This window comes from Argopecten irradians, chromosome 12 (assembly GCF_041381155.1).
Source record: "Argopecten irradians isolate NY chromosome 12, Ai_NY, whole genome shotgun sequence".
NCBI lineage: Eukaryota > Metazoa > Mollusca > Bivalvia > Pectinida > Pectinidae > Argopecten > Argopecten irradians.
Window position 1 is genome coordinate 39,801,186 of NC_091145.1, and position 144,179 is coordinate 39,945,364.

A 144,179-nucleotide genomic window follows, 5' to 3' on the forward strand; every position below is an offset into this window, starting at 1 on the left:
GGGATGGGTCCCCTCTTACATTGTATAATGTATTGCGACGAACGTTACTCCCGGTAAATCCATTCCCATTTATGACTGGGACCGCAAAAACTTCAGAGATAGCATCTACTATTCACTTCATTGCATTTATTTGATTTTAAACATTCAATTTCATATATTTTTCACCGATTGAATAAATATCCAAGTAGAATTCACTATCTTTGAAATCGTGTATTATGAATCGATTTTCCGCATGTTTCTGACATCTATATATTGTTGTCAAATTTCAAAAAAAAAAAGATAGTTTAACGCTTGTGTTAACATGATTTACTCATTTTGGGAGTCTCTGTTTAACGTTGTTGAGGTTAGACCATTGGGAGTCTCTGTTTAACGTTGTTGAGGTTAGACCATTGGGAGTCTCTGTTTAACGTTGTTGAGGTTAGACCATTGGAGTCTCTGTTTAACGTTGTTGAGGTTAGACCTTGGGAGTCTCTGTTTAACGTTGTTGAGGTTACACCGTTGGGAGTCTCTGTTTAACGTTGTTGAGGTTAGACCATTGGGAGTCTCTGTTTAACGTTGTTGAGGTTAGACCATTGGGAGTCTCTGTTTAACGTTGTTGAGGTTAGACCATTGGGAGTCTCTGTTTAACGTTGTTGAGGTTAGACCATTGGGAGTCTCTGTTTAACGTTGTTGAGGTTAGACCATTGGGAGTCTCTGTTTAACGTTGTTGAGGTAAGACCGTTGGGAGTCTCTGTTTAACGTTGTTGAGGTAAGACCATTGGGAGTCTCTGTTTAACGTTGTTGAGGTTAGACCATTGGGAGTCTCTGTTTAACGTTGTTGAGGTTAGACCATTGGGAGTCTCTGTTTAACGTTGTTGAGGTTAGACCATTGGGAGTCTCTGTTTAACGTTGTTGAGGTTAGACCATTGGGAGTCTCTGTTTAACGTTGTTGAGGTTAGACCATTGGGAGTCTCTGTTTAACGTTGTTGAGGTTAGACCATTGGGAGTCTCTGTTTAACGTTGTTGTTAGGTTAGACCATTGGGAGTCTCTGTTTAACGTTGTTGAGGTTAGACCATTGGGAGTCTCTGTTTAACGTTGTTGAGGTAAGACCATTGGGAGTCTCTGTTTAACGTTGTTGAGGTTAAACCATTGGGAGTCTCTGTTTAACGTTGTTGAGGTTAGACCATTGGGAGTCTCTGTTTAACGTTGTTGAGGTTAGACCATTGGGAGTCTCTGTTTAACGTTGTTGAGGTTAGACCATTGGGAGTCTCTGTTTAACGTTGTTGAGGTTAGACCATTGGGAGTCTCTGTTTAACGTTGTTGAGGTTAGACCATTGGGAGTCTCTGTTTAACGTTGTTGAGGTTAGACCATTGGGAGTCTCTGTTTAACGTTGTTGAGGTTAGACCATTGGGAGTCTCTGTTTAACGTTGTTGAGGTTAGACCATTGGGAGTCTCTGTTTAACGTTGTTGAGGTTAGACCATTTGGAGTCTCTGTTTAACGTTGTTGAGGTTAGACCATTGGGAGTCTCTGTTTAACGTTGTTGAGGTTAGACCATTGGGAGTCTCTGTTTAACGTTGTTGAGGTTAGACCATTGGGAGTCTCTGTTTAACGTTGTTGAGGTTAGACCATTGGGAGTCTCTGTTTAACGTTGTTGAGGTTAGACCATTGGGAGTCTCTGTTTAACGTTGTTGAGGTTAGACCATTGGGAGTCTCTGTTTAACGTTGTTGAGGTTAGACCATTGGGAGTCTCTGTTTAACGTTGTTGAGGTTAGACCATTGGGAGTCTCTGTTTAACGTTGTTGAGGTTAGACCATTGGGAGTCTCTGTTTAACGTTGTTGAGGTTAGACCATTGGGAGGTCTCTGTTTAACGTTGTTGAGGTTAGACCATTGGGAGTCTCTGTTTTAACGTTGTTGAAGTTAGACCGTTGGGAGTCTCTGTTTAACGTTGTTGAGGTTAGACCATTGGGAGTCTCTGTTTAACGTTGTTGAGGTTAGACCGTTGGGAGTCTCTGTTTAACGTTGTTGAGGTTAGACCATTGGGAGTCTCTGTTTAACGTTGTTGACTGGTCTCTGTTTAGTTGTGAGTTAGACCTTGGGAGTCTCTGTTTAACGTTGTTGAGGTTAGACCTTGGGAGTCTCTGTTTAACGTTGTTGAGGTTAGACCATTGGGAGTCTCTGTTTAACGTTGTTGAGGTTAAGACCATTGGGAGTCTCTGTTTAACGTTGTTGAGGTTAGACCATTGGGAGTCTCTGTTTAACGTTGTTGAGGTTAGACCATTGGAGTCTCTGTTTAACGTTGTGAGTTAGACCATTGGAGTCTCTGTTTAACGTTGTTAACGTTGTTGAGGTTAGACCATTGGAGTCTCTGTTTAACGTTGTTGAGGTTAGACCGTTGGGAGTCTCTGTTTAACGTTGTTGAGGTTAGACCATTGGGAGTCTCTGTTTAACGTTGTTGAGGTTAGACCATTGGGAGTCTCTGTTTAACGTTGTTGAGGTTAGACCTCATTGGGAGTCTCTGTTTAACGTTGTTGAGGTTAGACCGTTGGGAGTCTCTGTTTAACGTTGTTGAGGTTAGACCATTGGGAGTCTCTGTTTAACGTTGTTGAGGTTAGACCGTTGGGAGTCTCTGTTTAACGTTGTTGAGGTTAGACCATTGGGAGTCTCTGTTTAACGTTGTTGAGGTTAGACCATTGGGAGTCTCTGTTTAACGTTGTTGAGGTTAGACCATTGGGAGTCTCTGTTTAACGTTGTTGAGGTTAGACTAAGAAAACCGTTTATCAACGACGATTTAAACAATACGATGGTACAACCGTTTTGACGTTAGGTATTTTGAAGGTAATCAAATAACGTGTCCATGTCAACATTAGTGACGTCAAATTGGTCACGTTTTGAATGTCAAAAACTTTGTTGGTAAAAGCCCAAAAGTGTATCTGTCGCGAAAATAACAATACCATGAAAGTTGTATGTACGTAATTCGCGAAATTAAACGCTCGCGAATATATCTACGTTTATATCACAATGGAATTGACTTCCGCTGGATTACTTTACATAATATTTATAACAAGTAAATGTCAATATAAACATTTTTTCGGAATGGACAATCAATACAGGTGTCTCAAAAGTTAAGAGAAACGGTTGTACATAGAAGGTGTAGAATTACTAAGGATAGGTAAAATAGGTGTCCGTATGTGTAGTAAGATCAAAAATGATTCGCATATTCCGTCTTTGCATATTAAAGAGTTATATCCCTTTCGGATAGGTATCCATTGTGACGTCATTATTTTGGTAACGCAAATCACGTCGTTTTCTCTTAACAGTATGACGTTACCCGCAAGGGCAGATAACTCTGTAATACCCAAATACGAATATACATGAAGGTATTTATACAGTTATGAAATTATCTAAATCGGAGTTTTAAACTCTCTGGACCGTGAATCAGCAGGCTGTGTAAAGATCAGAAACAAAAGGATAATATTTTTTGTAATTTTATTTATAACAATTTTACAATTTCTCAACAGGCAACATTGTTTTGTAAATGCCTAAAAATATCACTGATCACTCGCAGCATTCTGCATCCCAACATAGCAGTTCACGTTTCCCTTTACTCTGTAGTTAGCCATCTTTAACTCAGATACAAACTTACTTACACTAACCTTGCGTTCCATTGGTGGGTTCGTTCCACTTGTACCTGTACGAATCAGTTTTATCTGTAAAGGAACGCGCTGTACCAACCGAATCGACCGGTTCAACTTAAGTGGTTCCAAGATACCGGACTTGACTTGTTTCATTTGTCATCGAAATTCCTTTTTTTTATAAAAACTAGACTCTAATATATTTATTTTCGTTGATATTGTATTTATTATGTATCCGAATGCATTTTAAAACTTTTTATATGTTTCTTTTATATCCATAATTTTATTAAGATAGAAAATTAATAAATGCCACCATATATTGAAAAAGCCCAATCACGTTCCATTAGACGGTGTCGTATCAATTCAGTACGGCAGATCTGCTAAAGGAACGCACTGCATCTTTCAAACCTTGTGTAACGTATGGATAACAATCATAGCTTACTCTCATTTACATCAAAAGCATAAACAACAACAAATAACATACAGCAATATAATATGTACGTTTGACAATAAATAGTCTCCATCATAAAAGGCTTTGAAGTGAAATGAGTGCATCTATGTCACACATTGTACAATGAGGATATCGGTATGTTGGTGACAGGTTACATAATAACACAGTTATACAGCTATCATGGGTTTTGTGTAAATAACGATATCGGGGAAATCTTGTAAATATAACGTAAAGAATACTCAATTGATATCAGCAGAATACTTGAATTGATAATACTTTAAATACAACCCTATTTTTCGGGTGACTTTGTCATCATGGATTTAATAAGTAGAGAAAAGATGATTCCGACATTGTCTGGCTTTAACTCCTGATACATGAGTGTATATATATAAGTGTATTGATTACCGTATGATATATATAGGATATCAAATGAGTGTTCATTTCATATGAGAATTTATGAAACAAGTCTAAGAAGTTTTTGTTTTTGCGAGCCATGACGAACATAAATTAAAACTTCTAGACGAGTTTCATAAAATCTCATATGAAATGAACGCTCATTTAAGATACTTTTTATCACATAACTACAAAAACCTAAATTTTAAAAAAATCCTACATTAAAATGTATTGCGAAAATTCAGCAAAGGCCGCCTTTTTGTGACGGGACAAAATAATCCTGAGAATTTTTCAGACGTCATTTTATTGTTTCTGTCATAAGGTCACAATGAATTTTCAGCCAATGAAAATCGACTAGGTCATATTACACTAGTGACATAAGCAAAAATACTACACGAGCGAAATCACTGGATATCAGCTGAATTATGTGATAAAAGACTATGTTCTTTGCTTCCACTCTTTCAAAAAATAATTATTGATTTCTTCTCTATTTTTTGACCCGAATTACCATGTTGCCCTAGACCCATCTTAATGTTAAGCGTTCCTTTCGTTCCATAACAGGATATGTTTGAATCTCTTTCACAAATTCGGCTTACATTTCGAAATCATTTAAGATTATAAGTTTCCCAGAAACATTTTGAGGAAATTGATTGTGACACATGACCAGCTAGGAATGCTTTCCTAAGTTAGTTTTTCTCTCTCTCTTTTTTGTAAGACAAAAACATCCGGTTTACCTTGGATAAAACCAAACAATTAACGTAAAATCGGTTAATGACGTCTCAAGGAATGCAGCTGTTTATGTACAAGTCAAGTTAACAGTTCTTCTATTTGGATTTCAGTAATAATTCAATTATATTAAAACATAACAATTCTAATGGAGGGAACAGCAAGAAGGCGCTAATGGATACAAAGGCGAAGATATCGTCCTGAAGGCTAAGGTAAGCTCATTATTTCGAAATATATGCGATTTACAGGCAACACACTAATGCAAAACTCAATATAAAATATATATACATGTATGCTAATTTCAAATTAAAAAGACATTTTTCTTTATAGGTTTGACATATTTCATTGAAAATAAGTAAATATAAGTAAATAAATAAATATATATTATGATAAATTTCCATTCAAGATTGAATATTCCGGTAAAACAACAGAAACCTCATTACTGTTACGATGTTGAATAATCGTACAGAAACAAACATATATACTTCATACAAAACAATGAATTTAAGTTAAAGATGCTCCACCGCCGACAGAGCATAAATGGTATTCATCATTTGAACAATAATTAGTGCTTAATCGTGTATATATATGTCTTATTAACACCAAAAAAAATATAAAAAACAATTTATTTCGCCTTTGGTGCATGCGCAATCAGTACTTTATTCCATATAGGATATAGTGACACGGATTTTTTTCGGGATGCAATTAATTATTTTTCATATTTTTAACTTGAAGTAAAATTAGAAGCTCAAACTTTTCAATGGTGGTAATGGTGTAAAGTAAGTAACTTTTGTAACTGAAGAAAAAAAATAAATCGTCTGCTCCTGTTTTTGATAGTGAAAAAAATACCATTTGTCAGCGGTGGAGCATCTTTAAAAAGTACAATAACGAGCTGAAAGTAAACAAAACAGATGTCCGAATCAAACATAAACAATCTAATGCTATTTTAAACTAGTTCAAGAGATTCTGAAAAATACAGCTTTTACGTTATAAGTTAACGTTATATAAGTAACGTCATATTTGATTGGTTGTGATTGTCCATTCTAAGAATAATTCATGATCTGAGCCTAAATATGAATAAATTATAATTAAAAAACATAAACTACTGTATCAAATTATCTTAAATCCTTGTAACAGTGTACACTGCATCGATTAGAAAAATAAATATAGAAACTATTTTTTATTCTATACACAAATTTTGAAATACAGAAATGTCATTATAAATAATCTTCACTAGTTTATAGTGCCAGTGTGTAAGATTGATATGGAATGGAATAATGATATATGGCGATCTACCAACACTGCATAAATAGATCATTTTAATATAGAAAGCACTTTTGTGAAGAAACACATCTTCTATAAATACATTAGTGTCTTTGTTCTTTGTCTATTCATGATTTTAATTATAATAGGAAACATATGAATAGTCAAAGTCTAAACTATATATCTGTACAAGTGTAGTCTGTGATTGAAAATGGACACCGAGGATAATTCGTGTACTATTCAAATGTGATTAAACAGGAGATCAACAACGACAACAACAGAAGCAACATCGCTTTTTGATTTTCTTGTCGTCCTCTGCTACTTGATTTCTAGTAAAAGCCAGAAAGACTTGTTCTAACGCTGTTGACTGTACAGAATAATCCTCGATACCATACTCATCCTTCACCCTCTCCATGGTGCCGAATACCTTCGCTAGAGGTATACCTGACTCGGGAATCTGGAATGTCAGGTAACCCTGGTACAAATCGTCAAAAACTTTGGTATTTGGGAAGTGTTGTAGCACGTGATTGATGACGTCATTTGATGACATTGTTTCACCACTTGAGGACAAACCAAGTCTGATAGTGAGTGTGTAACCCTGTCCGAACTTGTTTTTTAGATGTTGTGGACTGCCGAGACATACAAACTTCCCATTGACCATGATTACAATCTTGGTGCAAAGCGCATCGCATTCCTCCATACTGTAACATATCAATAATGCTGAATCATTGTAGTTTACATATTGTATTTAAATAAATGACAAACGGACTGTGCACAAGCTTTTACAACTTTAGACCTTTCCACAATGTAGTACAAAACATGCAAGTATATACAGTACGCATTGTTTACATACTTAGGAGAAATAAACCGAACCATTTATATTCTACCTACCTGTGAGACGTAAGTATAAGAGTTCGCCCCCTTGATCTGACGTCCGAAAGTAAATTCCAAAGTTTCCGCCGGGCACCTGGATCCATGCCGGTAGTCGGCTCGTCAAGTAGTATAAACGGGGGATCTCCAATTAGGGCGATGGCTGTACTCAACTTCCTCTTGTTGCCCCCGCTAAAATAAATGATACCGATAGCCTTTAACGCCCGTTTATCTCTTTTATCAGACGATACAAGTTTCCGAAGTAATGATACACTGTACAATGTATGTATTGGTATAATACAAGAACAAATGGATTACCTCCCTTTCACCCCGTGGGTTTTTGAACTCATATTATCCTTGTTATAACATTTTATCAATTCATTTAACCTTTTCACGTATTTAAAGATCTGACGTGACACCTTTCACTAATTTTGATTTACCATTTCCAACTATTTTATTGATGAAATATGTTAAATGTTAATAGGATAGGACACCAGACATACTCCTCTCCCCTCATTTTACTCATTTTTTATCAGTATTTACTTAAACAATTGCAAGTTACCTTAACGACTCTCACATATCCTGTTTGTGTAAATTGTGATCTTAAAATCAACGTATCAATTTCATTGTATGCGTTGCGTTGTGGATAGATGCTAGCAGCGGATTCGTTACTGGAGATTTGTGATTGAAATACCGAATGATTTCAATCCCCAATAACGAATCCTATGTTACATTAGTACACAACTCCATTCACATTACAGGCGTTTTTACCTGTACAATCCACAGTTTTTGTCAGCATATTTGGTTAGTAGTGTTGAAGCCATCAGGTCCTCCACTACATCCTTTATACGGTTCTCTGGCACACCGCGAAGTCTGGCGTACATAGTGAGAGTCTCACGGCCAGTCATCTGGCTGATCAGGGCATCAAACTGGGGACAATAGCCCAGGTTCTGCTGCACCTAAAGTGAATAATATTCATAAATGTATTATCGCTATATAAACTATAGTAAATTTGACCCCCTCCCGAGGGGAAAATCTGAAACCGAAGGACCTTGAAATTCACATTTTTTTTGTAGAGGGCCTTGAGACCTTCCAATATATGAAGAGTATTTGATTCTACTACAGTACACCTGCAAGTTGAGAAGATGATTTTTGAAACCTTAGCTATTTTGACTGTTTTTGGCCCGCTGCTGGCCCCACTGGCACAGCTAGGACCTATACATGGATATGATGTTAAACCGCTATCTCAGGCTAATAATTCTAACCAATTTTGACTCATTTCCTATGAAAATTGAGCAAATGATGCTCATCAATGTGTTTTTCTTAAATAAACTATAGTATTTATAACATCTGCGAGTGGAGAAGAAGATTTTTGAAATTTTAATCAATTTTACCCTTTTTTGCCACTCTCACAGATCTCCTGGGGGTGGGCAGTATAATTCATTATTTTGATTGACCTTATGCCTTAGAAAGTTTGTGCAAAATTTCATTGAATTTTCTTTAGCAGTTTTGGAGAAAAAGTCGAAAATGTAAATTGTTTACGACGACGGATAAATGGCTATTAGAATAGGTCACTTGAGATAAATTCTCAGGTGACCTAATAATTAAGTCAAAATTACTTTGACACCTTACATATCAGCGTTGAATTCAATATAAATAGGTTCTTAAAGAGAGTTGATAAAAATAGATATAGTACATTTATATAAAACAAAGCATGTCACTTAAGATAGGGACTTGAAAGGAAGATATGGGAATTAAGATATTCTTTATTACCATAGAAACATAATCTGTACCTGTTTGAGATGACGTTTCACATCAAAGCTGTTGAGGTAGGCATTCCCATTGTCAACAAACACTTCACCCGTAATCATCTTAAATGTGCTTGTTTTGCCAGCGCCATTCTGTCCCAACAGCCCGAAGCATTCCTGACTCGAAATGCCCACACTTATACCCCGTACTGCCTTCACTCGGCCGTACGACTTCGACAGACCTTTAAGGATGAGCGCGTCTGTCTCCATGAGTTTTGTGAGGGGAGAGTTTGATATTTTTTCCCTTTCTTCTTTTACATCGCTGTCCTCTTCCTCCCCCGTCATATTTTCTTCGTCGAACTGTGATGACCCGCAGATACAATAAACAAGTTGTCCCAGCACGCCATATTCTATTGCCAGAACGACGACGAAGAAGAAAATAGCTTGGATTGCCATGAAGACAACATACTTGAGAATTCCAGGCGAGTCCCACATCAAGTAGTTCTCACTGAACTCCAGGCAGTTCGACGTACAGGCTATAAAGACAAGATATGCGAATTAATAACAGGGGAATCTTCTCTTCATGGTACACACTTTGTTTCATCTTCCAAGTCCCACTCCGCACTTTCATCCCACCTACTTGTCCTACACATAGCATTTTCTTTTCCATACGCACATAATGACCAAGTTTTCCTGACAGTTCATATCAACTTTAATCTTTTCTGTTGAGATTTCCCCCAATCCCATCTACTTTATATATCCTTCTTACTTCACAAGGTTTTACCACTCATCTCCCTTTCAAGGACGCTCTGCACATTTCTCACACTTACTCCACCAATTTCGTCCTCTCTTACCTTAGTTTGAGAATTAATACAATATAGAGTGATTTTCTACCTTCATCCCTTTTTGCTGCTCTACAAAGACGTATTTTCTTTTACCAATCTCCCCTTATGACTTTTCCTGTCCTAGGTAATTACCCATCTGAATATTTAAGTATTTCGACTTAAGCTTTACCTGAACAGCACGGCCCATCAGGCTTAAACAAACACGTTGTTTGATACTGGAACTGTTCGCAAGTCTGAGTAACATCATAGTTGACGTAGATATTGTTCAGTGCCCGGCCTAGACAGTAGTGAGGTACAAGTATGGTAAATATCCAGTTCAGGGCATTTGCAACGTTCTCTGTACCGAGTGTTGGAATCTCGAGGATAAATACCGCCAAGAGGGCAAACATACCTGTGACACAAATCACGAATATTACGCCAATTAACAGGTGAAGATACACTGAAGCAAGTATACGCCAACATCAAGTTATCAATAGATTAATACGATAAAAGAAAAAGAACAATTTAGTCTTAAGCGTTATTAGCTTCCAAAATCTGACATTCTTTCTGTACTACGAGTACATGTCTTGTATTTCGTTTGATGTCAAACACATGATCCTTATACGATCCACATGGACATTCTTGGAACATGGGGACTATGGTGACAAACCAGGAATGATATTGAATTACGACGACAACTAACAATAGATAATATTGGGATAATGGTGACAAACCAGGGATAATATTGCATTTTGGTGGTGACTAACAAAGGGATGATAAATACAATTTCCATGGCAATTTGTCAAGGATAATATTCATTAAGGTGACAGTAACTTCGCACAAGGATATGGAAAATTTTAAGGAGTGATATACGGATCGTGATAAACACTTACCAGAGATAATGTTGAGGATGGTGATGGCTGCCATACCCGTCGACGGTGTAGAGAATGGAAAGTGCAGTAGATAGACAAAAGGCAGGCAACATATTCCGTATATAACAAATACCAGGATCACCAGACTGATTCGACCGTTCTCCACGTACGCCGGAGACTGGAAAGCTGCAAACACTATTACAATGCAAACTACCACAAATAGGTAGTTCAACAAGTCCCAGCAGAAATTGGACAACCAATAAGCGAACGGACTAACACCGCTAACAGTCTGGAGGTGTTTAGCGCCAGTGGAACGCTCTTTGATCGGGAACAGAATAAAACTTGTGGAGAGGAAAGCCATTCCGAACAGGATGAGTAACGCAACAGTGAAACCACCGGCCGAAGCGGTGACACTAGCTCTGTCGCTCTGGTCAGATATAGTGGGAGGAAGGGGGTGGTTAAAGGTGTCAATAAAATATTCCTGAGAGTCTGTTACCGTCTGATACAGAGCGTTCATAATATAAGAAAGAGACACCGCTGAAGAGTGGTAAGCCTGTCCATTAAAATACGCTGTCAGTGTCGAAGTCTCATTCTTAAACTCTGCAGACACAATGTAACGCCTATTGAATGTGGCGATACCAATGCTAGCTGCCTTTGACAGAAATGCATCCTCTAGCGTGTTAAAGTCTACGACACCCTGTGTAGCATACGTTGCGAACATATTGACATACTGATATCTTATTTTATCCAATTCTGTATCCGGATTTGTTCCAAAGTTATACATGACTTTATAATCTGAACCGAACGGGCCGATATCCAGTTTGAGAGCTGGTTCCGCGGACGTGCTGTTCTGGCCTGGACTGGACTGTATTGCGAGGAAGGCCAGGACTGTGAACACGATAGGGAGGGCCAGCTGGGTTATGGTCACAACCTTATTCCTCCAGGAGTTAATCACCTTCTTCACAAACATTCCGTAAAACTGTTGGAAACTTCTCCTTATACCAGTGTTCTTTTGAAACGTCTCGTAAATATCTGTGAATGAGTGAAAATTAAATATAAGAAAAATGTCAGGATTTGTTCCGAAAATGCTATAATTGTATTAAATTGCAAACGTGGATTTGGTAACATTTTTTCTTTGGATGAGAGGGGAACTTATTTGTAGACACAATTAGATGTTTAATGACAATTTATTTGTAGAAAAACAATAGATTTTGAATGAGAGAAGAGCTTACTTGTGGAGAGATCTGCACCGTTTCTAGACTGCATCATCATAGTAGCTTTGCCTGTTACCAACACAGGGTTAAAATGACCATTTTTTCCATCACTGTCATCAACATCGTCTTCTGATTTAGAACTCTCACCCACTCTGTAATTCCAGCAAACTTATATATATTTTCTTTACAATAAAGCAAATCGTATCTAAACGTTTGTGGAAATTTACAATGAAATACTTATCAAGACAGTCAGACATGTAACCGTTAGATTGGCGATGTTCTCAACACTTATCTGCCCCTAGTTTGAAACTTGCATGTCGCTAAGATTTATTATTGATGAGACAAGCCCATTTCCGTCTGGTTTATATTCCAACAAAATACCAATGGCCTGAATTCAGTTTTAAAAACTGTCATTTGGTGAGCTAACTACCTTACTAAAAATTAGTTGAACAGTGAACCCATTGAAATGTTACTATTTTTTCATGAACGATTCCGAAATCAGGATTTCTGGCCACATTAGATTTTGTAAATATAACAAAATCAAGTAAATTTCAGAACACGTGATGTTGTTTTTCTTTATTCGTCTTGAAATGTTATGCCCTGTAAAAAAAAAAACAGCACCCGATCCGGTTTTTACGTTAAAGTCTACGGGATATGACGTACCACAAAATTAGAACTATGCAGACTACATTGTTTGATTAATAGTAATATTTTTACATTTTCACTGCAGTCCCACTATGTAACATCACCAAGCACAGTTTGCATTCATATAGTTTATGAACCACAGCCGCTTATTATGACGTCATTATCATTGTGACGTCACAATTGTCGTAACAGCGATCACGGAAAATGCCGACTGCAAGACGTATTATGTTTACATATTTACTCACTTGAGAAATACCTCCTCCATAGTTGTAGCTGTTGTACCAAAACTACTTATGCCGATTGAAGCAGCGTTCTTTTCGATATCTTCAAACAGCTTTTCAAATTTGGGTGATTCCTCAAACGGCAGTAGATAGGAGAGCTCGGCGCTGATGTCACTTTCCACCAAAGCACGTGGGATATGACTGGTTACGAGGCTCGTCAGACGGTTTACGTCACAGGTCTTAGACTTCACGACCACCAGGTGATAGCCAGCACCTGTAGTGTACAGATACAATCTACTCTAATTATGTATTTGCATATCACAGAGTTATCTGTCCTTGCAAGTGGGTATTGATTGTGACGTCATGTGTTTGCGAGCATAACGTCATCCTTTTCAGAGAAAATGACGTGATTTTCGCTCACAAATAAATGTCATCACAATGGATACCTACTCGCACTCTGTTATATGCAAATAAAATTGATTTTCTAAATATTACTTATATATATTCATCACGCTTTAGACACTATTGTGAGAGACAATCCTGCCAGGTCACTGAATATTGTTTTTTTTCGCATTTTTCGTTTCGCGTCACTAGGATATATAATAGATATTTCCTTCAACTAAGCGGATGAGAGAGTGGGCTGTGAATGTGAATCAAGTTGTGGTCATCTCAAAATGAAATTTGTTTTCACTGCCTTAAAATTATGTTCCTTATTGCTTGTCTTCATGCATCCGGCGTGCATTTCACCTATAAGAGATTATTCCTAACCATCAAAATATATTTGCTCATGCATCATGCATGAGCGAGATCCCCGCTGCAATCTCATTGACTGACTGAAATGAAAAGCTGTTGTGCTCTTTTCGGTACACCTCGTCATTTAACATTGGCTAAACCAACACACCAGATACCTGAAGAGATGTGCAGGGTGATTTTGAAAGGATATTTATCGCTCTTTCCAGTAGTAACCGTTTTTATGAAGACGTGCTAGAAATGTGATATTTTAGCCGCTAAATCTAGGTGGAGTAGACGTTTTGAGCCGGGGAGTTTTTCTCCCTTTACGTATGTAGTGCTATGCAGAGTATGATTTTTACCAAATTTTGATGATCTAGACCTCTAAAATGCCTAAAAATGGTCTTAGGGCATTTCGATGAGTCCATAATCATATAAACTGTAACTAATTCTCAGATCCCTGTGTTTATGATCATGTTAACAGTGCATGTTGCGTTTTATTCATAGATATGGTATACCCGGTACTTGTCAAAATGTATTTGATGACATAGTAAATCGCCACATTGCATCTAAGGCAGTGATCCGTTCAATGCACACGATCTAGTTAATAAGAAGAAAGATTTTAAAAAAAAATATTGAAAACGTGTAAGTGACAACATCATCAAAACCCAAAGTATGTGCACTGTCTAGGCCTAGTTGGTAGTTAAAACGGCAGACATTTAGTCGGTCATTGTGTACGATTTATGAGTCGAAATCCGGATAAGACGAACTTTTAAAATGGTCACCTTTCAAAACTTCGACTCATCAATGTTTCACTGCACATAAATATATCTATCTAAATAACTGTGTTGCATTTACGTTAAAAACGCGAAGATGGGTAACTCAGAAAATAAAAGAGACCACAGATCTTTTTGTCCGTTTTTTTCCCCAAAACTTTAAATCCTTATTATCACTGCGACCGGACAACATCTCATCACGCTCTGATGTCTTCTCAAATTGACCAATCAAATTACATCTTCAATTTTCATAATGTCGATTAACCAATTTGCAGGAGCTTTCAAAGTTCTTTTTATTAGTCAGTTTGCCCAAAGAGCACACAACATACCTACATGTACAGGTATATACATATGCACTCTGTGACGAAATGTCGTTTTCAGACTGATCTAGGTGGAGAAAAAGAATTTGACTTGAAGCATCAGGTAGTTATTTTATTTCCTTTCTTGTCTGGCCTCTTTTTAACTCATAGGCACGACGAAACAATGGAAAATTAATTTAATAAGTAACTGAAAGATTGTGTTTTGATTTATGAGTGTGTGTGTTTATTATTTTGTATTGGCAAACAAACTCAATCTGATTAAAACACAGATCATAAATGGTCACATTATATATTTAGGCTATCATGTATTTACAACTAATGATTTGAAAAAGAAGCCTCGAGAGCCTCTATTGTTCACTTGATTGTTATACCAAGTAATTTTGAGATGACCCCGGCTAGAGGTCACATTCACAGCTCATTCTCACATCCGCTTAGTTGACGGAAATGTCTAATGTGAAGACGATGATTGACATGACAATATTGAACACTATAAAATGAACACTATCAACAAGAGCTCTCTTTCAAACTATATTATTTTAGTTTTTGTTGGAAAATTAATTACTGTGCATTAATTCATTAACCTTAAAAGAAATAGTCAGGTTTTTTTTTAATAATTGTTATTGTATAAATTTTAGTTATATCTAGTATTCCATCAAAAGTTGCAACCGAAATAACAACGCCATATATAACGTCTTACCGTAAGCTTTCTTCAGAAACAGTGACGTGCCACAGCATTTGATTACACCTTCAGCCATGATGGCGATTCGGTCACCAAGAATGTCCGCCTCATCCATGAAGTGAGTGGACAGTAAAATGGTTCTTCCCTCTTTAAACTTCTGTAGGATTTCCCAGGTCTCCCTGCGTGCGGCAGGGTCCATTCCCGAAGTGGGTTCGTCCAGTATCAGAACCTGCGAGACAAAAAGGTTTTACGTATAGCTAGCTGGTTCATGATGGACCTCAGTCATGTAGAAAGCAAGGATATTACAAATACCGGCTTCATTATCAAATCAGACGTTCGATTCGAAATCGAAGAAAAAAAGATTTTTTCAACAAACAAAAGTGACAGGTTCATTTTAAGACTTCTCGGATAAATTGGCAGCATTTGTAACAAAACATTGACTATACATATCAATGAACATCTATTGCATCCAGTCCCCAAAATAACCTTTTGTGTCAATGTTTTATCAAAATTCTAATTGGTCTGAACTAAGCTTTGCATTACCATAACTCTTATTTTCTATATTATCCTTTAGAAGCAGAATTGTGGTTATCATATTGTAAGCGCATATAGCCCTCCCTTTAACGATGCAAACTTAAGATTCGTCTTGATTAACACTTTAATTATTTGAACGTTTTGCTAATATGCTGGACTCAAGACCTTTCCAAGTGTCCATAGATAGGGTACATACCATCCTATCTATGGAAAAGTTAGTCATGTTAAACTGTAACTCATCACCTTATGGTTTTAGTGTTAAGGCAAATTGAAACAAGAGGCCCAGAGGGCCTGTATCGCTCACCTGGCTTTTTGTTAGTAATTATCACAAGACTCTGACAATTAGAAAAATAAGCAAAATTGACTCCCAAAGTCTAATTTTGTATCACAATCATACAATGATGCTATTGATACCATACAAATATGCTATCCAATACATAGGTTCAGAGACAAAGTAATCTATATGAAAATAGTAGCCTAACTGACCTTTTTGACCTCGCATCTATTGCCGTTTAAGGCCCCGGGGGTCAGCCCTATCATTTGTACAATTTCAAATCCCAACCCTATAAGGATGCTAACATTGCATTATAAGTGCTCTTCCATTCTTAGTTGCAGAGAAGAAGTCGTTTATATGGAAATAGCTAAATTGACCCCTTTTGACCCCATCCTTCAGGCCCCCGGGGTCAGCCCCATCATTTGCAAAATTTTGAATCCAAACCCTATAAGGATGTAACCATTGCATTATGAGCGCAATCCCATGTTAAGTTGCAGAGAAAAAGTCATTTATATGGAAATTGACCACTTTTGACCCCGCCCCTCAGGCCCCCGGGGGTCAGCCCTATCATTTGCTCAATTTGGAATCCCCAGCCTACAAGGATGCTACCATTGCATTATGGGTGCTATACCATGCTTAGTTGCAGAGAAGAAGTCATTTATATGGAATTGACCCTTTTGACCCCGCCCCTCAGGCCCCTGGGGGTCAGCCCTATGATTTGCACAATTTTGAATCCCCACACTATAAGGATGCTACCATTGCATTATGGGTGCTATACCATGCTTAGTTTCAGAGAAGAAGTCGTTTATATGGAAATAGCCAAATTGACCCCTTTTGACCCCGCTCCTCAGGCCCCCGGGGGGTCAGCCCCATCATGTGTACAATTTGGAATCCCCACCCTATAAGGATGCTACCATTGCATAATGGGTGCTATACCATGCTTAGTTGTAGAGAAGAAGTCATTTATATGGAAATAGCCAAATTGACCCCTTTTGACCCCGCCCCTCAGGCCCCCGGGGGGTCAGCCCTATCATTTGCACAATTTTGAATCCCCACCCTATAAGGATGCTACCATTGCATTATGGGTGCTATACCATGCTTAGTTTCAGAGAAGAAGTCGTTTATATGGAAATAGCCAAATTGACCCTTTTGACCCCGCCCCTCAGGCCCCCGGGGGGTCAGCCCCATTATTTGTACAATTTTGAATCCCCACCCTATAAGGATACTACAATTGCATTATGGTGCTATCTCATGCTTAGTTTCAGAGAAGAAGTCGTTTATATGGAAATAGCCAAATTGCCCCTTTTGACCCCGCCCCTCAGGCCCCCGGGGGGTCAGCCCCATCATTTGTACAATTTTGAATCCCCACCCTATAACGGTACTACAATTGCATTATGGGTGCTATCCATGCTCATGCTTAGTTTCAGAGAAGAAGTCGTTTATATGGAAATAGCCAAACTGACCCCATTTGACCCGCCCCTCAGGCCCCCGGGGGGTCAGCCCCATCATTTGTACAATTTTGAATCCCCACCCTATAAGGATGCTACCATTGCATTATGGGTGCTATCCCATACTTGGTTTCAGAGAAGAAGTCGTTTATATGGAAATAGCCAAATTGACCCCTTTTGGCCCCGCCCTCTCAGGCCCCCGGGTCAGACGCTCATTTGTACAATGACCATCCATAATCCCTCCGAAACCCTACCGAGTCCGTTAGGACCACAAGGCATTAACCCTTGCAAGATAAAAACTGACTTATTATTTGTGCTATAACCATGCTTCCTTTACTGGAACAAGGAGTTAGAGAGTCCAGAAGTCGTTTAATGGCAAATAAGCCTAAATTCCCGCGGAAACTTAAATTCACCCCGCCCTAAGTTTAGTTGGTACTGGTCAGCACTATCATAAGTACAATTTACCTTACTCTCTTGTCCTTTGAACGATATACCGACGCCATTATCAATGGAGTGCAGTAGAGTAGTACTCATGAATGCCCCGAGACATTTGTTTGGCGCGTAAATAACTTTCATGGACTATATCCATATTGCGTTTCAAACTTTCAGTTTCAGAGAAGAAGTCGTTTATATGGAAATAGCCAAACTGACCCCATTTGACCCCGCCCCTCAGGCCCCCGGGGGGTCAGCCCCATCATTTGTACAATTTTGAATCCCCACCCTATAAGGATGCTACCATTGCATTATGGGTGCTATCCCATACTTGGTTTCAGAGAAGAAGTCGTTTATATGGAAATAGCCAAATTGACCCCTTTTGGCCCCGCCCCTCAGGCCCCTGGGGGGTCAGCCCCATCATTTGTACAATTTTCAGTTAGTAGCCCATAAGGATGCTACCAGTCAAATTTTGTTGGAATCCGACCAGCGGTTATGGAGAAGAAGTCGATTGTTGACGTAGTGATAACTTTCTATGATGAGTAGTTTTTTAGTTTTTTCTTTTGAGACTTGTCTGCAGCACTAACGATAATTTATAACTGAATCAGCTATTATCATTGACCATACAATTTTACCTTTGAGTCAGCTATCAGAGCTATCCCTAAAGAAAGCTTCCTTTTCTGTCCACCAGACAAGTTTGACGAGAGAACATTGGCCCTTTTTTCCAAACCTAGTAATTTGAGCATTTCCGATATCTCCTTTTTCAGAATGTTTCCTGGGCAACCTTTTAACTGAAATATAATATTTCTTTTCAGACAACTTCATACATATTATTATATTCCAAACAAGCAAAAATAATGTTAATAAAATCAAAGATCTAAAGCTAATTTCAAATTAGCAATGTAAAGGTTGGAGTATTGTATTTCCTTTTTTAATATCATCAATATTCAAGATAGGTTGACTGATTGATAGTTGACTTTATGATAGGACATCTTTGTATAACAGAGCTCGGATTTCACCAGCATATGGAAATACAAATCAGTAATTAGTTTACCAGACGATACAACACAATACACAGCTATTGACGGTATACCTGAACCATTATTGATAGCTTTTGAAAAGGCTAAATGTCAGAAATGTCTCGGCTACCAATGGTATATCTGAACAATTATTAATAGCTCTTGAAAAGGCTAATTGTCAGAAATGTCTCGGCTACAAATGGTATACCTGAACAATTATTAATAGCTTTTGAATAGGCTAAATGTCAGAAATGTATAAAACAAATTTACCTTCGCGAAGAACCATAAATGTTCCTCTGTTGTAAGATTATCAAACAATATGTTGTGCTGTGGACAAAGTCCGAGGCTTTTCCGGACACCCTCGATATTCTTCCTAATGTCACATTCGTTGATAATTGCGGTTCCTTTCGTTGGCGGTATAAAGCCTGAAACCAGAACACATCTCTAAAACTTCTTTTACGTACTGTAGCATGTCAGCTCAGTTAAAAGTAAAATCTGACAGGAACAATCAAATACAGTAAAGAAATCCACATAGATTAAATGATCTCTCATTTCCTTGTGCAAAAACCACATACTTGTTGAGCATTTGCTGTTTGCATGGAGATGGAGAGTAGCACACTTAATGAAAGTTATGCGTATTTGAAAAGTTATTGAAACAGGAGACTTTAAATGACTGATTGGATAAATATCATAATCGAGTAGTTTAAACCCAAATATTTGGTTGTTTGTTTGATTAATTAACGTCCAATTAACAGCCAGGGTCATATAAGGACGGCCTTCCTTGTATGCGGTGTATTGCATGTATATGTATGTAGTGCAAGGTGCGTGTTTTGGGAGACTGCGGTATATTCGTTTTGTGTCTTCTTCTATATTGGAACTATTGCCCATTTTACAGTGCTATATCACTGAAGCATATCGCCGAAGCAACACACCCCACCCGTTCACATTATACTGACAACGGGCGAACCAGTCGTTCCACTCTCGATACGAAGAGGGTTCAGCAGGGACACGAAATACCACTTTTATTGACTTTGGTGTGTCTCGGCCAGGGGACAAAACCCAGAGCCTACCTCACAGGCCGAGCGGTCAACAAAAGGCCAAACGTGAGGTGGTGTCAAGGAAGATGTTAGGAAAATGAAAGTAAAGTAGGAAGAAAGAAAAGATAAAATCTTAAATTTAGTCGCCTTTTACGATCATGCAATAGGGGCAGCAGGTACAAATCTAAAGCCATACATGCAGGGCCATAAACCCAAATAAGCAGAATTTACAAAACAGAAAACAGAATAGCACACATTCTAACGGAAACCTTCTTTGTTGAATTTTGAAATTTAAACACATCTGGATTGAGTTTATTATTTCTGGCATAGCATTAGCAGAGGACATACCTGTATGATCGTGCCAGATGTTGTTGGGGAAAGACATTTTGAACATCTGGAGACAAATCACCAACAGAACTTCACATAGACATAGAAAGTCAGTGAAGAAGTAAACAGCTTGAAACCCTGAATTTACTCGGTACCATTGTGAAATTGAATTGATGTAAATATGTCGCAGTGAAAATTAGTTGGTCTACAGTGTTTTACAATATTTGTCTGGCATTAAGCACCTTACACCTGCATATTACATGTTGTTATTTATAGAAACCTACATGCAAAGTTTCTCCAATGAACAAATCTAAGGAGTTAGAGCAAGTTGTCTCCCCTGGTAACACAGGCCTGGATAATCTCGGCAATACCTGCTTCATGAACAGCGTTTTACAGTCATTGGCTAATACCAGGGAATTCCGTGACTTCTTTTACAGTAAGTAACTGTCCTAGCCCAAATAACAGGAAATTCCGCGACTTCTTTTACAGTAAGTAACTGTCCGAGCCCCAATACCAGGGAATTCGGTGACTTATTTTACAGTAAGTAACTGTCCTAGCCCCAATACCAGGGAATTCTGTGACTTCTTTAAAATTTACAATAAGTAACTGTCCTAGCCCCAATACCAGGGAATTCTGTGGTTCTTCAGATTTGTAAAGCTCTCAAGCATTGTGCTCGATATCATGATCATGCTAGTACTTCATAAGGCACTGGACATTGGATGTAGTACGTACCTGTGAGCATGGACATAGTGGTGGTCTTTCCGGCCCCGTTGTGCCCCAATAAGGCAGTGATCTGGCCCTTATACATGTTCAGAGAGGTATCCACCACGGCTGCCTTCCGCTTCCTGCCGCTACCAAACACCTGTAAAAAGGTCCGATCCTTGTATAAACTGTTTCAGTCATTTACATACAGCACAGATCCTGTTCCTTGTAAAGGAAATGGAATTGAAATACTTGGAGTTTCCGTACCCAAATATTATATGATTTTACTTGATGACTGGATATTCATGCGTTTTTTAAGTAATTTACTTTGGTGACGTCATTAGTATCCAAGATACTAATAAAAAGCAACATCATATTGGGGAAAAGTTTGGTTGGAGAAGGATTATATAATATCATATCTCCTTATTTCACATGTTGTACGCCGTTGTGTTTCTATTATCAATGATATAGTATTACATACCGAGCTTTCATGTACACTGTATATACAGTGTCTAACACTTACCTTTCTAAGGTGACTTATTTGGATTCCGACACTGAGGTCACCGGGGTCACCCTCGAACTTTTCCGGATTGGCGTGAGTTTCAGTGAGGTCAAGCATTTCCTCTGGTCCATCCGTACCACACCAATACGATTTCTACAGCAGAAGTCAATATAGTATACTACTGTAATTATTTTTATCTTTATAGTATACTACTGTAATTAAACTTATTTTCGCTGCAACGTAATTCCACATTTCCATGGTAACCTTTTCACATGATTTATTCTCATACAGTTCTTTGGTGCCCGTGTATGAATCATTTTTGCGATATAAAGTCACTCGAAATCTAATCTATTGTTTATTACTTCCTAAGCGCAGCTCTCTCTGTGTTTATTTGTATGTGATTTTTCTTAACAATACCATGTTATAGAAGTTGGTCGACTTGTATTGTAAGATTACATTTTTAAGCAGTACATCTACGTATCTGACACTAAATAATGACGTTCGTAACACCTCTTGACCTACCGTGCACATGAAGTACCATGGTTTCGGAACTCCGAACTCGCCGGGTCTAACGTTGTCCAAGTACCAGGCGATGAGGAAGCAGACGACACTGTCCAGTAGCAGCATTCCCATCGCCATACCTAATGAGAAGTTATCGTCTGTGGTCGCCGGACTGTTGAAATTAGACCACTGGGCTCCAGCCCCTGTATTAACATAATCTTCTCATTATCATTGCCTTCCTGTAACTCCTTACTCAAATCTAGTTTGATTGGAATCCTTTTTTATTACCATTATATTACCATCCATCATTATTTCTACATTTATGAGGATTCAAAGGAAAGTATGCTTCATGTTTCAGTTTATAATTGATATTGCCTAAAATCGTAAAATTTGAAATGCACGTAAGCTTCATGCTGCATAGTTTACAATTTCTTTTAATCAAGATTTCAAGATATTTTTATTCACTCAGTCACAGTAAATGGATGGGAAGATGTCAAATGTATGATATGTGCACGACGTCATCAAATATGTGGGAATCCATCACTTATTCATCACCAGTACTCTATAATATACATGATAGCTCACCTGTGCCCTCGTAGATGGTGATAGTGGTGATACCCCAGGTAAGTGCCATGGGGTGGAGTAAACACGTGGCCAGCTTCACTGACCGACTCAGTGTATCGTACTCAGACGCTAGGAAGTACTGCGGCACAAAGAACAGGTAATAAAGGATGCCGGCGGCGAAGGCGGCCGACGTAGCTATGGAAACAAAACAAAACTACATATGATTGGGCAATGAATTCGAATGGCGTTGTGGTAGCAATACCAGTTTAAATGCCGATATTTTTCATATGAATATATAAATGACGACAGAACGGCAGATTAATGAGGACTATAATCACAATAACATTGCTGGTAGATGTTTATAATAACACAGGAGACAAGCATGACAGAGCCGTGGATGTGTTCCTTAAAGTTTTCACTGAGAGAAAAATCCAAAATGACATTTATCAACTTATTTTCGTTCTACATTTTATGTAAAAAAACGACAATAGAGTTTCATGAATCTAATCTAATAAACATTTCCGTGAAGATTAGAATGTCTGCAAATTCTTGACCTGTCTTTATATCGACTTGGAGGGGATACAAGCTGTGAAATCACTATTTTTATCAAGGTTTTCATTTATAATACTTGCAAAATATCCTCAATGCATATCAAAATTATATTTGTTTATCATTTACCTTTGCTGAAGATTGCCGTCATCAGGAAGCAGAAACCAATGATAGCCAGTGTATAGAGAAGGAAAAAGACAAAAATCAGGGTTGGCGCGGATTTCGGCAATACACTTCCGGTCTCTCCTGTATCGATTGACATCATCAGAGTGAAGAAGAAGCATGCGATAAGCATGTAGATAAAGACTTTGGTGAACCAGGACATCCAGTACAGGACAGGATGTAATCCCATCAACTTCATTGTCTCCTGTAATCAAGGTCATTTGTTTTGCTCAATCTATTGTCATCTCCAATAACAATTCACTTACAAAGTAATCGATGGTAAAAACATCCGCACACAAAATCTAAACCAAATCATACAAAGATTACTAGAAGCTGAAACAGATAATAGTCAAATTTAAGCTTGGCTTGGTACTATCTCCGGTAATACAAACATTTAAATATATTCCAATAAAATTCTACAGACATTGACCATAGTTGAAACATTATTCAATTGATGAATACGTACATGTACCTCGTTTTGACCAAACATGTAACATCACAGAAAACTATATACTTCCATACTTGGGTTTTAGATAACATTGCAAAGAACTTTCCAAATATATATCATACCCCGCCACCTCTTCAATGTTTTAGAATAGAATAGAACAAACTAACATGCTGGTACACACATTTTGATGAACCTTTGTCATTATATAATTTCATTTGGTCACCATGGCAATCTAATGTATTTTGCTTCTTGTGGAGGTAGGAAAATATTGTTAAACAAACACTCATTGCATATCAAGATTAAAGTGAATAGTGGGGAAAGAAAACCGGTCTAAATGTGTTCATTTGCCTTCCAAAAGTTCTTACATATCAAAACGACGGTAAAGTTCTGCTTATAATGTCCAGTTTTGACCATTGAAATGACGGAAAAGCCCCGTGTAGATTTAGCACAGTTCTTAAAACAACTCTTTGAAAGCGAGGTTGCGTGGGAATGTCAACACGGATATAGCCAGCCGGGAGGACATTTTAGGAATCCAATAAAGGAAATTAATTTATTTGCACACAGAACGGTTTTGGCGGGATTTTTTATTTTTTTATTTTTCTATTTCATCAGAAATTAAAATGGATATTTTTATAACATTTTACCGAGTTTAGCCTTCCTTTACCGACTATTCGCTTTAAATAAGGCTAAATTGCTGTCCACGTTTTTTAACACTAAATACATACCACCTAGAACTTTCTCACATCCGGATTGTCGCTCCAGGTGGCACCCTCATAACACTTAGGTGATATCTATTTGTGCTTACAAACCTTGTTATCCACCTTATTACAAGGTTGCACCTTCTTAATACCTTGTTGTCCACATTGTAACCGACATTGTCCAACCTGTTACCCACATTGTTATCCACCTTATTACAAGGTGGCACCTTCTTAATACCATGTTGTCCACATTGTAACCGACATTGTCCAACCTGTTACCCACATTGTTATCCACCTTATTACAGGGTGGCACTTCTTAATACCATATTGTCCACATTGTAACCGACATTGTCCAACCTGTTACCCACATTGTTATCCACCTTATTACAAGGTGGCACCTTCTTAATACCTTGTTGTCCACATTGTAACCGATATTGTCCAACCTGTTACCCACATTGTTATCCACCTTATTACAGGGTGGCACTTCTTAATACCATATTGTCCACATTGTAACCGACATTGTCCACACTGTTACCCACATTATCATTTCCCTTGTTACCCATCTTGTTACCTTGTTGCCAACCTTGTTACATTATTACCCACACCGTTACCCACCTTGTTACACACACTGTTACCCACCTTGTTACATTATTACCCACACTTCTACCCACCTTGTTATACACACTGTTTCCCACACTGTTACCCCGACTGTTACCCACCTTGTTACACACACTGTTACCCACCTTGTTACAGACACTGTTACCCACCCTGTTATGTTATTACCTACACTGTAACCCACCTTGTCATATTATTACCCACACGGTTACCCACCTTGTTACATTTACCCACACTGTTACCCACCTCGTTACACACACCGTTACCCACCTTGTTACACACACTGTTACCCACCTTGTTACATTATTACCCACACTTCTACCCACCTTGTTACATTATTGCCCACACTGTTATCCACCTTGTTACATTATTTCCACACAGTTACCCACCTTGTTACCCACACTGTTACCCATCTTGTTACATTATTACCCACACTGTTACCCACCTTGTTACATTATTGCCCACACTGTTATCCACCTTTTTACATTATTAGCCAAACTGTTACCCAACATGTTATATTATTACACACACTGTTACCCACCTTGTTACCCACCTTGTTACCTTGTAACCCACCTTCTTATATAATTACCCACACTGTTATCCACCTTGTTACATTATTCCCCACACTGTGACCCACCTTGTTAGATTATTACACACACAGTTACCCACCTTGTTAAATTATTTCCCACACTGTTACCCACCTTGTTACCCACACTGTTATCCACCTTACTACATTATTACCTACACTGTAACCCACCTTGTTATATTATTACCCACACGGTTACCAACCTTGTTACATTATTAGCCACACTGTTACCCACCTCGTTACCCACACCGTTACCCAACTTGTTACACACACTGTTACCCACCTTGTTACATTATTACCCACACTTTTATCCACCTTGTTACATTATTGCTCACACTTTTATCCACCTTGTTACATTATTTCCACACAGTTACCCACCTTGTTACCCACACTGTTACCCATCTTGTTACATTATTACACACACAATGTTACCCACCTTGTTACCCACCTTGTTACCTTGTAACCCACCTTCTTACATTATTACCCACACTGTTATCCACCTTACTACATTATTATCTACACTGTTACCCACCTTGTTACAGTATTACCCACACTGTTACCAACCTTGTTAGATTATTACACACACTGTGACCCACCTTGTTATATAATTACCCACACTGTTATCCACCTTGTTACATTATTCCCCACACTGTGACCCACCTTGTTAGATTATTACACACACTGTTACCCACCTTGTTAAATTATTTCCCACACTGTTACCCACCTTGTTACCCACACTGTTATCCACACTGTTACCCCGACTGTTACCCACCTTGTTACACACACTGTTATCCACCTTACTACATTATTACCTACACTGTTACCCACCTTGTTACATTATTACCCACACTGTTACCCACCTTGTTACACACACTGTTACCCATCTTGTTACATTATTATCTACACTGATACTCACCTTGTTACATTATTACCCACACTGTTACCCATCTTGTTACATTATTACCCACACTGTTACCCACCTTGTTACACACACTGTTACCCATCTTGTTACATTATTACCCACACTGTTACCCACCTTGTTACACACACTGTTACCCACCTTGTTACATTATTACCCACACTGTTACCCATCTTGTTACATTATTACCCACACTGTTACCCACCTCGTTACACGCACTGTTACCCTCCTTGTTACATTATTACCCACACTGTTACCCACCTTGTTACACACACTGTTACCCATCTTGTTACATTATTACACACACTGTTACCCATCATGTTACATTATTACCCACACTGTTACCCACCTTGTTATCCACCTTGTTACCCACCTTGTTACTTTATCACCCACACTGTTATCCACCTTGTTACATTATTGCCCACACTGTTACCCACCTTGTTATATTATAACCCACACTGGTACCCAACTTGTTACACACGCTGTTACACACCTTGTTACACACACTGTTATCTACCTTGTTACCCCGACTGTTACCCACCTTGTTACACACACTGTTACCTACCTTGTTACAGTATCACCCACACTGTTACCCACCTTGTTATACACACCGTTTCCCACACTGTTACCCCGACTGTTACCCACCTTGTTACTTACACTGTTACCCACCTTGTTATATTATTACCCACACTGTTACCCACCTTGTTACACACACTGTTACCCACATTGTTACACACACTGTTACCTACCTTGTTACAGTATCACCCACACTGTTACCCACCTCGTTACACACACTGTTACCCACCTTGTTACACACACTGTTACCCACATTGTTACACACACTGTTACCCACCTTGTTACACACACTGTTACCCACCTTGTTACACACACTGTTACCCACCTTGTTACATTATTACCCACACTGTTACCCACATTGTTACACACACTGTTACCCACCTTGTTACACACACTGTTACCCACATTGTTACACACACTGTTACCCACCTTGTTACACACGCTGTTACCCACATTGTTATATTATTACCCCGACTGTTACCCACCTTGTTACACACACTGTTACCCACCTTGTTATATTATTACCCACACTGTTACCCACCTTGTTACACACACTGTTACCCACCTTGTTATATTATTACCCACACTGTTACCCACCTTGTTACACACACTGTTACCCACCTTGTTACACACACTGTTACCCACATTGTTACACACACTGTTACCCACATTGTTACACACACTGTTACCCACATTGTTACACACACTGTTACCCACATTGTTACACACACTGTTACCCACCTTGTTACACACGCTGTTACCCACCTTGAGTTTTTTCTCCTTCTCATACACGATGTTTTTAGTAGTCTGGAAGACTGTCACAATGAAGGCGAACAGGACGATGGCGGGTAGGGAGGACCGTAGAACTGTAAGTAGAGTGTCCTCCACGTACGGGGGGTAGGGCATCTTCCGGAGGTTCACGTTGTATTTAGTACCTATACCATTCCCGGGACTGCTGTGGTCAATCACTGCCTTGTTGATCGTGTATTGTAGGAAAAGAAAACCCGTCTCCAGATAGTCTATAAAACAAACAGGAGCAAATTAGCCTTTGATTGGCTATATTCGGTGTGAAGATCATGCCAAATATATACGAAATGTTACACTCATTTTTTTCCATAGACCGAAAGAATGGTACGTCAATTATTATGACGTCATACATACAGCATTGTTTCGCAGGTAATTTCAAAAGCGGCACAGTCATTGGCCAAACTAAAATATTGGATAGATATCAATGCGCCTCAACTCCATTTGTTTCATTGTAAAAATAAGTAAAACCACGATAATATATGCCTAATTAGTACCTGATTGAGTTATCTGAATTAAATTATAAGAAACATCTTTTGGGGTTATTAAGTCATAGACAAAAAAGGACGGTCATTCTTTTTCACAGACATGAAGAATGTCCTTCCGTTATAAAGAATGTCCTTCCGTTATGAAGAATGTCCTTCCGTTATAAAGAATGTCCTTCCGTTATAAAGAATGTCCTTCCGTTATGAAGAATGTCCTTCCGTTATAAAGAATGTCCTTCCGTTATAAAGAATGTCCTTCCGTTATGAAGAATGTCCTTCCGTTATGAAGAATGTCCTTCCGTTATGAAGAAGTCCTTCCGTTATAAAGAATGTCCTTCCGTTATGAAGAATGTCCTTCCGTTATAAAGAATGTCCTTCCGTTATGAAGAATGTCCTTCCGTTATGAAGAATGTCCTTCCGTTATAAAGAATGTCCTTCCGTTATAAAGAATGTCCTTCCGTTATAAAGAATGTCCTTCCGTTATAAAGAATGTCCTTCCGTTATAAAGAATGTCCTTCCGTTATGAAGAATGTCCTTCCGTTATGAAGAATGTCCTTCCGTTATGAAGAATGTCCTTCCGTTATGAAGAATGTCCTTCCGTTATGAAGAATGTCCTTCCGTTATGAAGAATGTCCTTCCGTTATAAAGAATGTCCTTCCGTTATGAAGAATGTCCTTCCGTTATGAAGAATGTCCTTCCGTTATGAAGAATGTCCTTCCGTTATGAAGAATGTCCTTCCGTTATGAAGAATGTCCTTCCGTTATAAAGAATGTCCTTCCGTTATGAAGAATGTCCTTCCGTTATGAAGAATGTCCTTCCGTTATGAAGAATGTCCTTCCGTTATGAAGAATGTCCTTCCGTTTTTTGTCTATGACTTAATAACCCGAAAAGATATTGAGAATAACGCTTAATTATCTTGAGCATTTTGATTAGTTATTTCTTGTGGACATTCGGTATGTGTAGTGCCAATTAATTAGATAAATTTAAATTAGTTCTCTTTAGAATAAATGAAGCAATATTTGTTGTTAATGGTTGTGATGGTTCTGTCCTTACGTGAGAATAACAAAGCCATAATTTTGAAATACAATAACATTTAAAGCTAACAATATAAACGATATCGTTCGACTGGCTTGCGTCATTGTTTTGATGGCTTTAATTCGTCGACAATCCTTTAAAAATTATCAGAAGACATGTTAACTCTTCTGGTGTAGCTTTATATTAAAATGTAGAATCGTACGTGAAATTCCTAACAAAATAACAATATTGGTACAGCCAACACTTTAGGTGTTCTGTGTGTTTGTGTACCAGGAGTGTTCTTGTCTTATTGGTCTTCCTATCAAATTGTACATTTCGTAAAAGAATTCTTTTTTTATTTCTAACCAAGGCGAACGTAATATTAAATTGAATTGATAAAAAGCCTACACGGTTCCCCGGTATAGTTTGAATTTTGGTCCCTTGGTCCAAACTGTTGATAGAACTGGAATGTCCTGTCTGTTCTCCATTTGTCGGCCAACTCGTTGGCCACACGCAATTTGTAAGTGATGCCCTTCGGGAGGGAAGCGTCATCAGAGAAATTCCCTTCGAACTCGATGACAGCCCATACGTTACGTGGATTGTTTTCATATTCATTGATAGCGTCGGCGGCCGTAGGGAACCCTGTAAAATAGAACGATAAAGCTGAAAAAATCTATAGAAACTGGAATGTAGTAAATCCCCAAAGACATTGCTGAAAATGCACAGCGTGATATATTGCAGTTATTATACATTGACCGACACAATCATATGCAAAGCTGTAGAAAAGATTGAGTCCGGACGGACATATTATACATATTGTGCAAGTCAGGAGCTAGTTACAGACAAACTGGAACTTTTTGTCGCTCAACAAAGTAAACTTATGTCTTTATAAGGAACTTATAAAATTGTATTCAATGTCAAATTCGTTAGTATCTGTTGTTGGGTTTCTATGCAATTGCATTACAATGATAAAAATATTATATATAAATATATTACAAAATAAAAAATAATGTTATAGATGTTATCTGTCAGAAAACAAATCTGTGTCTTGACTGGTTCGCCCGTTGTCAGTATAATGTGACCGGGTGGGGTGTGTTGCTTTGTGTCCTCGGCGGCATGCTTCAGTGATATAGCACTATAAAAAGGGCAATAGTTCTACTATACAAGAAGACACAACATGAATATACCGCAGTCTCCCAAAACATGCACCTCGCACAACATGCACGCAATACATCGCATACATGAGAGGCCGTCCTTACATGACCATAGCTGTTTATAGGACGTTAATTAATCAAACAAACAAACTAATGTTGCTTCCAGGGCGGTTTTGTAGTGGACCGACGATAGTCGTGGCGCAGATAGTCCAGTAAACTCACAATCCGGACGGAAATATCAGGAAATAGATTGGACTTAGAAATCACAACCCGGAAAGTTTGTGACTGGGACGCGAATTACGGATTATCGAGGGTCCATTCTATATAATGTCGGATAAACAAATATTAACATAAATTCACAAGGGAAGGCCACGCGCTCTGTGTCATACGCGCATTTGTTGAATAAATGACGCATCAAAAAACATACTTTGCGCCCTTTCCGTGCATAGACATTTGGTTTTTGAGACGGACCCCGGTTTCTAAACACGCTGATGAAAGGTCGTTTTTGATTGGTTCCCCGCCCGCTGATTTGTCCAATGTATACAGAGGTTACATGACGCGTATTACAAACCATTAATGCATTGAAATATCGAGTTTTGTTGATCGTTTTAATAAGTAAATGCAACTATATATCGTGTTCTGCCTTCCAGTGTAAGCGATTTTCAACTAAATAAGCGACTTGTCACGTGACACTCAGCAATGGTATAAGCGGTCCGATGTAAACAAAGATGTCATCACACAAAATTCTGATACTGTTCGGGGAGTTCCCTGCGTTAGAACCTAGATGTAATCTGATACTGTACTTGCTGGTCGAAGTCATCTATGAGAGATAATTTCCATTCTTTTCACTCTACAGCCTGAAAGCGACAGAGACAATTTCTTTAGCGTATTACGTATTAACGATTTAAACTACATGTATTTTGTGATGTGGTCGATCACATTCACGTAACTTTATCTGAAGAACACCTGAACACTGCGTGTGACAAGTCAACCACGTGCATTACGGTAGTAATCTTCAACATTCCTTCCGTATTTGGAGACAGAAACAGCAAAACTAGTAAGCGTTCATTCCGTTTTGCTTCTACAGTAAATCGCTTCTTTGGGTCGGTATATGAACTACACACTACTTATGTTTCTGATTTTGTATTTGACAAACAATGACACATGAAGTGAACAGACATGTCTGTGTATTTCTGCTAACATACATATAATCAATGTTTTGTTTTATAACAAGAACAAAAAAGTTTAATATGACTTTAAATTTTGAAGCCGTTTCTGGTTAAATTATCAGTTAACAAATTTATCTGCTAGCATTATTTTCTTATTTGCTGACTCAACAGTACACTTACTAATGAGTGACTAATAAAACATTGATGGTACATGCTGATGTTAATTTTTGTTTTCGCCTCAATGTCCCTAGAAGATGTTGTTTTGGCGCATTGTCTGATCAAATGTCCCATTAAAATTTTATATCAAGGGGACATAGTAGCATAGTAACGAATCGCCTTCCCTATCACTGATGATACGAAAATCATTGTCTAATGATGAGATAATTCGTGTTGGCATACAAATTGATACAATAAATGATAGTTCATTACATTAGCTCAGTCGAATGTCATGTCTGATAAATTATAAAACACACAATTAGTTCACCATCCTTCCACGTGTAACTCTAAACCCTATCATTTTACCATGGCGTACGCAGTTGTTAATGTCTATGTTATCAAATTGCATGCAGATTTGTATCCGAATAGCATAAACGTCGAATGACAAAAAGGAAATCAATAAAATTAGCTGAAACAAGGAGTTTATAAACACGCTGTTAGAATAAAATTACATACGAGTAGTAATTTACATATCATAAAATTCAGAACAAAACTAGAAATGATGATGGCATGTAAATATGTAGCATTTACCTTTAACGACTAAGCCTAGTCCTAACAATACAAATAACCTAAAATCTCGATAATAAGCCGCGGCTTATATTTATTTTAGTAGGAAATCCAAGGCTTATTTTCAGGGCCGGTCTATGTTCAAGCTCGCTTATTTTGGAAGTTATTTTTCATGTAACGTATGGTAGGCTTACATTCAAATTAAAATAAAAGAAACAAAGTCATTAGGTACACTGTACATGAACCAATTTGACAACTACAACAAATATACATATATTTATACATATACACGTATTTATGTATAGGATACAGTAACAACACTACCACAGAACATTAAAGAGAATAATATGTTGACAACCATGGCGTCAGAACAAGTCTTAGATAATTTCCTTGGAAGAATATTTAATTCAGGGCTTACATTCGAAACCCGCTTATTTTCGATTCAGGCTTAAACCGAAGAAATTAAAGCTACCCATCGCCCACGAGTGTCGGATGACATCCATCCATTAAACTCGTCTTTTATTTTAATATCCTAGGCAACGTTTTAGTGATACTGATTTAGTTGTATTCATTATCATACCAAACCTTGATGTTATTTTAACGATTTTAATTCTTTTCTTGAGAGAGAAATAGGATTGGATTAGAGTAAGCAATCATATCCTGTATGTTATAATTAATCGTGAATATAAATATCAAACATAATACCTACAGCCTACAGTGTAAGGATTAAATATGTCGGTGTCAGTTATGGGGAATGAAACTATTGTGTAGTTGATCTCTCATAGTTATCATTGATTCATTAAATTATGGTCGGATGAATAAATTGAGCAATAAAATTAACATATTATATAAAATATAAGTCATCTTCAAACGCAAACGAATACAATTCTCTAAAAGGTCTTGGAAAAAACTACGTAAAAACTTAAAGTTGAAAGTCGTGATATGGTTGCCATAAGTTGAAAGTTTAAAGACTGCCGTGCTACCTTCACCATCCTACGTTACTATGTTACCGTAACGTGAACACTTTTAACAGATACACCCAGTACATTGTAATTCCACTCAGGACAACTTATATTTACCAAGAGATCGATTTATTTATTATGTGTTTTTTGTTGCATTTGTGCAATTCTCTCCAATTTGTAAATTGTACATGCATACATGGAAGGATAAGAATTTAAGAAGGAGAAGAACTTATCCTATACTAAATTATCGTTATATATCTTTATTTCATTTAGCAAATAGGCTAAAAAGCCTTTGTGCAAAACAAATACAGACATGACAATGGCAAACAGACTTTTCTGGGAAAAGGATGTACACTATATATATATAAATCAAAAAGAAATCAGCGAAAGGATGCACACATCAAATATATCAATTATCAAATAATATTGAATTTCTAACTTCATTAGCTCTGTGAACAAAGATAGCTAAATTTTTAACAATGCTACTATTTTCTGAAGTCAAGAGATCTATAAATTTAGCCATATTAGGCCTAAACCAAAATTTCTTTTTTTAATAGTTTTGATCTAATATCTACATAAATAGGACATTCCAAGATAAAATGATATTCATCTTCAATTTTTGCACAATTAAAACAATATCTCAAATCGACAGGAATTGGATTAGGCTTATGCCACCGACCTGTTTCTATGTACAATCTATGTGATGATGTTCTAATCTTCGTTAGAGCTTTTCTATATTTTTCAATATTTACAGTATCGAAAAATATATATTATATATATATATCCAAATTCATTTGTAAACAATAAATAACATCTTGCCCTTGGCGAATCTACGAGCTCACTATGCCAGTTTTGTATAAAAATATCTTTAACTCTAGTTTGGAATAATTCTAAAAATACCTTTTCGTTCCCAACTTGTTGTTCTAACCAAACATAACCAAAACCATACTTACATAATAATTGTTTAACCAATTTTCCCCAGTTAATTATTCTATATGATTCAGCTTGTTGATAAAGTTCATCATAGACTGACTTAACCAATACATTTTTCTTATGATGGACAATCTGTAGCCAATACTTTATTATCTTAAATTATCTCTTGAGTTTTAGTGGCAAACATCCAAGTTTTCACTCCAGGTAATCTTTTACAAAACCTTAAATGAACCTTTTCTATTGCCAACCAGAGTGAAAGCCCCACACTTCACACCCATAACTCATTACGGGACATACTAATTTTTCAAATAAATTATATGCATGTTTAGGTGAAAAGTTAATAAATGTTTGCGATTGTTTTTCCAGCTGAAAAAGTGATTTATTTCCTTGTCCCGCTAGAGTTAATTGGGCATCGGAAAATGACCCACTGGATGAGAGTACTAAGCCCAAAAAAGAAAACTTTTTAACTATCTGCACCTCCTCCTCACCAAATAGAATTTTAAATCTTCTTCATGACCTTGGTTTTCTCAATATTTACTTTTAATTTCCACCTATCACAATAACCGTGCAGAATATCCAGACCCTTTTGTAATCCAGTACTAGTGCAGGCCATCTAAGTGATGTCATCTGCATAAAGTAATATAAATAATTTCAAAAAAAATTATTGACACACCTTCAAACCTTTTAAAATCAGCTCTTCTTCAAGATCATTTACATACATTGCAAAAAGAAATGGGGACAAACTTTCCCCTTGTTTTACCCCGGTTACACATTCGTACTCATCAGAAAATTCATTATTAGCTTTCACCCTAGCTTTAACTGATTGATACATTGATTTGACAATATCAAGCATCTTGCCTCGAATTACCAATTTCAATAACTTTAACCACAAGTTTTCCCTCACAACATAATCAAAGGCCTTCGAAAAATCAAATTGGTCTTTTAAGCTAGACATTGTCAAGCTTCCTGGAAGAAAAAAAGACAGATATTAATTTCTGATTTTGTATCTTGTCATGTGAAATCATTAAAAAGACGTTTAGTAATGGGTTTCAGCGTATTAGTATTGCTTCATTTTATTAGTAGTATTAGTATTGCTCATTGTATTAGTATTGCTTCATTGTATTAGTATTGCTTCATTGTATTAGTATTGCTTCATTGTATTAGTATTATTGCTTCATTGTATTAGTATTGCTTCATCGTATTAGTATTGCTTCATGTATTAGTATTGCTTCATCGTATTAGTGTTGCTTCATGTATTAGTATTGCTTCATCGTATTATGTTTGCTTCATGTTGTTCATTAGTATTGCTTCATCGTATTAGTATTGCTTCATTGTATTAGTATTGCTTCATCGTATTAGTATTGCTTCATCGTATTAGTGTTGCTTCATTGTATTAGTATTGCTTCATCGTATTAGTATTGCTTCATCGTATTAGTATTGCTTCATCGTATTAGTATTGCTTCATCGTATTAGTATTGCTTCATCGTATTAGTGTTGCTTCATCGTATTAATGTTGCTTCATCGTATTAGTATTGCTTCATCGTATTATTATTCCTTCATCGTATTAGTATTGCTTCATCGTATTAGTATTGTCTTCATCGTATTAGTATTGCTTCATTGTATTAGTATTGCTTCATCGTATTAGTATTGCTTCATCGTATTAGTATTGCTTCATCGTATTAGTATTGCTTCATTGTATTAGTATTGCTTCATCGTATTAGTATTGCTTCATCGTATTAGTATTGCTTCATTGTATTAGTATTGCTTCATTGTATTAGTATTGCTTCATCGTATTAGTATTGCTTCATCGTATTAGTATTGCTTCATCGTATTATATGTTGCTTCATTGTATTAGTATTGCTTCATCGTATTAGTATTGCTTCATCGTATTAGTATTGCTTCATCGTATTAGTATTGCTTCATCGTATTAGTATTGCTTCATGTATTAGTATTGCTTCATCGTATTAGTATTGCTTCATGTATTAGTATTGCTTCATTGTATTAGTATTGCTTCATTGTATTAGTGTTGCTTCATCGTATTAGTATTGCTTCATTGTATTAGTGTTGCTTTCATTGCTTCATCGTATTAGTATTGCTTCATTGTATTAGTATTGCTTCATCGTATTAGTGTTGCTTCATTGTATTAGTGTTGCTTCATCGTATTAGTGTTGCTTCATTGTATTAGTATTGCTTCATTGTATTAGTATTGCTTCATTGTATTAGTTTGCTTCATCTTATTATAGTATTGCTTCATCGTATTAGTGTTGCTTCATGTATTAGTGTTGCTTCATCGTATTAGTATTGCTTCATTGTATTAGTATTGCTTCATGTATTAGTATTGCTTCATTGTATTAGTATTGCTTCATCGTATTAGTGTTGCTTCATCGTATTAGTGTTGCTTCATCGTATTAGTTTGCTTCATGTATTAGTATTGCTTCATCGTATTAGTATTGCTTCATCGTATTAGTGTTGCTTCATCGTATTAGTATTGCTTCATCGTATTAGTATTGCTTCATCGTATTAGTATTGCTTCATGTATTAGTATTGCTTCATTGTATTAGTATTGCTTCATCGTATTAGTATTGCTTCATCGTATTAGTATTGCTTCATCGTATTAGTATTGCTTCATCGTATTAGTATTGCTTCATTGTATTAGTATTGCTTCATCGTATTAGTGTTGCTTCATCGTATTAGTATTGCTTCATCGTATTAGTATTGCTTCATCGTATTAGTGTTGCTTCATCGTTATTTAGTATTGCTTCATGTATTAGTATTGCTTTATTAGTATTGCTTCATCGTATTAGTATTGCTTCATGTATTAGTATTGCTTCATTGTATTAGTATTGCTTCATCGTATTAGTATTGCTTCATCGTATTAGTATTGCTTCATGTATTAGTATTGCTTCATTGTATTAGTATTGCTTCATTGTATTAGTATTGCTTCATCGTATTAGTATTGCTTCATCGTATTAGTATTGCTTCATTGTATTAGTATTGCTTCATTGTATTAGTTGCTTCATTGTATTAGTATTGCTTCATCGTATTAGTATTGCTTCATCGTATTAGTATTGCTTCATTGTAATATAAGTATTGCTTCATTGTATTAGTATTCCTTCATTGTATTGGTATTGATTCATTGTATTGGTATTGCTTCATTGTATTAGTATTGCTTCATCGTATTAGTATTGCTTCATCGTATTAGTATTGCTTCATCGTATTAGTATTGCTTCATTGTATTAGTATTGCTTCATGTATTAGTATTGCTTCATTGTATTAGTATTGCTTCATTGTATTAGTATTGCTTCATTGTATTAGTATTGCTTCATGTATTAGTATTGCTTCATGTATTAGTATTGCTTCATCGTATTAGTATTGCTTCATTGTATTAGTGTTGCTTCATCGTATTAGTATTGCTTCATCGTATTAGTATTGCTTCATTGTATTAGTATTGCTTCATTGTATTAGTATTGCTTCATGTATTAGTTTCTTCATCGTATTAGTATTGCTTCATTGTATTAGTATTGCTTCATCGTATTAGTATTGCTTCATCGTATTAGTATTGCTTCATTGTATTAGTATTGCTTCATCGTATTAGTATTGCTTCATTGTATTAGTATTGCTTCATCGTATTAGTATTGCTTCATCGTATTAGTGTTGCTTCATTGTAATATAAGTATTGCTTCATTGTATTAGTATTAGTATTGCTTCATTGTATTAGTATTGCTTCATCGTATTAGTATTGCTTCATCGTATTAGTATTGCTTCATCGTATTAGTGTTGCTTCATCGTATTAGTATTGCTTCATCGTATTAGTATTGCTTCATCGTATTAGTATTGCTTCATTGTATTAGTATTGCTTCATTGTATTAGTATTGCTTCATTGTATTAGTATTGCTTCATCGTATTAGTGTTGCTTCATCGTATTAGTGTTGCTTCATTGTATTAGTATTGCTTCATTGTATTAGTATTGCTTCATTGTATTAGTATTGCTTCATCGTATTAGTATTGCTTCATCGTATTAGTATTGCTTCATTGTATTAGTATTCCTTCATCGTATTAGTATTGCTTCATTGTATTAGTATTGCTTCATCGTATTAGTATTGCTTCATCGTATTAGTATTGCTTCATCGTATTAGTATTGCTTCATGTATTAGTATTGCTTCATCGTATTAGTATTGCTTCATTGTATTAGTATTGCTATTAGTTTCTTCATTGTATTAGTATTGCTTCATCGTATTAGTATTGCTTCATTGTATTAGTATTGCTTCATCGTATTAGTATTGCTTCATCGTATTAGTATTGCTTCATTGTATTAGTATTGCTTCATTCGTATTAGTATTGCTTCATTGTATTAGTATTGTATTGCTTCATTGTATTAGTGTTGCTTCATCGTATTAGTGTTGCTTCATTGTATTAGTATTGCTTCATAGTATTGCTTCATCGTATTAGTGTTGCTTCATCGTATTAGTATTGCTTCATTGTATTAGTATTAGTATTGCTTCATTGTATTAGTATTGCTTCATCGTATTAGTATTGCTTCATCGTATTAGTATTGCTTCATCGTATTAGTATTGCTTCATCGTATTAGTATTGCTTCATCGTATTAGTATTGCTTCATTGTATTAGTATTGCTTCATCGTATTAGTATTGCTTCATTGTATTAGTATTGCTTCATTGTATTAGTATTGCTTCATTGTTATTAGTATTGCTTCATCGTATTAGTATTGCTTCATTGTATTAGTATTGCTTCATCGTATTAGTATTGCTTCATCGTATTAGTATTGCTTCATTGTATTAGTATTGCTTCATCGTATTAGTATTGCTTCATGTATTAGTTTGCTTCATGTATTAGTGTTGCTTCATCGTATTAGTATTGCTTCATCGTATTAGTATTGCTTCATTGTATTAGTATTGCTTCATTGTATTAGTATTGCTTCATCGTATTAGTATTGCTTCATCGTATTAGTATTGCTTCATCGTATTAGTATTGCTTCATCGTATTAGTATTGCTTCATCGTATTAGTATTGCTTCATCGTATTAATGTTGCTTCATTGTATTATTAGTATTTCTTCATCGTATTAGTATTGCTTCATCGTATTAGTATTGCTTCATTGTATTAGTATTGCTTCATCGTATTAGTATTGCTTCATCGTATTAGTATTGCTTCATCGTATTAGTATTGCTTCATCATTGTATTAGTATTGCTTCATTGTATTAGTATTGCTTCATCGTATTAGTGTTGCTTCATTGTATTAGTATTGCTTCATTGTATTAGTATTGCTTCATCGTATTAGTATTGCTTCATTGTATTAGTATTGCTTCATTGTATTAGTATTGCTTCATCGTATTAGTATTGCTTCATCGTATTAGTATTGCTTCTGTATGCTTCATTGTATTAGTATTGCTTCATTGTATTAGTATTGCTTCATCGTATTAGTATTGCTTCATTGTATTAGTATTGCTTCATTGTATTAGTATTGCTTCATTGTATTAGTATTGCTTCATCGTATTAGTATTGCTTCATCGTATTAGTATTGCTTCATCGTATTAGTATTGCTTCATTGTATTAGTGTATTGCTTCATCGTATTAGTATTGCTTCATCGTATTAGTATTGCTTCATCGTATTAGTATTGCTTCATCGTATTAGTATTGCTTCATCGTATTAGTATTGCTTCATCGTATTAGTATTGCTTCATCGTATTAGTATTGCTTCATTGTATTAGTATTGCTTCATCGTATTAGTATTGCTTCATCGTATTAGTATTGCTTCATTGTATTAGTATTGCTTCATTGTATTAGTATTGCTTCATCGTATTAGTATTGCTTCATTGTATTAGTATTGCTTCATTGTATTAGTGTTGCTTCATTGTATTAGTATTGCTTCATCGTATTAGTATTGCTTCATCGTATTAGTATTGCTTCATCGTATTAGTGTTGCTTCATCGTATTAGTATTGCTTCATTGTATTAGTATTGCTTCATTGTATTAGTATTGCTTCATCGTATTAGTATTGCTTCATTGTATTAGTATTGCTTCATTGTATTAGTATTGCTTCATTGTATTAGTATTGCTTCATCGTATTAGTATTGCTTCATCGTATTAGTATTGCTTCATCGTATTAGTATTGCTTCATCGTATTAGTATTGCTTCATTGTATTAGTATTGCTTCATTGTATTAGTATTGCTTCATCGTATTAGTATTGCTTCTGTATATATTGCTTCATTGTATTAGTATTGCTTCATGTATATTAGTATTGCTTCATCGTATTAGTGTTGCTTCATTGTATTAGTATTGCTTCATTGTATTAGTATTGCTTCATCGTATTAGTATTGCTTCATTGTATTAGTATTGCTTCATTGTATTAGTATTGCTTCATCGTATTAGTATTGCTTCATTGTATTAGTATTGCTTCATTCGTATTAGTTTGCTTCATTGTATTAGTATTGCTTCATTGTATTAGTATTGCTTCATCGTATTAGTGTTGCTTCATTGTATTAGTATTGCTTCATCGTATTAGTATTGCTTCATTGTATTAGTGTATTGCTTCATGTAGTATGCTTCATTGTATTAGTATTGCTTCATCGTATTAGTATTGCTTCATTGTATTAGTATTGCTTCATCGTATTAGTGTTGCTTCATCGTATTAGTATTGCTTCATTGTATTAGTATTGCTTCATTGTATTAGTATTGCTTCATCGTATTAGTATTGCTTCATCGTATTAGTATTGCTTCATCGTATTAGTATTGCTTCAGTATTAGTATTGCTTCATTGTATTAGTATTGCTTCATCGTATTAGTATTGCTTCATCGTATTAGTGTTGCTTCATTGTATTAGTATTGCTTCATTGTATTAGTATTGCTTCATCGTATTAGTATTGCTTCATCGTATTAGTGTTGCTTCATCGTATTAGTATTGCTTCATCGTATTAGTATTGCTTCATTGTATTAGTATTGCTTCATCGTATTAGTATTGCTTCATTGTATTAGTGTTGCTTCATCGTATTAGTATTGCTTCATCGTATTAGTATTGCTTCATCGTATTAGTATTGCTTCATCGTATTAGTATTGCTTCATTGTATTAGTATTGCTTCATTGTATTAGTATTGCTTCATCGTATTAGTTTATTCATCGTATTAGTATTGCTTCATCGTATTAGTATTGCTTCATTGTATTAGTATTGCTTCATCGTATTAGTATTGCTTCATGTATTAGATAGTATTGCTTCATCGTATTAGTATTGCTTCATTGTATTAGTATTGCTTCATTGTATTAGTATTGCTTCATTGTATTAGTATTGCTTCATCGTATTAGTATTGCTTCATCGTATTAGTATTGCTTCATCGTATTAGTATTGCTTCATTGTATTAGTATTGCTTCATTGTATTAGTATTGCTTCATTGTATTAGTATTGCTTCATTGTATTAGTATTGCTTCATCGTATTAGTATTGCTTCATCGTATTAGTATTGCTTCATCGTATTAGTGTTGCTTCATCGTATTAGTATTGCTTCATTGTATTAGTATTGCTTCATCGTATTAGTATTGCTTCATCGTATTAGTATTGCTTCATCGTATTAGTATTGCTTCATCGTATTAGTATTGCTTCATTGTATTAGTATTGCTTCATCGTATTAGTATTGCTTCATTGTATTAGTATTGCTTCATCGTATTAGTATTGCTTCATTGTATTAGTGCTTTGCTTCATCGTATTAGTATTGCTTCATCGTATTAGTATTGCTTCATTGTATTAGATAGTATTAGTATTGCTTCATCGTATTAGTGTTGCTTCATCGTATTAGTATTGCTTCATCGTATTAGTATTGCTTCATCGTATTAGTATTGCTTCATCGTATTAGTATTGCTTCATTGTATTAGTATTCCTTTCATGTTTGTATTAGTATTGCTTCATCGTATTAGTATTGCTTCATTGTATTAGTATTGCTTCATTGTATTAGTATTGCTTCATCGTATTAGTATTGCTTCATGTATTAGTATTGCTTCATTGTATTAGTATTGCTTCATCGTATTAGTATTGCTTCATCGTATTAGTATTGCTTCATCGTATTAGTATTGCTTCATTGTATTAGTATTGCTTCATCGTATTATCATGTATTGTATTGCTTCATCGTATTAGTATTGCTTCATCGTATTAGTATTGCTTCATCGTATTAGTATTGCTTCATTCGTATTAGTATTGCTTCATTGTATTAGTATTGCTTCATCGTATTAGTATTGCTTCATTGTATTAGTATTGCTTCATTGTATTTAGTTAGTATTGCTTCATCGTATTAGTATTGCTTCATCGTATTAGTGTTGCTTCATCGTATTAGTATTGCTTCATTGTATTAGTATTGCTTCATTGTATTAGTATTGCTTCATCGTATTAGTATTGCTTCATTGTATTAGTATTGCTTCATTGTATTAGTATTGCTTCATTGTATTAGTATTGCTTCATCGTATTAGTATTGCTTCATTGTATTAGTATTGCTTCATTGTATTAGTATTGCTTCATTGTATTAGTATTGCTTCATCGTATTAGTATTGCTTCATCGTATTAGTATTGCTTCATCGTATTAGTGTTGCTTCATTCGTATTAGTATTAGTATTGCTTCATTGTATTAGTATTGCTTCATCGTATTAGTATTGCTTCATCGTATTATTGCTTCATCGTATTAGTATTGCTTCATGTATTAGTATTGCTTCATGTATTAGTATTGCTTCATCGTATTAGTATTGCTTCATCGTATTAGTATTGCTTCATCGTATTAGTATTGCTTCATCGTATTAGTGTTGCTTCATCGTATTAGTATTGCTTCATCGTATTAGTATTGCTTCATTGTATTAGTATTGCTTCATCGTATTAGTATTGCTTCATCGTATTAGTGTTGCTTCATCGTATTAGTATTGCTTCATCGTATTAGTATTGCTTCATCGTATTAGTATTGCTTCATCGTATTAGTATTGCTTCATCGTATTAGTGTTGCTTCATCGTATTAGTATTGCTTCATCGTATTAGTATTGCTTCATCGTATTAGTATTGCTTCATCGTATTAGTGTTGCTTCATTGTATTAGTATTGCTTCATTGTATTAGTATTGCTTCATTGTATTAGTATTGCTTCATCGTATTAGTATTGCTTCATCGTATTAGTGTTGCTTCATCGTATTAGTATTGCTTCATTGTATTAGTATTGCTTCATTGTATTAGTATTGCTTCATCGTATTAGTATTGCTTCATCGTATTAGTATTGCTTCATTGTATTAGTATTGCTTCATTGTATTAGTATTGCTTCATCGTATTAGTATTGCTTCATCGTATTAGTATTGCTTCATCGTATTAGTATTGCTTCATCGTATTAGTATTGCTTCATTGTATTAGTGTTGCTTCATTGTATTAGTATTGCTTCATCGTATTAGTATTGCTTCATTGTATTAGTATTGCTTCATTGTATTAGTATTGCTTCATCGTATTAGTATTGCTTCATCGTATTAGTATTGCTTCATTGTATTAGTGTTGCTTCATCGTATTAGTATTGCTTCATCGTATTAGTATTGCTTCATCGTATTAGTATTGCTTCATTGTATTAGTATTGCTTCATTGTATTAGTATTGCTTCATTGTATTAGTATTGCTTCATCGTATTAGTGTGCTTCATTGTATTAGTATTGCTTCATCGTATTAGTGTTGCTTCATCGTATTAGTATTGCTTCATTGTATTAGTATTGCTTCATCGTATTAGTATTGCTTCATCGTATTAGTATTGCTTCATCGTATTAGTATTGCTTCATCGTATTAGTATTGCTTCATTGTATTAGTGTTGCTTCATTGTATTAGTATTGCTTCATCGTATTAGTATTGCTTCATTGTAATATAAGTATTGCTTCATCGTATTAGTATTGCTTCATTGTATTAGTATTGCTTCATCGTATTAGTGTTGCTTCATTGTATTAGTATTGCTTCATCGTATTAGTGTTGCTTCATCGTATTAGTATTGCTTCATCGTATTAGTATTGCTTCATCGTATTAGTATTGCTTCATTGTATTAGTATTGCTTCATCGTATTAGTATTGCTTCATCGTATTAGTGTTGCTTCATCGTATTAGTATTGCTTCATCGTATTAGTGTTGCTTCATTGTATTAGTGTTGCTTCATTGTAATATAAGTGTTGCTTCATCGTATTAGTATTGCTTCATCGTATTAGTATTGCTTCATCGTATTAGTATTGCTTCATTGTATTAGTATTGCTTCATTGTATTAGTATTGCTTCATCGTATTAGTATTGCTTCATCGTATTAGTATTGCTTCATCGTATTAGTATTGCTTCATCGTATTAGTATTGCTTCATTGTATTAGTATTGCTTCATCGTATTAGTGTTGCTTCATCGTATTAGTGTTGCTTCATCGTATTAGTATTGCTTCATCGTATTAGTATTGCTTCATTGTATTAGTGTTGCTTCATTGTATTAGTATTGCTTCATCGTATTAGTGTTGCTTCATTGTATTAGTGTTGCTTCATCGTATTAGTGTTGCTTCATCGTATTAGTATTGCTTCATCGTATTAGTATTGCTTCATTGTATTAGTATTGCTTCATCGTATTAGTATTGCTTCATCGTATTAGTGTTGCTTCATTGTATTAGTATTGCTTCATTGTATTAGTGTTGCTTCATCGTATTAGTATTGCTTCATCGTATTAGTATTGCTTCATTGTATTAGTATTGCTTCATTGTATTAGTATTGCTTCATCGTATTAGTATTGCTTCATTGTATTAGTATTGCTTCATCGTATTAGTATTGCTTCATTGTATTAGTATTGCTTCATTGTATTAGTATTGCTTCATGTATTAGTATTGCTTCATTGTATTGTATATGTATTTAGTATTGCTTCATTCGTATTAGTATTGCTTCATTGTATTAGTATTGCTTCATTGTATTAGTATTGCTTCATTGTATTAGTATTGCTTCATTGTATTAGTATTGCTTCATTGTATTAGTATTGCTTCATTGTATTAGTATTGCTTCATCGTATTAGTATTGCTTCATCGTATTAGTATTGCTTCATCGTATTAGTATTGCTTCATCGTATTAGTATTGCTTCATCGTATTAGTATTGCTTCATTGTATTAGTATTGCTTCATCGTATTAGTATTGCTTCATTGTATTAGTATTGCTTCATCGTATTAGTATTGCTTCATCGTATTAGTATTGCTTCATCGTATTAGTATTGCTTCATCGTATTAGTATTGCTTCATCGTATTAGTATTGCTTCATCGTATTAGTATTGCTTCATTGTAATATAAGTATTGCTTCATCGTATTAGTATTGCTTCATCGTATTAGTATTGCTTCATTGTAATATAAGTATTGCTTCATCGTATTAGTATTGCTTCATTGTATTAGTATTGCTTCATAGTATTAGTATTGCTTTATTAATTAGATAGAAGCCGTATGGCGCCCACGCTATCCACCAAAGGAATACCGTTATCTGCTATCGGAAGGTGCATTGCTGAAACACTTATACGTGTAGAACTTGATATTTTTCGTTTCATTTCTAAAATCCCATCCACATACCTGCATAGCCAGTAACCTCTGTTTACTCACGAGAAAATGACTCGGTATGGTAATTGGCAGAAAATGGCTCATCTCTCTATGATGGCTGTTTATTTACTGTTATCAAATTAAGCCGAGTATCATTTGACTCAGATACCTAATTGTTCTTGGAATGTCTGGTTCATTCTTGCCTCCCATTGTTAATTGTACATTACAGTGTACGGATTGAGGCTACAGTTGCGAAATGCCAAATGGCTTTATTGTGTAATATATAATAAGGTCAGAATATAGGACGCATGCCCTAGCTGTCTTGTCATGCGTGCCAATGTTGTAAAACCTCTTTCCTGGTCATTATACGTCCGGGTTTACTGTTGTTGAACCAGATTTGTGTTTTGGATTGTGTGTCCGTGTGTAGTGTTTGATTATCTATTGTGTTACAATGCCCAGCTGAACACAATGAAACTTGTATAAATGCCTGACCAATGGTACTGCTGGTATGGTTAAGAGCAAATTATTTAGAAATAAAAATGTGGAAAATGTACGTGTTGTGCTATGCACGGACAGTTTATTTATCATTCATATCACAAGAGCTTGACGTCCTGTCAATAATAGACTAAGTATAAAATACCCTCTACATGTAGTGTTTTTATATAGTATATAGGGGTTTTATATATAGATATATGCTATATATATTATTAACATAACTTCAAGCTCCTGTGTATATGCAGTGTGTACTATACAAATTTACGTGTACTTGTAAGTGTTACAGGGTACACATTTCACATGTTAATGTTAATTAGAGGTAATTAACACAAAAAACTACTCACCTGTGAAGTTGACACCAGGACCAATACCTATAGAAACATTGGACATTAACTCCCGAACAGAGTTGGTGTTTGGGGAGTACAGAATGTCATCTTTAGAAAATGAGTTTTGGTTTGTAGAGAAGGGCCCCCACAGGAATGGTTGGGTGTGGTCGACACTGGTCACCAGGAATCGCAACATCAGCAGCAGTAAGGAAAATGCCACGGGCAGAATCACCTCAAACACTGTGGCACAGTAATTCCGACGAGACACCGTGAAATTTTTCCATACCAGCAGTAAGAACTGTCCGGCACCCATGGTGCTGAGAATGGTTTACACACAATTCTTGAACCAAGCTGGCATACACACGATCATGTGTTATAAACTATAGGTATTTCCTCAGCTATTTTTAGCGATGAAAGACACGCCACCTTTCGGCACGCCTATTCGATCGGAATGGCAGCTGCCTACACAAGAATGGTCGATATCGAAATGTGATCGATGTTTATGTAAAACATATACAATAAACCTCGTGGAGCTGTATCATGATGGTCTGCCAATGACGAAGCAATGTAACAATCCTCAAAGTCACCCCTATGATAATGACGACATTCCAGTGTAAATATATAAATTAGCCTCGTGAGGTCATTGAGCGTGACGACCAGTACGGGTGTCTATTGCCCTCGCGGTACAGGTATACCTGTGTGCAGTCATGTGTTACCATTAAATACCTAGGGCTGTGGCTAGCTAATGTTATTGTTGCTACACACTACGTATACAGAGGTATTGTCTTAGGATGATTGTACACGTGTATTCCAACTAAACTGCAATCATCACAAGGATGAAGTAGAAGTTTCCAGGAAAAGAGTCATGTGGGTGTCGACAAAATAACACTTCACAACAACTCATTTTCGGAAAAACATGCTTGGTTAGACCAAGGATTTATAAGTGATACACGTCCTTGGTTGGACTCACAAATTGCTGTACATATATTAAATCGATATCCCCGTCTGTTGCTTTTTCAGTGGATGGTACGTGTTATGGTATTAAGAAGTAGTATTGCCTCCCTTCGCATTGGATGTCCCGAGGTATTCTCTGGCGCACGTGACTAATCGTGGGGGTTATTAAAAGATTACATTTTCGTATAATTATAGTGCTTATTTAACTATTTATTTATTAATAAATCATGTTAATTTGGCACATCTTCATATAAATAGAACTATCCCTGCAAGGTCATGCAAGAGAAGCCAAACATGGGAATACTACAACATTCAGTTATTGGTCGCACATTATAACCAACATGCATGAAAAAACCACCATCGTACAAATTAGATGAGTTTCACTGAACAGACTTCAGGTCAGGCAGGTCTATGATATTTCATTTGTCACCCCCTCCCCCCATGCGTCGTTTCAAGAGACAAACGTCTAATTGATAATAAAAGATACCGTTCAAGATCGTTGATATTTTTGACTTAAATATTATGTTCCATGAATCACATACTCCAAACAATAAAACATTTCAACGATTTAATATTTCAATGCGACTAAATCAAACACTCAGCTAATCCCTAAAACTAAGTTGTTTTCCCGTCAAACAATTCGAACATTCCAACCGATCGAACCATTACCTCCAATTGAACAATACCAACCGATCAAATATTTCAAATCATCGAACAATATTAATACCATCTCATGAAGCATTTCCAACATTCTAACCTACAAATTATCCCAAAACATCAAACATCCCAACACATCAAATATCCCAACACATCAAATATCCCAACACATCAAATATCCCAACACATCAAACATCCCAACGCATCAAACATCCCAACACATCAAACATCCCAACACATCAAATATCCCAACACATCAAACATCCCAACGCATCAAACATCCCAACACATCAAACATCCCAACGCATCAAACATTCCAACGCATCAAATATCCCAACACAATCAAACATCCAAACACATCAAACATCCCAACACATCAAATATCCCAACACATCAAACATCCCAACGCATCAAACATTCCAACACATCAAACATCCCAACACATCAAACATCCCAACACATCAAACATCCCAACACATCAAACATCCCAACACATCAAACATCCCAACACATCAAACATCCTAACACATCAAACATCCCAACACATCAAACATCCCAACACATCAAACATCACACATCAAACATCCTAACACATCAAACATCCAAACACATCAAACATCCTAACACATCAAACATCCCAACACATCAAACATCCCAACACATCAAACATCCTAACACATCAATTTACCTATTATACATACCTCCCCACCCTTAGTACAAAGCTGAAATCACATTGTTACAAAGCAAGCCATTGCCCCTGGTTGGTTTAAGCATATTACTGATTTTATCAAACAGTTATCGCCGTGGTAAAGCATGGTTGGTATTGACCTTACGGCAAATCACGGATCTATACAAGTACACCTACAGAAGTTACACGGGGAAAAGTTATTTAGAAGCTAGGCTCTACCTCATGACAAACTTTAAAAAAAATTACAACCAGGAGCATAGCCGACAAAATACCAAGGGTCGGGGTTTACCAGTTCACTATATTAAGGCTATATTGGTAATTGCTTGAAACAAAAAGTAGAATAAATTGAATATAGAAACGAAACGAGAAAGTAATTTTAGCTTGGTGCCTCATTTTTACAATCTACTTTTGAAAAATAAACATCAGTAATAACCCGTTTTTTTAATTTCATAAGGCTTGTATTGTATTTTAATTTGACTGTGACAATCTTAATTGCTTAACTGGTAAAATGATGGGGCGTCAGACACATGTATACTTTCCTGACTTAAAATAACATGTAATATTCATCATTTTCAAATTCTATATCCCAGGACGTATTAATATCATTATCGTGTTTTATGCTTTGTTTTTTGTTCCCCTACCGTGGCAGCGTAACTTAACAATAACGGGAATTAAAGAGATCTGTGTTGATGAACACTTTTGGAAGTGTATGTGTAAAATATAAAGTTAGATGAGATCGATAGGTGTTGTTTGTGATATTTTGTCACCATGGTATTTTGATCATAGATATATTAGCCACGTGTGACACCTACAAATTAACACGATGATTTTCGTCTATGAATCATCCTCGATAGTAACACTATATGTGTTATAATCACTATCCGTATACCCACCTCTTGGATATACTCAAAACTAAAGGCTCTATGTGCGACAAGAGGTGAGACAGGTAATTTGTTCCTTTGATGCGATTTTCATCAAAAGAATTGAATAACGGCACACCTTGGTTGGCTGTGTGGTTTAATCTCGGGAGAACTTTTCTGTAATCCTGTGATTGATCCGTTTTTATCTCCTGTACTGCATTCAGTTGTCCTATTCCAGGGGAGGATGTCTATATAAAGTAAACGAGTCTTCGGTATTGTATGCTTACAATGTATTCTTATTCTGAATATTTTCCAATTGTTTCTAGTACAGATCGATGTTTTCGAAGTTCCATTTGTAGTAAAAAAAAAATAAGCAAACAAACAAATCACTAATGTTGAAGAGATCGTAACGCGAAAAAGTGTCAATATTTGTTTTTTTTTAATTTCAGTAACACTAAGTCAAATCAATCAGGACAGGACTAGTGTAGAACACTATATCCAGGTACACTGACACTGCGAGATAGATATAGATAATGAAAAATACGTACAGTCGGTAGTTGACATTTTTATAGAGACGATATTAGAAAAAAAAATATATTGAATATATAAATAGGAGGAAAAGGTCCATGATGCATCAGATGTAATCTGGAGGGTTTCATTATCTTCCTTATCACTCTTATCCTTTCCCAGAAAGGGTCTCATTATCTGGTGTCCATATGACGTCGGAGAAGAGTAAAGTACTGTACATGATTCTATAACCAGTCAATATAGTGTGTCAATGTTAGGTCTCGGTAGATTTAAGTTGTCTTAATGGAATTCATAATGTATGTCAGTCATATACTTTTACTTTGAATACTCGTATATATATAATGAAATGTCCATTGTAACGCACAGATGTATTTACCCGATCTTCGGTCTATGTAGGCACCAATATACGTCAAAAGTTTCACGTAATAATGCCAAAGTTTCACGTAATAATGCCAGAGTTTCACGTAATAATGCCAAAGTTTCACGTAATAATGCCAAAGTTTCACGAAATAACTCCAAAATTTCGCGTAATAACACCAAAGTTGCGCGTAATAATGCGACAGTTTCGCGAAATAATGCCAAAGTATCGCGTAATAACGCGACAGTTTCGCAAAATAATGCCAAAGTATCGCGTAATAACGCGATTTTTTTTCCACCAAAATGAGCCCACTCGGTTGTCGTAGTTTTGAGTGTGAACAAAGAATTAAAGCGAAAAATAATATTGATAATAATAAAAAAAATCGCAGACGATTAGGATTAATTAACAGCTCTATATAGACAAGTGCTTGGTTTCTTTCCTTTTTATTATGAACAACTACGAACCAATTTCAATAGGTCGACTTTGATTTGTTTTGTAAGCAGTAGATAATAATGAAGAACGATACACAGAATAATTGCTAGAGAATATGACCGACTCTGATGCAGTAACGCATCAACACCATCGATTCTGATTCTGATTCTTTTTTTTTCAATTTCCAAATATTTTATTGACAAAAAGATGTTAGTGTCAATTGGATTAGACATCAGGTGTAGCCTATCTTAGTCTTCTCCCGATATTGGTGGTACAAACAAATAATTATATAAAACATATATACAGATTCAGATTCTTTATTTTGCTTAAGTTTTACAACTTCTCACAACATAGAAACAAATCCATACATATGATGGTGGGCTAAAAAAAAAACACCATTAAATTCTATCTATGCATTGTATCTATAGCAGAGAGAGAGAGAGACGGTAAAACAAATTTGGTCTTAACCTGACAGCAATTTTCTTCTTTCTAAAGCAAAAGAAATATATTTACCCAAATTATTTAATTCCTTTACATTTTGTGTATTTAATAATCAAATTAACTTTAACATGCTAGGATTTCTTACATAATATGGCTTTAGAAATTTTAATCTTAAATCTTCATACACTTAACATTTTATAACGAAATGGAATTCATCTTCAATATCATCATTACAAAATGAACATATTCTCTGATTCCTAGGTATTATCACAAAGAATTTTGTGATAAATTTTAAAGTGCTTTGAACTTGCGTTAATAGTTGCTAAATTTTAACATCAATTATCAGTTAATACTATTGTGTGTAATTTGACATTCCTAAGGTTATATTCTTGATCATATTTACGTTTGTGACATTTGAGATAAAACCCCATATGTGTGATAACTGTGTATATCCTCTGGCAATTTACTTTGATACTTTTTCTGAAAGATTTTAAGTTCCATTCTATTACGTAACCGGATTAATGTCACGGCCATCCTAATTGCCTAAAGGACACTGACCACGGCTGATTAATCTGCCAATGAGCGATATCTGTCAATCATAATTCTGTAATTTTATTGTATGTACATTATTTAAGCATGAAATATTTTATTTGTAAGTCAGTTAGGTCTCCGACTTTGTACGGAACACATCAGCTATATTCTGGACACTCCAGAATAGCCATCCGTCAAGTCAAAGTTATCATCATTAAATTCCAAAGTTCAACTTCAACATTTTCTTACGTCATCTTTACTTCTTGACAAAACGTACGGAAGTTTCCGTATGTTAGTATATTCCTGTATCTTCCCCTCTCTTTATTCAAATCATGGGCAGATAACCGAAATTTAGATATGTTTCTCCTGACTTTAATGTCTAAAAATTTATTTAAATAAGGTTGACAAAAAATAAGTTGTAATAATATGTTTATATAATTTTCCTTTAGATGAATCATTTATCAAACGTACACATTCCTGTCTAAAAAATTCTTCTAACTTGAGTTTAAATAGATCAGAATAAGATTTAAGAAACGATTCGAAATCCTATATATAGCCCAGACCACAATTATTTAATTCCAATTTCAACTGTAAAATCCAGCTATGATTATTTTCTTCCATTTCTTTAAGACATTCCTTTAATATGCAATTGTTAGAAAATTTTTCTAGTTTCAATCCAGTAATTAAATATTCTAATTTTCCTGATAATCAGATTGATGATGTTTTTTACAATTAATGGTTATAGTAAGATCTCTCATAAGTAATCTATAGCATTTTATATTTTGTCTCGTCTTAATGGTCTACATTTGGTTGATTTTCTTGCCAAGGTATATGTAACCATACATAATGTAGATACTCAAACATTCCCTGAATTACTGAGAGTAGGGTTCTCCGAGTATTTGGTTATTACATGATCATTTGTGTGACATATATTTTTTTTTTTTTTTCTGCTATTTATTAGATACGTCCATATGAGATCCACTTAATTCATTATATAATTACATCAAAGTATAAATTGATCAATAACATGTGTGATTAATTACCATATCCTTTTGATGTCATTTAAAACTAGTAATGTTTATTTTACCGTATCCTCATCTCCACACACCCATAATAAAATTTCCAATTTTATATTAAGGGGGGCGGCATGTTATATATATGTATATGATATGGGTGTGCTGGAGATGCTGAGATATCGGTCTAAGGGAGATAACCTTAATTATTATGTTATGCAATATATTATGTAACTCTCCTCTCAGGAGGAGAGAAAAAAGGAGTTGTGAATAAAAAATGGAAGCCGACATGCTGTGTTCATCATCGCTCATCAAAAAAACCATCATCTAACAAAACATATTCCATGACAATCATCTGCATACATGTACATGAGTAGAAAAATAATAACGGTTCGAATCTCTAATGAAGTGCAATTATTATTGATAAAATTAATGTCTAAGTCATTGACAAACAATGTAAATAATATCGGCGACAAAATTTCTCCTTGAAACAATCCACAGTTGACCTTGTAGAAATCTGAGGTACCATTGTATTTTACACACATATCGTACATCATCATAAATGCTTCTTATAATTCTCAACATTTTGCCTTTTATTCCCTTTTTTATAAATTTACACCAAAGATTATGTCTATATATTTACAATTGCCACTGTTTCTGGATCGATAAACTATGTTGGGGCAGATCTGTTTATTTTCCAATAACTTGAGTGCAGAACGTGACCCGATTCGGTGCGTATGAATTCTTGTAAACATTGGCGGACTTCCTTTGACATTCCACAAATTTACATGTCAATCTTAACAAATAACACATGTACGAGACAATCGGAGACATATAATAAAATGCATTTATGTTTTTGAATGTATTATTGCTATCTGACATGAATAAAATAACTGAAATATGAGAACTATTTTTTGTGACGTCATGGAAAATAAGGACGGGATATCGATTAAGCGGTCAGTCAACGGCGCGCTTTTTGAATGGCTGTTGTGAATTGATCAAAATGACGGCAGTATAAATCTGACGGCGAATAGCACAGGTAAATAATTGTATTTGACGTTTTTGTTGATTTTATTATTTAAAGAAAATATTGTAAATATAAGGACTAACCTCTTACTTTGCTTAGTTTATGAGATGATAAACTCAATGGAGCAGCAACAGCCATTCAAAAAAAAATTGTTTGCAAACTTTTGTGTGAATCTGCGTATTGCAAACAAAATTTCTTTCATACCCCGATGAAATTAAAAAAAAAATAGTGACTTCAATGCTTAAATGAAACTTTTTCGGATTGTTTTTCCTGAGGAAATTCATTAAATTACCTTGATGATTTTTGTACTCTTTCTTCAGTCTAGCTTCGACTTTCATATACGATGTTTTCGTGCCAATAAGCTCACTATGATTTTGTCTAGATTTACATTGACAAAAAAATTCTTAAAGCCGTTTTATAAGCTCTATATTTAACCTTACACTCATCAGTAAAACAAGGCTTATCACTATTCATATAAGGTTTGTTCTTCTTGTTTTGAACAGCATTTGTATGTTGATTATAACTAGAATCACAATATTGCAAAAACACTTGATTAATTTGTTCTGTAAACTGACTTACCATTGTATCTACGGTTTCATAAGGGGCACTACAGATCTGCTCGAGTAAAGGTAGTTGCAACTCTTCCTTTATTCTCTCTTCATATTCTTTAATCCAACTTATTTTCAACTCTCTCGAAGTAGGTACTTCATTCGCGCCTTTACTGATACCTATCTTAGTTTTGATGTTAAAACTGATTGGCGAATGATCAGAGAACATATTAAATTCCCCACTTTTAAACTTAAATATACAGCCATATTCAGATTCATTAACTAGCAGATAATCTATCAGACTAGAACCAAAACTATTAAAAAAATGTTACACAACCATTTGGGTCATCTGGGTGTCTTCCGTTTAAAACTCTTAATCCACTTGATTAGCATAGCTGTCCACCAAACTGATTGACAACAATATCCTCGCTACTTCGAGGCATAAAAATGGAATCTGAAATATACTCAAACATATTTAATAGGTTACGTGCGATAAAATCACCCAACCGATCATTTCTTATAAAGTCGTCACTCACACCAGTTCTACTGTTCATATCACCCACAACTATAACCGTACCAGAATCTCTGTAATTGGCTACGTACACTGTCAGTCAATTCTTGAAAAACATCTACATCGTTTAGGTCATATTAGGTGCTATTGTATGGCGGTATATAATTACAATACAGCCCTATCGTCCAGGAGAGTATCCAACTCCAGTCTTGTAGGCTGCCGTCCTGTACTCATCCTGCCGGAATGACGAGGTGATGGTAATCAACAAATGTTATATTGCACGAGGCCAAAGGCCGAGTGCAAAATAACATTTGTTGATTACCATCACCGAGGGGTTAATATTATGAACTAGTGCACAATAACCATGGAATATTTGTTTTATTACGTTATCGCCAGTTTTCAGTAGAATATTGTTATTAAACGAATATGACAATCACTTAACAGAATCATCAACACCATACCGTACGGAGAAACTTCACGTCCTATAGAAGATTGACGTATAGCCCATGTACATGTACGTCACGTTGTCACTCCAGTTTGGATGTCTTTTGGTCTGTGTTCACATTATTAAACCTGCATGCAGCCTTTTTAATCTAATAAATTCATCGTGTCCGTCCTTTACTCGATAAACTTCTACATGACGTGCTTGATTCGAGATCTATAAAGCTAGCGCGAAATTGAGCGTTAACCTTTGTGACGTCATAAAAACGTAACTCACTATTACTCGCGATTCCTCGGAGATTTTCTAAAAAACAGCGAGGTGTTCCTAAAGCCGTGCAATATAACATTTCGAACCGTGCAATATAACGTTTCCATGGAAGCGTGCAATATAACTTCGAACTGTGCAATGTAGCAAGGTTTTATTGAACGGTCGGAGTAATAGTTGAAGGCATTATATTTTCTCATATATAGATTGGTGTAAACAAATTATATAATAGATTTTCCATATGCCCGTACTTATATAAACGACAGAATTACAAGAATCTTTCCCTTGGCAACGGCTAGATAACCTCTCTCGGGTATTGGAGAACAGAGAATACATGGTTAGTATCTTACAATACAAGGTTTATTTTGTTGGAGACTTAGGAAAGCCGAGATGACGAGGCTTTAATATGGTTACCAATAAAGCAATCAAAAACGGAGAGACATTTACTAAGAAAACCTGAAGTAAAAGCTGCAGCCTTATTCCCTTGACCATCATCACTATCATCACAGATTCTTAATGATCTCCTCCAATTTCTCTATGTCCATAGCGACGCCTTCACCCAGAGCGTCGTTGTATCTGTCCATTAGTTCCCCAAGCGTAGCATCACGTCCTGGTCTCCTTGCCCACTTGAATAGAATGTGCATCATCTGAGTACGGCCGTGGATGTACTCCATTTCTATATGCTCCACGTCCAGCTGTTCCACTCCCAGACATGGCGCCCAGTCCAGCTTCCCCTTTGGAGACACTACATCAGCTAAATGTACCAAATCTTTCTCCCTAGTTGATAACTTTATATGTCTTTTGTGTTCCGGTACTTGTATTGTTCGCGTGTTACCTGCACCTGAATTTAAAGGAATTGTCAGAATGAAGGTTCTCAAAGTACATTTTTGTATATCAATCAATGAACTGGTTTATAAAAATGTGGTACATTTGACAGGATATGTAAAACATTTTATTAAGTATAACATTCTTTTCAAACATATAAAATACCAGTCATTTGTCAGATACTCTATTATATAATAAAACCAGACCATTATAAAATAAAGTCTGCTAAAGTTTATAGGTAAGGTTATATAAAGAAGATATCCACATCAATCGCATGCATCTGAACGCATATAGCAAAATATATTGTAACATGGAGTAATAATAAAAACCTAGCCTCGATAGGAGATCAATCAGAAGATATCTTTACGTATTAATAATGTAAACCTGAAAGGTAAACGAACAGTAGGACAGACATTGACACTACTTACCTTTACCCGAGGGTGTGGCTGGAGGTACGGACAGAAGGACAGACATTGACACTACTTACCTTTACCTGAGGGTGTGGCTGGAGGTACGGACAGAAGGACAGACATTGACACTACTTACCTTTACCTGAGGGTGTGGCTGGAGGTACGGACAGAAGGACAGACATTGACACTACTTACCTTTACCTGAGGGTGTGGCTGGAGGTACGGACAGAAGGACAGACATTGACACTACTTACCTTTACCCGAGGGTGTGGCTGGAGGTACGGACAGAAGGACAGACATTGACACTACTTACCTTTACCCGAGGGTGTGGCTGGAGGTACGGACAGAAGGACAGACATTGACACTACTTACCTTTACCCGAGGGTGTGGCTGGAGGTACGGACAGTAGGACAGACATTGACACTACTTACCTTTACCCGAGGGTGTGGCTGGAGGTACGGACAGTAGGACAGACATTGACACTACTTACCTTTACCCGAGGGTGTGGCTGGAGGTACGGACAGAAGGACAGACATTGACACTACTTACCTTTACCTGAGGGTGTGGCTGAAGGTACGGACAGAAGGACAGACATTAACACTACTTACCTTTACCTGAGGGTGTGGCTGGAGGTACGGAACGAAGGACAGACATTGACACTACTTACCTTTACCGGAGGGTGTGGCTGAAGGTACGGACAGAAGGACAGACATTGACACTACTTACCTTTACCCGAGGGTGTGGCTGAAGGTACGGACAGAAGGACAGACATTGACACTACTTACCTTTACCTGAGGGTGTGGCTGGAGGTACGGAACGAAGGACAGACATTGACACTACTTACCTTTACCCGAGGGTGTGGCTGGAGGTACGGACAGAAGGACAGACATTGACACTACTTACCTTTACCCGAGGGTGTGGCTGGAGGTAAGGACAGACATTGACACTACTTACCTTTACCTGAGGGTGTGGCTGGAGGTACGGAACGAAGGACAGACATTGACACTACTTACCTTTACCGGAGGGTGTGGCTGAAGGTACGGACAGAAGGACAGACATTGACACTACTTACCTTTACCCGAGGGTGTGGCTGAAGGTACGGACAGAAGGACAGACATTGACACTACTTACCTTTACCCGAGGGTGTGGCTGGAGGTACGGAACGAAGGACAGACATTGACACTACTTACCTTTACCTGAGGGTGTGGCTGGAGGTACGGAACGAAGGACAGACATTGACACTACTTACCTTTACCTGAGGGTGTGGCCGGAGGTACGGAACGAAGGACAGACATTGACACTACTTACCTTTACCTGAGGGTGTGGCTGGAGGTACGGAACGAAGGACAGACATTGACACTACTTACATTTACCCGAGGGTGTGGCTGGAGGTACGGACAGAAGGACAGACATTGACACTACTTACCTTTACCCGAGGGTGTGGCTGGAGGTACGGACAGAAGGACAGACATTGACACTACTTACTTTTACCTGAGGGTGTGGCTGGAGGTACGGACAGTAGGACAGACATTGACACTACTTACCTTTACCCGAGGGTGTGGCTGGAGGTACGGACAGAAGGACAGACATTGACACTACTTACCTTTACCCGAGGGTGTGGCTGGAGGTACGGACAGAAGGACAGACATTGACACTACTAATCATTACCTGAAGGTGTGCCTGGAGGTACGGACAGAAGGACAGACATTGACACTACTAATCATTACCTGAAGGTGTGCCTGGAGGTACGGACAGAAGGACAGACATTGACACTACTTACCTTTACCCGAGGGTGTGGCTGGAGGTAGGCCGCTTTCTAGTTTTTCTACCACTTCGTGATAACCACGGTCTTTTAACAGTGTAATTAACACGCCATAGGTACCATTGGAACCATCTTTAATCAGGTATTCAAGACATCTTTTATTTTTTTCACTAATTGCTGTACACTCCGAAAGTTTATTTATAGTATCAAGAGTCAATCCATTTCCTACTAATTTGTTCTGGAAATCTGTCACGTCCATACTAAGTATGATGCTATCCATATGTGCCTGTATTTTGGCGGCATCTTTACGATCCATCGGCATGATGCTGTAATGGGATATAGAGAAAATGTCAGGTTTTTCAAAATCCAAATTTTATTCCATGTGTCCATCAGTTAATTATTCATCATAAAAACACCAATTGTGTTTTTTGTTTTAGTCCTATTTGCCCTATATGATAACATTTCTAAGAACGTTTTCTGGTTTTATTTAGTCTTTTTTGTTAACAATGTGTTGTTTTGTTTCTTACATCCTTGACAAATAACTATATACATGTATCTTTGTTTACATGCAAAATGTAACGCAATTCTAATTGAAGAAGTGTTATTAATTTATACTGTACCAATATTAAAAACAAATCTGAGAATGGCGTGAAAACGACGTTAAGGTTGCGTCCCAATAGAGATCTTAATGTTGCATAAAATCACTAGAATCGCCTCAAATTAATGGGTATATTAAAACGTATTTTCGTTTGTAAAGAAGTATACAGTGTTTTATTATATAAAGTACGTCATTGAATATACGCTTCCATTAATTAATCAAGTGATTATTTTCAGTATTTAATGAATGAACAACGTCAACGTATCAAGAAAACGTCACGAGTTTGTCTATAATCGCAATAAATTTTGTTTATACTCGTATGATAGAAATGTCTTTTCCAGTTTGATATCATGAATTCCGTTGAAACATCATATCCTATTTCGACTGAATGTTCTCTACTTACGGTAAACTATGTTTCTTGTCAGAACATGCCAGAATACAAATAACAAAACTGGGTACTTCGAGTATTAAATTTCCAATAGAAACGGGTAGATGGCATAATATCTCAAAAGTGAATCGTTTATGTAATTTATGCACCAAAAGTATTGGTGATGAATTCCATTACTTGTTTGTGTGCAACAATATTACTTTATCGACTCTAAGAAATAAATATATACCTCGCTATTATTATACAAACCAAAATATTGACAAGTTTAAAGGTTTTTTATCAATATGCAACCAACAAGTTCTGACAGGTTTATCTATTTTCCTAACCAAAATGCCCCCTCTTTTGTAATTAATTCCTGTTCAGTTGTTTGTTTGTCCTGATTGTAATATTAAGGTTGTATTCTTCTGAGGTTTCAGTCCCGTTGAAGTCTCGTTTCGACATAGATCAAAGAAGTTATGAGATTTTAAGATAAAATCTATCAATATCTTTAGCAAAGTGCCAGTTGCAAATTCTGTCAAAAAATTACATTTCTATTTTTAGTAGATTTTTTTATACGGGGACTTTAAGAAATGATCCATTTGGCGGCCAATTTGAAATTGTGTCTTTTTTCGCTTTGAATAGCGCCACAGTTTTACCATTTTTTACTGAAATTGTTTTTACTTAAATCATCACTGCGCCAGTATTTTTAGCTGTATCGAACTAATTTTTGCTGTAAATCGTTACTGGGTTCGTGGTAATTAAAATATTGAGCATTAATGTGTGAAATGATACACTTTTGTCACTTTATTTTGACATTTAATGGTAATTTGGGCACTTTTATTTTTTACTCCAAAATACTGAAAAATAACAAATATTCAAATGGGGCAAAAAAGTAAGCACACGGACCCCCCATTTTTCTGCCTGATTTAGAAAGAACAACCCTTTCCCTGTTGATATGCAAAATATGAACAAAAGTTTAATACCAGAACTTTTTCTATAAAGGGTTAAATTTGGCAAAAATGGCTGAAAATGGTGCATTTTTTAGCTCAAAATTAAGGGGTAGGGGTAGCATATCTTGTTATTCTGAGAAAAAATATTAGTCTTATTAATCAAAACTGGTATGTTTTTAAAGAAGACTACTGGAAAATAAATTCTACAAACATCCATACATATCAAACACCTCGATAGGAAATTATGACTTTAATCTCATGTGTATGTGGTCAAAACCGCAAAATTCCCATAAAATCCAATATTTTGTCAACTAGGTATCTTTGAGTGACAATATCTCAAAAACGAGCACACGGACATATGTTTTTTCTTCCATTTTCGTTTATAACATGAACTCCTATTTCCAAAAATCTATAAGAGAAAAAAAGTTTAATACAAGAAAATTTTGACTTCTCAGAGGAGTACATCCTTAAGCAATGTGTATACATTTATACATATGTGGATTTACAAGGTGCGTGTGCGAGCACGTGACTAAATTGTATAATTACATGCTCAAGTACATGCGTGAGAATATTAGGTTTTTGAACGTATGAATTGTGTGTGTTTGGCAGGTTATACATTTATCACATGTTAATGTATGAGAATATCATGGTTGAACGTATACATTGTATGTAAGTGTGTGGCTGGTGTTATTATACACATATGTATGTATATATAACTGTTAATTACCAAACTTATCTCTCCATTCTGTCAATCATATTTGTATGCCTATTCATGTTACCCATATCTTATATGTTTGAGTGTTTAAATAAAATCTAGAAAATCTTGAAATCTTGCTAATTGTTGTCTTATCATTGAATTATCAAGTCTGCATTGGACATATTACAATGAATATAAGTACAATTTCAATACCTTTATATTGAACATCGTTTGATATTCACAATTACTTCTCATTGTTATGAATTGTGCCTTTCATATACGATTTAATATTATTACTACAATATTCTTTTGATGTCGGTAGATTAGTGCATATGTTGTTATGATAACCCATAAGGAAATCAACCCCTTCGTCCTCGATTACATTGTAACAGTCAACAAAACCCAACACCTACCTCATCAAAATACTTCATATTTTATATGATTTCATAATTATACATTTTGATGTACACATGTATACTCGGTATACCATTCAGCTTACTATCTTGGACTAGTTGTGATCTCCTATATAATGAAGAGAAAATCATAAAATCCCTTTTTAGAATAGCGTCAATAATAATTTTACCAAATTTTACCAACCTTAAGATTCTGCTAGACTTGCAGATTTTCAAATAAATATAAAAATACTGTTCAAATATAGATATTGCTCGACACTGATAACTTTATTACATGCATGCTGTTTTGATTCTTGGGATGCCAACTATTATCATATCATTATATAGTTGTTGATTACTTAAAAAGTAATGAAGTAATGGTACTTCTTAAAGTTACTAAATCATTAGATTTACATAGATTTCTTAAGGTTTTTGACTTCCTACAAACGTTCTTTTACCTGAAATTAGAAAGTTTTCAAGATTACAACATTCAATTTGAACTATCGGCAATGTTTATCAACGTTAAAATATCGCCAAACACAACAAGAAATTGTATCTGTCGGCATTGACTGTTTACAACGGAAAGAACCGAGTGCATATTTGAGTTCGAAATCGAGGTCGCTGAAAATCTCATCCGGCTAGTGGATATAGATGTAATACATGTAACAACACTAAGAGGCAACTTATATTTTATCGTTTACATTGGCCTGCTTAAGCGTAATAGCCGATACATTTACCACAGGTGTTCGTTTCTAATATAAATGTAAGTAAAAGTAGCTTCCCAAAAAGCTAGGTGGGCTATGCGAAAGCTTAACCCTTTGATTGGACAGAATATGGAAATTAAACAATGATATAATGATATTGCTTAGCTATTTTAATTGTTCTGTTGAAAGCCATTTTATAATTTGTGAGCTTGTGTTAGTGCAAGGTAGCCAGGTCTAGTATAGTCCGCTAAACCTGCCTATATTATTAGACTTTTAAAAAAAATTGCCTAACATATAGTCAGCTCGTAAAAAAATCTACCGTGTATATGCTACATGTATATGCAACGTGAATATCGCGAAAGTGATGCGGTACCAGAAATAGTCATGTTTAATTTGAATATTTGACAACATGTCGTGTATGTCGACCATAATTTCACTATAAAAACTCTAACTGGCTAGCATTTTGTTTATCTTTCAACTACACGTGGATTTTTAAAAATAAAACCGGAAGCGAATTTGATTGGCTGCCGTTTGCTCTACTAAATGTGTATACGGCGGCCATTACAGATGTGTGAAATAGAAGGGTCTCGGAAGTATTTCATTGTACACAGTTGATTAATTTCATAAATGGGATATAACATGGGGGCAAAGGAGTACGTAAGATCCCAATATATAGGTATGGACGATACATGTATATCCGAAATATGCCGCTGACGTAGCGTAGGCCAAATCTGGCCTACGATTTCACATTTTTAAGAGGTACCGCGAGCTGACTATATATTAGGCAAAATTTTTTTTGAAAAGCCTAATAATATAGGCAGGTTTAGCGGACTAGGTCTAGTACAGACGAACAGTTTTAATAATACTTTTGCTCCAACAAATTAAAAAGGGTTTTATGCAGAGATTACTCAGCTCAGAGAAAAGGCAAAGAAAATATTGAACTTAATCTAATATGTTTCTATGTTTTTCTATGGTCCGTTTTCATTCCGCTGTTAGTATGTACTGTCATCCCGCATTTTAATAGGTTCCATGTCCCGTTAATAATATGTCTGATTATTAATGTTACACGATGGTGATCTAAATTAAATAAGAAATATAAAAGTAATGTCTCGAACATGGTATACTACTATAGATATATTTGTTCCATCTGTAAATGGAACCAGATTTAATTAAAATGCCCGATTAATTTCTAGAAAATCCTTATTCAGAATACTTTTACCACGAATGCTTGATGCAAGCGCACATGTGACCATGCTTTATCAGAAAGATGGCGTCCGAATCCGGACAGATTGAAGTCTGTTTCCGTAATTCGTTTTAATATTACTTCAACATGCAGTGCTTGTAACACACCGAACATCCATCTGATTCAAGCGTTCTTGCTACATGGCTATCCTGCAAGATGGCGTGATTTGCATCCGATTCTAACTGCTACGCCTCAAGCGGGGGTCCTCAATATTTGGACACCCCCCCCTCCACGCCCCGCACCCACAAGAGGAGATTAATTCTTTAATTCAACACACAACCATATATACTTTATAAACTTTTTTCATATATCGTTGTTGCTATCATCCCAGGATGGTAGCTATTATAATCGGTCGCTTTGCCTGCCATGTTGTTGGGATTTCACATGGTTATGAATAATCTGTTTACTTTGATTGGCTGGTCAAAACGATTTACGTGTGTTGATTAGTTACTTGTTGTTGTAGATTTCATGTGTGCAAGGTGTACTAGTGGAGAAATTATTGCAAACAAATTATCATTATATAAACCCAGAGAAGTCCGAATGGTTTTTTTTTTGTCGGACATTATTCTCAGAAACAAGGACATAGTCATTCAGATCCCCCGCCAATGGAGATATCAAAGCTAAAGTAAGTTTGATTGCGGAGATTTATGTGTATGAAAAAAAACCAAAGAAAGATGGAGTATAATTCAAGTAGAGCGGGGCTGCAATTGTTGAATCAGGTATACAGCATTGACATTTATATTAGACTATATACACAAAGATGGGTGGAGTTTTGCAAAGTAACATTTATCATTTACCATGATATTTTCAGCAATGTTTCCATGGTAACCGAAAAAGTGCAAAAATGAAAACCTAAAAATAGCAAAAGGTACTACTAGACCATAAAAAGAATGTGTCTATGAAGTTTCGTGGAAATATCTCTGCTGGTTTTAGAGTTATGCTCCGGAAATGAACCTGCTACAAAAATATGATATTTTCAGCAATGTTTCTATGGTTACAGAAAAAAGCACAAAAAGTGAAAACCTAAAAATAGCAAAAGGCACTACTAGACCATTAGAACAATGTGTCTATGAAGTTTCATGGAAATATCTTTGCTGGTTTTAGAGTTGTGCACCGGAAATGATTCTTACACAAAAATCTGCCATTTTCAGCAATGTTTCCATGGTTACAGAAAAAAGTACAAAAAGTGAAAACCTTAAAATAGCAAAAGGCACTACTAGACCATAAGACTAATGTGCCTATGGAGTTCCGTGGAAATATCTCTTCTGGTTTTAGAGTTATGCTTCGGAAACGAACCTGGTACAAAAATATGATATTTTCAGCAATGTTTCCATGGTTACGAAAAAAATGCAAAAAATGAAAACCTAAAAATAGCAAAAGGCACTACTAGACCATAAGACCAATGTGTGTATGAAGTTTCATGGAAATATCTCTACTGGTTTTAGAGTTATGCTCCGGAAACCATTCGTACGGACGGACGGACGGACGGAACCCATTTGTATATCCCCCGCCAACTTCGTTGGGCGGGGGATAAATACACAAGGCGGCGGTACACGTACTGAATAGAAACTTTTCAGAAGCGCGTGGATGTACTGTTAGCTAGATGATCATGACCTACTTGTAAAAACTGTCCGTTAAAACAAAGTTAAGCTTTACTTAGGGGATATATGTGGAACTGTATGCGCAAAAGTAAAGTACAGTTTAAATGAAATGTTATGCTTGTTTCAATGCGTATTAAGTATTTCACCAACTTGTCCCCAAGTACATGTACATGTATTACAGTGTATATTAGACGGAAAACGTACCTGGTAGCATTAGGAAAAGGCCCACTACACCTTCTGAACAACTTTATTAAAATAGACAAGACATTAAAGATGCTCCACTGCTGACAAATAGTATTTTTTCACTATCAAAAACAGAAGCAGACGATTTAGTATTTTTCTTCTGTTACAAAAGTTACTTACTTTACACCATTACCACCATTGAAAAGTTTGAGCTTCTAATTTTACTTCAAGTTAAAAATATGAAAAATAATTAATTGCATCCCGAAAAAATTCCGTGGCACTATATTCTATATGAATTGAAGTACTGATTGCGCATGCACCAAAGGCGAAATAAATTATTTCATATTATTTTTGTGTTAATTAGGCATAAATATACACGATTAAACACCAATTATTGTTCGAATGATGAATATCATTTATGCTCTGTCGGCGGTGGAGCATCTTTAAGTTTCGTAATGCGGGTCGTATTGTGTTTCCCGACGTCGTGTTAGTTGAATATTTCTGCGCCAGGCGGTAAAACTTCAACTTCGTTAGTGTTGTAACCTCATCTTTGGCCATCATTATCAATTTTACTTTGTTATAATTGTTTTAAAGATACTTTTACTTTTTGTTTCGAAAAGGTAGCCTAGTGGCCCTTTCACGATTATCATGAAGTTGATTATCTTTTACATTAAATTATCATTCTTCAAAAATGAATTGTCATAAGAACTATGACAGCTAACTGTGAACAGAACAATTCGTCAACATACCGGCTTCACACCATCGGCACATTATTGTTTAACTCAAAATAATAATGAATTAATTGTCTTGCTATGTCATATAAACAAATGAATCTTTTAAGATACATTTTTTAAGATAGTACGTAGAATCCCTTGATTGATATTTTTAGTCTAGATCATGTGTACTGTTCAACGTTTCAACATTATATGCATACATGAACGTTTAAGGAAATGCACCACGCAGCGGAAAATTGTCTAAAATAAAGTACGAAAATGTCAAAAAGACATGTTTGCCCCCGTCCTGGGAAACGGGGAGGCAATTGCCCCCCCCCCCCCCTGACCCCCTTCAACCTCGACCCCCACCTTCCACTCACCCCACCCCCACCCCCACCCCCACCCCCCTGCTTCCTACGCCCCTGTATCTACATTGCCAAGTAAAACAGCATACGTTCTGTGAAGCTTTAGAGTATTTGATGAAAATATGACAAAAAGTGAGAGGTATTTTCACCCGTTAACTATGTATATATTATACATGAATACAGGTGTGCATGTACATTATTAAGCAAATATAGGTCTACAATGTAAGGTATATTTTTGCTTTGAATACATAAAAGTACACATAAAATTTAGATATATAGTTAGGCTGATTGTTTTAAGTAAATCAGATGGAAAAAAAAAGTTATATAACTAGTGACATGTAGGGGAATGTCCATTAGAGGATAGAGACTATAACTACAGTTGGGAGCATCTAAACTTGGTAGTGAAGTGCACTGGAGTGCACAAGTAAAGTTAACTCGGTAGGTATATATAGGAAATGTCCATTAGACGGATAGACACTTTAAATAAGGATATATAGGGAATCTCCATTAGACGGATATATATTATAGCTAGGGCTATATAAAGGAATGTCCATTAGACGGATAAAGACTATAACTAGAGATATATAGGGAATGCCCATTAGACGGATAGACATTATAACTACATGTAAGGATATACAATGTATACGGAATGTCAAATATTGATATAATGATAAAAGAAATACACGTACTTACTTAGTCCGCTAAACATGCCTATATTATTAGTTTTTCCCCATTTTTTCCTTATTATAAAGTCTATGTATTAGGCCAATTTTTTTTAAAAGCCTAATAATATTGGCAAGGTTTAGCGGAATAGTACATAATATCATGACAAATGAAAATAAAATAATGGTAGAAGCAAGTATCAAACCATATAATATAATGAAAACCCTTCTTTATGGCTATAAAAACCTGTACAGTATAGGAGTATTTACACTTAGAAACTCTTCACAAAACTTTTGCATACATTTCAACGTTTATTAGATTAACACAGTAATCAGGAACCTGTAGTCGATAAATTTGTGTTTTCAGTCGATAGTAGATATGTCCATTAGACAGATGAGATTTCCTTCGATCGGATGTTTGGAATGTTCACGCGTCGCGCATGCACATAGGGCTTGTTTACACTCGCCGAAAGATAATAATATGAAATAGTGACTAGGTCGTTCCTATTTATTTTCAGTTTTTCTCCATTTTGAACAAAATTGTTATACAAACTTTTAAATATTGTTATTAACACAAAGTACACAACTTTTACAATTAATTTTAGTCCTATAATTATTTTTATCTTTTATTACATGATTTTTTTAGCGATTTAGTCCCCTTAATGCAAACTAAATGTATCGTGTTGATTATCTTGTTAAAAAACTAAGAGAAGGGAGATCACTCTAGTCGTGTATATAGTATAGGCACAGATAAACAGAAAGATTATAATGATTTGTAATATATCTATATACAAATAGATAGTATAACCCAGTCATATATACATGCTCATGTATAAAAATATCTCGATTAGTCTTATTACTTCCCCCAGAACATTGTTTGGTGTAAATCTAAAGATATGAAGATGAAGTACTTTCGCTTTGCTGTTCCGGTAAACATGTCTCTGTCTCAGATCAAACAACACACCAACATATAAACACTGTAACCTACCTCTCAATCAACTTAAATGTTATCATAACACATTAGAATACATAGAGTCCATCTTCCCCGCTAATACCAGTCGATCACCAAAGGGTGGCGTGTGAGTATCGTACACATGTAAACCGCTAATTTGTTTCCTGGTCTATCAAATGACATGCGCTGTCCCAGTTGATAGAGTCTTACACAAGTCCTTTCCGGTCGGGTAAATAATTGTCGCTGCATGTATGTGTGCTATTGGAGCACTGCCGCAATGAATTACTCGGAAATGTTCTTTTCAGGTTTCAAATTAATCTTTGCATTTAGATGCATGTATTTATTAACAGATAAAAGTTGTTCGTAATATCTACCTTACTGTTCACAATATATAAATTCCGTAATATGTAGCATCGCTATGGAACGATGCCGTACTTGTAGAACAACACACATTGTCTGACTGTGATTTGAATCTATCATACGTTACCTAGATAGAAGGGGATATATAACTGGTCCGATATCTAATGTACACTAACAGAGGTGCACATGTATATCTAAAGACGACATCATTATCAGTCTAAAAGTCTTCAGAAGTACAATACTGCCGTCATAATTGCCCAAATTCTCCTTACCATTATACCTTAATTCATTTGTGTCATGATGAATCATTACAAATATCCCATATGTCCACACATATATATACATATGCATGTGATACTTAAAGGCCCACTACCTTTCCGGAGCAAAATTTAAAGGTTTCTTAAAAACATTAATAACAAAAGAAAATATATATCGATGGCTTAAGATGAGGTTACAACACCAAACATATGCAAGATTTTCTGTCTAATGTACGATAACAGCGGAGATTCATTTCGCTGTTTTGCCGTCTGGCGCAGTGATAGTCAACTAGGACGACGGCGGGAAACATAAAACGACCCGCGTTATGAAAATTAACATTTTTTAAGCTAATTAAACAGTTCTGAAGGTGATGATAAGTGTTCTAGAAAACGTATAGTTAATAACTTCTGCGACTCTACAAAATTATTGATCTCGTTTTACTTTGCTATTTTAAAAATTAAAAGCCGTTTCGGAAAGGTAGTGGCCCTTTAACATTTCAATGTGAGTTATGCAACTCCATGTTTAGATATTTCTGTGATATTTCCAGTCGTTGGGGAGGGGGGGGGGTTGTGAACCCAAGGCCGGTTTTCGAGACTATAATAACATATATCAAATTGTTGGTGGTTGGATGATGTGTAATAATGGCGATTTTCAAGGATTGGGTCAAATAAGAAATCAATCATGCGGATGATTTTAACCAAGAAGAGCAACTAACCAACGACGTTGTTGACATACCTTTATGACAAAAAATGACGAGAAAAGTTATCTTAACTTCTTCATAAACTTTATTATCTACTGTAATTATCTTTCCAAACATTTCGTATTCATCTTTTTCAACATTCTTTATTCAATCTTTTCCCAACAATTTGCTTAAATCTTTTTCAACATTTTGTAGTTATTTTTTTCCAACATTTTGTATCTATTTGTTTCAACATTTGTAACAAATTTCATACTACTTTTTTCGATGCTCCTTCTACAAATGTCAGTCAGGTAAGTTTAGAATTAATACAAAATCTTAGTACCCAGATATAAAACACTATAGTAATCGAAAACAAATATCATATTCGGTCATTATGATTCTGATTATAGTTTCGTTTTTGTACACCAAATATTACACAAAAGAATCTTAGTTTGATGACAAATATTAGACAATATTAACAAATATGAAAGTTTCATAAGAAAGTCAACTTTCGGATTTCTAACAAATTAAATCATTAAATGTTTCGTGAAACAGTAACTGATATTGTGTTACACAAAGTCATAAACGGACTTCAGACAGGCAACAGTTAAAACGTGTGATAGGTTAGAAATACCTTGGTATTACTTGTACTATAAACTTAATCATGCTTATTTTACAAGAGATTATCCCCATAGACAGCCAGTATCGTTTGTACATTTCTGATCTATCGGCTTTACTTAACCAACAGAGTGACAAGAAGGAAGGATTAAACAGAATGCATTTGTACATGTCCTTCAACCAATTTTGTCTCCAACGTCTAAATCAGTCCCCGTTAATTTGCGTTATGTAACTGTTGACTCCTTCTACGTTGATACCAACACCACAATCCACCGCATCGTTGAACTTGTCCATAAGCATACCCAGTGTGGCATTAGTTCCCATTATAGTTTTCCATCGGAACAAAATGTACATCATCTGAGTACCAGTATCGCTGTGCGTGATTTCTATCGTCTCCACATCTTTTTGAGGAACATCCAAGCATGTTGCCCATGTCAGCATTCCCTTGGGAGAAACTTCAGCAGACAGGTTCTTCAACTGCTTTTCTGTCAAGAGTACTTGCCGTTTGTGTCCAGGCGTTGGAAAACGATGTAACTCTACTGAAAAGAAATTGTGACATTATTTGAGGCATTGAATAGCGACCGTAGTCGTTTTAATTGATTAAAATACATAACAGTTTCTGTGTGAAATATCAATATAACATTACAACAATGATATATATCATATTATTTATGAAATAAATGTATTATAGTAAAATTTAATGTATAGTTAATTAAATACAGTTAGTTAATGGAGGCAACGGTTTTTTTCTATTTCCATAGATAGATATTATAGTTTGATTACTGTTCAGTACCACTATAATTGATCCGCCTTGTACCTACATGTACAATGTAGTGACTTCTCATGTAATAGCTTAGTAGTTTTGCATGTGTTACAAATTTTAATGAAATCCCATATGAGATCACAAAGGCTTTGAGTACATTAATAATCCATCTCGGGAAAGGGGTGTTGAAGTTAAAACGTATTTATAAGCTCAGCATTTTGCAAAATGTAATAGTAACATTAAGTACCAATCAAAACCTGTTCTCGATCTATATGGGGGATGGCTGTGAATCTGAAATTAAAGTCAACGGGCACTAAAATAGACATGTATAGTGAAACAGTGACCTTGGTCTGATGGTTGACCTTGGTCTGATAATGAAACTGGAGGTAGACCGCTGTCCATTGTGTCCAGAACTCCGTAATTACCGTGTTTTGTCAATAGTCAGGAACCATCAATATCATTTACCAGATATTGAAGACGTTTTGTATTTTGTTCACTCCGAAAGTTTATTTTCAGTATCACTGATGCTGTGACGGTCTATATCATTGATGGCCTCTATATGCGTCAGTACATTAAGGTGACATCTGTACTACCCATCTTCATGATTCTGTAATAAATTTTAAACAATGTAAATTTTTGTCAAAATCTAAATTGACAATTTTGGTAATACCGTATATATCATTTTTATAATTCCGAGGAAGGAATAAGATAAAATAGCATATGTAAGACGATTGGGTTAAAATGTATAGTCTAATATTCTCTATAGTGTTTCTGTCAACTGCATGAACGATAAGAGTGACCTCCCTTCCCTTTATGTTTAATTTTATAGGAATAAAAAGATGTTTGCAAACTCTGTGAACCGCGGTTTCTCACAATTTGCAAACAGTGGTTTTCCTGCAGGTGCATAGATTTTGGAGTTCCTAGAATGTCCGACAGATCCTAATATATCCAGAATCCAGAATATATCTGAGTAATTCTAAATACAAGAGTTCTAGACTGCTATTTTGTTTGATGGAAATCTAAAGGTATTAGGGTGAAGTACTTTCGCTTTGTTGTTCCGGAAATACACTGTACATGTCTCTGTCTCAGATAAAACAACACACCAACATATAAACACTTTAACCTACCTCTCAATCAATTAAAATGTTATCATAACCCATTAGATAGAGTCCACTTTTCCTGCTGCACCGAATGGGGGCGTATGCATTGTACACATGTATATGCGGCTAATTTGTTTCCTGGTTAGTCTTGCACAAGTCAATTAATTATGAGGTTTATACTTAAAAAATTACCAGCGTAGACTGGCCAGCAGATCCCAACTTCTCCCCTACTTTGACACTCAGGCAGACATGTTGCAAAGATAAAATTATCAAGCAAATCTTCAGTGATCATTTTGATATTCTAGACACTGATGGCCAGTCTAAAAGTATTAAGCTATCCTAATCAGTATCGTCGCCGTTTACCCATATCAGCCTATAGCCTACACTACGTTATGGTCTGATACGGAGGGTAGTAGAGTTTAGACACTGGGTTTCCGAGGGTGAATCCTTATACATGTATATCTTTATTAGTCATATTCCGTTATCCATATATGTGAAATTTGACATTTAAATGCATGTGCATTTTTGTGAATTGGCAATCGTTGATCGGTGACTGAGGCTATGATTATATCACGTCTGCTAAGTAAATTAAATTAAATCAAGGATTGAATAGTATCACCAAATAATTCAATTTTGCTTGTTACGAACATTTGCATTGGCTTAAAAATTTACTTTATCCTCCCATAAAGGAAAAAATGACGTCGCCGTTTGTAACGTTGCTTCTGATTGACTGAGATGACGGCGTTATGATTTCATAGACAAAAGAGTCCCAAAAGGAATTTTGAATATTGAAGATATTGTCTTTAGCAAATTGAATTATAAGTATTAATTTGAATAGATTTTTTATGCTATGGAGATATAACACAAATATCTGAGTGTACTCTCATCATAAACCGCTTCGCGGTTTATTTAGAGTACACTCAGATTTTTATGTTATATCTCCATAGCATAAAAAATCTATTCAAATTAATCCTTAAATAAATTAGCTAGCCGACGACGATGTTGGCATACTCTATGACAGACAAAGATAAGAAAGTTATCTCATTAATGAAGTTTTCATCAGTTTTAAGTATTATGATATAAAACACATACACTAAATTCATTACGTATAGTATTTGTTTTTATTTTATTTTATTTTTTTTCTTAAATATTATAAAAAAGACAACATGAACAGGACAGTGTTATTGTGTTCCAGTTTATGAGATATACCTCACTTCTAATGATATATTTTTTTGTAAAATCATTAAACAATACTAGGAAATATATAGTTACATATTGATATACTATTCATTGTCATATATGTTTAGTTATATTTTTTGTTTTGTTATTCCGATCACTTACGACCTATCGTAAGTCAATACTTACTAATAAGTAAGCACATATGTAGCTTGTATCGCCGGAAACATAAATGTATATATATGGTTCTTATTGTATAAATCCTTACTTAATTTTTTTTGTCTAAAGTTCGATCCTATATGCTATCTGGTGATAACTACATTAATTCTTATCCAATAAGTATAAATGATTGATTTCTGTTATGATGTATGAATTTGAAATGTTATAAAAAGATTCCTTGTTTGGATTCTTCAATTCTAAACTTATGAATAATAGATCTACTATGTCAAGAACAATTTGGTACTGAATCTTACTTCCACGTGTATTTATTTATTTATTTACAATATATACTGCTGTCAATATTAAGCCCCGCCTCCTACTGATAAGAATCCGACCCGGATTTTAAACTACATGTAGGCCGTCATTTTTAACAAAACTAAAAGTTATCGCTATAAGACGATTTTCTTATGGCGGTTTCCTTTGTATTGCGGTAGCGCAGTACAACGATTTACCACTTGACATTTACCTAATCGTTTTGATGAACATAATGAAAATGTACGGAGCGATCCGTAGAATATGTAATTTTAGGTTTCAGCAAACTGGTCGTACATGTACATTATTGACACCAGCCAAGCTGACCAGGATAGCAAGCTGTTCGATAGTGACTGGAAACCAACAGGTAGGTAAAGTCAGCTATGTGTCACTGTCCTCTGTTCAATGTCTATTTATAGACCATTGTTATGCTTTTAATGTACACCGGATTTAGCTACTTCCACTGTCTTGGTGCATTTAAATTCTGTAAATATCATTGAGGTAATACATGTAGTTATTTGATGCTTTAGTGCTAGCTCAACGTACATCCAAAAATGACGCCAACGAGGTCGACCGTAGCTATAGGCCTACAGAAATGTACTTACAAACAATTAGTTGTCAACACAAACATGTGGATATATATACACATGTACATCACTTTTCAGCTGGAGGAGTAACGTATTTTTAGCCCACCATCAACAGATGGTGGGCTATTCAAATCGCTTTTTGTCCGTGGTCCGTCGTCCGTCCTTCTGTCCGTCCTTCTGTCCGTCCGTCCTTCCGTCCTTCCGTCCGTTAACAATTCTTGTTACCGCTATTTCTCAGAAAGTACAGAAGGGATGTTTCTCAAATTTCATATGTAGGTTCCCCTAGGGCCCTAGTTGTGCATATTGTATTTTGGGACCAATCGGTCGACATAATGGCCGCCAGGCAGCCATCTTGGATTTTGATAGTTAAAGTTTGTTACTGCTATTTCTCAGATTGTATTGAAAGGATCTTTCTCAAATTTCACATGTAAGTTCCCCTAGGGGCCTAGTTGTGCATATTGCATTTTGGGACCAATCGGTCAACAAAATGGCCGTCAGGCAGCCATCTTTGATTTTGATAGTTAAAGTTTGTTACCGCTATTTCTCAGAATGTATTGAAGGGATCTTTCTCAAATTTCACATGTAAGTTCCCCTAGGGGCCTAGTTGTGCATATTGCATTTTGGGACCAATCGGTCAACAAAATGGCCGTCAGGCAGCCATCTTTGATTTTGATAGTTAAAGTTTGTTACCGCTATTTCTCAGAATGTATTGAAGGGATCTTTCTCAAATTTTACATGTAAGTTCCCCTAGGGGCCTAGTTGTGCATATTGCATTTTTGGACCAAGCGGTTAACAAGATGGCCGACAGGCCGCCATCTTGGATTTTGATAATTTAAAGTTTGTTACCACTATTTCTCAGAAAGTACCGAAAGAATTTTTCTCAAATTTCATGTACAGGTTTGCCTAGGGCCCTAGTTGTGCATATTGCATTTTGGGACAGATCGATAAACAAGATGGCCGACAGGCCGCCATCTTGGATTTTGACAATTGAAGTTTTTTACAGCTATTTCTCAGAAAGCACTAAGGGATCTGTCTCAAATTGCATGTGCAGGTTCCCCTAGGGGCCTAGTTGGGCTTATTGCATTTTGGGACCGATTGATGAACAAGATGGCCTTGGATTTTGATAGTTAAAGCTTGTTACCATTATTTCTCAGAAAGTACTCAAGGGATCTGTATCAAATTGCATGTGCAGGTTCCCCTAGGGGTCTAGTTGTGCATATTGCATTTTCGGACGGACCAGTGAACAAGATAGCCGACAGGACGCCATCTTGGATTTTGATAGTTGAAGCTTGTTACCACTATTTCTTAGAAAGTTCTGAAGGGATCTGTCTCAAATTTTATGTGCAGGTTCCCCTAGGTCCCAGGTTATGCATATTGCATTTTGGTAGTGATCGGTGAACAAGATGGCCGACAGGACGCCATCTTGGATTTTGACAATTGAAGTTTTTTTCCGCTATGTCTAAGAATGTACTGAAGTAATCTGTCTCTAATTGTATGTGCAGGTTCTTCTAGGGGTCTAGTTGTGCATATTGCATTTTAGGACCGTTCGGTGAATAAGATGGCCGACAGGACGCCATCTTGGATTTTGATAATTGAAGTTTGTTACTGTTATATATCTCAGAAAGTAGTCAAAGGATCTTTCTCAAATTTCATCTGTAGTAATATGTAGTAAAAGCTTGAAAAGCAGAGAAAATATCCCTCTTTCCTTTGTCAGACAAATATCGTTCTTAGGTGGGCGCCAAGATCCCTCTGGGATCTCTTGTTAATGTAAAAATGTTTAAGTGAATCTTACACGGGTCTATCAAGTAAACAGGGATATCAAATTCCTAACAGAAATGAAGAAAATAAACCTGTAGTTAATGCCAACGGATGTGTATGAAATATGTAGCATGAATATTGCATGCAAGTGAAGTTTCTGATTTAGTCATTTCATTTATACATAAATATGTTGTTACATGAACGAATAACAGAAATGAGAAACCAGCAGCTAAATTCAAAACACAATTTAATTACATATAAAATATTATACAGAGATGGTTTACAATATCTAACGTAATTGGTGGTGGTACAAGAGTAATACCAAAGTGTTACTTATCTGTATGCGAATGTCCTGGTATAATCCTTGATCCTTCCAGGTTTCAAATTAACAATAATCACAAATCCAGGAGGAAAATGAATGTCCACAGATGATTTTTAAAGTTCTAGGCAATATGAATAAATCCACACAAAGTGTTGTAATAATCCACAGATAAAGTCACAATAGCTCTCCCAATAGAATCTAATATGGCACTGTACAATTCTTGATATGTCTCATTACAGGTCTCATTACAGTTCTGATTAGCTTTGGACAGTTGGAGTATATATAGCTAAACCCTAATTCAAGAATATTGGAGAACCTTCTACTTCTAGAAATATCTAACTAAAAACAGTAAACAAATAAACACACAGAACTTTCTGGAAATAGATCATTCTAGATCTCTACTTATAATCAACATGTTTACAAACATATTTGTTTATACATGATAATATTCTAGAAAGTTCTATAACCTAGATTAATGATATGACCTTTATAGGATGTATTGATAATAAAGCTGTAGGAGTTATCTCCCTTATCTCATAACTACATGTATTTAGTGTCATACATAACACACCCCTCCTTAAAGAAAAGAAAGTTTTCTTGAAAAGGAAACTTTCTTGACATATCAAGTAATATTTAAATCCTTGATAAAGCATCAGCTAGAATATTGTCTTTCCCTTTGATATGTTTGATGTCAAGATTGTATTCTTGCAAAGTCAAACTCCACCTGAGAATTCTTTGGTTTTTGTTTTTCATTTTCCCAATGAATGTCAAAGGGTTGTGGTCGGTGAAGACCAACACAGGCACAACTGTAGTGCAGAGATACACATCAAATTGGTTCAAGGCCAAAATCAATGCTAAACATTCTTTCTCAATGGTGGAATAATTTCTCTGGTGTTTGTCAAACTTTTTCGAGAAATAACAAATTGGATGGTCAATTTGTTCAGTACCTTCTTGCATCAAAACAGCACCAACACCTACATCGCTGGCGTCAACAAACAGTTTAAACTGTTTATTAAAATCTGGAGCAGTCAGAACTTGTGAGTTTGATAATATAGCTTTCAATTTCTCAAAGGCAGACTTACATTCGTTTGACCAGACAAATTTGTCATTTTTCTTTAACAAAGCATAAGTGGAGCTGCTATAACAGAGAAATTTTGACAAAATTTTCTGTAGTATCCAGCCATACCAAGAAATCTCATCAGCTCTCTCTTGCTTCCAGGAATTGGAAAATCTATAATTGATTCTACTTTGGCCTGAACAGGTTTAACCTGCCCCTGTCCTACAACATGGCCTAAAACTTCAACAGTTGCATGACAAAATTCACATTTCAATAAGTTTACAGTCAATTTCATGGTAGTGAGTCTTTCGAAGAATTCACGAATCCCGCGTAGATGGTCTTCCCACGTGTCATGGTAGTTGATGACGTCATCAATGTATCCATCACAGCCTTCCAGGTCTGATATCACGCTGTTAAGAAGACGTTGAAATGTTGCCGGGGCATTCTTCATACCAAACGGCATAACTTTGTACTGGTACAAACCTTGTGAGGTTACAAATGCCGACACTTCTTTAGCTCTTTCTGTTAATGGCACCTGCCAATATCCTTTCAACAGGTCAAACTTGCTTACGTACTTGGCTTTGCCAACTTTGTCAATACACGAGTCAATCCTTGGAATTGAGAGTCTGTTTTACTGACAGAGTTTACTTTTCTGAAGTCAGTACAGAACCGGTATGTCTTATCTGGCTTTGGTACCAGAACACATGGAGAGCTCCATTCACTTTTACTTGGTTCAATAATATCATTGTCCAACATGTATTGAATTTCTTTCTTTAAATGTTCTTCTTTCAAAGGATTGACACGGTAAGGATGTTGCTTGACAGGTGGCGCATCGCCTACATCCACGTCATGATAGATAGCATCTGTTTTGCCTGGTGTTTCCGGAAACAAATGCTTAAACTCAAGTATCAAATCTTTCAGTTCATTGAGTTCCTTTTCTGATAGATGACACAGTTTCTTGTCCAAGTTCGCGAGCACATCTGAGTTCCGTAACTTAACACCACAGTCTAAACCTACATCTTGTACACCACCATCTAAGTCTAATTTACAAATATCAGCTGTACTTTCACTTTGTGATGGTACAGAGGCCAAAGTAGCAATAGGTTGAGAGGTCTTGCTCTCTTCTCTATCTACATATTTCTTAAGCATATTAACATGACATAGTTGAGTTTTCTTGCGCCTCCCTGGAGTTTGTACAATGTAGTTAACATCATCGACCTTTTCCTCCACAACATAAGGTCCAAAATATCTAGCTTGCAAAGGCTGACTCGGTATTGGTAATAGAGCCAAAATTTTGTCACCTGGATCAAAACTTCTTGCACGGGCATCTTTATCATACCATGTTTTCATTTTGGTTTGAGTAAGGGCCAAATTTTCTTTTGCCAGTTCACATGCCCTTGTCAACCTTTGCTTAAAGTTACACACATACTCTAAGAGATTCACTTTAGAATCTTCGTCCAAAATTTTGTCTTTCAAAATTTTCAAAGGACCACGTACAGTGTGTCCAAACACAAGTTCAAAGGGACTGAAACCAAGAGATTCTTGTACAGATTCTCTAACGCCAAACAACAACATGTGTATACCTTCGTCCCAATCTCTTTTGTTTTCAAAACAATAAGATCTCATCATATTCTTCAATGTCTGATGAAAACGTTCTAAAGCACCCTGAGACTCTGGATGATAAGCACTAGACTTATACTGCTTGATCTGGAGCTGGTACATGACTTGTTGAAAAATACCAGACATGAAATTTGAACCTTGGTCCGATTGGACAGCTTTTGGAAGACCAACCAGTGTAAAGAATTTAACCAAAGCCTTGACTATGTTAGGGGCCTTAATATTTCTGAGTGGAATGGCTTCAGGAAAGCGTGTGGAAGCACACATAATAGTTAAAAGATACTCATTCCCAGACTTAGTTTTGGGTAGAGGACCTACACAGTCTATAATGACTATACTAAATGGTTCCTCAAATGCTGGAATGGGGTGCAGAGGTGCCACAGGGATCAAGAAGAATAAATGTCTCTAGCTTTACCAATCAAGACACTTTGTAGAAGCATTGTAAGCTTATCTTCAGGCCATTTCATACTATCAGCTATTTTCTCAAAATGCAGAAAATACTTGTCAACTTCTTTCTCTTGAAAAGGAGGAACTAACTTTATGTTTCTACTAACATCAAAACCTCTGTTTCCATGTAAACCCCTAAAAGTTGGATTACTTGAACCGTCCTGAGAAGCTAGTTCTAATTCTTTCATTCTAAGTTCTGTTTCAGCTTGAATTTTTTGCTTCTCTAGCTCTAACATCTGATCTCTCTCTTTTTCTTTTAATTCTCTTTCAATTTCTTTTTATTTTAATTCTCTTTCAATTTCTTTTTCTTTTAATTCTCTTTCAATTTCTTTTTCTCTTAACTCCTTTTCTATTTCTCTTTCTCTCATTTCTTTCTCTATTTGTTTCATTTTCATTTCATGTTCAAGTTCCATTTGTCTAATTTGGATTTCTGAAGTGACTGTTTCCTCTATATTATCTAATGCACTAGAGTCAAATTTGCCATTGTCAACAAAATATCTTATAATTACATTCCTAATTTCAGCTTTCCTCAAATTAGTTTTGATAGTTAGGTCTAAATGTTTACCTAATAACAGTAAATCCTTTTTACTAACTTGCAAAAGAACTTCCAGGGATGGCGCTTTAACAAACTGTTCTACCTGCATAGTAGTCATGTTTATCTAGCTGTTGGTTTCAAATGTAAACTCAAAGTTTGTACACAAATTTTGAAAATTTCGTAATTAATTTTTCAAAGTTAGATTTCACAAATTAAATATCGATCTCGGACACGAGCCCCCAATTCCTGTTACATGAACGAATAACAGAAATGAGAAACCAGCAGCTAAATTCAAAACACAATTTAATTATATATAAAATATTATACAGAGATGGTTTACAATATCTAAAGTAATTGGTGGTGGTACAAGAGTAATACCATGATTTAAAGTGTTACTTATCTGTATGCGAATGTCCTGGTATAATCCTTGATCCTTCCAGGTTTCAAATTAACAATAATCACAAATCCACGAGGAAAATGAATGTCCACAGATGATTTGTAAAGTTCCAGGCAATATGAATAAATCCACACAAAGTGTTGTAATAATCCACAGATAAAGTCACAATAGCTCTCCCAATAGAATCTAATATGGCACTGTACAATTCTTGATATGTCTCATTACAGGTCTCATTACAGTTCTGATTAGCTTTGGACAGTTGGAGTATATATAGCTAAACCCTAATTCAAGAATATTGGAGAACCTTCTACTTCTAGAAATATCTAACTAAAAACAGTAAACAAATAAACACACAGAACTTTCTGGAAATAGATCATTCTAGATCTCTACTTATAATCAACATGTTTACAAACATATTTGTTTATACATGATAATATTCTAGAAAGTTCTATAACCTAGATTAATGATATGACCTTTATAGGATGTATTGATAATAAAGCTGTAGGAGTTATCTCCCTTATCTCATAACTACATGTATTTAGTGTCATACATAACAATGTATATTTGTGATTAACATGCATTTGTATGTTATAGACTACATATTTACTTATTCGTTCATTAACGGGATCAACGGTACTTAAAGACGAATTGATGACATGGTTAATGACATATAAAGGGTTGGACCGTAAAGATTAATATTTAAAGAATATGACTAATAACTAAAGGGGTCTATCAAGTAAATAGGTATATCAGAACTGCTATACCACAATTAATCTTCATAGAGAGTATTGATAATTAGAAACATTGATGAGAACGTGTACGAACAGGGCTTGGCGAGTGTTGTCCAGCCCAAACCTGTCATGATGATAGAGATATTCCTATCTACTGTGCAGATCCATGTTTGCAAATGCATGGTTGCTAGGAAAAGTTTATCTTTCACATATAATGCAGTATGACAGCTCACATGCAAGTTAAACAGTTGCATGTCATCATCAATCAAAGCAGAGTAAACGAATCCGTATCGAAGATGATGACTTCAATATCAATACCTTGTAAACAAATCCATATCGAGGAGGATGACTTCAATATCAATACCTTGATTTCTTGTTGGTGGAAAGAAAAAAAGTCATTTTAATACAACTGAACTTCCATTGTAATTCTCTAGTAAAATAAAAAAGTAAACATGGATCAGCCGAGTAGATAGGAATAAGTCAAGTCAAGCATCGTACAATAGTTCAGCACATGAGATGCCCCGCACTGAGCAGCAAATGTCTTAATAACCGGAACATGCTACGTATCTTCTCTTTCCCTGTAATTAACCTTTTATTATATAAATATCTGATGTTGACACATTCATTAGACATTATGACTCATGTTAAAGTTACTTGTATGGTTTCTAAATTTTATTTACGTAACTATATACATTTTACAGGACAATGTAATTTTATGGTTTCTAAATTTTATTTACGTAACTATATACATTTTACAGGACAATGTAATTTTAATGGGCAGTCCCGGGTCTGGTAAAACCACGGTAGGACGCTTACTAGGCCCCAAAGTAGGCATGGAAGTTTTGGATATAGATGACCACCATCTCGAACCATATTGGGATATGAGTGTCGCCGAAAAAGTAAGTTACATGTAACTATGAACCATGTAACTTGAAATATTCAGGGGTTTCTTCATCGTAGTTTCTATTAATTCTGTGGGTAAAATGCTTAAGATTTCTTCGTTTAACAATAAAATATTTACATTAATTACAGTATTGAATTTTTACACATGGAATTTTTCATATAATACAGTATACATGTAAGCAGGACAAATCAGCCAAATTGTCGTCACCCATTCTAGTTTGGGTTCTAATGAAATACTACAAATGTGTAGTTATCTGTGTAAGAGACCAATTTGTTAAATCCTAAGATTTTTTTTACTGATAAACATTAATTTTGCCTTGATGTTTTAGTTAGAAGAAGTTGGAGCTGATTCATTTATCGAAGCAGAAGGAAAGGCACTCTTAAAGTTTCATGAACGCGGTAAAGTTATCTCTCTTACTGGTTCGAACCCTATGTATAAATCCGCTATGGATCACGTGGCCAGGACTGGCATTGTGGTATTTCTGGATACACCTTCAGACGATATCGTGAGACGGCTGGAGGAGATGAAAGTCAACCGGATAGTCGGACAGACTGATGGAATGCCAATGGCAGCTCTTCTGAAGTATCGACAACAATTTTACGAAGGATCATACGATATTCGTGTCATGGTCGAAGAAGGCGAAACACCAGAATCTATAACGAACAAAGTCTATTTAGCTCTTAGTCAATTGAAAACAAAACCTGGATATATTTCAACTCGACAGACTATAAAAGTGGAAAGCCGAAAGTCTTTTTCAGATGTTATTTTGAAAGGTCTGGCACCCGATGGCGGGTTGTATGTCCCAGCTGTATGTTTACCTGTCTTTTCCGTGGGAGAATTAAAACGAATGGTTGACTTAGAGTATGATCAACGGGCACTACGGATTCTGGAGAAGTGTATACATCCTTCTGATCTCCATCCCTCGTCGTTATCACGTTTTCTGTCTAAAGCTTACAGCTCTGAAAATTTCGGATGCTCAAAGATATTCCCGGTCCGTCATTTACATGATAATCAATACCTTCTAGAACTATTCCACGGACCAACGGCTTCCTTTAAAGACGCAGCTTTGCAATTGATGCCCCAGTTCTTTGTTGAGTCGTTGAAGGTTTCCAATTCTAGGTCAAAGTAAGTCAGTTTTGTTTTCCTATCTTATATACATATGTAATGGCAAAGTATTGTATATGCGTATCTAAATTGCTGATGATATACATTATATATTCAGTTACTCGTGTACAAAAATATAATAAATCAGGTAAACGTCAAAAAATAATAATACTCTTAGCTCTTTTGAGTAGAATGTTCTAGACATGAGCAATCACTTTGTTCTTCTGATTTTCAAAGTATCATGGTGTCCATAACGACGAAAAAATGGTAACTGTGAATGTAATAATAGGATAAGTTTTTGAGGGATTCCTAACAGATAGGTTTAGTAGTGGAAGTAGTGCATTTCTTTTCATATATAACGTAAGAATCGAATTGCAAATAAAATACCCCAACATACAGCCGAACGGTAATTATATATAAGGTATAAATGCACAAGGCTTGGGTCATTAGATGGTAATGTCAATTAAAGATTTTGCTCGTTAGACAAACTCGAACCTAACTTATGGTTTTTCGTTATTTTCTATTGAACTCTAAGTTTTAATTGCAGTTAAACAATGAAATGAACCATATCTTCTGATATATTTTTTTCAATTTTTTTTTATATTTCAAACAGGTATGCCATTATCGTTGCTACCTCCGGTGATACGGTGATACGGGTGGGGCTGTCCTTGATGGTTTCATTAGGCACGCAGGTATGACATTGTCACTGAAGTTAATTTTAATTAACTGGTATAATATATTAGAGGACAGAGGTAACACCCCCACCCACAAAACAAACACAAAAGACACAAAAACAAAACAACAAAAAAACCTACACTACAGGTATGAATATGTAATTTCCCCTGTATCATCGAATGTAATTCGATAAATCCTTACAATGCAATTACATATATGTACTTCGTTGTGGTAGATGAATGATATAGGCGAAGATAATTTTCATGTGAAAGTTCATATTTTAGAATGCCATTGCAATAGTCCTTCTTTTTTGTCCAGGTGGCGCTGATGTCGGAGTTTTGGTATTGTACCCGGATGATGGAATCAGTGACGTACAGAAACATCAGATGACGTCAATGGCGGGTAAAAATATTAAAGTTACAGGTGTGTAAACAATAGGATAATATCGATGATTTTAATCTATTATATAATCGTTCATTGATATAAAGAACTTACTGTCGACGCGGGATTACTTCGAAAGGCACAGGTGAAATACTAACAAGACAGACGGAGGGAGTTCCTTTGATCACTACAGGCACACATTGAATGGGATAACATGCGCGTGGCGATTGGTTGAGTCTGACTTCATAAGCCCCGCCCAATAAACAACAATGACAGCACGTAAAACTCTTCAATTCAGTAATCACCGAGATGTGACGGCGTAGTTACATGACCTCTCAGTTTTCGGTGTAGAACAAACAACTCGATATTTTAATATTAACTTTACATATATACTGTATGGTAATGTCCCGGTTAATTTGAACCAACGGAGAGTTCAAACACGCATTTTTAGGGAAAAAAATAATTCTTTAACTAATGACAGTTCGAACACGTCAAATGATCAAAGTAAAGGTAAGATTTTTGTCGGCAAATCGGCACAATGGGATCCCCATATATGACGGTATTTTGAATATTGCCACAAAGATTTTTGAATTAAAGACTGAATGAATGATCATTACAATGACTTTTACAACAGATAATGAATTAAAATGAACATTTTAAGTAATAAATAAAATTATTTGCGCTGAAATATTGTGCACAAAACAGCACCCCAACAATGTACATATTTGTACTTTATGTACGTGGAAGAAATCGCCAATGTTCATTAGGCCCAATCTAGATAAAGATATCACTTAAAATCGACATTAAAATTCAACATTCGGTCTTATTACATGTAAACATGTGCCGTACGCTGGTTTCGGCAAGCCAGTTACGCGGTTTCATGTCAGCGAGCACGCTGGATATTCAGCTCCGGCCATAACAATCTACTTGTTGGTAATATTTTAACAATGTAAACGTAAACGTGCATATTTTTCATCAGTTTAAATATATCAACATAATCTATCTAATTTAGACGTAGACAATCTGCGATCGGGGGGTAGACAATCTGACAGTTCGATTGTCCTAATTTTACGAACAGAATGTAAACATTTTCAGCAGCAGTTTCGTAAAAGCAACCGACTCTATTTATAATTAAAAAACATGTTTAGTTACGAAATATAAAAAAGGACTAATACTTAACTAGATTTTCTGTGGTTGAGTGCCAGTAAATAATTACGGACGTCGTTGTAGATTCTTAGGCCTCGATCAACGGTGCTGTTTTGGGGCTTTGACTACACGCATGGCTTCTGTTACACAATTAACATTAGGCCTACAGTACATAATAAATTTCTAATTAAATGTACAAATAAATCCTCATGTTAATGGAGAATTCATCTTTCAGATAAATCAGCAAAATGTGTGCTTTTCCTCGAAATTTTCTGCTTTACGTCGCTTATGTCAGATATGTATCGGTACTGAAACCTATTTTTAAATACCGATTTCAACTCGGATCGAACGCACGTTTTTTCTGAAGCTTATTTTTTGAGGAAATGGGCGTGTTTATAGAAATGATTCGACCAATGAAAACAAGCGCTGCATTCCCAGAATAAATTAACCACACTCGTGTGTATAGATACACAAGTAGCTAGTTCATCCACATATCGAGGAAGTAATGCAGCCGTGCCTTTCGAAGTAATCCCGCGTCGACAGTAAGTAGTATTTATCTTTTGATTATCCTCTTCCCTTGATTCTTACGCGCTTATAGTTTCATGCATCATTTAAATAATGTTTTAATGACGCAGTGCAAAATTCTTCTCATAATTATCAGTTTTCCTTTTTAAATTCAAAAAGGAAAACTGATTCGCGTTTCTAAATGAAACTTATGTGTATAACGTTAATGCAGTACATACAAATGTAGCTAGAAACTCGAATTACGTAAAACTATCCTCCCTTGCTACTAGTACAGCGGATTGTAGAAAAATACTGCACTTTGTGATAAAAGCACCAAATTTGGTATACACATACTTTTCAACGTATTAATCAATATTAGATATGGAGGCAATCTCAAAAAACATCACTTCCGGTTTTTTTCAAGATGGCCGCCAGACGCCATTTTTGACATACAAAACATGGATTGGTAGTATATTTACATTCGAAAAAGACTCGGAAGATGCTTGAATTATTAACTTAGACGCATGAAGCATTTTTAATCATAGTCATTTTAATAAATTAGTGCATTTTTTATTGAAAAATGCAAATTACCCACCACTTCCGGTTTGAAATTCAAAATGGCTGCCATTTCATGGGAGCTGTTATCTTGTAAAGTTGATTCGAAACGCGTTCTCAAATAATGAACATAATGTCATAAAAACACACAGTTTTTTTAGAATGTTTCATTTAAGGATTTTTTTCACCTCTTATTTAATCTTCCTTTTCAATTGTCTGTCTATTTATGTTCAAATATTGTAGGATTTGTCTCATCTTCAGTTTTCATTGTTTTTGCAGTTTCATTCACATGCGCACAATGCTGATCATTCCAATGAAAATTTCAGGCACTTACAAGCCTTTTTGCAACCAGTTTTACAACCACACTTTATTAATTCTTGTGCTGATGTGGCGCCGTCAGGAAGTTTTGTCCACAAAGGGTTCCATCCACTTGTTTCTTGCTTCCATCCCCAGTTAGACGGTGAAGGTAGTTCTTGAATTGGCTCAAGACATTGCCCCCATACATAGCCTCCTTGGAAAACTGCACGTTTCGCATGCTGCATCAGTGAAGCTTGGGTTGGTGGTAAAGAATCCATGGTACGATTCTTCTGAGTAAATAGTTGTTTCCTTGCATCATTGACATAATTGAGTTTGCTACTTCTGCAATATAACATTACTACAAACCGTTCCAATACCATCATGTCATCCTCGTTTATGCTCGCAGGACAGTTACTTAAATGACAAAGTGTTGTTGTCAGTTCTTGATCAGCATTCCATGTATCCCACGCAGATTTCTTGCCTCTTTCATTAAATGAAGAGACAGTATCACGTCCTGTGAAAGCGTGGAACAGCGGTAGTGCTTTTGCTTTATCATTTCCTAAGGTGTTTAAAATGTACGGTATGAATACTTTGTCAGCATACTCGTCAAAGGTTTTTGCTGTCCCAGGTTGCTTAAAGTTAACAACAGCCGCACCATCAAATACTACAGCTTGCACCTCGTCATCAGGATGATCTTGTCTTTGTGGTATAAGTACGTCAAGGCACTTCATCAGGTCTGATTTTGTTGTGTGGCGAAGTTGTCCATTCACCGTTAAAGAAGGTGGACAACTTTGGTTTTCGTGTTTGAAAAATTCTTCGAGGTTACCATTTCTTGTTTGACAAGCGATGTATAACTTTGCAAATAACGAACAGTTGCTCTGTATAATTTGCAGTTTCTGTGAATCTCTTTTCACAATGACTTCTTTGGGACTTGAGAATAGTGCCAGTTTGTTTCTCTTTATGGTAGAAAATACAGATGTTGTTCTTTGTATAAGTCTCTCCTCAATGAATTGTTGAAACTGGTCTTTTCCAAGGTTTTGGATTTCATTCACAGTTTTCACCACGCTCGAGGTGGCAATTTCTTTTGAGTCCAGGATAAGTAAGTCCTCACTTTGGTCCAAAAATGGATTTCCTAATTCCTCAAAGACAGTGACCAATGACTCCACATCATACAGGTTCATGTAATAAAGCATGTTATAAAGGATTGGGGGGGAAACATTGCGTAGTGTAATTCATAAATTTCACATTGTGTATAGTTATGAACGAGTGACGTTATCGGACATATAAAAGTGCAATTCACTAGTGGTTATTGATACATACCATTTTCTACTCTTATTTTGCAGTGAAATAAAAATGTTTGTCTAAATTTATAACGAGGAATTAGTGTCAAATTATTCGAGACACCATTAAATGTCACTTTCCATTTATGATTAAGGTGTACGCCATTTGAGACACCATTAAATGTTACTTTCCATTTATGATTTAGGTGTACGCCATTCGAGACACCATTAAATGTTACTTTCCATTTATGATTTAGGTGTACGCCATTCGAGACACCATTAAATGTTACTTTCCATTTATGATTTAGGTGTACGCCATTCGAGACACCATTAAATGTTACTTTCCATTGATGATTTAGGTGTACGCCATTCGAGACACCATTAAATGTTACTTTCCATTGATGATTTAGGTGTACGCCATTCGAGACACCATTAAATGTTACTTTCCATTTATGATTTAGGTGTACGCCATTCGAGACACCATTAAATGTTACTTTCCATTTATGATTAAGGTGTACGCCATTTGAGACACCATTAAATGTTACTTTCCATTTATGATTTAGGTGTACGCCATTCGAGACACCATTAAATGTTACTTTCCATTTATGATTTAGGTGTACGCCATTCGAGACACCATTAAATGTTACTTTCCATTTATGATTTAGGTGTACGCCATTCGAGACACCATTAAATGTTACTTTCCATTTATGATTTAGGTGTACGCCATTCGAGACACCATTAAATGTTACTTTCCATTTATGATTAAGGTGTACGCCATTTGAGACACCATTAAATGTTACTTTCCATTTATGATTTAGGTGTACGCCATTCGAGACACCATTAAATGTTACTTTCCATTTATGATTTAGGTGTACGCCATTCGAGACACCATTAAATGTTACCTTCCATTTATGATTTAGGTGTACTCCATTCGAGACACCATTAAATGTTACTTTCCATTTATGATTTAGGTGTACGCCATTCGAGACACCATTAAATGTTACTTTCCATTGATGATTTAGGTGTACGGCATTCGAGACACCATTAAATGTTACTTTCCATTTATGATTTAGGTGTACGCCATTCGAGACACCATTAAATGTTACTTTCGATTGATGATTTAGGTGTACGCCATTCGAGACACCATTAAATGTTACTTTCCATTTATGATTTAGGTGTACGCCATTCGAGACACCATTAAATGTTACTTTCCATTGATGATTTAGGTGTACGCCATTCGAGACACCATTAAATGTTACTTTCCATTTATGATTTAGGTGTACGCCATTCGAGACACCATTAAATGTTACTTTCCATTTATGATTTAGGTGTACGCCATTCGAGACACCATTAAATGTTACTTTCCATTTATGATTTAGGTGTACGCCATTCGAGACACCATTAAATGTTACTTTCCATTTATGATTTAGGTGTACGCCATTCGAGACACCATTAAATGTTACTTTCCATTTATGATTTAGGTGTACGCCATTCGAGACACCATTAAATGTTACTTTCCATTGATGATTTAGGTGTACGCCATTCGAGACACCATTAAATGTTACTTTCCATTTATGATTTAGGTGTACGCCATTCGAAACACCATTAAATGTTACTTTCCATTTATGATTTAGGTGTACGCGGGGATTTCGACGCGTGTCAATCTTTTGTAAAACGTGCCTTTAATGACCTTTCCTTAGAGCAGGACCTGATGGACAATATCAACTGTAAACTTAGGTATGTTATATATATGTATTTAAAACATATTTCATAGATGAAAAGAGAAATCATAAATGAACGACACGTGCTTATTTGAAATATATTTTAAAACATACCTATATTTTATATTTTGTCGCATCTGAAGACTCAAAGATGCAGAATTGACTACCTGTGAAACGCCCAACTAAAAGCGGCAAAGATAAACTGGTTGTGTCTTTGTTCACAACTTTTATTTGAACGGGCTTTTTTAGTCGTCAAGAGCTGAGAACCCCCATGTCCCATTTCTTATTCTTCTGTACTAACAAAGTGCAAAGATGTATTACTTTTCACATCTGTCTTCACATTTTACAAAAAATGACACATCCATGTACTCAGTGTTGATACAGGAACACTGCCAAATATCGTTTATTAATATGTGGATATTATGTATGTCATTGTCTAGTGCCGCTAACTCCATCAGCTGGGGCCGGCTCCTACCACAGTTGGTGTATCACGTGTCCTCTTACCTCGACCTAGTCCAGACTGGGGTCGTCCGACTCGGCGACCAGGTAGATCTGTGTATCCCCACAGGAAACTTTGGTAATATCCTGGCTGCATATTATTCTAAGGTAAAGTTGGTTAAAGGCCCACTGCCTTTCCGGAGCAAAACTTAAAGGTTTCTTAAAAAACATTAATAACATCAGAAAATATATACCGATGGCCTCAGATGAGGTTACAACACAAAACATATGCAAGATTCCCTGCGTAATATATGATAACAGTGGAGAGTCATTTTGCCGTTTTGCCGTCTGGCTCAGAGAAAGTCAATTACAGCACGGTATTTGGGACGACGGCGGGAAACATAAAACGACCCGCCTTATGAAAATTAACATTTTATTTATTTCAATCAAATTGTTCAGAAGGTGATGATACGTGTAGTATTAACGGTAAGTTAATAACTTTTGCGACTCTACAAAATTATCGATCTCGTTTTTCATTCCCATTTTAAAAATCAAAAGCCGTTTCGGAAAGGTAGTGGCCCTTTAAAGTAATTTCATTACACGTAAATTGTTAATATTTATATTACGCATAAACATTAGTTACCTACAGCTGGACAGATGTGACACATTTTTTTAAGTATGACAAAATATTTGTTTATAAAGGACGAGTTTCTTTTCTTTACATACTCACGTAAAACCGTTTATGTAGGACAAGCCATACATGTAGCCTTATCATGTATGGTGAAAAGTAGTTCAATGTAAAATGTTATGTTTCCTCTACGTGCTCTCGTACTCACGTGCTGACGTACTCACGCAGAGAAAAATATTTTTCACACTTAGCCTACATTAAATTATTTTCATAATTAACAAAAATATTTCTTGTTCTTCACATGCAGGGCCTTGTTGTAAACTAGACATTGTCTAAATATGTTACCCTGGTTAAATAAAAGATATTTTTATCATATAGTGAATTTACGTGAGCAAGTAAATGAACCCACCTTACAAAAAAAACATTTCTGTTCCTACATAAAAACAAATCATGACACCTCTGTGATATTTTAGTCACCAATGGGATTTATTTCCTATGATGTTTGGTTGCCTGTTTGAAGTATACCACGATTGCCGATTATATACCGCGGTGTGTGGCTGGGGATCCATCACGTTTAATGTTAACTAAATATTATCAAACTAACAATGGCTAACAATTAAATGTACATGTAATCTAAGTGAATGACGTTGAATGGATGTTAACTGTTTCATATTATGTTTTTTTTTCAGAAAATGGGACGTTGAATGAATATTAATAACTGTTTTATATTTTGTTTTTCAGCAAATGGGAGTACCATACCGGCGGTTAATATGTGCGTCTAATGCCAACAATATATTGACAGATTTTATTAAAACCGGAACCTATGATCTCCGCAACCGGAAGTTACATAAAACCACTTCCCCCGCAATAGATATACTGGTGTCCTCTAATCTCGAACGCTATTTATACCACTTGTCAGGTGGATCTGCTGAATTCATCTCAGAATGTTACCAAAAACTGGATTCATCGAAGCATTTTTCAATTCCAGAAAATGTAAGAGTATTAAAAAGATATATTTTACATTTCTTTTCTTATCCCAAAGTATTTTATTCTATGATTTGTCTTCCTATTAGCGTTTTGCCAAGCGCGTCTGAAGAAACTTTCATGTCTTTGGCGCAAATAATCATTAGTAAAATCAAAAGCTTCAGCTTTGCTTTAATCATCGTTCTCAAATAAAGATTATAATATGCCATTCCGTTCTATTTGGTATAAATTAGATAAAATGGTCCATTACTGTGATTCAGATAGTTTTAATAACACTTGTGTTCCAGATGCTTTCTGCCATGAACGAACTGTTTGTTGCGGACTGGTGTTCAGAAGAGGATGCGAAAACCATTATTAAGGATACTCTAGAAAAAACAGGTTTGTGAAGTGCTAATTCTAACTGAAGAGGTCGGTTTACTTCACTTTGGAAAGATGATTTGAGTATTTCTAAAATATACTGTATTTATCATGAATTCCGCTGAAAAGAATAATATCTGCCCTAAGAGCTCATATAAGATTCTTCAAGTCGACAAGTATGATATCAATTAATGAATAGTGGTCTGATAATGTACCGACATGACAAATAGGTTGGATAGAAGTATTTCAGTCAAGTCCTATATTTCGATTAATTTGACTTACTTACTGTTCGTGATTTGTGCTGCCGTTTCATTTACAGGTTACTTACTGGACCCACATACGGCTGTGGCTAAAGCTGTTGGTGACCGCTATAACACTCGGGATTGTCCCATGGTCATAGCTTCCACAGCTCACTACGCAAAGTTTGGACCCGACGTGGCCAGATTCCTTGGACTGGACGTTCAAAATGAGCATCCGATTGACGTGTTTGAGAAACTCCAAGGGCGGTGTACCAGTCCATCGATACACCATCCTGTACAAGAGTCCATGAAACATCCACAAATACACACAGACGTCCTAAACTCACAGTACTCTGAAGTACGGAAGGAGATTCAAGAGTTTGCTCGTACAATTGGTTGAGATGTCTAGGAATATATACTTTTTAATGAAATCCACATATTTAGAGAAAATCATTAACAACCACAAATCGGTTAAACTAAGATAGTTATACATATAAATAGGAGTATACGGTATTTAGCTTTGATATAACCAGGTGATGAGCAAAGTAGACATCTACCATACAGGTCAAAACAAGGTCACAGTGCAGAATCACAAGGAAAGTCATGTAGTAAAAAGACATAGGAAGTTATATTGATGAGGGGAAATAAGAATATCCCTTTTTTATAGCATATCAAACAAAGCAATGACACTTAGAAATGGGTGTGCACTATTTCATATTTTATCCAGTAACTGCAGTTATATCTGTGAAAACAATACATGTTATGTCTTTTTAATATCATTGAAAAAATCTATGTACAATGCATATGTTTAACGCAAATGATTGTATGAAATACAAGGATATGTTTCAATAAATAATGTATTACTATCGCTGTCGTTATATCCACCCCTGGACTATTTTATAGCCTAACTGAAGACTCTATAGGCGACACCAGATGAGACAGATAATTTGGTCCTTTGATGTATATCTACCCGAAAGAATTGAATAACAGTACATTGGTTAACTGTGACTTTGATGATTGCCGTCGATATATCACTGTTCTCTTCAAATACAGTATCTGCAGGCCTGTGATTGGTCAGGTTTTTTTCTCTTAGACTGCCGTCAGTTTTGCTTTAAAACGCTCGTACTATTCACCCCTGTAAATAACGTATCGAGCCTTTGTATTGGTGATAGAGAGAACCATAAAAATAGCATGTTTGCGGCAAACTAACTGCAATAAAATCTGATTGCAAGAACATTTTGCAACAGTATTTACGACTAGCCGGAACTTTCTCGCAAATATCTATTTGTGGGAAGATTGCAGCAACCATATTTACGATGAATTAGAATGTTGCAAATGTGTTGCAAATATGCCAAAAGATTGAAGCAAATAGTATGAAAACGTTTTCATTTGAAGAGTGGTCCCAGCTGAACCAAGGAAAGCCAATTGGGATGATGCCATGACTAGTCTTCCCTCCATCAATATTTGCTTGAAATCACTACATAATGTACTAGTTTAACGTTCTGCATGTATTGTAACCGAATTTTGTCAGAAACATTCTTGTGAAAGACAGAGATTTTATAAATGACTGCTCTGCCCCCCTGGAAGAGTCGAAGCTGACCCGAATATGTGCAAATTGAAATAATTCACTAAACGTTCTCGCTACGATGTGTATTCATAATGTTCTGCATGAAATATAACAAAATTTTGAACGTTTTTGTCCCGTCATCAACGATAGCCGGGGAAGGCGAGACCAAGCTAGGTGTTGCTGAAATCCGTTGGCGGCTACAGCTGCTTCGTCAACATTTACGTTAAAGTCTACTTTTTACAAACTTTTACACGTGACTCCTTGCATCAGTCAGAATAGATGAACAAAGATTTAGAAAACAAAAAAATTGGTTCTGGTATTTGAGTGAAAAACTCATACCTTTGGTGGATATTGAGAATTTGAGTTAATGTTAACCATCTCAATCAGATAAGATTGAGACTTGGTCAAGTTATTATTACTATATATTATTTAATTTTGAAAAGAAAAAAATACATGTCCAGTTTTTAGCTCACCTGGCCCGAATGGCCGGTGAGCTTATGTCATGGCGCGGCGTCCGTCGTCCGTCGGCGTCCGTCGTCGTCCGTCTGTCCGTCAACATTTCCTTTAAATCGCTACTAGTCATAGAGTTCTGCATGGATTGTAACCAAATTTGGCCACAAACATCCTTGGGGGAAGGGGAACAGAACTTGTATCAATTTTGGCTCTGACACCCCAGGGGCAGGAGGGGCGGGGCCCAATAGGGGAAATAGAGGTAAATCCTATAAATCGCTACTTGTCCTAGAGTTCTGCATGGATTGTAACCAAATTTGGCCACAAACATCCTTGGGGGAAGGGGAACAGAACTTGTATCAATTTTGGCTCTGACACCCCAGGGGCAGGAGGGGCGGGGCCCAATATGGGAAATAGAGGTAAATCCTATAAATCGCTACTTGTCCTAGAGTTCTGCATGGATTGTAACCAAATTTGGCCACAAACATCCTTGGGGGAGAGGGAACAGAACTTGTATAAATTTTGGCTCTGACCCCCCGGGGGCAGGAGGGGCGGGGCCCAATACGGGAAATAGAGGTAAATCCTATAAATCGCTACTTGTCCTAGAGTTTTGCTTGGATTGTGACCAAATTTGGCCATAAACATCCTTGGGGGAAAGAGAACAGAACTTGTATAAATTTTGGCTCTGACCCCCTGGGGGCAGGAGGGGCGGAGCCCAATAGGGGATTTAGAGGTTAATATTAAAATTCCTTCAGAAAAGAAACAATGAACCTGTATTCAGAACATTACTTGGCATTACAAACCAGGTGAGCGATACAGGCCCTCTGGGCCTCTTGTTCTTTTGTCAAATAGACTTAAGCAATATATGAAAAACGAGGTAGGCAAGACAAGTAATTACGTGTAATTCTTGTATAATCTTGGCTCTGACCCCACCCTAGAGGAGGAGCGTGGTCCAATTGATGTAGAGTTAGTGTCCTTAAATCACTACAAGTCTGTCTTGAATATAACGTTGTTCATAGATTGTAACCAAATCTGGCCCGAAACATAATGTAGGAAGGGAAACAGCTTCTATAAATATTGGTCTGCGCCCCGTGTGAAAGGAGGGACAGGGCTAACAGGTGGAGATAAAGGTCATCGCTAAATAAAGTTCTGCATGGATTACCAATTTAACCAGAAACATCTTTTTGGGAGGGGAACAAACCTGGTATCAGATCCGACTCTGAACCCCTTGTGGATGGAGGGACAGCGTCAATACGTGGAAATTGGCTATAAACATGCAACAAAACTTCTGCATGGCTTGTAACCAAATCTGGCCAGAATAAGGAACATATTCTGGATGGCTTGTAACCAAATCTGACCAGAATCAGGAACACATTCTGGGTGGCTTGTAACCAAATCTGACCAGAATCAGGAACACATTCTGGATGGCTTGTAACTAAATCTGGCCAGAATCAGGAACACATTCTGAATGGCTTGTAACCAAATCTGACCAGAATCAGGAACACATTCTGGATGGCTTGTAACTAAATCTGGCCAGAATCAGGAACACATTTTGAATGGCTTGTAACCAAATCTGGCCAGAATCAGGAACATAGTCTTGATGGCTTGTAACCAAATCTGACCAGAATCAGGAACACATTCTGGACGGCTTGTAACCAAATCTGGCCAGAATCAGGAACATAGTCTTGATGGCTTGTAACCAAATCTGACCAGAATCAGGAACACATTCTGGACGGCTTGTAACCAAATCTGACCAGAATCAGGAACACATTCTGGATAGCTTGTAACTAAATCTGGCCAGAATCAGGAATAGAGTATAAATTTTGGCCCCGACATCCAATTTAGTCCATCAACATTTCCTTAACTAAATCGCTGCTAGACATGAACGACTGAAAAGAATGTTACCAATTTAATTTGAAATGACTGTATTGTTTGTGCTCTTTTTGGATCTCTCAAGTCTAGCAAATTGTCAAGGTGATTCACTTGTTGAACTTCAAATAATGTGTAAATCCTTGATACAATATCTATGGTTATTATTGAAACCATCCTAAATACGCATAACTATAAAATATAGTGAAATTTTGTCACTTTTGGCCACTTTTTATCGTCTAGAAACCATACAGCGTATACTTGAAACAAATATATGTCTGCTAAATATGCATCTGAAGTGCCTTCATATTGTTAGTAAATATTAAAACAACCACCATATAATAGACAAAAACTGACACTGAGACACCAAAAATGATGGATTTGGGGGCCAAAAAGGGACCATACATATTGTTTTTGGCCTGAAGCATCCTTTTGGGAAGGGTAACCATTTTCGTATAAACCATGAACAGAGTCCCCAGGGATCTAAATAGGTGATTGTTTGCAAATTCTTTAAAATCCTCATTTGCTGTAAAAGGAAAGGATTTTAATTGGTACATATTTATATGCAGATTTAGGTAATCAATTTTGTATAAACAAAGGTTCTGGTATGGAACCAGAGTGGATGGAGGGGAGGGGGTTCAATATGGAAAAAAGAAATAGGAAATTCTTTAAAATCTATGTAATCTGGTGTAGGATTATAGTTGGTTTATATATGATATACTGCATCCTCGACAGAAAGGTAATCAGTTTTGTATAAACCAAAGTATGTACCCTTTAAGGCTAAACAAGTGTGGCCGAAAAGGGGAAATGGAGCAGATTTTTAATATCATTCTTCTGTAGGAATTGAAGACTTTGTTTCGTATTTGGTTTATATTATTATTCAGCAAAAGCAAATCAAATTTGATATAGCTGTGAGCCTGTGCCCAGAAATATGCGGCAGAATGGGGCACAATACCCGTTTAATCCGTTTTCTTCTTCTAACCCAGTTTGTTTGGTTGAGGACATCTTCAAAACAGTTATAGCCTCTATCCATATAGCAATAATAGAAAGGAGATTCACCTTACCAATACTCCTACATGTATGTACAGGACTGCTGGGTTACCAATACTCCTATGTACAGGGCTGCTGGGTTACCAATAATCCTATGTACAGGACTGCTGGGTTACCAATACCCCTATGTACAGGGCTGCTGGGTTACCAATAATCCTATGTACAGGACTGCTGGGTTACCAATACTCCTATGTACAGGGCTGCTGGGTTACCAATAATCCTATGTACAGGACTGCTGGGTTACCAATAATCCTATGTACAGGACTGCTGGGTTACCAATACTCCTATGTACAGGGCTGCTGGGTTACCAATACTCCTATGTACAGGACTGCTGGGTTACCAATACCCCTATGTACAGGGCTGCTGGGTTACCAATACTCCTATGTACAGGACTGCTAGGTTAACAATACTCCTATGTACAGGACTGCTGGGTTACCAATACTCCTATGTACAGGGCTGCTGGGTTACCAATAATCCTATGTACAGGACTGCTGGGTTACCAATACTCCTATGTACAGGGCTGCTGGGTTACCAATAATCCTATGTACAGGACTGCTGGGTTACCAATACCCCTATGTACAGGGCTGCTGGGTTACCAATACTCCTATGTACAGGACTGCTAGGTTAACAATACTCCTATGTACAGGGCTGCTGGGTTACCAATACTCCTATGTACAGGACTGCTGGGTTACCAATACTCCTATGTACAGGACTGCTGGGTTACCAATACTCCTATGTACAGGGCTGCTGGGTTACCAATACTCCTATGTACAGGACTGCTGGGTTAACAATACTCCTATGTGCAGGGCTGCTGGGTTACCAATACTCCTATGTACAGGACTGCTGGGTTACCAATAATCCTATGTACAGGACTGCTGGGTTACCAATACTCCTATGTACAGGGCTGCTGGGTTACCAATACTCCTATGTACAGGACTGCTGGGTTACCAATACTCCTATGTACAGGACTGCTGGGTTAACAATACTCCTATGTACAGGACTGCTAGGTTAACAATACTCCTATGTACAGGACTGCTGGGCTAACAATACTCCTATGTACAGGGCTGCTGGGTTACCAATAATCCTATGTACAGGACTGCTGGGTTACCAATACTCCTATGTACAGGGCTGCTGGGTTACCAATACTCCTATGTACAGGACTGCTGGGTTAACAATACTCCTATGTACAGGGCTGCTGGGTTACCAATACTCCTATGTACAGGACTGCTGGGTTACCAATAATCCTATGTACAGGACTGCTGGGTTACCAATACTCCTATGTACAGGGCTGCTGGGTTACCAATACTCCTATGTACAGGACTGCTGGGTTACCAATACTCCTATGTACAGGACTGCTGGGTTAACAATACTCCTATGTACAGGACTGCTAGGTTAACAATACTCCTATGTACAGGACTGCTGGGCTAACAATACTCCTATGTACAGGGCTGCTGGGTTAACAATACTCCTATGTACAGGACTGCTGGGTTAACAATACTCCTATGTACAGGACTGCTAGGTTGACCTTAACAGGTTACAGACCCTCCTGACCTCTTGTAATATAATGTTGAATACATATAGTTATCAAACACTCATCCTGTCTAGATCCATTGTTAATATTTGCTGTTTCATGTAACTAAGACACTGATTATGTATGGTGGCATATTTTTAATAACTTATGGTACAGTAACACACTACATATAACAGTTATCTTCTTAAACCATCATTGATGTTCATTGCACACTTCATAAATCAATGAATACATTCCTTGAACACATTTCCCTGTTAAACATTTCTCATACAAATAGTAATACTTTGTATTCTAACGTTTTCTTAACACAATTTCCAATATTTTTATCAGTTAAATGTCTTGTTTAATCTGTGAATTCTTCCTGATCGAACTCCTCAATATCTTGGTCGTTAGGTAGTAATTGAAGTTTCGCCATGGTATCTACGAAGAATCCTGGTAATGGTGATTCGATCGTGAATGGCTCCGACTTTTTATGTGGAAATCTGTTTATGGTCAGTCCACACTTGTGTAGATGTAATGGAACCTGGTGCCCTTGTCTCCCTATCTTCAGTAAGTTTTTAATCTCTGCTGGGATTACCTGAAAAACAAGTAATGCTGCAATAAGGATTTTCGCAATTCTTAAATACCTGCTATATCTGCCACTTCATGCGTCACTATTTATAGATTAATTTTATAGATTTTTAAATTTTGCAGACAACTGGGGGTTGTTTCCCTATTATCAAAAACTTAATCCCAGACTAACCATAAGGAAGCCTGTTATGGTCTCATTATGTTGATACTGATGTTGTCTTTAATACCTAAAATTTGCAATGCGGACAATATTAGATATCCCTATACAATCAATTTACATGACATTGTATGAGTGTGTATAAGTAAACAAAATATTACATTCAAGCATATAATGGATTTCAGTTTTTCAGCTATAGTGTGGTTCCATAGATATAAATTCAACAAAAGATAAGAGTACCTGTGGGCCTTGGATCGCTGCATTGGTGTCGTTTTTTAGAGACTCTCCAGCTAGATTTACTACACGATGAGAGTACACATGATCTCCAAGGATAGGACTCAAGTGTTCAGCCATGTACATCTCTAAACACTCCTTCTTTCCTGAAATAAAATAATGTCTTGTATGAACTCAAAATGAATATAATTTTGTTTGTTTTTATGCTCCCCTCCATTTACACCGACATGAAATGCCCGAGTTCCCCTTCATTTACACCGACATGAAATGCCCGAGTTCCCCTTCATTTACACCGACATGAAATGCCCGAGTTCCCTTCCATTTACACCGACATGAAATGTCCGAGTTCCCTTCCATTTACACCGACATGAAATGTCCGAGTTCCCTTCCATTTACACCGACATGAAATATCCGAGTTCCCCTCCATTTACACCGACATGAAATGTCCGAGTTTATTACAGAGTTATCAGCTATTGCATGTACTAGCTACAATATTTCATGTTACAGCATCAAGTATTTGTGAACATTATCTCACCTACGGTACATCATGTGCTTGCGAATATTACCTCATGTACTTTGTATTTGTACTTAAGAGAAAACGATTTTTTTTGAAATTTTAGCACACAAACTGATGCCATATACATCAAATCACACACACATTCAAGAGCACATACCTCTCATATAATTTGTAAGTATAGTATAAATCAATGTTTAATAATAGAATCTTGTAATTGAACCAACGTGAAAGATTTTATCAACACGAGGCTGGCATAACAAAAGATCTATTATAAATGTTGTACTGAATATTAAGGAAAGGAATCAGGACTGGACAAGAAAAGAAAAGACCATGAAAGAAAGAAGAAAAGTTCTAGTAGAATGAAGACAGAGGAACATTATGATAAAATAAACAAGAGGCCCAAAGGGCCTTAACGGTCATCTGACTACCTTGGCAATAGTAAAATTAATTTCATATGGTGTCACTTTGTCAGGACCATGTCAGGATCATTTTCCATTTCCTTCAACAAATTTTATTTCAAACAAGAGGCCCAAGGGCCTTAACATGTAGGAAATTAATTAGATATAGTGTCATAGTAGCCTTCTTCAATTTGGGATCAACCAGAGATGTAACAATACTTTGTCGATCCATGTCAGGATCATCTCAGGCACGTTTCAGCCAAATCACAGCTTGAGAAGAAGTTCAAAATGTGTTTTCAAGATGGCGGCTGTGGCGGCCATCTTGGATTTCGGATTGACCCGAAAAATAACAACACTTTGTCGGGACCATGTCAGGATCATTTCATGCAAGTTTCAGCCAAATCGAACCAGTAAAACTTGAGAAGAAGTTCAAAATGTGTTTTCAATATGGCAGATGTGCCGGTCATCTTGGATTTCGGATTGACCCGAAAAATAACAACACTTTGTCGGGACCATGTCAGGATCATTTCATGCAAGTTTCAGCCAAATCGCACGAGTTGAACTTGAGAATAATTTCAAAATGTGTTTTCAAGATGGCGGCTGTGGCGGCCATCTTGGATTTCGGATCGACCCGAAAAATAACAACACTTTGTCGGGACCATGTCAGGATCATTTCATGCAAGTTTCAGCCAAATCGCACCGGTAGAACTTGAGAAGAAGTTCAAAATGTGTTTTCAAGATGGCGGCTGTGGCGGCCATCTTGGATTTCGGATCGACCCGAATAATAACAACACTTTGTCGGGACCATGTCAGGATCATTTCATGCAAGTTTCAGCCAAATCGCACCGGTAGAACTTGAGAAGAAGTTTAAAATGTGTTTTCAAGATGGCGGCTGTGGCGGCCATCTTGGATTTCGGATCGACCCGAAAAATAACAACACTTTGTCGGGACCATGTCAGGATCATTTCATGCAAGTTTCAGCCAAATCGCACGGGTAGAACTTGAGAAGAAGTTCAAAATGTGTTTTCAAGATGGCGGCTGTGGCGGCCATCTTGGATTTCGGATCGACCCGAAAAATAACAACACTTTGTCGGGACCATGTCAGGATCATTTCATGCAAGTTTCAGCCAAATCGCACCGGTAGAACTTGAGAAGAAGTTTAAAATGTGTTTTCAAGATGGCGGCTGTGGCGGCCATCTTGGATTTCGGATCGACCCGAAAAATAACAACACTTTGTCGGGACCATGTCAGGATCATTTCATGCAAGTTTCAGCCAAATCGCACCGGTAGAACTTGAGAAGAAGTTCAAAATGTGTTTTCAAGATGGCGCCTGTGGCGGCCATATTGGATTTCGGATTGACCCGAAAAATAACAACACTTTGTCGGGACCATCTCAGGATCATTTCAGGTAAGTTTCAGCTCAATCCCACTGGTCAAACTTGAGAAGAAGTTCAAAATGTGAAAAGTTAACGCACGGCGGACGGCAGACGGCGCACGGCGCACGGCGGACGGCGCACGACGACGGACGAAACATGATGACTATAGGTCATCCTGACCCTTCGGGTCAGATGACCTAATAACATACCAGGTAATGTGTAGTAATTAAAAAGATGCAATTTAGGATTTATGCAGGGATGTAAAAGATGGATTTTAAAAGGCTTATAATATAGGTGTGACAAAGTGCAATAATAACTTGTAAAGGTTTTCCCATTTTCTCCATTAATTTTCAAATTCAAGTCTTATTTTCTCATCTTTGCTATTTGAAACATATCTTTGAATCATGTATATATTGGTCTTTAGGTAATTGTGTTGATAAGAGCGTTATTGCTTAATGAACAAGTAAACATCTCATTCTGTAAACGTATTGCTTTTTAATTATGATGATTTCATTGTCCACCCTTGCTATTACTATGGGGATATAGATATTATTTAAGTATCATGCAAGAGTCGGAAAAAAAAGGATTTAAAATTGAAAGAATGTGTAAAAATGTGTCAATAATGTGTAAAAACTGAAGTAATCCTTGCATGTCCTCACACTCAAATGCATATGTGTGTAAAAGGTTTCAGGTTCAGTATTGCAGAGAACACAGCAAAGGGATATATCTACTCTGATTTTAAAATAAAAATTCATTTGTTGCCAAAATATAATGGATCAATTATTCTATATTGGAACCACAGCAGTTTTTTATTTGTTGTAATTTTTTTTTTTAAATTGTATATTTTACACCAAGTTTCATAATCTGTATTGTCAAAAATTGTATTCCATTTTGTAGGACCTGATGGTATAATATTTAACTTGTTTATAAAGTTGTAAAACAGTAATGCTCCTTTTTTCTCTATCAATAAAGAGAATACCTTTGTTACTTGGTCTATACAGTGTTAACATCTAATTCTTACCTCCATTGCTTGTTATTCCAACCAGAGAGACCTTTGGCGAGGATTCTACTGGACTCGTGGCTAACACCTCAGCTTGTACCTTGAAACTTGAAACTGTTCCTTTTTTCATATTCTTGTGGAAATTTGGTACAACTACTGACTACAATGTACAAATCAATTTGCCATATTTGGATGATATCATTTACAACTGCCATTTGCATGACAGGGCCAAAAAGGACTAAATGTGTATGTTAAGTCAAACAAGCAAATTCGTGGAATTTCCATCCACTGCTTTCAGGACATGTTGTAGGTAAACATTATTGAGGTTAGGTTTAACCTTGGTTGAAACATGAAAAAATAAACTGAAGTCTTATTCGAAAGTAAGACATTTAACTTTGTTACCAAATTTGTAGAAAATCGGTTACTGCCGTTCTATCATAAGATTGCATGATTGTTTTACAGTACTAGTGTATCGACTCACTGTAGATTACATCGCTACATGGTACAGGTGAAGTGTCTATGTAACACGCATTGTGATTGGCTGAAGTGTGTATATAAATAAACGTTACACAATGCAACCTATTTGTGCAATCGGGACGTTGTAAGTACGTCGAAACAATTACAAATGTTCATAGATAAACATCTGAAAAATTAATATTTGTAAAATAGAAGTATTACGCTGTAAAAATAAATAACGCTGATATATAGAATTCGCGCTGTAATATACATGACTGTTGGGTGGTTTTTTCCGTAGTACACCTAGCACATGTGACGAACTTGACTGACAGAGTTTCCTGAAATAGCTGTTGTAAATATATAAATAAGATGATTGAAAAAAAATCAAACATGGAAAGAGATAACACACAATCAGGTTATACTAGCTGTAGAAGAATACATAATATTGATTTAAACATGATAATACTGGTACCGTTAATGAATAAATATGAAGGTCAAGAAGAAAGTATCTGCTAAAACAACTGTTCAGTTTCATAATTATGGTAAGGTATATTTAAAATGTCAATTTAACTCTGAATTTGAACTTTATACTGAATAAAAAAGTGTGGAAGTACTAAAAATCGTCGATCGCCAAGCTGCCAACGCGTGCATATTATAAGTTACCGGTAAGATGCATGTGAGTTTGCACATGTGTAACGTTACGTTACTATTTTAATCTCTCGCTAAAATTGCGCCAAAATTAGAAGCGGTTCAACCGATCACAGCCAAAATTAGAAGCAGTCCTCAACCGATCATATGTCGACATGTCAAAGCCACGATCTAAAAGTACGCGAAAGGGTAGTGAAAATGTACAATGATGGCATGGGGTGTCCTATGGAAATATATCTAAAGCGGCCGACGTTTGTAAATCCACCTGTCGGAAACATCGCAAAGTTGTGCGAGGAACAACATGGTTCTCTGCTTCCACGTGTTCGGTCTATCATGACACCAACAAAGGTCAGTGAAGAAGTTGTTAAATTCGTCGAATATCGGAAGAAAATGAGACCAAGCATGGCAGGCTAAAAAAACCAGCTTTACTGTGCACACACGTTTTTCTCTTCTATTTTTAGATCAACTCAGCCAATCACAATGCGTGTTACATAGGCACTTCACCTGTAACATGTAGCGATGTAATCTACTACAGTGAGTCGATACACTAGTACTGTAACACAATCGTGCAATCTTATGATAGAACGGCAGTAATATTTATTACAGTTATTGTACGGAAGTGGCAGAAAATGACTTTTTTTTATTAAATCAAAGGGCCATAACTCTGCTAATTAAGATCTGCCAAAAGTGGCAATCGAACTTGGCTAAGCCCTTAAGGCATTCAACTTTGTAACCAAGTTTTAACAATATTAGTTTTAACATTTGTTAGTTATTACAAAGAAACTGCAGAAAAATGACATTGGTAGTAAATTAAAGGGCCATAACTCTAATAAATAACATCGGCTGAAAGAGTTGATCGAACCTGGCCAGGCACTAAAGGCATTCAACCTTGTTACCAAGTTTGAAGAAAATTGGTTAATATTTATTACAGTTATTGTACGGAAGTGGCAGAAACTGACTTTTTTTTAATTAAGCAAAGGGCCATAACTCCGCTAAATAAGGTCCGTTGAAAGTCACGATCAAACTTAAAGTCCTTATAGCATTTAACCTTGTTACTAAGTTTGAAGAAAATCGGTTTACATTTGTTACACTTATTGCATGGATATGGCAGAAAATGACGTTTTTAGTAAATCAAATGGCCATAACTCCGCTAAATAAGGTCCATCGACAGTTGCGATCGAACTTGGCCAAGCCCTTAAGGCATTTAACCTTGTCACCAAGTTTGAAGAAAATCAGTTTACATTTGTTACAGTTATTGCATGGAAATGAAGTGTTACAGACAGATGGACAGACAGACGGACGGACAGACGGACAAACTCAAATTAATATCCCCAGTTTTGGAGAAAGCGGGGGATAATTATTTTACATTCTATAGCCATTAGTTAACATAGTGGCTTGTTTTTATAGTGTTAAAAATGTACCAAATCCTGTGGACTTGATAAACTGAAATGTGCATTTTTTTTTTTTTTTTTTGCAATTATTTTTAAAATTTACAAGCAATATAACAATCTACGATTCAATAGTGTATGCACGAAAGAATTGGTTTTACAGTATCAAAATTCCAATACCTGTTTGCATCCATTGATTTCTTTTCGCTGATAGTGAACTTTCTCCAATTCAGGCGTAAATGCTGGTTCACCCAAACAAACACATCTGTTGGATAATCAGTAATATGATTATTACAGTACAGAAAACAAAGGATGGTTCACACAAACAAACACATCTGTTAGATAATCAGTAATATGATTAATACACTACAGAAAACAAAGGATGGTTCACACAAACAAACACATCTGTTAGATAATCAGTAATATGATTATTACAGTACAGAAAACAAAGGATGGTTCACACAAACAAACACATCTGTTAGATAATCAGTAATATGATTAATACACTACAGAAAACAAAGGATGGTTCACACAAACAAACAAATCTGTTATATAATCAGTAATATGATTAATACACTACAGAAAACAAAGGATGGTTCACACAAACAAACAAATCTGTTATATAATCAGTAATATGATTAATACACTACAGAAAACAAAGGATGGTTCACACAAAAAAACACATCTGTTATATAATCAGTAATATGATTAATACACTACAGAAAACAAATGCTGGTTCATCCAAACAAACAAATCTGTTATATAATCAGTAATATGATTAATACACTACAGAAAACAAATGCTGGTTCATCCAAACAAACAAATCTGTTATATAATCAGTAATATGATTATTACACTACAGAAAACAAATGCTGGTTCATCCAAACAAACAAATCTGTTATATAATCAGTAATATGATTAATACACTACAGAAAACAAATGCTGGTTCATCCAAACAAACAAATCTGTTATATAATCAGTAATATGATTAATACACTACAGAAAACAAATGCTGGTTCATCCAAACAAACAAATCTGTTATATAATCAGTAATATGATTAATACACTACAGAAAACAAAAGTTTCATACAAATGAAAGTGGAAAATAATAGCACAGAACAACATTGAAGTTATTTTAATTTATACTTGTTTAAAATAATAATTGGACTGATTCATGAACCACGTGATATCCGATTATCAGGTTAGTATTTGTAATCTTTCTGCTGAAATGATGTTAGCATGGAATATCATCCTTTAATGTCATTCCATCACCAATAGAAAAAATAGTCCTGCACAAAGATTATCAGTTTCACATGGTATGTTAATTATTCCCATTACTAGGAGTTAATCCACATAATAAAATTACTTTTAATTGCATTAACCAATTACAAAATCTTCAACATTACACTAGACTTTAATATAATCTTTAAAGAATACTTTTAATTCTCTCTTAAAGGTCCACTACTTTTCCAAAACAAAAATTCAAAGTTTCTTAAACAATAATAACATAAGTATATTTATATTCATGGCCTAAGGTAAGATTACATCATTACAGCACTAAACAAATGTATGTTAACAGTGAAGATTCATTTTGCTATTTTGCCATATGGCACAGTTGTAGTCAATTAACATGTAGTAATTAGGATGATGTCAGGAAACATAAGATGATCAGCGATATAAAAATTAACATCCATTTCATTTTAATTAAATTGTTCAGAAAGTGTAATGATTAGTGTGTAATATTAACAGTGAGTAATAAATTTTGTGACTCTACAAAATAATCAATCTCATTTTACATTACCATTTCAACAAGAGATCCCAGAGGGATCTTGGCGCCCACCAAAGAATGATCTATGTCTGACAAAGGAAAGAGGGATCTTTTCTCTGCTTTTCAAACTTTTGCAAACATACTACATATAAAATTTGAGACAGATCGCTTCAGTACTTTCTGAGAAACAGCAGTAACAAACTTCAACTATCAAAATCCAAGATGGCTCCTTGGCGGCCATCTTGTTGATCGAACAGTTCCAAATCGAAATATGCACAACTAGAGCCCTAGGGGAACCTATATATGAAATTTGAGGCAGATTCATTCAATACTTTCTGAGAAATAGCAATCTTTAACGATCAAAATCCAAGATGGCAGCCTGGCGGACATTTTGTTGACCAATCGATCCAAAAACGCAATATGCACAACTAGAGCCCTAGGGGAACCTACATATGAAATTTGAGACAGATCCCTTCAGTACTTTCTGAGAAATAGCGATAACAAACTTTAACTATCAAAATCCAAGATGGCTGTCTGGCGGCCATCTTGTTGACCGATCGGTCCCAAAACGCAATATGCACAACTAGAGCCCTAGGGGAACCTACATATGAAATTTGAGAAAGATCCCTTCAGTACTTTGTGAGATATAGCAATAACAATCTTTAACTATCAAAATCCAAGATGGCTGCCTGGCGGCCATCTTGTTGACCCATTGGTCCCAAAATGCAATGTGCACAACTAGGGCCCTAGGGGAACCTACATATGAAATGTGAGACAGATCCCTTCAGTACTTTCTGAGAAATAGCGATAACAAGAATTGTTAACGGACGGACGGACGGAAGGACGGACGACGGACCACGGACAAAAAGCCATTTGAATAGCCCACCATCTGATGATGGTGGGCTAAAAATTAACTAAAAGCCATTTCAGAAAGGTAGTGGATCCCTAGGCAAACAGAAAGTAACTCTTTAACTGTTAAACCTGCTATAATGGACTTTTTTATATTAAGGTCACCTGTATATGTGTAAACACCTGTTTTACTATGTCCCTTTGGTGTCCTTTAGAGACAGATTTGACTGTTACAGTAATTGTTTACCTAATTATATAAAAAATAATACATACATGAATTCATGATTGATCTCCCCTTGTGATCTTTGTGCTTGAAGAGATTTCCGTAACTTAACTTTAGCGAGGGCATGTTTCACAAGCAAGATAATCCCACTCTGGTTTCTGGAACCGAGAATGGAGAAATTATATTGAATTCTGGAGAAAAGGATGGAGATACATGTACTGATATTCTGAAAAAAAAAATAATAATAAAAAGACTGAAGGAATTGTATTTTTACGAAAAGATGGATACATGTATTGTACGTATTCTAGAGAAAAGATCTGGCAAAAAGAATGGAGAAATATTAATCTTGATTTTTAAAAAAAGAATGGAAAAATTGTATTCTTAGGTAATCATTATATCAAGCTAATGGCCTTGTCAAATATATTTTTACCATTGGCTGATCAGGCAGTGAGTATCTGTTTTTACCAAAGAATATTGTTAGAAATATTGTTACAAGCAAATCAATCTCTGACTTCAATAAACAGCCCTTTACCTTGATAATCCTAACATATATTCCAGTTCTGGGGTGTCATAACATTCCCGTAAATCTTCTAAAATGTCAAACATGGAGGGAACAGTTTCTCCAGGAAGAGCTGTCCATACAAATAAAGAATCAGTGAAAGATAAGTGGTTTATAATTCATAACATGCGATATATAGCATGTACCATAAAAAATTGTTAAATAGTTATCTGTTTATGTACTGGTATAAATACAATGATCGATGTGCGAAATTTAACTACATACATGTAATTGTATCCCCACTATAAGTATACATGTACATGTAAATTATGTAATATACTAATTTGGGTTTTACCTAAGTCTGCAGTGTAGATCTTAAGGGTCAATTAAACCAATTCACAGGTACAGTACACTTAGTCCGCTAAACCTGCCTATATTATTAGGCTTTTTTAATTAATTTTTTTTTTTGCCTAATATATAGGTTTAGCGGACTACAGTACACTGTAAGTATTTGTTCTGTAACAATTTAATTTACTACATGTTCAGAAACCACACATACCTTGGACCTTTCCTCTTTATTTCCTCTATGACATTTTTTTCAGAAGAGATAACATAATTTTTTTCATGTCTTCAAATGCGTTTTTTCTGATAATCACAGAATTGCTAAGTCCAAAGATATGGTAATACAATCTATTACAGACATTATCAATCTGTCTTACCTCTCATAGGAACTCCACTAGGTTTGTTAAAAGCCAACAGATTTTCTAAAAATAAAATATTAGATAGGTTTGTTTTGTAGAGAAATATGAGTTATATAATTAGTTTTGATAACATTTTATAGAATTAACAGATTTCTGGGGCCAGATTCACAAGGATTCCTTAATCTTTAACTTCAAAAATATGGCAACCAATCTTGTAGTGTGCCATGTGCATCTTTCAGCAATTATGATGTTGCAAAATTTTTTTTTTTTTTGAGAAAATCAAAACCTTTTGAATTTTTTTTAATTAATGTCAAAAAATCAGGTCATAATCACCAGGTAATATGATTTTACAGACAAAAAATTATCTTTTGATCTAATAATAAAAAATATGTAATAAAACAAATTATTTCATACCGTTATCATAGAGAAGATTTTTTTGGACATGTCGGAATAAGTGTTTACTATCTGCAAAGACTGGTTCATGTAAGGAATCCACTTTGTAGTATTGTTGCTGCCACTCTGTAGACAGACATCTGACAGTCGTGTAGAAGGCCTGCAGTTTCTGTATTCTTCTCATACTTCTCATCATAGAATAGGTCCGCAGACATCCCGAACTGCCGCTTATAACAACCATCTGTAAAGCAAGTATTAAATTGTGTGATATCAAACAGGGTACATGTATGTACACCTAATTATATAATTGTCTACACCTTGTAATGTAGCAGGTTTTAATGGTACATTTAAGCAATGAACGTCTCTCAGTTGGCATTCATAGCCAATATGAATTATAATGCAAACTGGACAGAGGCAAATTCCATGAAGCGCTAACGCGCTTCATGTTGAATTTGCATCTGTTCAGTTGGCATTCATTTTGGCTATGAATGCCAACTGAAAGACGTTCAATGCTTATATTTACATTTGGTTACAATTTTATGATAAAATCCCAAGGGATTTTGCATTTATAATGAAATAAGCATTCGTTATCGACATAGATGGAACAGCCATCTTCCCTGATTGCTGACACGACAATTGTGACGTCACAATAATAATGACGTCATGGGGCTTGAAGTTCATTGTCTATATGACTGCAGCGCCAACTGCGCTTGGTAAGGTTATATAGTGGGACTGCAGTGAAAATGTAAATATAGTGATAAAGTCTCCTTCTAGCTTCGCACTAGAGGGAATTTCCCTTTAGCTCCATTGGTAAAACGGCGTGGATCAGAAAGTCCAGGATTGTGGGTTTCGAGCCCAGCTGGTGGCACATTGTTACTTTTGCACTAGCTGTTACAAACAGTATACAATAATTAGTCTTGAGTCTAGGTTTATACCATAGGATGTGGTGCAGTGGTAGAAGGCGCAGCTATGTTTGGCTAGGCGATTGGGTGCCATAGATAGTGAGTTCGAGGCCCGGATAGGGCAGGAGTCAATAAATTGTCATGCTTTGTTAAATTGTGTTTCTTTGATATTTAATATTTACTATTAACACAATGTATCATATTCACTATGTGTTGTTGATCCAAAGATTTAATTTGACAATTTCCAAAGTGATCATGTCAGCATACCGAACCGACTATCACTTCATCATAGAAACATCCTTTTTTTGGGGATGATGATGTGGCGCAGTGTAAGAAGGTGGAGGTATGCTTGGCTAGCAGATTGGGTGCCGTAGATCGTGAGTTTGAGGCCCGGATAGGGCACCAGTCAATAATAAATTGTCATGCTTTCAGCTTCACGAAGATTTAAAAGTAGATCGACAATACAGTGAACCATCTTTTGTAGAAAGGCAACATTTGCTTCCATCCCCACACACAACAGCCTGTCCGCCATCTTGAAGTCTGCATGGTCTTTGTCAAAGGGCAACATTATAATGACGTCATGTAATGGTGATGTCACAATACATTCACGTTCAATTTTGTGCCACTTCAATAGTGCCCGCATGCCCGGACACATTTGCAAATAGAAGCCATATGCATGTGTGTAGATAATCACAATCCAGTATTCTGTCACGTGATGTACTAATTGTAATTTCGATTTTGAAATGATGAATATAATTAAGTTGTAACATATTGATTAAAATGTTGTCCGTGTACTGATGATTTCATGTTTATTTCCATGGACTTATTTCTTTTACCGCAAATGACGTCAGGAGTTCTTATGACGTCAGAGGTACAGTACTTATTAGTTATGACATTACAAGAAGAGGCTCCTGGACTGAGAGGGGCAACGGGGAATTCGATTTGGTAATAAAAATAACAGTGTTCATTACAGGTTGGATCAAAAATAACAGATAACGGAAATATAAGCATGAAATTGCCATCTTTTATTGTCCGATAATCTGATACACTGTACATGTATTGTGACGTCACCATTACATGACGTTATTATAATGTTGCGCTTCGACAAACACTTTAGGTCTACCAGTGTTAATCATAATTTGTCTGCAATCCTGGGAACATTATAGGACCATAAATCACCCAAGAATACAATTTAATGCTTAAATATCTGTCATATGTACTGCACATTATGTAGGCCTACTGTACATATTAACGTCGTTACTACATATAATTATGTAATTAATACCAGAAACATATATACATAGAGATTGGCAACTCCTCCAATTTTACGATCGGCAGATGTACCTCTGTATGTGCGTAGGGGTTTGTAGATAAACTCTTAAATAGTTGAATATAAAAGAATAACTTTGATATGTTGTAAAAGTTCAGTAATTTTCAGATGGTTTGAGTACGATTTTGGATAGAAAAAAATAATATTTTAATTTATTTATTAATAAAACAAAACGCACTTCCGGTTTTGAATGCCTGATTTTCGAAAAACCAGGTAAAATTGCTTATTTTCGTGCTTATAAAAACCATATTAAATAACATCAATCGGGAAAATTGATCACATCAAACCATGGTGTAATGTTTAAACTTTGTGTTGATGCAAAAATATCATGTTTAAAAGAATACACTTAAAAGTAGTTCATAATGAGGAAAAACGGTATAAAGCTAGTATATTAATAATCCGAAATAAAAGGCCAAAATAAATAAATTCAAAGTAAAATCAAAATCATTTCTATGGAATATATATTCAGCCACTATAGGGCCTTCTTCAGTCCGAAAAATCAAATAAATAAATAAAAGTAGTTAGCCAAAGCAAAATGCCAATAATCTGGAGGTCCCTCTGCCTGTCAACAAGGAGAAAGAAGGAGTTTCCAATCTCTAACGTTATGTATAACTTATAACTGTTATATGTTTCTGTTAATACATGACATCGACTGTTGAGATCTCAAAACCAGTTACATGTAGCTGTCAGCTTTCAAGATTGATTTTTAAAATGACATGTGAAGTAGACTGTCTTACGACAAACAAGAGCTATAGACTAAATAATAAAGTATTATCTTAGGAAATTGAAACAGTTTTCTCACCTTGCACATGTACATGCAACGAGGTTTATGCGATGTCAATCTTAGTTATTTTTGCGTTTGTCACGAACATCTCGCACTTAACCAACAAGCGTTTGCTTAACCGAGATGCAAACACGTGGTACCAGTGACAGAAGGCAACATCTACTAAACGGATCTAAAAGGTGGGGTGTTAATTTGTGTATAATTTGAAACAAAGTAGGTAATGAACCTATCTGAACTGACATTTATATGAGTGCAGCTAGCCGCATCTGGAGACACAACAGTCTAGTTAGTCTAAATAGAAGAGTAATGTATTCATTAATTGTAAAAATGTACATTACAGTACGTATGTAACGTTACACTGCTCTACACCTGTTTTCAGTGTTTTGTATAGATCGTGAATTTTCGTACCGAAACATTTTCGTACCGGAGACATTTTCGTACCGGAGACATTTTCGTACCGGGGAATTTTCGTCCGGGTATTTTCGTACCGAAAAAAATTGGGTCATATTTAGTTCGTTTTAAGTGTTCCATTTAATTCCATTAGTCTTATATCAACAACCATCCTCGATATTTCAGGGGTTCCGATCACTTACGATCTCTACACCCCTGGACTATCTCATAGTGAAACTGGAGGCAACAAAATAGAACAGGTAACTTAGTCATTTGATGTACATCAAAAGAGCCGTATAACGGTACACTGTGGTTGACTCTGTGCCTTTGATGTTAGGCGTCGCTCTCTCTGTAGTCTTCAAATGAAATATTTGCTAGCCTGTGATTGGTCAAATGTTTTCCGCTGAGCTGCCTTCAATTTCACTATGAGATAGTCCAGGGGTGTAGAGATCGTAAGTGATCGGAAGCCCTGGAGTATCGAGGATGATCAACAACATTATTTTGATTATTTCAGGCAATTACAGACCTGTACTGCATACTGTATACTATTCAGTTTACGAAACTACATAGTCTCTATGTTGTTTACTTGCGGGCACATGTCAGCGTCATTCTTTTGTTGTAGGCCTCGTAAGCTGTGTTTTTAGTAATAACGTTGTCATCTTCTGTAGGGTCTGGGTTGATTAGGTGATTTTTTTAATGAATTACAAGTACATCTATAGAACACCCTAATGTAACTGATAAAAATGTTATCATAATTAGCTAAAGAGGACATGGATCAATATCTCAATAGCAGACATTTTTCGTCTTGGATGTTTTTCTCTTAAAGCCCCATTATGTTTTGGTGTGAAAAAAATATCGTCATAAAGAAACCAAAATGAAGAACCTTTCATAAGGGATGCTAATATATATTTTAGCAAAGTTTGGTGAAAGCATAATGGGACTTTAACTTTGTATTTCTTGTAATTTTCACCATCACAAACTCTCATGAAACACACAATGTGTGAATATTGATGCTTATACATGATGGTCAAGATCCATGAAAGCACCAAAATACTATTGACATAGTGGTAAATGTCGCATGGAATATCACACTTTTTCTATGCCAAAAATACAATTTTAATCAAATATATTATGCATGTAACAGAAACATAGATAATTTATTATCTAAATCTCTGCAAGAAATTAGTCAGTTTAGGACATTTAAGAATACTTTCTAGGTTTAATTATGGAAAATAATATAAAAAATCATTAAAGATGCTCCACCGCTGACAAATGGTATTTTGTCACTATCGAAAACAGGAGGAGACGATTTAGTATTTTTCTTCAGTTAGAAAAGATACTTACTTTACACCATTACCACCGCTGAAAAGTTTGAGCTTCTAATTTTACTTCAAGTTAAAAATATGAAAAATAATAAATTGCATCCTGAAAAAAATCTGTGGCACTATATCTCCTATAGATGAAGTAATGATTGCACATGCACCAAAGGCGAAATGAATTATTTTATGTTACTTTTTGCTTTAATTAGGCATATATATACACGATTAAACACTAATTAATGTTCAAATGATGAATATCATTTATGCTCTGTCCCATTCCCAAAGAAGTGGAAAAAAAGCTCTGCAGAAAGTCAAAATCCTGTGATATGGCCAAAGAGACATCCTTACTAATTCTATTGAGGGATAATAAAACCCACTGCACCATGTGTAACTGACTTATACATATTAGGATAAAAGTAAATGTACCATATGCATCCAGACTGTGAACCACTGACTGGGACCACTGGTTTCAGACCATCCTTACAGCCAGGTGCTCTACGGATTGAGCTCCCTCTGGTCACTGATGATTAACTATTAAGTCCAATTATGATACATTCTTGAGCCCGCATTCTCCAAGTCTTCTCACTTGAATATAAAACAACTCACAAGTTCACACCCCTTGCTAATCAATATTTATATATATATATATATTCATACTAGCTCCCAATGGTAATGCTTAAAATATAACCCTACAAACAAGAGTTGGCATGTATTTTGATAGTTGATATATGACAATGTGAAGTATTAATTACATGTATATAAAGCTACATGTACAGATAGTAAGTTTTTATCATAGCAGGTCATGGAAAAATTGCATTAATGTTTCAGCTTATAATAATCATCACAATGGCCAAAGGTCTGCGTTGCAAGTTCCGCAAGAGGATGAGGAATGTGAAAAGGGAAAAGTATGGAAAGAAAGAACTTGAAAGATTGAAGGCAATTATCGAGACAAAAGGGGCACAGACCCAGGAAATCAAGGAGATCTACAAAGGTAGAAAATAAACAATACTTTACAGAGGTTGGACAGTGGAAAGGTAAATTCACTTGTCCAATTAAAATGATAATTTGTCTAACACAAATTATTTTGAAACATTTAAGCAGTGCTTTGCACATTATGTATGTCTTTTTTCTAAGTACATATGTTAACGAATCATTCTACAATAACAAATGTACAAGTGGACTTGAATATTTTAAAATGAATAAATATTATTTTATTTATCTTACTTACTGCAAGTTTTGAATGTTGACTATAGAAATACATTGAATTTGTAAATAACAACAAAGAAACAGAAGTTATCACTTGTCCCATTAGACAAGTGTTTTAATATGTTTTCACTTGTCTGTCAGCAATTTAATCTGGTACCGGGAAAGCGGACAAGCCTTAATGTAGACCCCTGCTTAAGTGGAAAAAATATGTGCCTTTATTTGTTTATGCATTCATAAATAACTATTCACAATATTGTATGAAGTAATTTGCAAGTTGAAAAGGTTTCATATTAAATAATTATAATCTTTCTTTTTGCAGTTAAATCAGAAGCAGAGTTGAAAGCAGAAATGGAAAAGAAATCAGGTGTGATAAAATATATATAACGTTTCTGTGAATAGTTAAAGATAATTTCTATAAAGGTACTAAGATTCAAAAGATCTATACATGTTTGTAACCCTGGTCAATACTAGCAGCAATATATGGCTTGGCTAGAGAGAACTTTATAGCTTGATCGGTTGACCAGACTAGTCAATTGTATGTTCAGATTAATCAGAGTTATGCCTCTTGCTTGCTTTCTCTATGTAGTGAAATGCATTCTTTGAAATTTAATGTATTATTAACTTGTAGCAGAAGCTATGGAACACAGTGGGAAAACCGTTCATCCAGTAACTTTACAAGATGAACATGGAAATTACCCAAGTTGGATGAACCAAAGAGCAATTAAAAGGCACAAGACACAGTTAAGGAAATCAGGGAAAATCAAGTCTAAGGCCAAAGCCAAAGGCAAAAAAGGATCATCAAAATGGTGATTTATTGTGATACACAGAAAATGGATTTACCAGTACTGAGAATATAAACTTCAAAACAGATACAGACTACTCGAGGATTACTTCTAAAATAAACTTTTAGTTTATGCACATGCAAAGATTTGTTCACATTAAGAGATTTTTGAACTTGCACAGATTTGTTTGTGCATACATGTATGCAGAGAAATATATAAAGAAATAGTCCATAAGAGTGTTTCCTTACGCAGTATTTGAAGGAATATACTTGAGGATCCAACATGATTAATATTGTATACAGTGGCAATGTTTAATCAATGTGTAGACTAGCTTGAGAACTCTGAAAATAATTATTCTTGGAAGGAAATTCCAGAGTCTATCATGGTAGTTATAATTGTAGGTTTATAAAACGTTGCGAATAGAAGTTGTTTCATCAAAACAAAACAATTCTGATGGTACATGTAGTTATAGTGATCATTGAAGAGAAAATGATGAACAGAAATTGTTTCATCGAAACACAGTCATACTGTAAGATATATGTTTGTTCTTTAATGCTTCAGAAAATGAAGGTATCTGGAGTGTTGGATATAGATATGAATCTGTATGTAGAGATTATTAAGTTCTTGTGTGTGAGTATAAAACATTGGGTGGTTGGATGTGTGTAGTGTGAAATGGTGAAGATTAGAATGTACCCTAAGTCCTTGTGTGTGAGTATGAAACATTGGGTGGTTGGATGTGTGTAGTGTAAAACATTGGGTGACTGGATGTGTGTAGTGTGAAACATTGGGTGACTGGATGTGTGTAGTGTGAAACATTGGGTGGTTGGATGTGTGTAGTGGGAAATGGTGAAGATTAGAATGTACCCTAAGTCCTTGTGTGTGAGTATGAAACATTGGGTGGTTGGATGTGTGTAGTGTGAAATGGTGAAGATTAGAATGTACCCTAAGTCCTTGTGTGTGAGTATGAAACATTGGGTGGTTGGATGTGTGTAGTGTGAAACATTGGGTGACTGGATGTGTGTAGTGTGAAACATTGGGTGACTGGATGTGTGTAGTGTGAAACATTGGGTGACTGGATGTGTGTAGTGTGAAACATTGGGTGACTGGATGTGTGTAGTGTGAAACATTGGGTGACTGGATGTGTTTAGTGTGAAACATTGGGTGGTTGGATGTGTGTAGTGTGAAACATTGGGTGACTGGATGTGTGTAGTGTGAAACATATGGTGACTGGATGTGTGTAGTGTGAAACATTGGGTGGTTGGATGTGTGTAGTGTGAAACATTGGGTGACTGGATGTGTGTAGTGTGAAACATTGGGTGACTGGATGTGTGTAGTGTGAAGCATTGGGTGACTGGATGTGTGTGAGTATGAAACATTGGGTGACTGGATGTGTGTAGTGTGAAACATTGGGTGACTGGATGTGTGTAGTGTGAAACATTGGGTGACTGGATGTGTGTAGTGTGAAATATTGGGTGACTGGATGTGTGTAGTGTGAAACATTGGGTGGTTGGATGTGTGTAGTGTGAAACATTGGGTGGTTGGATGTGTGTAGTGTGAAACATTGGGTGACTGGATGTGTGTAGTGTGAAACATTGGGTGGTTGGATGTGTGTAGTGTGAAACATTGGGTGACTGGATGTGTGTGAGTATGAAACATTGGGTGACTGGATGTGTGTAGTGTGAAACATTGGGTGACTGGATGTGTGTAGTGTGAAACATTGGGTGACTGGATGTGTGTGAGTATGAAACATTGGGTGACTGGATGTGTATAGTGTGAAACATTGGGTGACTGGATGTGTGTAGTGTGAAACATTGAGTGACTGGATGTGTGTAGTGTGAAACATTGGGTGACTGGATGTGTGTAGTGTGAAACATTGGGTGACTGGATGTGTGTAGTGTGAAACATTGGGTGACTGGATGTGTGTGAGTATGAAACATTGGGTGACTGGATGTGTGTAGTGTGAAACATTGGGTGGTTGGATGTGTGTAGTGTGAAATGGTGCAGATTAGAATGTACCCTGAGTATAGGTAGGAATGTAGGGATCATGCAGTGTACAGAGAGAATTATTTCAAGTAATAAAAGTCAAATTGAGATAATACTATTCTGTCTAATTTATCTGTAAGAAATTTACTGAAAGGCCCTCTATCTTTCTGAAACAATGGAAGTTTATAATTATATTGTCATGCAAATATGGCACAACTGATACCAATGCACCTATTCAATTTAAAAAAAAAAAAGTCATCTGAGCATAATGAGAGTGATGTTTTTCTAGAAAAATCTACAATTTATGATTTTTAGTGTAATTCCACAAATCTGCATATTGCCCTAACTAGTCATTGTATCACGTTCAGTGTTCCTCAGCGAATGTTATAGGAACTTATGATGGTTCTAATTATATGTCATATTTCATGATGCAATTTACAATCACAATTGACATGGCAAGGTCAAAAAGGACTTGGTGTGTATGCTTTTGTAAAGTTGAATCTGAGCAAACAAACGCACCTTACCTTGCACCTGCTATATAGATACTAATAAATATAATGACAATTTAGTGAACAAGATGGCCGATAGGCCGCCATCTTGGATTTTGATAAATGAAATTTGTTTCTGCTATTTCTCAGAAAGTATTGAAGCTACATGTATCTGTCTCAAATTTTATATGTAGGATGAAGTCAAAGTTTGAAAAGCACAGAAAAGATCCTTCTTTTCATTGTCAGACATAGATCATTCTTTGGTGGGCGCCAAGATCCCTCTGGGATCTCTTGATTACATATTTTGCCTTAATTTACGAGTCAACAGTAATACCTATAAACGTTAGCTACGACACATTTACACTTTTTATCAACTCTGTTATGTTCAAGTACACATAGGAAGTGATAAATAGACATCCAAAATATCATTGTTTAAACAGGGTTTAAAACCTTCTGGCTGTTAATTGGACATTAATTTAATCAAACGATCAAACCATTCATAATTATTATTTACCTGGTATTTGATTTACTGGGCTGTGGTGAGTTAATAAACATTGATGTTCAGATATCCCCCTGCCCCCTCAATATATTACAATCCTCAATATTCTAGAGGTTATGATCTCTACACGTCTGGAACAAGACTAAGGCCCTAAGTGCGACATCGGATTGGCAGATAGTTCGGTCCTTTGATATATATTTGAGAGAATCTGATAATGGCACATGGTACTAATATGAAGTTTAGTGCCACTCTGTAAATCTTCAAAGGATGTCTCTTCATACCTGTGATTGGTCAGTTGTTTTCTCCTAAACTGCCTTATTTCGCTATAATATGTCCAAGGGGTGTATAGATTGTACCTGTAAGTGACCGTAACCTCTGGAAATTGAGAATGCCACAAGCCCTCCACTTTTGGATTCCATGAGGGGCAGTTGCCAGGTTGTCACTCCAGCTAAGTTTTACTAATTTATACACTGCCCTCCAAAAGTTCTGTTATAATACATATTGAAAACCCAGCTAGTAAAGTTTCCTTTGTTGTATATGACCATTATATTACATAATGGACACCTAGGAGTCCATTATGTAACTCACTGTCCATTATTATAGGGCCACTGTCCATTATTCCCCAAAATAATGGACAGTCTATTTTGAACAAAGGAACAAGAGATCCCAGAGGGATCTTGGCGCCCACCAAAGATTGATCTATGTCTGACAAATGAAAGAGGGATCTTTTCTCTGCTTTTCAAACTTACACTTCTTTTTTCTGCTTTTCAAACTTTAAACTATCAAAATCCAAGATGGTGGTCGCAAAATGCAATAGGCAGAACTAGGGTCCTAGAGGAACCTACATATGATATTTGAGAACAATCCCTTCAATACTTTCTGAGAAATAGTGGTAACAAACTTTAACTATCAAAATCCAAGATGGCTACCGGTCGGCCATTTTGTTGACCGATCAGTCCCAAAATGCAATATGCACAACTGGGGTCCTAGGGGAACCTACATATGAAATTTGAGAAAGATCCCTTCAGTGCTTTCTGAGAAATAGCGGTAACAAACTTTAACTATCAAAATCCAAGATGGCTACCTGGCGGCCATCTTGTTGACTGATCAGTCCCAAAATGCAATATGCACAACTGGGGTCCTAGGGAAACCTACATATGAAATTTGAGAAAGATCCCTTCAGTGCTTTCTGAGAAATAGCGGTAACAAACTTTAACTATCAAAATCCAAGATGGCTACCTGGCGGCCATCTTGTTGACTGATCAGTCCCAAAATGCAATATGCACTACTAGGGTCCTAGGGGAACCTACATATGAAATTTGAGAACAATCCCTTCAATACTTTCTGAGAAATAGCCGTAACAAACTTTAACTATCAAAATCCAAGATGGCTGCTGGTCGGCCATCTTGTTGACCGATCAGTCCCAAAATGTAATATGCAGAACTAGGGTCCTAGAGGAACCTTATACATATGAAATTTGAGAACAATCCCTTCAATACTTTCTGAGAATTAGCGGTAACAAACTTTAACTATCAAAATCCAAGATGGCCACCGGTCGGCCATCTTGTTGACCGATCAGTCCCAAAATGCAATATGCACAACTGGGGTCCTAGGGGAACCTACATATGAAATTTGAGAAAGATCCCTTCAGTGCTTTCTGAGAAATAGCGGTAACAAACTTTAACTATCAAAATCCAAGATGGCTACCTGGCGGCCATTTTGTTGACCGATCAGTCCCAAAATGCAATATGCACTACTAGGGTCCTAGGGGAACCTACATATGAAATTTGAGAAAGATCCCTTCAGTACTTTCTGAGAATTAGCCGTAACAAACTTTAACTATCTAAATCCAAGATGGCGGCTGGTCGGCCATCTTGTTGACCGATCAGTCCCAAAATGCAATATGCACAACTAGGGTCCTAGGGGAACCTACATATGAAATTTGAGAAAGATCCCTTCAGTACTTTCTGAGAAATAGCGGTAACAAACTTTAACTATCAAAATCCAAGATGGCTACCTGGCGGCCATCTTGTTGACCGATCAGTCCCAAAATACAATATGCACAACTAGGGTCCTAGGGGAACCTACATATGAAATTTGAGAAAGATCCCTTCAGTACTTTTAGAGAAATAGCGGTAACAAGAATTGTTAACGGACGGACGGACGGACGGACGGACGGACGGACGGACGGATGGACTGACGGACGGACGGACGGACGGACGGAAGGACGGACGGACGACGGACCACGGACGAAAGGCGATTTGAATAGCCCACCATCTGATGATGGTGGGCTAAAAAAACGCTGCTGTAAGGAAAACCAAACATGTTTATTTGACTATCCAAAATTTTACATTTATGTTCATCAAAATTATTACTTCCCATTCCTAGCTGCTACTGTTCTGAAAATAAAACAAGAGGCCCATGGGCCTTAACGGTCACCTGAGTTAGAATATATAATGAAACAAATTAAAGACATATAAACACTATATGCTGGTCCTTGAAGTTGGTCAGTGATTTATAAATTTCACTTTTTAGACTATGAAGAGTATTTGCTTCCATCAAACCTGTGAACTTAGAGGTATTTTTTGAAATTTTAATAATTTTGACCCTTTTTGGTCCTGCCCCTCTGGTCCCCCAAGGGGTCCTCGAGGACGGATATGAATGTTAAAATGCTATATCTTAGGCTAATAATTCTTATCAAGTTTGACTAATTTCCTACGAAAATTGGGCAATAATGTTCACAAATATGTTTTTCCTATATAAACTAAAGTAAACTTGACCCCTCCCCAGAGGGTAACGTGAGACCCCAAGGTCATATAATTCACAATTTTTATAAAACACCTTAAGACCTTTCCATCTATAATTATTTGATTCCACTATATCCAGAATTTTAGACCAATGTGGATATGATATTAAAATGCTATCTCAGGCTAATAATTCTAACCAAGTTTGACTCGTTTCCAATGAAAATTGAGCAAAACATGCTCATAAATGTGTTTTCCCTATATAAACTATAGTAAACTTGACCCCCTCCCCAGGGGGAAACGCGAGACCTCAGGGTCATATAATTCACAATTTTTGTAAAGGACCTTAAGACCTTTCTATTTATGAAAAGTATTTGATTCTACCATTTCCAGAATTTCAGAAGAAGATTTTTGAAGTTTTAGCCTATTTGACCCTTTTTTAGCCCCACCCCTCTGCCCCCAGGGGGTCGGCCAGGACCAATGTGGATATGATATTAAAATGCTATCTCAGGCTAATAATTCTAACCAAGTTTGACTCGTTTCCAATGAAAATTGAGCAAAACATGCTCATAAATGTGTTTTCCCTATATAAACTATAGTAAACTTGACCCCCTCCCCAGGGGGAAACGCGAGACCTCAGGGTCATATAATTCACAATTTTTGTAAAGGACCTTAAGACCTTTCTATTTATGAAAAGTATTTGATTCTACCATTTCCAGAATTTCAGAAGAAGATTTTTGAAGTTTTAGCCTATTTGACCCCTTTTGACCCCGCCCCTAAAGTCCCTGGGGGTCAGTCATAGAAAATTTTTAAATAGGATTAAATGGCCATCTCATACTGATAATTCTGACAACATTTGACTCATTTCCTATTACAAATAACCAAATAATCCGCAAAAATGTGTTTTCCCAATATAAACTATAGTAAAATTAACCCCTCCCCAGGGGGAAACTAGAGATCTTAAGACCTTTCTATCTATGAAGAGTATTTGATTCTACCACATCTGTGAGTAGAGAAGAAGATTTTTGAAATTTTACTCAATTTTACCCCTTTTGGCCCCTCCCACAGCCTCCTGGGGGGTGGGGACCATATAATTCACAATTTTGATTGGCCTTATGCCTAAGAAGGTTTGTGCAAAATTTCATTGAAATTGCTTCAGCAGTTTTGGAGAAGAAGACGAAAATGTAACTTGTTTACGGACAGACGACGGACGACGGACGACGCACGATGCACGACGGACGACGGACGACGACGGACAAAAGGCGATTAGAATAGGACATTTGAGACTTCGTCTCAGGTGACCTAAAAACATAATTAGAGTCTTGCATTATTAATTGTTACATACTTTTAAAACTTGTAATTGACGAGGAATAGGAATTCTAGATTCTTGACTGAGGTGGGATAATATGCAGTCTTTTAGCTCAGGTATCTCATAACCCTTATAACATATAATCTGATGATTATGGTTAAACATAATATACTTAAGAGCGAAACCTGTTTAATCTGATACCTGCTTTCCCTATATCATTTCTGTAACTGTTCCGTATTCAACAATACTGAATAGCAACAATAGTATACAACAGTATCTGACTTTCCTACACTCTGAATAATCTGACCAAACAAGTTGCTCCCACGTGGTGTCGTATTAGACAGGTTTCACCGTATACCAGTGCAATGCTATCATAGCAATCAGATATGTTTTTTATCATATCTATAACACGCGTATGGTCGATTTTCTTGAGTTAAAAACGGTTATATTTAAATTGTAGGAAAAACTCGCCTTGCTTGTATGTATTTGATGTAAAGTTAGACAATGCACCTGTCCTTGTGCGAATAAATAGGTCACTTCAAACAGGCAAACAATTACTCCAGTTAGAACGTTATATCATCTGAATCACAGCTGCGTACATCCCTAAATGATGGCCGGGTAAGGAAAATATCACTATCCGACATGTTCAAAAACACTGTTGTACCTCCGAAGGTGTAAAACTAAATGATTGTGCATGCATCTCAACATTGTTAATCCATTATTTGTCACAGGTGAGTGAACACCTGTGCAATGCCTGAAATGGGATGTCCCATTTGTCAAACAGGGTACGCAAGGTAGTGAGTAGTGGTATGATGGGTTTTAAGTAATAGGATAAATTCCTCAAACTGTCCATTATTAGAGAGAATGGATTGTACATTGCCCTGCGGGCTCGGTACTATCCATTCTCTCTAATAATGGACAGGTTTTCGGAAATTATCCATTACGAAAACGTTTGCTGGCAGTTTATCTCTGAGAAAACTCTCGAAAAAGCAATTAATTAGATAGAGAAGATAAGTTGATAAATAATATATACTGATGTCTGTATTAACAAGTTAACATATTTCTGTGCTTTATGTATATTTGTGAAACTGCACGTGTAACAGAACTTTTGGAGGGCAGTGTATGACAAAACAACTGAAACCTGGGTGTAAATTGCAAGGGAATGAAGAGCTGTAGACTTGATGATTTATATTCAGACGTTTATTCCACTCATTACATTTATTCCTATTCTTATCTCTCATACTTTGTGTAAAATCAATCATATCAACTCGTAGCCTTTGTCACATTATACAAAACCATTATTGTATTTCATCACATCATAAATGAAACATTCATGCACAACTCAGTAGTCTTGGTACAGCGGATACCACTTGTTAAAGTTATTGAAATGTAAGAAAAGGTGATGCAGTACCTCAAGGACTACCATCACTAAACAGTGCGTAACTTACTGAGATATACATTGTATATGACAAACAAATATTTAATTCTCCTTTCTTACACTTGTAATGGAAATCCTTATAGGTTTGATATCTTGTGTAATAGTTACTTTAAATTCACCATCATGATGATAGGAAAATAGCTGACATAAACAAATGGCCTGATCAATCCTCATTGGAATAAATTCAATCCTTTCATGATCAGGTCTCGACAAGTCTTCATGGTCTTTGTTTTACTCAATGGACAACTGTATCTACCTCTAATAGTGTTATAAATGACACTACTTAAACAGACTCCCTTGAGAAAAAGCCTGGTACAACATGAGTCTGTTTCGCAGACTACAAAATTAATGTACAAATTGAGTTGGTGGATGTTGTCCTTATCATGTACGTATACACTGAATTGTAGCCAGCTGTACTAATGATCTAATTGTTCCCCATTTGTATCAGGAGTTCCTTTAATATGCTATAGTCAGAAAAAGGGAGCTCATTCCTGCAACATGCATGAGCTGAATCATGGCAGATGTGCTCTTATATTCAGTATCAACAGAATAAAAGGTGTGTTGCACAGCAGGCATATATGCTTTACAATTGCCAGTGGTGCTGCTCAATTCATTATGGTTCATGTTTTCACCACGCGAAGGGCACCGTTGATGCTGAACTTGAAGTGCACGCAGTCTTAGCTCGAGTTCTTATCACTACATAAATGGGGCTCTCTTGTGTAGCATGTTCACGATGAACTCTTGCCTCTGGTGCAGTTGAAATAAAAGTTCTTATCACCACATAAATGGCGCCCTCTCACGTAGCATGCGAACACTAAACTGTCGCCACTCGTGCTGCTTGATCCAGAGTTCCTGTGTGGTGTCCAGACAGGCTAATACGGAGGCTCCCTTCCAGCAGGTAAGTGTAGGGTCCATGTCCTACAGAAACATTAATGGCAGATATAGGAAGTAGACATTTCAGTATAACACAAAGGTTTGAAATGGAAAGTTAACATAGTATAGAAGTTGTAGTAATTGTCAGTAGTAAAGCAGAGATCTTTATACACAGGTTAACATAGTATAGAAGTTGTAGTAATTGGCATTAGTAAAGCAGAGATCTTTATACACAGGTTAACATAGTATAGAAGTTGTAGTAATTGTCATTAGTAAAGCAGAGATCTTTATACACAGGTTAACATAGTATAGAAGTTGTAGTAATTGTCATTAGTAAAGCAGAGATCTTTATACACAGGTTAACATAGTATAGAAGTTGTAGTAATTGTCATTAGTAAAGCAGAGATCTTTATACACAGGTTAACATAGTATAGAAGTTGTAGTAATTGTCATTAGTAAAGCAGAGATCTTTATACACAGGTTAACATAGTATAGAAGTTGTAGTAATTGTCATTAGTAAAGCAGAGATCTTTATACACAGGTTAACATAGTATAGAAGTTGTGTAGTAATTGTCATTAGTAAAGCAGAGATCTTTATACACAGGTTAACATAATATAGAAGTTGTAGTAATTGTCATTAGTAAAGCAGAGATCTTTATACACAGGTTAACATAGTATAGAAGTTGTAGTAATTGTCAGTAGTAAAGCAGAGATCTTTATACACAGGTTAACATAGTATAGAAGTTGTAGTAATTGTCATTAGTAAAGCAGAGATCTTTATACACAGGTTAACATAATATAGAAGTTGTAGTAATTGTCATTAGTAAAGCAGAGATCTTTATACACAGGTTAACATAGTATAGAAGTTGTAGTAATTGTCAGTAGTAAAGCAGAGATCTTTATACACAAGTTAACATAGTATAGAAGTTGTAGTAATTGTCATTAGTAAAGCAGAGATCTTTATACACAGGTTAACATAATATAGAAGTTGTAGTAATTGTCATTTGTAAAGCAGAGATCTTTATACACAGGTTAACATAATATATAAGTTGTAGTAATTGTCAGTAGTAAAGCAGAGATCTTTAAACGTTACACAGGTTAACATAGTTAGAAGTTGTAGTAATTGTCATTAGTAAATCAGAGATCTTTATACACAGGTTAACATAGTATAGAAGTTGGGTTAATTGTCATTAGTAAATCAGAGATCTTTATACACAGGTAAACATAGTATAGAAGTTGTAGTAATTGTCATTAGTAAATCAGACATCTTTATACACAGGTTAACATAATATAGAAGTTGTAGTAATTGTCATTAGTAAAGCAGAGATCTTTATACACAGGTTAAACATAGTATAGAAGTTGTAGTAATTGTCATTAGTAAAGCAGAGATCTTTATACACAGGTTAACATAATATAGAAGTTGTAGTAATTGTCATTAGTAAAGCAGAGATCTTTATACACAGTTAACATAGTATAGAAGTTGTAGTAATTGTCATTAGTAAAGCAGAGATCTTTATACACAGGTTAACATAATATAGAAGTTGTAGTAATTGTCATTAGTAAAGCAGAGATCTTTATACACAGGTTAACATAGTATAGAAGTTGTAGTAATTGTCATTAGTAAAGCAGAGATCTTTATACACAGGTTAACATAGTATAGAAGTTGTAGTAATTGTCATTAGTAAAGCAGAGATCTTTATACACAGGTTAACATAGTATAGAAGTTGTAGTAATTGTCATTAGTAAAGCAGAGATCTTTATACACAGGTTAACATAGTATAGAAGTTGTAGTAATTGTCAGTAGTAAAGCAGAGATCTTTATACACAGGTTAACATAGTATAGAAGTTGTAGTAATTGTCAGTAGTAAAGCAGAGATCTTTATACACAGGTTAACATAGTATAGAAGTTGTAGTAATTGTCATTAGTAAAGCAGAGATCTTTATACACAGGTTAACATAGTATAGAAGTTGTAGTAATTGTCAGTAGTAAAGCAGAGATCTTTATACACAGGTTAACATAATATAGAAGTTGTAGTAATTGTCATTAGTAAAGCAGAGATCTTTATACACAGGTTAACATAGTATAGAAGTTGTAGTAATTGTCATTAGTAAAGCAGAGATCCTTTATACACAGGTTAACATAGTATAGAAGTTGTAGTAATTGTCATTAGTAAAGCAGAGATCTTTATACACAGGTTAACATAGTATAGAAGTTGTAGTAATTGTCATTAGTAAAGCAGAGATCTTTATACACAGGTTAACATAGTATAGAAGTTGTAGTAATTGTCATTAGTAAAGCAGAGATCTTTATACACAGGTTAACATAGTATAGAAGTTGTAGTAATTGTCATTAGTAAAGCAGAGATCTTTATACACAGGTTAACATAATATAGAAGTTGTAGTAATTGTCATTAGTAAAGCAGAGATCTTTATACACAGGTTAACATAATATAGAAGTTGTAGTAATTGTCATTAGTAAAGCAGAGATCTTTATACACAGGTTAACATATATAGAAGTTGTAGTAATTGTCATTAGTAAAGCAGAGATCTTTATACACAGGTTAACATAGTATAGAAGTTGTAGTAATTGTCATTAGTAAAGCAGAGATCTTTATACACAGGTTAACATATATAGAAGTTGTATAATTCAAGTAAAGCGAGATCTTTATAGTAACTATAAGAAGTTGTAGTAATTGTCATTAGTAAAGCAGAGATCTTTATACACAGGTTAACATAGTATAGAAGTTGTAGTAATTGTCATTAGTAAAGCAGAGATCTTTATACACAGGTTAACATAGTATAGAAGTTGTAGTAATTGTCATTAGTAAAGCAGAGATCTTTATACACAGGTTAACATAGTATAGAAGTTGTAGTAATTGTCATTAGTAAAGCAGAGATCTTTATACACAGGTTAACATAGTATAGAAGTTGTAGTAATTGTCATTAGTAAAGCAGAGATCTTTATACACAGGTTAACATAGTATAGAAGTTGTAGTAATTGTCATTAGTAAAGCAGAGATCTTTATACACAGGTTAACATAGTATAGAAGTTGTAGTAATTGTCATTAGTAAAGCAGAGATCTTTATACACAGGTTAACATAGTATAGAAGTTGTAGTAATTGTCATTAGTAAAGCAGAGATCTTTATACACAGGTTAACATAATATAGAAGTTGTAGTAATTGTCATTAGTAAAGCAGAGATCTTTATACACAGGTTAACATAGTATAGAAGTTGTAGTAATTGTCATTAGTAAAGCAGAGATCTTTATACACAGGTTAACATAATATAGAAGTTGTAGTAATTGTCATTAGTAAAGCAGAGATCTTTATACACAGGTTAACATAGTATAGAAGTTGTAGTAATTGTCATTAGTAAAGCAGAGATCTTTATACACAGGTTAACATAGTATAGAAGTTGTAGTAATTGTCATTAGTAAAGCAGAGATCTTTATACACAGGTTAACATATAGTATAGAAGTTGTAGTAATTGTCATTAGTAAAGCAGAGATCTTTATACACAGGTTAACATAGTATAGAAGTTGTAGTAATTGTCATTAGTAAAGCAGAGATCTTTATACACAGGTTAACATAGTATAGAAGTTGTAGTAATTGTCATTAGTAAAGCAGAGATCTTTATACACAGGTTAACATAGTATAGAAGTTGTAGTAATTGTCATTAGTAAAGCAGAGATCTTTATACACAGGTTAACATAGTATAGAAGTTGTAGTAATTGTCATTAGTAAAGCAGAGATCTTTATACACAGTTAACATAGTATAGAAGTTGTAGTAATTGTCATTAGTAAAGCAGAGATCTTTATACACAGGTTAACATAGTATAGAAGTTGTAGTAATTGTCATTAGTAAAGCAGAGATCTTTATACACAGGTTAACATAGTATAGAAGTTGTAGTAATTGTCATTAGTAAAGCAGAGATCTTTATACACAGGTTAACATAGTATAGAAGTTGTAGTAATTGTCATTAGTAAAGCAGAGATCTTTATACACAGGTTAACATAGTATAGAAGTTGTAGTAATTGTCATTAGTAAAGCAGAGATCTTTATACACAGGTTAACATAGTATAGAAGTTGTAGTAATTGTCATTAGTAAAGCAGAGATCTTTATACACAGGTTAACATAGTATAGAAGTTGTAGTAATTGTCATTAGTAAAGCAGAGATCTTTATACACAGGTTAACATAGTATAGAAGTTGTAGTAATTGTCATTAGTAAAGCAGAGATCTTTATACACAGGTTAACATAATATAGAAGTTGTAGTAATTGTCAATAGTAAATCAGAGATCTTTATACACAGGTTAACATAGTATAGAAGTTGTAGTAATTGTCATTAGTAAAGCAGAGATCTTTATACACAGGTTAACATAGTATAGAAGTTGTAGTAATTGTCATTAGTAAAGCAGAGATCTTTATACACAGGTTAACATAGTATAGAAGTTGTAGTAATTGTCATTAGTAAAGCAGAGATCTTTATACACAGGTTAACATAGTATAGAAGTTGTAGTAATTGTCATTAGTAAAGCAGAGATCTTTATACACAGGTTAACATTATATAGAAGTTGTAGTAATTGTCATTAGTAAAGCAGAGATCTTTATACACAGGTTAACATAGTATAGAAGTTGTAGTAATTGTCATTAGTAAAGCAGAGATCTTTATACACAGGTTAACATAGTATAGAAGTTGTAGTAATTGTCATTAGTAAAGCAGAGATCTTTATACACAGGTTAACATAGTATAGAAGTTGTAGTAATTGTCATTAGTAAAGCAGAGATCTTTATACACAGGTAAACATAGTATAGAAGTTGTAGTAATTGTCATTAGTAAAGCAGAGATCTTTATACACAGGTTAACATAATATAGAAGTTGTAGTAATTGTCATTAGTAAAGCAGAGATCTTTATACACAGGTTAACATAGTATAGAAGTTGTAGTAATTGTCATTAGTAAAGCAGAGATCTTTATACACAGGTTAACATAGTATAGAAGTTGTAGTAATTGTCATTAGTAAAGCAGAGATCTTTATACACAGGTTAACATAGTATAGAAGTTGTAGTAATTGTCATTAGTAAATCAGAGATCTTTATACACAGGTAAACATAGTATAGAAGTTGTAGTAATTGTCAGTAGTAAAGCAGAGATCTTTATACACAGGTTAACATAGTATAGAAGTTGTAGTAATTGTCATTAGTAAAGCAGAGATCTTTATACACAGGTTAACATAGTATAGAAGTTGTAGTAATTGTCATTAGTAAAGCAGAGATCTTTATACACAGGTTAACATAATATAGAAGTTGTAGTAATTGTCATTAGTAAAAGCAGAGATCTTTATACACAGGTTAACATAGTATAGAAGTTGTAGTAATTGTCATTAGTAAAGCAGAGATCTTTATACACAGGTTAACATAATATAGAAGTTGTAGTAATTGTCATTAGTAAAGCAGAGATCTTTATACACAGGTTAACATAGTATAGAAGTTGTAGTAATTGTCATTAGTAAAGCAGAGATCTTTATACACAGGTTAACATTATAGAAGTTGTAGTAATTGTCATTAGTAAAGCAGAGATCTTTATACACAGGTTAACATAGTATAGAAGTTGTAGTAATTGTCATTAGTAAAGCAGAGATCTTTATACACAGGTTAACATAGTATAGAAGTTGTAGTAATTGTCATTAGTAAAGCAGAGATCTTTATACACAGGTTAACATAATATAGAAGTTGTAGTAATTGTCATTAGTAAAGCAGAGATCTTTATACACAGGTTAACATAGTATAGAAGTTGTAGTAATTGTCATTAGTAAAGCAGAGATCTTTATACACAGGTTAACATAGTATAGAAGTTGTAGTAATTGTCATTAGTAAAGCAGAGATCTTTATACACAGGTTAACATAGTATAGAAGTTGTAGTAATTGTCATTAGTAAAGCAGAGATCTTTATACACAGGTTAACATAGTATAGAAGTTGTAGTAATTGTCATTAGTAAAGCAGAGATCTTTATACACAGGTTAACATAGTATAGAAGTTGTAGTAATTGTCATTAGTAAAGCAGAGATCTTTATACACAGGTTAACATAATATAGAAGTTGTAGTAATTGTCATTAGTAAAGCAGAGATCTTTTATACACAGTTAACATAGTATAGAAGTTGTAGTAATTGTCATTAGTAAAGCAGAGATCTTTATACACAGGTTAACATAGTATAGAAGTTGTAGTAATTGTCATTAGTAAAGCAGAGATCTTTATACACAGGTTAACATAGTATAGAAGTTGTAGTAATTGTCATTAGTAAAGCAGAGATCTTTATACACAGGTTAACATAGTATAGAAGTTGTAGTAATTGTCATTAGTAAAGCAGAGATCTTTATACACAGGTTAACATAGTATAGAAGTTGTAGTAATTGTCATTAGTAAAGCAGAGATCTTTATACACAGGTTAACATAATATAGAAGTTGTAGTAATTGTCATTAGTAAAGCAGAGATCTTTATACACAGGTTAACATAGTATAGAAGTTGTAGTAATTGTCATTAGTAAAGCAGAGATCTTTATACACAGGTTAACATAGTATAGAAGTTGTAGTAATTGTCATTAGTAAAGCAGAGATCTTTATACACAGGTTAACATAGTATAGAAGTTGTAGTAATTGTCATTAGTAAAGCAGAGATCTTTATACACAGGTTAACATAAGTATAGAAGTTGTAGTAATTGTCATTAGTAAAGCAGAGATCTTTATACACAGGTTAACATAATATAGAAGTTGTAGTAATTGTCATTAGTAAAGCAGAGATCTTTATACACAGGTTAACATAGTATAGAAGTTGTAGTAATTGTCATTAGTAAAGCAGAGATCTTTATACACAGGTTAACATAATATAGAAGTTGTAGTAATTGTCATTAGTAAAGCAGAGATCTTTATACACAGGTTAACATAGTATAGAAGTTGTAGTAATTGTCATTAGTAAAGCAGAGATCTTTATACACAGGTTAACATAGTATAGAAGTTGTAGTAATTGTCATTAGTAAAGCAGAGATCTTTATACACAGGTTAACATAGTATAGAAGTTGTAGTAATTGTCATTAGTAAAGCAGAGATCTTTATACACAGTTAACATAGTATAGAAGTTGTAGTAATTGTCATTAGTAAAGCAGAGATCTTTATACACAGGTTAACATAGTATAGAAGTTGTAGTAATTGTCATTAGTAAAGCAGAGATCTTTATACACAGGTTAACATAGTATAGAAGTTGTAGTAATTGTCATTAGTAAAGCAGAGATCTTTATACACAGGTTAACATAGTATAGAAGTTGTAGTAATTGTCATTAGTAAAGCAGAGATCTTTATACACAGGTTAACATAATATAGAAGTTGTAGTAATTGTCATTAGTAAAGCAGAGATCTTTATACACAGGTTAACATAGTATAGAAGTTGTAGTAATTGTTGTAGTAAAGCAGAGATCTTTATTGTTCATTAGTAAAGTTGATTGTCATTAGTATAGCAGAGATCTTTATACACAGTTAACATAGTATAGAAGTTGTAGTAATTGTCATTAGTAAAGCAGAGATCTTTATACACAGGTTAACATAAGTATAGAAGTTGTAGTAATTGTCATTAGTAAAGCAGAGATCTTTATACACAGGTTAACATAGTATAGAAGTTGTAGTAATTGTCATTAGTAAAGCAGAGATCTTTATACACAGGTTAACATAGTATAGAAGTTGTAGTAATTGTCATTAGTAAAGCAGAGATCTTTATACACAGGTTAACATAGTATAGAAGTTGTAGTAATTGTCATTAGTAAAGCAGAGATCTTTATACACAGGTTAACATAGTATAGAAGTTGTAGTAATTGTCATTAGTAAAGCAGAGATCTTTATACACAGGTTAACATAGTATAGAAGTTGTAGTAATTGTCATTAGTAAAGCAGAGATCTTTATACACAGGTTAACATAGTATAGAAGTTGTAGTAATTGTCATTAGTAAAGCAGAGATCTTTATACACAGGTTAACATAGTATAGAAGTTGTAGTAATTGTCATTAGTAAAGCAGAGATCTTTATACACAGTTAACATAGTATAGAAGTTGTAGTAATTGTCATTAGTAAAGCAGAGATCTTTATACACAGGTTAACATAGTATAGAAGTTGTAGTAATTGTCATTAGTAAAGCAGAGATCTTTATACACAGGTTAACATAGTATAGAAGTTGTAGTAATTGTCATTAGTAAAGCAGAGATCTTTATACACAGGTTAACATAGTAATAGAAGTTGTAGTAATTGTCATTAGTAAAGCAGAGATCTTTATACACAGGTTAACATAGTATAGAAGTTGTAGTAATTGTCATTAGTAAAGCAGAGATCTTTATACACAGGTTAACATAGTATAGAAGTTGTAGTAATTGTCATTAGTAAAGCAGAGATCTTTATACACAGTTAACATAGTATAGAAGTTGTAGTAATTGTCATTAGTAAAGCAGAGATCTTTATACACACAGGTTAACATAGTATAGAAGTTGTAGTAATTGTCATTAGTAAAGCAGAGCTCTTTATACACAGTTAACATAATATAGAAGTTGTAGTAATTGTCATTAGTAAAGCAGAGATCTTTATACACAGGTTAACATAGTATAGAAGTTGTAGTAATTGTCATGAGTAAAGCAGAGATCTTTATACACAGGTTAACATAGTATAGAAGTTGTAGTAATTGTCATTAGTAAAGCAGAGATCTTTATACACAGGTTAACATAGTATAGAAGTTGTAGTAATTGTCATTAGTAAAGCAGAGATCTTTATACACAGGTTAACATAGTATAGAAGTTGTAGTAATTGTCATTAGTAAAGCAGAGATCTTTATACACAGGTTAACATAGTATAGAAGTTGTAGTAATTGTCATTAGTAAAGCAGAGATCTTTATACACAGGTAACATAGTATAGAAGTTGTAGTAATTGTCATTAGTAAAGCAGAGATCTTTATACACAGTTAACATAATATAGAAGTTGTAGTAATTGTCATTAGTAAAGCAGAGATCTTTATACACAGGTTAACATAGTATAGAAGTTGTAGTAATTGTCATTAGTAAAGCAGAGATCTTTATACACAGGTTAACATAGTATAGAAGTTGTAGTAATTGTCATTAGTAAAGCAGAGATCTTTATACACAGGTTAACATAGTATAGAAGTTGTAGTAATTGTCATTAGTAAAGCAGAGATCTTTATACACAGGTTAACATAGTATAGAAGTTGTAGTAATTGTCATTAGTAAAGCAGAGATCTTTATACACAGGTTAACATAGTATAGAAGTTGTAGTAATTGTCATTAGTAAAGCAGAGATCTTTATACACAGGTTAACATAGTATAGAAGTTGTAGTAATTGTCATTAGTAAAGCAGAGATCTTTATACACAGGTTAACATAGTATAGAAGTTGTAGTAATTGTCATTAGTAAAGCAGAGATCTTTATACACAGGTTAACATAGTATAGAAGTTGTAGTAATTGTCATTAGTAAAGCAGAGATCTTTATACACAGGTTAACATAGTATATAGAAGTTGTAGTAATTGTCATTAGTAAAGCAGAGATCTTTATACACAGGTTAACATAGTATAGAAGTTGTAGTAATTGTCATTAGTAAAGCAGAGATCTTTATACACAGGTTAACATAGTATAGAAGTTGTAGTAATTGTCATTAGTAAAGCAGAGATCTTTATACACAGGTTAACATAGTATAGAAGTTGTAGTAATTGTCATTAGTAAAGCAGAGATCTTTATACACAGGTTAACATAATATAGAAGTTGTAGTAATTGTCATTAGTAAAGCAGAGATCTTTATACACAGGTTAACATAATATAGAAGTTGTAGTAATTGTCATTAGTAAAGCAGAGATCTTTATACACAGGTTAACATAGTATAGAAGTTGTAGTAATTGTCATTAGTAAAGCAGTGATCTTTATACACAGGTTAACATAATATAGAAGTTGTAGTAATTGTCATTAGTAAAGCAGAGATCTTTATACACAGGTTAACATAGTATAGAAGTTGTAGTAATTGTCATTAGTAAAGCAGAGATCTTTATACACAGGTTAACATAGTATAGAAGTTGTAGTAATTGTCATTAGTAAAGCAGAGATCTTTATACACAGGTTAACATAGTATAGAAGTTGTAGTAATTGTCATTAGTAAAGCAGAGATCTTTATACACAGGTTAACATAATATAGAAGTTGTAGTAATTGTCATTAGTAAAGCAGAGATCTTTATACACAGGTTAACATAGTATAGAAGTTGTAGTAATTGTCATTAGTAAAGCAGAGATCTTTATACACAGGTTAACATAGTATAGAAGTTGTAGTAATTGTCATTAGTAAAGCAGAGATCTTTATACACAGGTATTGTAACTTCTCATCTTTTGTAATTAAACAGAGGAGGGTAAAATGTAGTAGTCAAACTGGGTCTCCAGTCCAGGACCTCCGTACACTAGTCAGATGATCTATCTATTGATCTACCTCACCAATGATCAACCCAGTCAAATCCCACTATATACATGACACCCAATCATCATGCAGTCGATGTAGAGATAGATACTATAAATGTAGTTACCAGGTATTTTAATCATAGTTTACTTTTAGTGCTTTTCATGCTGTCATCGAAAATACTAATTCAAGTACATCACTAAATTTTGTGAAAGTGAATTTCCATTATTAACCATTTATCAACTGCACTAATTTTATTATCTGTGCTTATAAATCATAATTTAAAAACATATTTTTTTTTGCATTTGTGCTTAAATTTGACTGCACTAAAGTAAAACATGATATTGACATTAATTACCTTCTGTCGAGTAAGGACATCCATGGTCTCTAACATGAGTCTGTACTGGGGTGGCATCCCCACCCACACACGGTACTGTAGCCACTGTTGGGCCTCCTCAAACATCATACCACCCCCCACCACAATGATACAACTGTACATCTTCTTCTTCACTTCGTCACTCCCTGTGGGTAGGAAAGAATGACATTTTGTGAACATACTTGAATACTTCATTTAGGCCTCTATTTATATAGCTATAACTTACATATAAAACTTCATTTATTTCTAATATTAGCTAGAAATATCATATAATCACATTACATTGCCTATTACAGAGTTATCTGCCTTCCCGTAGGTATAGATTGTGACATCATACATTTGTGAGTATAGTGTCATACTTATCAGAGAAAATGATCTGTAATATGTAAAGACATTACATCAATTAAACTAAGCATTATCTACATCTCCATATTTATAATTATAAATCCTAAGTTATAATAACTCTGAATAATTAAATAAACATGAATCATATATACCAATAAATCCTAAGTTATAATAACTCTGAATAATTAAATCAAAAACATGACCCAGAAACATTAAATCTTTTTCTTCAGTTACAAAAGTTACTAACTTTACACCTTTACCACCATTGAAAAGTTTGAGCTTCTTATTTCACTTCAAGTTAAAAATATGAAAAATAATTAATTGCATTCCAAAAAAATTCTGTGTCACTATATCCTATATGGAATGAAGTACTGATTGCGCATGCACCAAAGGCGAAATAAATCTACATTTTTTGCGTTAATAAGACATAAATATACACGATTAAAACACCAATTACTAGTTTATACTCTGAGTAATAAATAAAGTTATGATATTTCCCCAAATTACAATCAAAAGTAAATCCCAAAGATATAATATAAAAATTTTTTATGAATTATATATACAAAAGTCAAAGTTAAATCTTTAAAATGCTACTCTGCTGAATTAAAAGTTTATTTCCGTAAGCTTTACAGTGAATCGCCGAAATTAGTAATATTTGAATGTGATTTTCTAAACTAAAAATGTTGGGAATTGTGAATATACATTGGAAACGAATTCGATATTGTGAATTTGTGAATGATACTTCAAAATATAAAACTGACAAATCCTATATAAGGTGAGTGGGGCCCCGAAGGGGTAACAATAAATAAAGATCATTTGGTCGCTTTTTTGAAACATTGTTAACAAGTAAATAGAGATTAAATTAGTAAAAGTTGTTGAAAAATTGTTAACATGATTCCTTGGATTGAATCATAATATATAAACCTAAGTTATTAATTTAAAAATGATAATCTTCAATGTTATAAATTAAAAAATCATGTATACCATAACAATGGAGTGTTATCTTTTCCGATATAATTTAGAGTGTATTTATGTAATCATGATATATATCCTTTCCATGCTATTGTCAATTCCAGTATTTGAAGAAATCCTTTCAAACTTACTTCATCAGTGTCTCGAAAGATCCATTCAATTTTTTGAGATATTGTCACTTAGTCACGTTTCTTTCCTACCAGCTTCAATGATATCACCAATACATCATAAGTGGTGTAAGTAAAGAATAGTAATTGAAAATTTGTATAAATTATGTATTATAATCAAAAAATTGTCTTTTGTATTACATTTAAAAAATAAATCAATTTGTGAAACACATTATTCTTACACATGAAAATTTTCTAGTACCCAAATAATTTCAAACATGAAACCAATTATAAAAGAATAAAATTTCCCTGTATGATGATTTTGATAAAGTGTTTACAAAAAATTGTAAAAAATGTTATAATTTTTGTTTGACAAAAAAAATTTGGAACTAGTCATGTTTTACATGTAGGCTTACACTGAAACGATTTAATGGTCATTACATGTATACAGTATTTATCATATATAACTGACAATTAATCTCCATATTTTTTTATAGAATGTACTAGGACCTTCTGACAGAAGTGCAAAATGTGATGGCAATCTCGCCCAAAATAAAAGGGAAAAATAGAACTAACATTATCTGTCAAAACTGAAGAAAAAATAAAGTCTGTTTTGTAATGTACCCATGTATGAACCAGAACAGAAATTAATTTCAAGAAGGAAGGACAGAACAAACCTAGCAATAATTCTTTACTATTAGCACCAAGATTTTTAAACATTTATTTCTTCTTCACAAAATGAAAAAAGGAACATGAATTATTGCATCTGTACATACCTAAGTTATATAACTGTTTTAATATTTATAGACAAGGATGTAATTTACCAAATGAACAATAAACAAATTTAAATAAATATGTCATTGTCAGTTGTTTAATTAAAGTGTTCATTTTAGAAAATGTTCATAAACACAGAAATAAATGCAAACACAGGTACTGGAGCTATGATAAAAATTATTTTTGGGTCAAACGTCAGTGTCAAACTCATATAATAATTATACATATATCCCTATGTGTAATAAAAAAAATCTTGTTGTGTAATACACAGACAGCACATATATATAAGAATATCACATATCTGTAGAATAATAGCCTGGATTCAATGTTGTTAAATTGCATTATTCAGTATGACCGAATAAAGTTGCAAACGTTTTGATTGAATTAGAAAGGACTAGACTGAAATAACAAATCAATTAGTCCAGGCTCAGAAGGTCTACATGTACAAACTCAGGCACACTTAGTTGTTTGGAGCAAGATCACACTAAAGGAATTAGAATTGCTGAAGTATATAAAAATAAACTAAAAAATACAACTAAATAATTATTTTCCTACAGGTTAGACTAAGTTATACATTTGAAAAAATATTTTACTGCAATTACTCTGTATGAATTGAGAATCACATTAAATGGTCAGTATTTACTACTGGATGCTATTTTGTCCAGTCATTTTTTTTATTGACAAAAATTCAATGCACAATATGTGTCATGTCAAAACCAATGTATATGAATGTGCTAGTTGTGCACTGAACCCAGATTGTATAAACAAACACCTAATCATTATACATGTTTATGATTCATTTGATTCAGAGGCAAAACGGCTGGACATCATAAATTATGGTAGCTACAGGTTCAATTGGCAAGCTAAATGTACATGCATCCAAACGTATTAACAAGGGAACTGTCTGTATTATCCACAGAAAAACAATAGAACAATTGTCAGACAAACGTCAAACTTTTAACACAAGCATTAAACCACAGCCTTATTGCAACCCCAAAATTCTTTCATTATTTTTTTTTTAAAATTTTCACAATTAGACCAAAGTTTATAGTTTTCACCAGAAAACATCATGTTTTTAACGACATGGAGCTTTTGTATAAATATCAGCAAATCAATAAACACATATTAAGTTTTATACCATGGCGGTACATGGTGATTTTTAAACTAATAATGACTACCATGTATACAAACACTATGACACTGACAAAAATGCATATTAGTCAAGTTTGCCTCCGGGGCATTTTACTTGATTGTATTATTAATTTCATTTGGACCTTTATAAAACAAGTTATATGGTTATCAAGCAAGTCAAACGTAGCACACTGAGAAAAAAATATCACCAGCAGAATCATTAGAAACAGGTACTGTCAAACTCTATACCAAACGGAGCTTGTCTATATTCAGACTTTATCAAATACCATTAATCAATTACAACACTAGGTACATACTATTGTACAAATTTAGTCTTGTCTAGTACGATGTAAATATCACATCACGTATTTTATACAAGTTTAAATACCGTTCCCTGCAACAAAAATCCCTCCGGTGCCCCCCTTAGGCCAAACGTAGTCACCGATTCTCCTGTATAAACACAGCAAAATGACGAATGGACAGTATATGTTTACACCACGATAAATGTATAGCAATTGTTCTGGGGGACTCTTTAACTTCATCACATAACAAAAACACACTCACTTGTATGAAAGTAACAAGTTCTAATACAAGTTCACAAAAATTTCATTTGAGACACACGTGATCCTCTATTGAAACAATGCAATCAAATACTCTTATCGTACTGTCAAAACTTTTGAAACGTAGCGGGACAAAAACACAGCAATTTAGAAAAACAGGTACTGTACCCCAGCACCTTTTTTGACACAACGGACTCTGTATAAACACAGCAATCAATTAGAACACAGGTAACTGTCAATTAGCACCACAAAACTGTAGCGCACATCATTTCTGGTCTGTCCAAGCAATCAAAATTACCAACACAGGCACTCCCAACCCCGCACCAAAAGTAGCTAGCACACAGACTCCTGTATAAACACAGCAATCAATTACAACACAGACTGTCACCCCCATGCACCAAATTAGCGGATCCTGTATACAGCAATTTCTGAAATTAGAACACAGGTACTGTCAAAAATCCCAAGCAGCTAACTGTAGCGCACACACTCCTGTATAAACACAGCAATCAATTAGACACAGGTACTGGGGGGAACCCAGCATAAAATTTGACACAGACTCCTGTATAAACAGCAGTACTTTCAATTAGCAATAGTGGTACTGTCCCAAAACCAAACATGGCAGCCTGTCGGCCATTAACTTGTTCAGATCCCTTCAGCACTTTGAGAAATAGCGGTAACAAACTTCATTGTCAAAATTCAAGATGGCTTCCTGTCGGCCATCTTGTTAACCGATCGGCACCAAAATGCAATATGCATAACCAGGGACCTAGGGGACCATGCACATGAAATTTGAGACAGATCCCTTCAGTACTTTTTGAGAAATACTGGTAACAAACTTCAATTGTCAAAATCCAAGATGGCGTCCTGTTGGCCATCTTGTTGACCGATTGGTCCCAAAATGCAATGCAATATGCACAACTAGACCCCTAGGGGAACCTACAGGTAAAATTTGAGAGAGATCCCTTCAGTACTTTCTGAGAAATAGCGGTAACAAACTTTAACTATCAAAATCCAAGATGGCTGCCTGGCGGCCATTTTGTTGACCAATTAGTCCCAAAATGCAATATGCACAACTAGGGCCCGAGGGGAACCTACATATGAAATTTGAGAAAGATCCCTTCAGTACTTTCTGAGAAAGAGCAGTAACAAGAATTGTTAACGGACGGAAAGGACGGAAGGACGGAGGGACGGAAGGACGGAAGGACGGACGGACGGACCACGGACGAAAAGCGATTTGAATAGCCCACCATCTGATGATGGTGGGCTAATAAACATGAATGATATATACCAATAAATTCTAAAGTACATGCTCACCACATCTGTCAATGCTCTGTAAGATAGCCTGGTCCACTCCCATTAGTTGTAACACCGGCTCAGAATCTATCTCCTGCTCCTCCTCGATATCTAGTCTCCGTGTCCCCTTGTTGATATCACCAGTCACCTGGAGATTATCCGGGGCATCGTTTGAGTCCTCGTCCATTTGTTGTTGTGTCTGTGGATCATCCAGCTGTCCTAGATTTGCCTCTGAGTTGTCTCGACTCATCTCTGTATTGTCCTTCTTCTTTGCTAACTTTGCCTGAATTTATTCAAGAATTTCATTAAACAATTCTGACTGTGAGTGACAATTATTCATCATACAAAATGTTAAAACTTTATCATTAAAAATAACCTTTGGGCAGGTGAGCTAAACAAATGAAAATTGAAAGTTTATATAATCAAAATTTGAATTTATGATAGTAAGTTACCTCCCTTGATGTGGTCTGACGAAGAAAGAATTCATCATGTGGATCTTGAGGGTCACCATCAGATCGACTTTGAACATGTATAAGATTTGACCCCTGTAGACCCAGCATGTCCGGGAAAAATAAACTCATAGGTGCTAATATTGTCTCATCTCCAAACTTCATGGCATACTTTATGATATTCTGTTCTGGTTTCCGTATCAATATAGATCTGTCCTTTACTCCAAAGTTGTCCTATAAGAAAATGAGAAATTTAACTCCAAAGATGTCATATAACAAAATGGGGAATTTAACTCAAAAGAACCCTATATAGTTTATTCAACTCCCCTTTTTTGTCACAGGTCTGTGTACCAAATATTATCAAAATTTGTCAAGTAGTTTTTAATAGGAGTTTGCCGAATAAAGTTGTGTCTACAGACAGACAGACAGACGGATATACGGGCAACTGGATTTTAGTATACCCCCACCTTAACTTCGTTGCAGGGGGTATACACGGAAATATGTGCCTACCTGGTCTAGATGGCAGTAGGACTCCTTATATTCCTGAAGTAGAAGTCCATCAATCGTATTTCTGGGGTCGAGTTCCCGCGGACTGAAACCCGACTTCCCAAGTAACCAATGGAAACATCTTGTGATGTCACTTCCTCCGTACTCCATTGTTATTCTGTCAAAAAATCAAAATGAGATTCAATCAAATGATACAAACACAGGAACAAGATAAACAGGAGTACACAATAATCATGTATATTAAAAAGAAGCAGAATTCCTGTCAATAAGTGTTCAATTGATTTTTTTGATAATCTCTTTTATACAATGCACATGTATTGGAATATTGAATATACCATTAAAGTTGTATTATTTTTTTTTTAATTTTCACCACCATAAGTTTTGGTTTTATAAGTTTAAGGTCTTATTAACAGCCAGGGTCATGTAAGGATGTGCCAGGTTTGTTGTTGGAGAAAAGCTGGAGTTCCCGGAGAAAAACCACCAACCAGCGGTCAGTACCTGGCAACTGCTCCACATGGGATTCAAACCCGCACCCCAGAGGTAAAGGGCTTGTGGTAATATGTTGGGACATCTTAACCAAACTGTCATAACATGGATGCTTGTATATGATTGTTCAAATCCATAAAAACATTAAAATACTATTGACATAGTGGTAAATGTCGCATTAAATATCACACGTTTTGAAAGAACTGCAACAGTCTATGCCAAGTTTCAAATTTTACGAACAGATCAGAATAGATAGATAGTTCACATGGAAAATCTATCATGTTTAGTGAAAATAAACTACTCAGGTGAAATTTACCCACTTAAGTCTATGATTTGAGCCATATATCAATCTTTGTAAAATATTGGTAGTAAATCCAGCGACAGCATTTGAGGTATACAT

At 35.4% G+C, this 144,179-nt stretch overlaps 6 protein-coding genes and 1 long non-coding RNA gene across 11 annotated transcripts in view; 2 read left to right on the top strand and 5 right to left on the bottom strand.

Moving 5' to 3' along the window:
• Positions 1-3,454: 3,454 nt before the first annotated feature.
• Positions 3,455-47,483, bottom strand: LOC138305143 (phospholipid-transporting ATPase ABCA3-like). The gene is made up of 19 exons (XM_069245549.1): positions 46,858-47,483; positions 29,951-30,184; positions 28,005-28,258; positions 23,365-23,602; positions 22,708-22,881; positions 22,144-22,325; positions 21,643-21,774; positions 21,150-21,279; positions 19,324-19,478; positions 18,670-18,825; positions 15,365-15,575; positions 12,867-13,116; positions 11,995-12,128; positions 10,784-11,794; positions 10,081-10,302; positions 9,112-9,602; positions 8,090-8,277; positions 7,340-7,510; positions 3,455-7,149 (listed from the first exon to the last, which is right to left on the bottom strand). The coding sequence occupies exons 1-19, from the start codon at positions 47,150-47,152 to the stop codon at positions 6,711-6,713; spliced, it is 5,067 nt and encodes a 1,688-aa protein (XP_069101650.1). The 5' UTR covers positions 47,153-47,483; the 3' UTR covers positions 3,455-6,710.
• An 8,269-nt stretch (positions 47,484-55,752) lies between these two features.
• On the bottom strand, positions 55,753-68,709 carry LOC138305145 (uncharacterized). The gene is made up of 3 exons (XM_069245551.1): positions 68,554-68,709; positions 59,109-59,416; positions 55,753-56,934 (listed from the first exon to the last, which is right to left on the bottom strand). Exons 1-3 carry the CDS (start codon positions 68,577-68,579, stop codon positions 56,597-56,599), a joined length of 672 nt encoding a protein of 223 aa, XP_069101652.1. The 5' UTR covers positions 68,580-68,709; the 3' UTR covers positions 55,753-56,596.
• A 1,232-nt stretch (positions 68,710-69,941) lies between these two features.
• Positions 69,942-72,997, bottom strand: LOC138305146 (uncharacterized). Of its 4 annotated transcripts, none has more exons than XR_011205662.1 (3): positions 72,323-72,997; positions 71,621-71,802; positions 69,942-70,968 (listed from the first exon to the last, which is right to left on the bottom strand). It is a non-coding gene; the product is annotated as an uncharacterized lncRNA (long non-coding RNA). The 4 variants fall into 4 exon arrangements; XR_011205661.1 differs by having other exon boundaries at positions 71,540-71,802; XR_011205663.1 differs by having other exon boundaries at positions 69,942-70,971; positions 71,540-71,802.
• An 805-nt stretch (positions 72,998-73,802) lies between these two features.
• Positions 73,803-93,840, top strand: LOC138305144 (threonine synthase-like 1). The gene is given in 11 exon segments (XM_069245550.1): positions 73,803-74,309; positions 82,152-82,292; positions 82,626-83,422; positions 84,015-84,039; positions 84,042-84,093; positions 84,395-84,499; positions 89,874-89,976; positions 90,401-90,566; positions 91,768-92,019; positions 92,298-92,388; positions 92,687-93,840. Coding segments are annotated over 11 exon segments (2,193 nt in total). The 5' UTR covers positions 73,803-74,168; the 3' UTR covers positions 93,007-93,840.
• Positions 93,841-99,140: 5,300 nt separating this feature from the next.
• LOC138305147 (pseudouridylate synthase RPUSD4, mitochondrial-like) lies at positions 99,141-113,368 on the bottom strand. Its single transcript, XM_069245552.1, has 9 exons — positions 113,285-113,368; positions 110,272-110,491; positions 109,876-109,920; positions 109,190-109,289; positions 108,708-108,815; positions 105,998-106,082; positions 103,347-103,485; positions 100,041-100,180; positions 99,141-99,650 (listed from the first exon to the last, which is right to left on the bottom strand). The coding sequence occupies exons 1-9, from the start codon at positions 113,297-113,299 to the stop codon at positions 99,417-99,419; spliced, it is 1,086 nt and encodes a 361-aa protein (XP_069101653.1). The 5' UTR covers positions 113,300-113,368; the 3' UTR covers positions 99,141-99,416.
• LOC138305149 (18 kDa learning-associated protein of slug-like) lies at positions 113,363-119,059 on the top strand. 2 transcript variants are annotated; one of them, XM_069245555.1, is made up of 4 exons: positions 113,363-113,445; positions 115,804-115,966; positions 116,501-116,545; positions 116,813-119,059. In XM_069245555.1, the coding sequence occupies exons 2-4, from the start codon at positions 115,822-115,824 to the stop codon at positions 116,989-116,991; spliced, it is 369 nt and encodes a 122-aa protein (XP_069101656.1). In that variant the 5' UTR covers positions 113,363-113,445; positions 115,804-115,821; the 3' UTR covers positions 116,992-119,059. The 2 variants fall into 2 exon arrangements, with proteins under 2 accessions (XP_069101656.1, XP_069101655.1); XM_069245554.1 differs by having other exon boundaries at positions 113,364-113,445; positions 116,810-119,059.
• Positions 119,060-125,170: 6,111 nt separating this feature from the next.
• The window catches only part of LOC138305152 (actin-related protein 8-like), a 31,222-nt gene continuing 12,213 nt past the window's right edge, over positions 125,171-144,179 (bottom strand). Inside the window, exons 8-12 of the mRNA XM_069245565.1 lie at positions 143,297-143,450; positions 142,790-143,020; positions 142,359-142,620; positions 137,138-137,301; positions 125,171-126,342 (exon numbers count right to left, since the gene is read on the bottom strand). Of these exons, the coding sequence (XP_069101666.1) occupies positions 126,199-126,342; positions 137,138-137,301; positions 142,359-142,620; positions 142,790-143,020; positions 143,297-143,450 (955 nt within the window). The 3' untranslated portion in view covers positions 125,171-126,198. The remainder of the gene's footprint in view (positions 126,343-137,137; positions 137,302-142,358; positions 142,621-142,789; positions 143,021-143,296; positions 143,451-144,179) is intronic.

Bases quoted from the DNA above. Each gene is read 5' to 3' on its own strand.
- LOC138305143 (XM_069245549.1), bottom strand. From the start codon at position 47,152: ATGGGTGCCGGACAGTTCTTACTGCTGGTATGGAAAAATTTCACGGTG. The intron at 30,185-46,857 runs GTGAGTAGTTTT...TCTATTTTACAG, and splicing joins TCCTGGTGTCAACTTCACAG to GGTTCCCTACGGCCGCCGAC. The intron at 21,775-22,143 runs GTAGGTCAAGAG...CTTCTGCTGTAG, and splicing joins CATGGTACTTCATGTGCACG to AAATCGTATTGGTGTGGTAC.
- LOC138305145 (XM_069245551.1), bottom strand. From the start codon at position 68,579: ATGATAACATTTAAGTTGATTGAGAG. The intron at 59,417-68,553 runs GTAGGTTACAGT...ATCCCATTACAG, and splicing joins ACATTTAAGTTGATTGAGAG to CATCATGCCGATGGATCGTA. The intron at 56,935-59,108 runs GTAAGTAGTGTC...CTTTAAATTCAG, and splicing joins AGCCACACCCTCGGGTAAAG to GTGCAGGTAACACGCGAACA.
- LOC138305147 (XM_069245552.1), bottom strand. The intron at 108,816-109,189 runs GTAAAGGGCTGT...TCTCGGTTCCAG, and splicing joins TATATGTTAGGATTATCAAG to AAACCAGAGTGGGATTATCT. The intron at 99,651-100,040 runs GTACTCTTATCT...CTTGTTTTTCAG, and splicing joins CAGCGATCCAAGGCCCACAG to GTAATCCCAGCAGAGATTAA.
- LOC138305149 (XM_069245554.1), top strand. From the start codon at position 115,822: ATGGCCAAAGGTCTGCGTTGCAAGTTCCGCAAGAGGATGAGGAATGTG. The intron at 115,967-116,500 runs GTAGAAAATAAA...TTCTTTTTGCAG, and splicing joins AATCAAGGAGATCTACAAAG to TTAAATCAGAAGCAGAGTTG. The intron at 116,546-116,809 runs GTGTGATAAAAT...ATTAACTTGTAG, and splicing joins AGAAATGGAAAAGAAATCAG to CAGAAGCTATGGAACACAGT.